At 64.5% G+C, this 103,966-nt stretch overlaps 4 protein-coding genes and 1 long non-coding RNA gene across 9 annotated transcripts; 3 read left to right on the top strand and 2 right to left on the bottom strand.

The window, feature by feature from the left end:
* Positions 1 to 24,040: 24,040 nt before the first annotated feature.
* Positions 24,041 to 37,494, top strand: SLC6A19 (solute carrier family 6 member 19). Its single transcript, XM_016124702.2, has 12 exons — positions 24,041 to 24,242; positions 27,792 to 27,932; positions 28,298 to 28,435; positions 29,165 to 29,346; positions 29,558 to 29,668; positions 29,952 to 30,064; positions 31,150 to 31,278; positions 31,363 to 31,519; positions 33,863 to 34,067; positions 34,150 to 34,309; positions 35,866 to 36,028; positions 36,213 to 37,494. The coding sequence occupies exons 1-12, from the start codon at positions 24,041 to 24,043 to the stop codon at positions 36,414 to 36,416; spliced, it is 1,905 nt and encodes a 634-aa protein (XP_015980188.1). The 3' UTR covers positions 36,417 to 37,494.
* A 1,170-nt stretch (positions 37,495 to 38,664) lies between these two features.
* SLC6A18 (solute carrier family 6 member 18) lies at positions 38,665 to 51,810 on the top strand. Of its 2 annotated transcripts, none has more exons than XM_036226104.1 (12): positions 38,665 to 38,903; positions 40,855 to 40,995; positions 41,510 to 41,647; positions 42,147 to 42,328; positions 43,868 to 43,978; positions 44,687 to 44,799; positions 45,434 to 45,562; positions 46,604 to 46,760; positions 48,218 to 48,422; positions 48,755 to 48,914; positions 50,387 to 50,549; positions 51,604 to 51,810. In XM_036226104.1, exons 1-12 carry the CDS (start codon positions 38,744 to 38,746, stop codon positions 51,808 to 51,810), a joined length of 1,866 nt encoding a protein of 621 aa, XP_036081997.1. In that variant the 5' UTR covers positions 38,665 to 38,743. The 2 variants fall into 2 exon arrangements, with proteins under 2 accessions (XP_036081997.1, XP_036081998.1); XM_036226105.1 differs by having other exon boundaries at positions 48,805 to 48,914; positions 51,604 to 51,731.
* A 1,804-nt stretch (positions 51,811 to 53,614) lies between these two features.
* On the bottom strand, positions 53,615 to 70,378 carry TERT (telomerase reverse transcriptase). 2 transcript variants are annotated; one of them, XM_016124691.2, is made up of 16 exons: positions 70,095 to 70,378; positions 68,693 to 69,965; positions 67,652 to 67,847; positions 66,528 to 66,708; positions 65,663 to 65,842; positions 65,088 to 65,246; positions 62,609 to 62,704; positions 61,506 to 61,591; positions 61,242 to 61,355; positions 60,917 to 60,988; positions 59,893 to 60,078; positions 58,187 to 58,313; positions 57,116 to 57,177; positions 55,732 to 55,856; positions 54,827 to 54,964; positions 53,615 to 54,288 (listed from the first exon to the last, which is right to left on the bottom strand). In XM_016124691.2, the coding sequence occupies exons 1-16, from the start codon at positions 70,311 to 70,313 to the stop codon at positions 54,185 to 54,187; spliced, it is 3,318 nt and encodes a 1,105-aa protein (XP_015980177.2). In that variant the 5' UTR covers positions 70,314 to 70,378; the 3' UTR covers positions 53,615 to 54,184. The 2 variants fall into 2 exon arrangements, with proteins under 2 accessions (XP_015980177.2, XP_036081945.1); XM_036226052.1 differs by having other exon boundaries at positions 53,615 to 54,964.
* Positions 55,144 to 58,232, top strand: LOC107499972. Its single transcript, XR_001594407.2, has 3 exons — positions 55,144 to 55,251; positions 55,751 to 56,725; positions 58,133 to 58,232. It is a non-coding gene; the product is annotated as an uncharacterized LOC107499972 (long non-coding RNA).
* A 4,855-nt stretch (positions 70,379 to 75,233) lies between the features above and the next one.
* Positions 75,234 to 87,717, bottom strand: CLPTM1L (CLPTM1 like). 3 transcript variants are annotated; one of them, XM_016124695.2, is made up of 17 exons: positions 87,349 to 87,716; positions 86,802 to 86,902; positions 85,736 to 85,925; positions 84,289 to 84,437; positions 83,790 to 83,868; positions 81,653 to 81,770; positions 81,305 to 81,399; positions 80,486 to 80,570; positions 79,519 to 79,622; positions 78,856 to 78,921; positions 77,978 to 78,028; positions 77,338 to 77,420; positions 76,781 to 76,815; positions 76,282 to 76,337; positions 76,161 to 76,205; positions 75,744 to 75,859; positions 75,234 to 75,469 (listed from the first exon to the last, which is right to left on the bottom strand). In XM_016124695.2, the coding sequence occupies exons 1-17, from the start codon at positions 87,508 to 87,510 to the stop codon at positions 75,385 to 75,387; spliced, it is 1,620 nt and encodes a 539-aa protein (XP_015980181.2). In that variant the 5' UTR covers positions 87,511 to 87,716; the 3' UTR covers positions 75,234 to 75,384. The 3 variants fall into 3 exon arrangements, with proteins under 3 accessions (XP_015980181.2, XP_015980182.2, XP_015980183.2); XM_016124696.2 differs by having other exon boundaries at positions 84,289 to 84,434; positions 87,349 to 87,510; XM_016124697.2 differs by lacking the exons at positions 75,234 to 75,469; positions 75,744 to 75,859; positions 76,161 to 76,205; positions 76,282 to 76,337 and adding an exon at positions 76,413 to 76,501 and having other exon boundaries at positions 87,349 to 87,717.
* Between the last annotated feature and the right edge of the window lie 16,249 nt (positions 87,718 to 103,966).

Raw genomic sequence — 103,966 nt, 5'->3', positions numbered from 1 at the left:
TTGGAAAGGCATCCGACCTGTGAATAACTTTGCCGAGAACGGACACGTTCATGGCTGCGGATCCTTCCTCCGGCCGCCGCACGCTTTCTCATTCTGGTGACTGACATGCGTCCACACCGCTGTCCTCGCAGTCGTGGATCATGCCACTGCGCTGGCATGTAAGAATGAAAATAGAACGCGACCGGCTTGTGTATATTTCTTTCGAAACTCGCCACCTCACAGAATTCCACATTCTGTTTCTCAGTTGCTTTCTCCAGCCCAACATCTTTGGTTTCACAAGGGAATCTTTGTACCTATAAAGAATGAGAGCTTTGTCTTTCTTCATTGTTTTTACCTCTTCTGTTTTCTTTACCCCTTTTTTTCTTGCTTTGGAATTTTCTGGAAATTCTAGGGCAACACGAAGCGCCAGGCTTGCTGGCGCCCCTTGTGTGGAATGGGGGCGGTCCTCCTGTGAAGCACGGTGCCGGCCAGGGCCAGGGCGGGTGCTCCTGCTCTGCGGCATCCACTCGAGGCCGCGGTGGCCATCACCGGTCACCAGAAGCCAGCCGTGACAGCTGTGGACACACTTGACTGGACCAGCGAGGCCTGGGACGGAGCCACGGAGGGCGGTGTCCACAGCCACACGAGGCCCTCTGTCCCTCAAGCCCGCCTTCCCTCGTTTAAGGTCTGCCTGAGCACCGCCTGCATGTCCAGCTTCCCCTCGAAGGTGCCCAAAGCCACCTGGTGCAGCCACACCCGCAACGGGACAGACTCTCCGCCCACTTGGTCCCTTATCACATGGCCGTCCTGGGGATCTGAAGATGCTGGAGCCACACAGCAACCGCCGTCCATGCGGCCGCTGCACCGCCGGCCTCTGGCCCACATGGGTAGAGGCTGCTTCCCCTAACCTGGGGGGTCCTTGGCAGGCCCCTCGGGGTGCCTCAGACCCCTCTGCCTGTCATGGCGGGGGGATGGGACCTGAGCCAGGAGAAGCCCAAGTGGCCTCTGGTCATCACTGTGGACCTGCCAGAAAGATGTAGAATCTCTAGTTGTTCAAAACATTCAAGCCGGAATAATGCCGCCTGGTTCACATACGCTGTCGATATGCCCAGTAAAGCGATGTGTGAGGACCGGGGTGACGGGCGGGAGCAGCTCAGCAATGCCAGGGAAGCGCACAGAGGGACGTGAGACAGTCCCAAGGCGGGGAGGCCCAGAGCGAGGGGCAGGGGGCGAGCGAGCGACCCGGCCTGCTGCCCACCCCTCCCCTTCACTAAACCCTGTTTCCAACCTCAGTTTTCCTTCTTTTTACTCTTTCTACCACCTTGACCTGAACACTCAGTTTAAACATCCATTTTCACTGCATCTCCGTCAGCAGAGAACATGCCCAAGATTACACATTTTCCTCCGGACGCGGCTTTGGCCTCGCCTCCGCGGCCGATCTTCCCTGGGTGCTCCCCCAGGGGGGTGGTTTTCTACGTGGCCTAATCGTGGTTCTAATCTCAATTAAAAACATTTTTTCAGCCTCTACTTTTAAATTTTGTGTGTGTGTACATGCATTTATTTGTCGATTTGCTGTTAGCCGGGGCCCACTGTACAGACAGTAGGAGCCACTGCCTTCGGGGAGCCCATGGGTCCTGACAAATACACACGGCAGGGCTGGGGGCCACTGCCACCTCTGCGCCCAGCCCCTGGAGGCAGCGGACGGTTTCTCTCCCCGCCTTCCCTTCCAGCACATCCCATGAAGTGGCCCTCATCGGACAGCATTCAGCCTTTTGAGTCTTACCCTGGAAAAATCTAAAGCCGACATTAAAAGTGACTGCCCTGCTAAATAAAAGGCCCAGAAAAGCACCTGTACAAAGTCTGACTCTCAGGGGCAACCGTGGCTGGGCCTCTAGGCTATGGTGATGGCAAGGGGCGGGCTCCTCAGGTGGACCCCAAGTCATTTAGTTCAGCGGTCCCCAACCTTTGTAGTACCAGGGACCAGTGCTCCTATAAGACTCTAATGCCTGAGGGTCTGAGGCGGCGATGCTGGCACCGGGAGCGGCTGCAGACACAGATGGAGCTTGCTCGCTCGCCTGCCGCTCACCTCCTACTGTGCAGGGAGACCTCAGGGTACTCCGGGTCCCATCAGGTGATATGTCTCAAGGACAAGGACACTCATGACCAGGAGCCCGCCGCACCCCATCTTGGACAAAGGGCCCTCAGTTCTCCCAGGGGACCCTTCTGTGTTAGTTCCTGCTTTGCTCCAGCATCCAGGACACTGTGCAGTGCCTCCGGCATTCATACGTTAATGAGGAATGGAGGATGGATGGATGGTGGATGGATGGAGGATGGATGGAGGATGGATGGATGGAGGATGGATGGAGGATGGATGGATGGAGGATGGATGGAGGATGGATGGAGGATGGATGGATGGATGGATGGATGGATGGATGGAGGATGGATGGAGGATGGATGGATGGAGGATGGATGGATGGAGGATGGATGGAGGATGGATGGAGGATGGATGGATGGAGGATGGATGGAGGATGGATGGAGGATGGATGGATGGAGGATGGATGGAGGATGGATGGATGGAGGATGGATGGAGGATGGATGGATGGAGGATGGACGGTGGATGGATGGATGGATGGATGGAGGATGGATGGATGGAGGATGGATGGATGGAGGATGGATGGAGGATGGAGGATGGATGGATGGAGGATGGATGGATGGAGGATGGATGGATGGATGGATGGATGGAGGATGGATGGATGGAGGATGGATGGATGGAGGATGGATGGATGGAGGATGGATGGATGGAGGATGGATGGATGGAGGATGGATGGAGGATGGATGGATGGAGGATGGATGGAGGATGGAGGATGGAGGATGGATGGATGGAGGATGGATGGATGGAGGATGGATGGAGGATGGAGGATGGATGGATGGAGGATGGATGGATGGAGGATGGATGGAGGATGGATGGATGGTGTAGGTTGCACGTACTAGATATAGTCTGTCTTAGACCTTCTCCATCTTCTATGCGTGAAGGCCGTGAGATTCAGACGGCCACCTGTGTGCAGCCCCCAGAGGCTTCAGGGCCATGCTACATGCCCCCCAAGCCAGGAGAAGCACCTTGGGGAGGCTCAAGGCTCGGGTCACCTCGGCACCCTCGCTAGAGCAGGCTGAGACACTCAGCCCAGGAAACCCAACCTCCCTGGGGAGCAAGGGGCTGGAGGAGCCCAGGGGATCATGTCACTGTGCCGAGCAAGGCAGCGGGTCAGGTGGCCCGAGTTTCCGTGCTTATGTGTTCAAAGTGGGGCAGGTCTTGCTGCAGTGGGTGTCCACAGCCAACGGCTGACCTGGCCACGTTTGGGACTGGGGCCTCCCAGGGGGTGGGTTGATGGGTCTATCATGGGGTTTCTGAGCCTCCTGATCCTGCAACTCCCCCAACACTGACCTCAGAACCAGGCAGTCCTGTCTGAGGCCGGCCAGGCGCCACAGTGCCAGACACCATGGCCGAGTGAGCCCAGGTAAGGACCAGGGCCACCTCCCACTGTGCTAGCCTCGGTGTACAGCAGACAGACCCCACGCCCCTGCCACAGGCCTGAGGAGGAGACTGCCACTCCAGCTGGGACCTCCTCGTGTGGCACTGTAGAAATCATTCCCAGAAATGTCTACCCATCATGCTCTCCCCCACCTCTGCACCCACAGCTCACTGGCCCACGCCAAACCCCAGCAGAAGGGGGCAGGGTTACAGAAATGGTCACAAAGCGTCGGCACCTGCTGGAGCCCTACCCCGGAGTGGGGGGCGACGGGGCAAAGTGGCCTCCCCGGCAGAGGGAATGACAGGAGGCGATTCCACAGCGGTGAACGCCGCAGGGCCACCCGCCCCCCTGCCGGAGCCTGGCCCGTGCTCTCCTCCTTGGGTTTCCATCCGGTTCTGCTAAGTGCCGACGCCGGTAGCCCACCCCTGGGACCGGCCCTGGCGTCTACCCCAACTAGAACCTGCCACACGCCACCCTTCCGTGTGCCTGGCCCCTTACCTGTCTCTGTCTCCCCCTCCTCTGGACTAAATTCCCCAGGGTCCTTACCTTGTCCTACCTCAGCATGCAGCGCAAGGTAGAGATGCAGAACTGAAGTTCACCGGCCGCGGAGGTCCAGGGCCAGCTAGAGTCGTCCTGACACTTTCAGAAGAAAAGGGGAATTAACATTTACTGAATGCCAACTGCGCCGGGAGGGAATTCCAGGCGTTTACCAGCCACCCAGCATCCCCCACCCAGCATCCGTCCACCCGTCCGCCATCTGTCCGTCCATCTGTCCGTCCATCCGTCCGTCCATCCGTCCACCCGCCATCATTAACCATCCATGCACCACTCCTTCGCCCATGATACAGGGACGTGCGGAGCGCGAGAAGCTGCAGGGGGCCGGGAACACGAGTGGGGGGCCCTGTGGTTCCCCTGGGGTGCCCGCGATCAGGAGGCAGGTGAGAGGGGCGAGGCTGGCCGTGCGGTGGGCAGTGCGGGGGAGGGAGCGGAGGGCCCACGGAGGCGCTCGCGCTGCCACTCAGCGGGAGGAGGCGGGCGTCCCCGCGGCGAGGCCCCGGGCAGCCGGCAGCCGCCACGGTCATCTTCCCCGCCCGGCCCTGCCGATCAGGCCCCTGAACCAAGGCAGCCTTGGTTTCATTACTGTCACGATATTTTCGACTCGTGTGTCTGCCGCTTAGAGTCCAGAGGGTGACGATGACCATAACTGAAGTAACCTTGATCCAGGTGCTTCCTTTTCGCTCCAAGGCTGCCCTGCACCTGAAACTCGGGGTCCCTCTCACCAACTCACCCCGTGTGGCTGCCCCGGCTCCTCCTGGCTCCTGCCCACTCTAGTCTCATCCTCCCCCTCCGGACACCCTGCTGGGGCCACAGGCCTCGCCCAGCTGGCCTCTCCCCCCCCCCCCCCCCCCCCCGCAGCCGGCAAATCCCTCCGGGCTGGGGTCCCGCCCCTCCCCACCCCCCCCCTCCCTTTCTGCGGCCGTGCCCTGTGGCTCTCGCGGTGGCCCTCCTGTTGACTGAAGGGCGAGCCTCATGCTCAGGTGCTGAGCACGCACAACCTACACAGGATGTGTGTGTGCGGGGGGGGGGGGGTCTTCTCCCCACGTTCCCGCGTGTCGGCTCACCCCGTTTCAGGAGGACGGCAGCGGGCGCCGCCTGCGGGCCGCTGGGGGACCCGGCGCTGCAGAGGGGCTGCGGAGGGAGCCCCGCCGCGCTGAGCCCCACCGTGGCCACCCCCACCTGCAGGGCACAGGACCGGGCGTCCGGCGCCTGCGGGAAAGAGCACCGCTGCCCCCTGGCGCCGGGGCGGCGCGCGGCTCTCGCTCTGACTTGCTTCACTTCTGCAGGTGTCGCGTTTCCTTTCACCGCCGTTCCGACCTCCGTGGGTCCAACCCCCTCCAGACCCACTCCTCTGCAGCGTCTCCTCAATAATTTCGAAGTCTTTCGGTGGCGGGCCCAAGGAGATGGGTCCCGCGTCACCCCCTTCGGTCTCCGGAGGTTCTGCCAGTTAGACTGGCCCACATTCGGAACCGGGTGGCCATCGGAGGGGTCACTCGACCTGCAAACAGCCCTTCAGGTGCGGAATATTACTCGCGGGAATCACAGGCTTCTTTTACAACAGTGCAGAAAGGTTTAAATGCGCATTCGTGGGCAGCGGGGGTGCCCTGAGGATTCTGAGGGCGGCGGCTTCCCCTTGACGCGCCTTCGGGTCCCTAGCAGCGCGCTGGGCGCTCCGCGTTGCTGCCTTTAACTTTCGACCACGTTCCTTTGTTCAGTGGTTCAGCACCTGTCCTGTGCCTGACACAGAGTGGTAGGGTGCTAGCTGGTTTTTAGTCTTGTTTTGCAGATGAGGAAACTGAGGTACAGGAAGTTTAAATAATTTACCCAGTGATGGAAGTGAGTTTGTTTTTGATATTAAAATTACAAGAGTCGAAGAAGCTAATAGGGGCCTGTTGGGCGAATCCTCCTTTATATTTTAGATTAGAGCGGGGAAGAGCAGTAGGAAAATGGTTATGTAAATAGGGTTTAAAAGCGAAGTCGTCATCAAAAGCTAGTGAAGGGATGAATGTACATTTGTATCGGAGATTTGGGTCTAAAGAGTGACTAAACATAAATTTGATTAAAGGTTCACAAAACATCTGTAAGGCAGAATTCTAAATGATAAAGTCTCCTTTTAACTAGTTCTTCAGTTTAGGTTAGAATTTATTTATATAGGAAAGTAAATTTGTAAAAGAGCTCTGCTTTAATTGGTTTAGAAAGAAATAAGCACTTATAGATAAATTAAATCTTCCTAAAATATCAGAAAAAAATAGAAACTAATCCAAATGTTTTGGTTTGTTTTGTTTTATCAAGTCTACATGATCTGAGATAATCTTTGGTAATAAGGATAGTTTAATATTGTAGGTTAAGTAAAAATAGCTATGTCCTCAAGTTGTCAGACATACAATTTTATTCTGCCTGTGTTGTTTATTGGCCAAATAAGTTTATGCTATTTCTACTAGTTGTTTAAGATTATGAAATTATAAATTCAATCTAAAAGCTTATAAATGAGTCTTGATGTTTAAAAATACTTTCCAAAATCTTTTTTGGCAAAATACTTAGTTAAGTTTAATAATAGATATTCATTGACTCTCTAGAGCATTTCCAAATAAGAAAAATATACTGAAACATAAATTTATCTACTCTTGGACTCTTATTACAGAATGTGTTAGTGAACATATTCTTTTACCATATTTTTACAATTTTTGAAAAATTACACTATAAAAAATATATGCCTTTAAAAATCATAAAATTGGTATATTCATAAATTTGCTAATCTACTGAATGTTAATATATAAAACACAGTTTACAATTGCCTGCTTCATTGTTTTCTCTAGAAAGTAAGGCTACTAAGAGTTATGAATTCTAGTATGTGTAAATGAATAACTAGGAATAAAACAAATGAAGGAAAATTCTGTATGCAAAGTATGCAAGGAAAATAAAATGTGTTTTGAGATATGAAAAATGTATTTTTAAGAAAAAGGAGAGTAATTTTATCCAAAAATAATTTCAGGTTATTTAAAGGTCATTTGAGGCACAAGAGAAAAATAAAGGACAAAAACATAGGTGAATATACGAAGTTATAAAGGAAAAGAGAAAAAGAAAATCTTGTTTTATATGGTCAAGTTGGCTAAAATTAAATGTATTTATTGTAAGGTTTTTAAAATGAACTTTAATATCAACAGTGTACTGGCACAAAACTAGAGTTGGGATTATTGGTCTGTTCCTAATAAGAGATTGTAAAAGATTTTTCTTTACCCGTGAGCAATACACTTAGGAAACAAAGATTCTATATCCTATCAAAATAACTTATTGTGCTTTATAGTCTTTATTATGTCTTTGATTACTTAAAAAAAAACTGAGTCTTCTTAACATTAAGAGTGCTTAGGTTTTCATATAGTTATATTTACCTTTGAAATCTTTTATTATCACTTTGGTTAAATAGATAACTAAGTATTGTTTCATAGTGACCTGTGATCCTATTGAATCAGGTGATCAAACCTCGTGACATTATGACAAATTTCCCAACATAAAATCTAAATAGGATCTTTTGTTTTATCCAAAAATAACTCTGAGACTTCCCAGAGGGCGCCCGGAAAATCTCGAAGGTTTGGTTTTGTCACTTTGTAAAAGAGAAATGGTGAGCTAATTCAGTCTATTTAATATATTAGATTATATGGGAAGCATTGTCAAATAATAAATGATGCTTAACCTGTCTGTAGGTTACAGTTTTATGAATACATGTTACTAATACAAATATTTCAGAAATTGTATAAAGTTCCTAGAAATTTGTCAATATCTTTACTATTCATATGTCCTGTATAAGAGTATCAGTCATAATTTCAGTTCTTATAAATTGTTGTATGTCACGAATATCAAGAATGGACCTGACTATTCAGAAACAAAGGGCTCATAGAGAAGCAAAGGGCATGGCTCTGATTCGGGCCATGATAGCAAAACTATGACAATAATTAGATAGCTATGATTAGAGTGAATTCATGGTCTTGATATTAAAATTAGAATTTCAGATAACAGGAAAGATCTGTATGACTGGAAACATCGAAACCCTTCTTTCTCAGAAAAACCTCAGGGACTAAAATCTCTCCTTTAGAGACTGTTTTCTTTACCCATCAGCCCACCCGGGATGGCCGTCAACAGCTTCTCCAGGTCCTTTTTGCCTCGGAGGAACGAGAACGGATTCCCCGAGAGGCTGCCAAGTCGTGCATGACCCAAAGGGGCAGCCCGCCACTAATCCCACCCGCGCCCACCATGTCCCCCGTACACCCGTCCGCCTTGGGACCCCAACGCCGAACAAGGTAAGCAGGCTCTCGATCGGTATCGCCAGCTTCTGCTCCAGGGCCTCTGATCTGCCGTCAGAAAAGCTACTAACCTTTCTAAAGTAAGCGAAGTCATCCAGGCCAAGGATGAATCGCCAGTGGCATTTCTAGAACGACTCTTAGAGTCTTACCGGTTATATACCCCCCCCCCCATTGACCCGGAGGACCCAAATAATAAAACCTCGCTTTTGTCCGTCAGTCGAACAAGAAGTAACAAAGGATAGGAAGGTTTAAGGACGAGAATTTGACTGAGCTAGTTTAGGTGTCCCTACGCCTCTTTGACGACCGGGTTAAAGTTAATGTCGTGAGAGACACCTGCAGTCCTAGCAGGATACCTGGGGCTTGGAGCAGCAAGGTCATCAGACGCGGGCGTGGACGCACACACAAGGTCACACTGCAGGGAGGGGCGCACACGCCTCACCTATTCTGGGACTTCTTGCTCTAGGGACAAGGATAAGAAAAAGGGTAGCTGATAACAGGGTGGTGGCCTTGAGGCGAGTCTGGGAGTTGGCCGCAGTTTGCCATTACTAACCGGGCAGTAACTAATAATAATAACGAGGCCAGCTTTGTGAGAGGGAATGAAACACCGTGGGGACGGGCGGGGGCTGCGCGTTTGCCTTTCGTCCCCTCTGCCTCGTCCCTGCTAGTCGAATTTCCAGACTCCGACTCTTCCTCCCACCCGTCTCCGCAGCAGTTAACATCACCCAGACTAAGAAAATGACTAAAGTCCTACTTACAACAATAAGCCCCACACTCAGTTCCTGAAAACTGCTGCTCTCAACCCCGCCACCCTGCTACCAGGTGACGACCCCAAACGGCCCATACAGAACTGTCTCAAGAGCCTAGAAAACGTCACTTGCCCCAACAGGACCTGACAGACGACCCCTGGCCAAATCCGGAGGCCACTCTTTTCACAGTTGGAAGCAGCTTTGTCACAGAAGGAATCAGGTATGCTGGGGTGGCTGCAGTGACTAATGAGACTGTTATTTGGGCTCTGAGCCATGGGACTCCAGCCTTGCGGTGAAGAAGGAAAAGACCGAACATTTACGCAGACAGCAGGTTGCCTTTGCCACTGCCCATATACCTGGGGCCCTGCAGAAGGAAGGAGGCCTCCTGACTTCAGGAGGAAAAGAAATTAAAAACGAGGAGGAAATTTTAGCCCTCTTTGAAACTATCCGGCTGCCAAAGAAGGTAACAATCGTTCAGTTCCCAGGGCACCAGAGCTCGGGCTCTGAGGAAGCACAGGGCAGCTCCTTCGCTGATCAGACAGCAAAGGAGGCCGCCCGAAAACCAGTGGGGCCAAGTGACATTCTGCTGGCCCTACTGCCCCGGGTGCTAGCAGACACCCCCACCTACACTCCAGGGGAAGCTGAACTATGCAACAAGCAGGTAGGAAACGAGGAATCTGCTGGGTGGGTTAGGCTCCCGGACGGCCGCACTGTGGTACCTGAGGCCTCCAGCCGAGACCTCATAACCCAGGTTCGCCAGAGCACTCACCTGGGAGGGACCAAGTTACTGAACTGTTGGAAAGATACTTTTACATTCCGGGGCTGCGACGAATGGCCGAGCAGAATGGCCAACCAGGTATCGGCCCGGTGCCACATCTGCGCACAAGCGAATCCAGGGCCCTCCGAGGGAGTACGACAAGGGACGAGACTTCGTGGACAGGCACCGGGGGACTGCACTGTGGTCGGCCCGGGCACCTTCGGATTCGAGTACCTGCTCGTGTTCACTGACACCTCTTCAGGAGGGACCGAAGCCTTCCCCACCAGGCGGGAGACTGCTCAGGGAGTAGCAAAGAAATTAGTCTCAGAAATAGTGTCTCAATTTGGCCTGCCCATAACACTGGGGTCCAGCGATGACCCAGTGTTCATTGTCCAGACCAGTCAATCTTTAGCCAGGGTTCTAGGAATTAATTGGAAGTTACATTGCATTCACAGGCCTCAGACCTCAAGACAGGCAGAGAGGATAAATAGGACCCTGAAAGAAACTTTAACCAAGTTCAAATTAGAAACTGGCAAAAACTGGGTAAGCCTCCTTCCCTCCCTTCTGTTAAGGGCACGATGCACCCCCTACTATAAAGGGATCACACCTTATGAAATCACGTTTAGAAGACCTCCTCCACTTCTCCCCAACCGAGGAAAAAAAAAAAAAAGGCTCACAGAAATCCATAACTTCTCCCTTCTTAAGTCTTTACAGGTTCTCCACCTAGTGCGGCAAAAAACTCACCAATTAGTCTCTGCAACCAGAATCCCAACTCAGCCACAACCTGCCTCGCTTGAGACTCACTGAGAAGGACCCTTCCTGGTTTTCAATATCTTTTTAAAATGTAAATATTTAGATAAAGTTTTTGTTTGTTTTGATATATTCATTTACTGCATCAACCTTAGTTTCAGAATTTACCTTTTGAACAGCTTAGTTTCAGAATCTGTAAAATAGAATAAGAATCTTGTATATTAATTCATACATGTAAGACTGATGTGTTCATAAAGCATAGATCTGGCTCCAATTGTATAGCTTTAGGTAAGACTTGCTGCTTTTATGCTAACTCCTCTGGAATTATACGAGACAGCCTAGCACTAGCAAGACAGAGGGTTAAAGACAAAGAACGGCTTAGACGTGGAGAATCTTGGTATGAAGGACTTTTTAATAACACCCCTTGGTTAACGACTCTTCTGACATCCAGTGCAGGCCCCCTTATTCTAGCCTTCCAAGGCCTCCTGTTCGGGCCTCGTATAATTAATTATGTAACTACCTATGTCAGAAAACGGATACAGGCAGTAAAACTCATGGTCCTCAGAACTGCCAGCCACTCCAGGTTGGGGAATCGATGGTTTGAATTCCCTTTGAAAACCAGTGGGGAATGTAAAAGTGGGAAATTCTCCAGTAAGCTGGTCACAAGGACAAGACAGGGAGTGAAATCTTCAGGCGCCAGCTCCCAAGAGAAGCAACATCGCCGCCAGGATGCAGATAACAGAACTGCCCACCAGGCCGCGGTTGCTATGTGATGTAGGACCCCCCCACCCCCCACCCCCAAACAAGATACCTTTGTACTAGACGCTGACAGCCGACTTCTGCTTTTGGAATCTGCTCGCTTGCTTGATCGAAGGCCCACCAGGATGTGGGGTTAGGCTTTACAATCTGCCTCCTCTGGAAGCTGGGGCTGATTCTCTGACCCTGCGTGGTGGAGAGAGTCAGGCGCCGGCCGGCTAATAAAGGCTCATAATTAATCTCAATTGGCTCCGTGGGGCTTGGATTTGAACGCACAACGAGGGGCCTGAGCGGGCTGAGCGGGCTGAGGCGGCTGGGCGGACTGTCTCGGCCACGGGGAGCCCTGCGGCGCTGGCTGCCGAAGCTTCCTGCCCACGCCTCCCCCCCACCCGGCCGGTGCTCAGAGGGCCGCAGAGAGCCCGGCTGTGGCCGGGGCTGTGTCTCCCCTTCGCTCCGTCGTGTGGGCTCCGCACGCCCCCTGTGTGCTGTGTGTTCCCCAGCCCGTCACCTGCTCGCTTTGTCTGAGGTTCCGTGAGGCCCAGCAGGGCCCGGTCCCCACCCCGCCATGCGGGAACCGCACTCCTTCCTCACCGTGCTGTGGGAACTGGGCCTCGGTCCGGGTCCGACGCTCCATGCCCGCCTCCCACCTCCTGCTTCGCGGGACCTTCCTCCCCCCGCACCCAAACGGTTCCCACCAGAGAAGCCCGGCTCGAGCCCCACGTGAGTTTCAGGACACCCCGCCCCCCACCCCGCACTTGGGGCTGACGCCGCGTGTGGCTCGGCCTGGCGGTCACTCTGCTCCTCGCTCCGGGAGCTTCACGACCCCGCCTGGCGCCGTGGAAAGACACAGACGCGCCCAAGGGTGTTCGGTCGGCAGCCGCCTTCCCTGCTCTGCCAGAGGCCCCCTGCAGTGCCGGGGACCCACGGGTGGCCCTACACGGAGTTCGCTCGCCCAGGGCTGTGGGGTATGGGCCTTTGCGGGGGGTGCCGGGGGCAGTGGTCAGAGCCTGCCTCTCCCGATGCCCCATGGCACCTGGGGACGGAGACACATCCCCACGCCTTCCCTGGGCCTCCTCGCCATCCTGGACTTGTCCATTACATCCCAGAGATCCCTGGAGGGCCCCTCCCCGGCCCGCCTCATCTGCCCTTCGGGTGGCAGGGGCCCGGTTATGGCGCCAGGCTAGGCGGGGTCAGTCCTCATCCTGGGGCCAAGTGTGGAAGGAAAAAACAATTCCATGGGAAATAACCTGGCAGGGCGACCTGATTGTAAACGCCTGAGGGGCAGGGCAGGCAGCAGCAACGTCTTTACTAAAAGGCTTGTCTCTGCCTTCGGCCAGCCCGGTCCACCGTTTCTGTGTCTCTGGGTTGACACGCCTTTGAAATTAGCCATAAGCATCCTCCGGAGAGCACAGACTCTGGTTACCAGTCCTAGGATCCGGCCCCACCCTGCCTTCCCCGCCTTCCCTCCCTAAGTCCAGGCGAGTACTAGAAGCTGTAAACTTATTCCCTGAAGCAGTTTGGCTCAAATAAAGCCCTATAAAAATTCTATGCAGGTTTGGATGTTCGTACACCAATACAAGTGGACTAGGAGGCCCACGGCTGCGAGGGCGAGGGTCACAGTGGCAGGGGTCAGGGGAGCAGGCCACGCTTGTCTCTGGATCGTGGAGGGGCGGGGCGACTGTGGATGAAAAAGAGGTTCCATGGAAAGTAACTCACAGGGCGACCTGATTACAGACCCCCGACTGGGCAGAGCAGGTGGGCGGCCAGGCCCCAGACTCATTACTCCTTTACTAAAAGGCTTTATCTGTGCCTTTGGGCAGCCCTCCCCACTGCTCTAGGCCCCGAGGTCAACGCGCCTCTGAGATGCCGGGAGTCACAGCCCTGAAATGGGGTACCGACTCCCAGGAGAGCTCAACCTGGCAGCTGCCTGGAACCCACCCGGCTTGCTTTCCCCAAATGTCCCTTAATCTCAAATGCATACAAGAAACTGCAAAACTGTTATTCTCTGGAGCATTTGAGATCTTCGGCATGTTGTGTTTGGCTTGAATAAACTCAAGAATTGTTTACAAGTTTTAGAAAAATTTTAAAAAAGAACAAAAAATGTTCTACAAGTCTGGACGTTTCTTACACTGCTGTGTGGGAGGATGAAGGGAGGGAGGGGAGGGAGGGAAGGGGAGGGGAGGGCCTGGTCTGGCTGCCCCCAGGCAGTGGCCCCAGGAGCCCCATGCCAGCAGGACAGACTCCCCACCCACACAGCACCTTCTTGGAGCCGAGCTGAGGCCCGGAAGCTGAGGCCTGGAAGCGGGGGCCCCCCAGCAGTTCCTCTGTAGCCCCTCCCCCAGCTCTTCCGGGGGCTGGTTATCCCAGCTCCAACCTCGAACCCAGATCCCTCCCGAAGACTCTGGTCAGGTCTCCACCCTGCTCCTCCAGTGTTCCCAAAGCTGACTCAGGCCACCTGCCTGTGACCTTGCCCCGTGAACCTTGGCCCCTATCCAAGACCACACCCAGACCTGTCACTCCCAAGCCCACCATCAACCAGAAACTGAGCTTGCGCTGTGACTCAGCCTGGTTGGTGTCCGAGGCCCTGGAACCAGGTCAGCCTGACAACCCGGTCACCCACGCGGGGCCCCGCCTCCTGGGCTGGGTGCCCGGGGTCCTTGACCCCTGTCCCTGCCCTCACGTCTGTCGCCTTCCTCCAAATGGCCTGCGTCCTCTCTAGGCCAGCCCCAAGGCGCCCACCGCTCTCTCAGGAGCTGGGGGTCCAGCCTGACTTCCTTCCCCTCCCCCATCTCAGCCCTTTAATGAGGTCCACGACCCTGACCTCCCACTTGACCACTGTGAGGGGCAGATCCTCCAGCTCTGCCTGCTCGGCCTCCCCCTGGGTGGCCCTCCCGTCCCCTCACCAGCCCCGCCCCCTCAGGGACCCCGCCCCTGGCTCTCCGCAGCCCTCCCCTCCCCCACGCCCGCTCCCTCCCGCCCCCCCCTCCTCCGCCTCAGCGGGGGGCTGAAGAGCCCTGGGGAGAGCTGACCCAAGCCAGGCCGCCTCCTGCTCTGTCCCCGCTCTCTCTGAGGGGGCCACGTGTGCATCGGGTTTGCAGCTTCAAACGACGGGCGTCCCTGAGGTGTCCCCTCTCCCCACCCTGGTGCCTTCGGCTCTGTGTCCTCCCCCATCTGCGGGGGCCCGCGATGGGACGCCGCACCCCTGTGCGGGCGACTGCATCTTAGGCGGGCAGTGCTTAGCCAGCGCTGGCAACGGGAGTTCTTGGGGCTCACGCTCCTTCGTCCTCCGGCGTCGATGCCAGACCTCGGAGCGCCCCTACGTGTGCCCCCCGCCCCCGCGGTGCGCCCCACTGGGCGAGGCCCCCGCTGGCACCTCCATCCAGAGACGCTGAGGGTCCCCCACCCTGCCGCCCCGCCGCAGGAATGACTCTCACCGCTGGGTGGTGACCCCCGCGGGCCGGCCCTGCCCGGACTGCCCTGTGTCCTGGGCCGTGGGGGCGGGGCTCCTCCCCGCTACTGTGGCCCAGTTCCCAGGGCCCGCGCACCTGCAGGCTCGTGGTGGCAGGAAGTGCTGGGTCAGCCCCGGGGTGCCCGAGGCCGCGGGAGGCGGCTCTGCGAGGCGTCAGGAGCCAGGAGCCGGCGCAGCCCCGGACTCGGGCCCCTCTGCCCCTTCACGTGTCCACTGAAGAAACGCGGGAGGCAGGGGGGGGCGGGGAACCCGGGCAGAGCCTGCACCCCGAGCTCGAGCTCGTGCCGAGCACAAGCGACACGGCTTCCAGCGAGTCTGTCACGGATCCCTCGCGCGGATGGCGCCCCGGGTGCAGGCTCACCCCGGACCAGGCCCATCCTCAAGAAAGGGCCCAAAGTGGCCGATAGGCGCCGACCGCGAAGTTCGCCCCTGTGACGAACGTGCTCCCAGCGTCGGCGCTCCGTCCCCCTCCGGAGAGCCCGCGCGGGGAGGTGCGGCGGAGGTCCGAAGTCGGAGGGGCGCGGGGCGCCCTGGTTCCGCTCACGCGCAGCCGTGTCAACCCGCAGGCCCAGAAAGTGGCCCGCGCTGGCGGGAGGCACAGGTTGGCCTTCTGGCAGAGAAGCGATGCGTGTGCCCCCCCCTCCCCGTGACCTGCCCAGCAAGGGGCTTCTGACCTTTTCCAGCGCCCCTTGCTGTCCACACCCGCGACCCTCAGTCCACCGGTCTCTGCCCCCGAGAGGGCGCTGCCGGGGCCTCCGGGCCAGCCGGGCCCAGGGTGCAGCCCCTTGGGCCTGCTGTGTTATCTGCATGAGCTGAAACCCAGACAGGGCGACTGGTAAGGGGGGGCCCTGCCCCACCCTATAGGGGCTCAAGTCCCCCCTCCAAGGGGGGGGTGTGGGGAGGGCAGCCCAGGGCTGGACCTCTGCGTTCACCCTGCAGTCCCTGAGGAAGGATTCTGAGCATCACAGGAGAAGCGGGGACCCAGGAAGGGGCCGACTTTTGGGGAGCCAGGAAGATGCTTGAGTTGAGGATGGGGCTGGTCTGGGGTGAGCCTGGGAGGGGCGGGGAGTCTGGTGAGACAGGGCCCGGATTGGGAGGGGCAGGGCGCCATGTGGGGTGCTGCATGGCTGCCTTCGAAAGGGCTGCAGGAGCGAAGGCAGGGTTCCCCGTCCCCCAGCCCGGCCCAACCCCCCCAGCCCCGGCAGCCAGCCCCGCCTCTCAGGGACACAGGGTGGGGCCCTGGAGGGGTCAGGGCCTGTTGGAAAAGTACAGCCTGGCAATCTGCTGAGGAGTCGCTTCCTCAGGTTGATGGTTAATGAGCTTGAAAACAGGTAGGCCGGTTTCAGTACTGCCCTGGTCAGGGAGGGGCTGGGGCCGGGCGGGCGCGGCACGCTGCCCAGAGGCTCCCGCGAGGCCCCCCGGCAGCCAGCCCCGCCTCTCACGTTCTAGACAGAGCTTCCCCTGCCAGCTGCATCTGAACAGAGTTCCAGAAACTGACCCGATGGTGGCTGGACCCCTGAGCTACTCTGAAAGTCATCCTTGACATCTGGGTCAGCAGCTGTGGCCTCCCCTGCAGGCCTCGAGGGACGGGGCGGGTGACACTGTCTTCCTGGGGGTGCTGAGTCTCTGAAGCTCGGCTTCATAGCCTCGACCTCATAAGCCACTTCTAGAAAAATCTATCCCAGGAGTTCAAAGATGGGGAAAAGGGTTTTGAACAAAGACATTTGTAGCGGCAGTATTTACAATAACTGAGAACTGGAACGCCGTCGGGGCCTACGCACAGGAAACGGGTAGCAGCCCCAGCGTGTCCCGACTTGGGCGCGTGCACAGCGAGAGCCCCGAGGCGTGGGGGGACACCGCGCACCGAGCGGGCAAGGCGCACGGCGCCGAGCAGGGATGCGCGTGTCGGGACGCACGTGTGGTGTGCACATGCGTGCGCATGCGTGTACACATGAGAAAACCGCTAAGCCGATGTTTACGACCACCCACGGATGGTGAACTTAGGAGTGCTTTCTACTCATCTCTTCAGCAATGTTACAAAAATGGGTTACTTTTATAATTGCAGAGTTAGAAAAACATAAATTTGCTCATGTTATTATTTATCTGGTAAAACTACCCTAGACCCTTAACTCAAGGCCTCGTCCGCTTTTTCTAACCTTATAAAACACGGCGGAGTGCTCTGCATGATGAACCCTGAGCACCCAGGCTGATGACTCCTCTCCCAGGCCTCCCGGGGATCATTCAGGGAAGAGGGGGCCCTGGGATGAGCGTGGCGGGCACGGGCTGGCACCCCTGTGCTCTGCCCACTGCCACCAGCTGGGCTCTGGGGACACTGCTCATAATTGGCAGTCACACTGCCTTCTGTCCCTGCTTATCTCCGGGCTATTTCCTCAAAGACCCAGGTTGCTAAGACAACTCAGTGGTAAACAAACACACAGGCAGAGACTCCAGGTGACGGCCCCCTCAGCCAGGTGAGTGGGAGGACAGAGCCGGCATGCCTGGTGCCAGCCGCAGGGTGCCTGCTAGGCATGCAGTGACTGTCACGTCGGGCACCTGCTAGGGCTGGCAGGTGCGTGGGGACAGAACAGCTGGACCCTCCCTCCCTCCCTTCCCCTCTCCCCTCCCCTCCCCTACTCCCTCTACACCCCCCTCTGCCTCTGTCTCTCTGTCTGCTTCTCCTTCTCTCTGTCTTTGTCTCTGTTTCTCTGTCTGTCTGTCTGTCCGTCTGTCTGTCTCACTGGGATGCCCACCCCATTGATAGACTCTGCTCTCTCTCTCCCGAGGGAAGACAAAGGCAGAGGCATACGGGCGAGAGACTGGAGCCGAGTGTCACGGTGGGTGAAGCTAAGCCCAAGGGCTTAACGCTGGGCCCAGCGGTCCATGCACACAGGCCAGGGGGAGGACACAGAGAAGCAGCAACTTTCCGTGACTTCTGGGGCCACGACTCAGTAACTCGGGCCTTACAAACATGCTTCCTTCATGAGAACTAACCCCCCTGCTGAAGACAAAGGTTACTGACTGTCCATCACGGGACTTTCCGCGGCCTCCTTCACCTGCTGTGCACCTGCGGCTCGGAGCCGACTGTGGTCACTAACAGCCAACCCCTCCGCGAGGGCTACCCCAGGGCCTGGGCGTCCACCTGCCCTTTGGCCGGTCCTGTCCATGTCCGGGGGACAGCCCAGGAGCAGCGCCCCCCACCGCGGCTCTCGGCCCAGCATGGGAAGAGTGACAACTTCTCCGGTACTGCCCGTGGGTTCGCCAGGGGGGACGTCCCCGTCTACTCCTGATGTGTGGACACCTGAAGCTGGACGGGGGCCCACTGCGGTAACATGAGAGGGACGCCAACGGCGATTACGGGTGACACCCCCTCTGTGAGGCTGGGGTGAGCTCTCCGGCCTATGACTGTTTTCTCAAAACTTACAAAATTAGCAAAGCTTCTAAAAAATCATCTCTCTCGTTAGAGGAAGGTGGGCGTGGACTACCCTCGTGTCCTGTTGGGGGGAGTAAAACTCAGCTTTTCTGGGGTGCAGAGGGGCACAGCCCCCCAGCGCATCCTCAGAAGCACGCTGACTCCCGCGGTCCCGGGACACAGGCCTGGGGACCCTAAGGCCAAACTGGATCCAGTGAGGCATCAATTACGCATCTCAGACGACGTGGGGTCTCTCCAGGAATGTGAGGTTGTCTCGTGTTTAAACATCTGTCATCATCATATTAAGAGAATAAAACAGAATGCACTTGTAATCGTCTCGAAACGCAGAGAAGCATTTCATAGCATTTATCGCCCACTCATAATCAAAGAGGAACCTCAGGGTGGGGGTGATGGGTAAAGGGTGCAGGCTTCCTTCGGAGCCGATGGAAACTTCTGGAACCGGTTATAGCGAGGGTCGCACAACGCCATGAATAAGCCAAAGAGAGTCGACCCTGCACCCTAAGTGATTAAGTGTGTCGTGATACTTATGTCTCAATAAATCTGAACCAAAAAACAAAGGAAAAGGAAAGAATGAAAGGTAAGAAAGGGTGGGGAAGAATGAACCAAACCGGCCTTTTCAGTGGGCATAACTTTGTATTGGAAATATCTTTAAAAGTCCATGGTCGAAAGCGTTAGAAAAAGATTTTGATGTAGGGTCTACATACAAAAATTGTTTATATTGCTGCATATGCCAGCAACATGCAAATTAGAAGAAAGACGATGAAAAACAGTACCACTCAGATAGCATCAGAAATAATCAAGTACCCAGTAAGGAAAAATCTAATGAAAGAGCTTCAAGCCCCACCTCTGCACAAAAACCCGGAAAACAGCGCGGGGGACAGGCGGGCGCCCGGGCGCAGCGAGGCCCTGTCAGGTTTGGGCGCGGCCCGGAAGGCTCCGTCCGCGCGACCTGTGGCTCTGCAGGTCCGACAGTCTCCTCGCTCTCCCAGCAGGTGCTCCGGGCGCCCTCGCCAGCGTCTTCTAAAGCGTGTGCATTCTCGAAGAACGGGGCTGGAAGACGCGCTCCTTCAGGTTCAAGGCCCTGTCACGAAGCCGCGGGGACGAAGAGGGTTTCCCGGGGCAGGAGCGGGGCGCGCGGGCGGGCCCGGCTCGGACTGGGACAGGGGTTCGGCAGAAGCGGCCCTGCGGGGGCTGCGGCGAGCGCGGCGTTTCCGCAGACGGCGCTGGGAGGTTCGGGGATGGAAGACAAACGAGGGGTCCTGGCCGCCGCTGCCGAGGCCTCGGGCGAGGCGCGGAAACCAGATGCGAGTGACTGCGAGCGACCGACTGGCGCCCCAAGCGCCTGAGCCGAACCCCGGAGCGTCCGGAACGAAGCCTGCGGCGACCTCTTCCCGACCCTGAGGCAGGCAGGCAAAGCTTCTCAAAGGGCGGCGACGGGACCGGAGCGGTGGGCAGAGCTGCGGTGCACCCGGACACGGCCCAGCGGGCGCGCGGTGGCCGAGCGCACGGCGCTCGCGAAGCCGCTGCTGCAGGACGGGGCGCGACGCCCTGGCGGGCCGGGCGGGCGCCGCGGCGGGAACCGGGGTGCGAACGGAGGGCCAGCGACGGCCAGCCGGTGTGCGGGTGAAGCCGACGTCACCGGCGCCCGCCTTTCGGTCCGGCGCGTGCGCGAGGGGCCGGCGGCTGACACGCGCGCGCGCGCCCGGAGCGGACTTGGCGGCGGGACCAGGCCCGCGACGCCGCGCACACCGCGCCGTCCTGCAGCCGCGGGCAGCGCGAGCGGGTCGCGCCGCGCCGCACCCCGGGGCCCTGCACGCGGTGACGCCTCCGGAGCCGACCGGCTCCGAGCTGCGGCGTCGGAACTCGGGACGGCGGCCTCTTCGGGGGGGCCGCAGTGGGGTGGGGGGGCGACAAGTAGTGCCTGGAGGGAGCAGGGGCCTCTGGGGTTCTGGAACGTTCTTTCTGGGTTTGGGTGACTGCTATAGGAATGTGCTTGCTTTATGAAAATTAACAACGTGTAAAACAGCAAGAAAAAGACACGTGTTCGGATTCACGTAGCAACATTTACGGTGGCGCGAGATGGAAAGCGGCGGAGCCGGCCGCGTGGGGGTCTCGCGATGCACCGGGGCACCCCGCACGCCAGCCGCCTCTCGCTCCCTCATGCGGATCATGTCGGAAAGAAAACGGAATTAAACACGGACAAACATTTGAGTTTAATTTAAAAAATTAAGATTAAAGAAAATTTTCAATATACAATATTAAGTAGAAGTCATGCATGCAGCGTATCCACATGGTGACTGTGTATCACGCACCCGCCCGCGCACACGCACAAATATGCGCACGCACACACACGCGCACGCATGCACAGACGAGCCGCTGGGCGGGAAAGCTCTTGGCATCTGCCGCGTTCCCCCGGAAACGCTGCGAGTTCCTTCACTACTTTCTCGTTTGGAAGTAGATCTGCTGTGGCGCACGTGGAGGGGGGCGGGGCGCAGAGTGGCCGTTCCCGCCCTGGAGGCTCCTCAAGTCAGCCCCACCCCGTGTCCTCGTCATGGACAAATGTAGCTTCGCACAGTCGGGCCTGGACAGACAGGGTGCACCGAGGGAGCACACATGGGCACGAATCAGGTGATGTCCTTTGTGCCGCTGGGCAGGTGCCAGAGAGGGATACGGTCCAGGGCAGGGTGGACAGAGTCCCACTATGAGGTGTGCCCAGGCCCAGGACAGTGACTGATGAGCCTGACAGGGCCTTGGCCTGTCCAGGGACCAGCGTGCCATGGGTCCCAAGGCATCGGTCACTCTCAGTGTCCTGAGACCATGGGGAGCGGCGTGTGCTGGCCCGAGGCTGGCGAACAGGTGCCAGGGACAGTCTGCTCCCTGCCTGCAGGGGAGGGAGGGCTCGGCCCGCCTCCAGCGGCAGGACCGTCGTGGGGTCCACGTCCACCGAACATTTGCGAGGCTCCAGGCACTGTCCAAGGGGCGCTGTCAGAGAGCAGGAGGCGAGGACCCACCCGTGGACCCCGGATCCCCATGAGGAAGAGGGACCACGGGCAGGTGGCAGGTGGGGATCGCCTGCGCAGCAGCTTAGAGGGGAAGCAGAGTGGCGAGCGGGCAGTGTGGGCAGGGGCAGGCCGCTGCGTCCGTGGGCACCCGGGGTGACCGGTGGTGTCTCTGCTATGACTTGAAGGTGGACACTGTAGGAAGATGGCTCCAGGGCCTGGGGCGCAAGGTGCGGCCATAGAGGGGTTTAGCCGTCAGGGCAGGTCAGGCCGGACACGGCAGGCCCCCCGCCTTTTCTGAGCAGGAGGGACGGGGTGCAATGCCCTTGTCAGGCCAAGAGCCCCAGCTCCACCTTGCACCCCAAGGCCACTGGTCCAAGGTGTCTGCCTCTTTAGCTCCGCCCAGACCCCATCTAGGGCAGACTCCAGGACCTCAGTGGAGTAGGGTCCCTGGTAGCAGCCCCCGGCCTTCCTCGTCATGGAGACCCACCACCCTGCCCGCTCAGGTGTTGTGGCATGTTCAAATCTAAGACCCATGGAGCCAACTGAGATTAATTATGAGTCTTTATTAGCCGGCCGGCGACTGACTCTCCCCACCAGAGGGTCAGCCCCGAGCTTCCAGAGGGGATAGCTTAAAAAGCCCCAAACCCCCTCCAGCAAGCAAGCAGGTTACAGAAGCAGACGTTGGCGGTTAGTTTTGCCGTCTATACTCCGGCCGCAATATTGTTTTATTGTTCTTCGGAGCCTTGGGGGCTATTCTCTCCCAGGCAGCTGGTGCCTGGAGATATCACTCTCTGCCCTGTCCTTGGGGCTGACTTACTGAGGAATTGATACCAATAACCATAACAACATTTTTTTCCACAGTAGTCACGGCCGGAATAAAGAGGGGAGATGTGAACAAGGAAGATGGTATTGAAACCCACTTTTACGCTGTTACGCAGGCTCGGCGCCGGGCACCTGTCCGTCTGCCAGGTGCCATGCGCGGTTCCCCAGGGAAGCACGGTGGTGTGGGTGTCCCTGCGTTTCACAGCCTGGGAGGGCCTCAGGGCGCCGTGCTGAGGGCTGGGGCTCCGGGGGTGCGTGGGCCAGGGCCAGGGGCCCAAGGCCAGCTCCCGCCACTCTGGGCTCCTTCCATGGCGAGGCCAGAACCTAGCCCTGCCCCCGCCACTGGGCGCTGGGCCTGTCTCCTATGGGGACCACCCCACCACACCCCGCTTCTCTCCCTTGCTGGCCCTTGGGGCCCAGGCAACACCTCCTCCCGTCTCCACACTGCCCTCCCCCAGCCTGGCTGGGCCTGTCTACAGGGGCCTCCACCCATCGGGCCTGCCCTGCTGTCTGCCCTGTTTTAGGAGCCACATGGCCCTAAATGCTGACCTGAGCTTTTCCTTCTGGCCTCCACCCTTCCCCTGCATGCCTACCCCAGTCCTGGGGTCGAAGGTCAGGTCAGGCTCCTGAGCTTGCTCCTGCCTGGGTGACCCCCGCCCAGCTCCTGGATTGTTCCATGAGCTTGGTGTGAGCCAGCTGAGTGGGCAGTGGGAGCCCGGCCCCCCAGACATCACCACCCAGCAGCACATACCACTGATGACAGATGCACAAAGGGACATAGTGACAGAGTCCGTCCTGGGGAGGGCCATGGGGTTGGGGGAGCGGGGTGGGCGGGGCTCAGGGAGAGCTCTGCAGAGAGCTGGCCAGAAGGCTGGCCAGGTTGGTGGGAGGGACACTCCCAAGGGGAGGCCCTGGGCGGGCCAGGTGGGTGGTTAGCAGCTAGAGGGCAGGTGCAGTGGGGGGCCGGGAACCCCTAGGTCAGGATGGGGCGGGGCATGGCCAGAGAGCCGAGGCTCACCCTGCTCCCACATGGAACTACCCTGGAAGGCCCCACCCTGCCTTGGTCTCAGCTGAGACATAACCCTGGGGCGGCCTCACCTCGTCCCCCATCCGGCCAGCCTGCTGCCCCTCCAGCCTCTCCACGACCCAGTGGTCACCAGGTAGAGGCTGTACTGCTCTTTGCATGTGTGGCTGACCCCCCCGCCCCTCTCTGCCGGGCAGGGACCGCGCCTCCAGCACCCACCCGGCCCGGCTCAGGGCTGCCCCGCTCGTGGCCTCCGTGAAGGACAGAGTCCTGCAGGATGGGGCGGAGGCCTAGAGGCTGTAGCGTGGTGGCTTGGGGACAGTGTCTTCCTGGAGCTCTAAGGAGGGCCCACGGGGATGGAGCGGCTCTGGGCACCCTCGGCCGGCTGGACTCAGCCTCTCTGAGCAGTTTTTTAGAACTCGGAGCTCAGGCCCAGAGGTGTCCAGAGTGAACACGCAGTGGGGTGGGACCGGCTTCCTGAGAACCGCGCCTGTCGGCAGAGAGAGTTGGGGGCATACGGCCTCTCCCGGCCTCCTCCTGCGGTCTGGAGTGTGCGGCTGGTGGGTGTTGGGGGGCCACGAAGGTCTGGGGAGAACTCACATCCCATGAGCCAGGCAGAGCTACCCACGTGGTCGCCACACCGCGCCCCTCCTCAAGGGAGTCTGGCTGCCTGAGCACTCAGGGTGGGGGCGGCTCACCTGTGCCCTTAGGGCTGCGCGTGCACAGGGGGCGGGGCCAGCCGGGCCTCCACAGATAAGGCATTAACAGTCTCGTGCCCTCCAGATCTGCTGACGCTTCCTGGCGCCCCAGGTGCTTGCGGCGAGGTGCCAAAGGTTCCCTATAAAGTGCTGGGGCTCCAGCTACGTCCACTCGCCCTCCGGCTTCCAGCCCGCTGCCGAGGGGCCCCACTGCAGCCGCCATGGTGAGGCTCGTGCTGCCCAACCCGGGCCTGGAGGACCGCATCCCATCCCTGGACCAGCTGGATGTCATCGAGAAGGAGGAGGCCAGCTCGCGGCCCACGTGGGACAGCAAGACCCAGTACATGCTCACCTGCGTGGGCTTCTGCGTGGGCCTGGGCAACGTGTGGCGCTTCCCCTACCTGTGCCAGAGCCACGGCGGAGGTAGGCCAGGCGGGGCGAGCGGGTGTGGGGGCCAGGGCAGGAGGCACCGGCATCCCCAGGACCCCAGCGCTTGATAGCAGGGGGAGAAGTCTGGAGGGCGGGGGCTGTGGCAGGACGCCCTGGCGCACTCCTCCTGCACGCATCGCCGGGAACCCCAACATTCGCGGGGAGGGCAGGGCTGCGCGCTGGGCGCGTGCGCAGGCCCAGGGAGCCCTCATGCTCGCCCCCAGGGGCGGGGCTGCAGGCAGAGCGCAGGCGCCGGCACCCTCGCCCCTCTAGCGCTTCACCTGCGTGGGTGGGGGAGACCCGGCGCCAGGGCGAAGGCACTGGGGAAGGCCACCTGCACTCCAGGACCCAGGAGCCCTGTCCTGTTCCCAGAGAACAGACGTGATCTGCGCACAGGGGACGGGGTGACGGGGCGGGTGGGGGAGAGGGGGGTCAGAGAGGGACCACCCGCTCCCCCGGGTGGAGCCCCTCCTCAGAGCATGGAAGGTGCCAGCATGAGGGGCGGTAAGGCCAGCCCTCCGAGTGCCCAGCTTGCAGCCCTAACCCCACAGGCGGGCTCAGGGGTGGCCTTCCCCAGGGCCGAGGCTGCCCCCTGCCCCCTGGATGTGGAGCCCCTGCGGGGGTGCTGGCTCTCAGTGCCCATGATCTTGTCCGTCCACTCCCTCTCCCGGCGTCAACAGGCTGCAGGGACCAAGATCACTCCCGTAGTGCCCTAGTGCCCTCAGCCCCTGCGCACCCCCGGCTCTGTCTCCCCTGGACCTGCAGCCCTGAGGGGGGTCAGAATGGGTGCCAGTCACATCTGTCCTGGGGGGGGCAGAGGCCGCGCTCCCCCGAGGCACGGGCCCTGCAAAGCCGGCCGGGCGCTGGGGACACTCCTGGTTCTGTGGCTTCTGAAAAGTCTCCTTGGAAAGGACGAAGCCTCTCCGCTCTCCCTGTGTGGTCCGTCCCAGCTGGCCTTGAGCCCTGGCCAGGAGCTGAGTGTCTGGCCCCCAAGTGCAGGAGACAGTTGCTGAGGACAGTGACAACGCTGGCAGGTGGCCCTTCTGGGTGACACTCCCCACCCTGCAGGTGGGGAGGGAGCCATCCTGTACCCGGAGAGAAAGTGACGTCTCCGGAGCCTGAAGGCCAGTCCTGATTTGGTGAAAACTTAATTGACCTTCGGTTATTTCCAAGAGTCTTGGGTAATTTGAAAGTAAAACAAATCATCATTTACTTTATGTTTAACTCTATGTTATGAACAAACAAAATAAAATGTGGGTAAGTAGAGAGAACTACAGAGAAGGCCCCGCCCCCAGGACCGGTCGGCGTTGGTGGCGCGCGGCGGGTGGCAGCTGGGCGCATGCGCGCCACGGAAGTCCCTGCATGTTATGTGACAGGGAGACGTGTTGTCACGAGAAGAGCCCAGATTCCGGATCTCTGATGGGGGCACCCCTGTGGCCGGGAGCGTCTGGTGGGCTGTGCCCCTGCCCGCGTCACCTGGCCGACCCCTGCGGTTTGCTTTCTGGGGTTCAAGTTCACCCAGCGTCAGAGCACGCCTCAGCCACGCCGAGAGAGCGGGGCATGGGGCCTCGGGGCGGGGTCAGCCTGCGCTGCTGCGGCAGGGGACGCCCCGGGCGAGAGCGAGTGGCATGTCACGTTCAGCCGTCAGGGACCAGCGAGAGGGGCTCAGGGCCCCGAGGCCCCTATTTGGGGGGCGGGATCGGCCCTTCCCTGACGAGGGCCTTTCAAAAGCTGCAGTTGAGTCGGGATCAGAGCCCCGCGTCCTGGCGCCACCACCCTTGCCTGGGCCTCGGGTCCCTGCCGTGAGGCGGTGGTGATGGAGGGCTACCACTCTTTGGCTGTGTCCCCAAGCTGCGCTATGCAGTTTGCAGGCCAGCACGGGACGGGGAGGGGGGGAGGCGGGGGGGGGGGGGTGCTGCCAGGACCGAGACCCAGGGGACTTGGTCTGAGGCAGGACTCAGCCCTCTCAGGGGATCTGCCAGAATGGCCACATCCCGGTGACCGGACTGTCCCCAGCCGAGAGTTCTGGACCAGCGCCAGGCCCAAGAGCAGGGCCAGGCGAAGTGCGTTCCCCACACACCTGCCAGAGCCTCCGACCACCACACCTGCACTGCCCCGTCTGTCCACAGGGCTACCACCCCCCACGCGTGGCGGGCCCCCTCCCCCTCTCCCTCCCGCTTCTCAGCAGCGCATGCGGGAGAGACGCGTGCGGGGTGAGGGAGCCCCAGGAGGCAGTGCCCCCAGGGGCCACGCTGCCCACTCAGCACCTCTCCGGCCTGGCCCAGCGCTGCACCCAGGAGAGAAGGGAAGCAAGCTGTGACCCTGGCCTCTCCACCTGGCTGGTACCGCCCCACTCCGTCTGCGCGGTGTTCGCGCGGTGGGGACTGCGCCTGCCCTCTCTCGGACAGCAACCCACCCAGTGCCCGCCACGCCCAGCTGAGGCCCCGCCCCCGCTCCTCTGTGCCCCTCCCTCGTTCTCGCCCCCACGCAGCCAGTGGTATCAGACTCCCCGGGGTGGGGGTTATTTTGTAAAGAGCTTGGCATTGCTTGAGTTCCTCAGGAGAGAAGAAGCTGAGTGTCCAGGAGCTCAGAACCCGCTCGTTCCTGGAAAGAACTGGGCACGAATACCAGGGCTGCCCAGGCCGGGGGAGCCGGCCGAGAGGCCCTCGGGCCGCACGGGGCCGCCCCGCGGCGTGAGGACACGGAGGGCACCCTGGCGCTGGGCCCGGCCCGGCCCCGCTTTGCTGGCCGTGTCCGTGTGTGTTCCCCACTCCCCCCACTCTCTGCTCACTGGCCGTGGAGGCTGCTGGGACGCGAGCCGCCTTCCGGGCACCCGGGGAGCCCCAGCCTCGGGCCTGAGAGTCCGGGAGGGGCTCCAGAGCTGGGGCAGCAGCGGCTTCCTGCCCAGGGGTTCCCAGGGGCGAGCGGGAGTCTCCTGGTGGAGACAGGGCGGTGGGATCTGTGGGCAAAGGTGACATTGTAGCGAGGACAGAAGGACGTGTGGGAACCACAGACTTGCTTTCTTCTGGGTAGTTTTGCCCAAAAGGTTTGCCCGTCTAACTCCTGAGAAAGTGCGAGAGGTGACATTTTTTTTTACTGAAACTTTACCCTCGACAACCCCGAGACTGGAGAGAGGATGCTGCCCGGGAGCCTGCGGCCCTGGCTGCACCCGCTCCCGTTCCCCTGGGGACCCGGCTGCTGGGCCATGGCCGCTGTCTGCTCGTCATCTCGTTGCCACGCCGACCTCGCCTTCTCGGCTGGACTCTGAGCCCCGCACTCGCCCAGCACGGGGACACCTTCTCTGGTCCCTGTGTTCACCCCCCAGGCCAGGCCAGGGGGACAGCAGATAAGCCGGCCGCTGTCATGAGGCAGCACGAGGAGCCGCCCATGAAACAGGGCCGATGGCCGTCGCCGGCGGTGGCGGCACCGTTTGCATCTGTGACAACGTTCTGCAGGTGCCCTGTGCCAGCACCTGTGTCCCCAGAGGGGGCCTGTAGCCCCCCGGCCTTCGGCCACCTGACGCATCGCCCCCCCCCCCCCCAGGAGCCTTCATGATCCCTTTCCTCATCCTGCTGGTCCTGGAGGGCATCCCCTTGCTGTACCTGGAGTTCGCCATCGGGCAGCGGCTGCGCAGCGGCAGCGTGGGCGTCTGGAGCTCCATCCACCCGGCCCTCAAGGGCGTAGGTGCGCGCAGGAGGGGTGTGGGCGCCCTCTCCCCTGCCGCCTCAGTTTCGGGGAGTGCTCACCGCCCCGGCCCTCTGCAAACCCTTACGGAAGGGTCAGTGGCAGGGGCCGGGCTGGGGCCACTCCGGGAGGCAGTCCTGGGCCGCACAGGGCCTGAGAAGGTGCAGACACGGCGAGCTCAGTCCACGCTGCCGCCCGCAGCAGGCTCGGCGAGCCCCACCCCCTGAGGGGCCGCCCCCTGTCCTCTGGGCCCCTCCGTCCTCTCCCGGGCCGCTGTGGGGGAGGCCCCGGGACCGCCCCCCGCCCCCCGCAGCGCCGCTCCCCCGGCGGTACGCGCGTGCCCGCAGCGTGCCGTTGCCCCCCAGGCATCGCGTCCATGTTCGTGTCCTTCATGGTGGGCCTCTACTACAACACCATCGTCTCCTGGATCCTGTGGTACTTCTTCAACTCCTTCCAGGAGCCCCTGCCGTGGAGCGTGTGCCCGCTCAACGCCAACCGAACAGGTGGGCGCGCCTGCACCCCAGAGCACCGCCCGCCAACAGCGGCCCTCCGGGGTTCCCACATTCGGATGGTTGTGGCTCGGGCTGGCAAACCAGGGCACGTTTAAGGCAACAGCGAATTTTTAAAAAATCACCACACGGGAGAAAATCCCTTAAAGGAGGAGCTTCGGCTTCAGGGGGCGGGGCGCTGGCTCAGCTGGGGTGAAGCAAAGGCAGCTGCCTCCGCCTCCGGTACCCCTCACCACTGGGTACCCTGGAACCCTCTGTGGAGGGGAGTGGGGTGCACAGGACGTGCGCTCAGCTCAGAGGCAGGCACACTTGAGTCAGGATGTGGACTGTCTGATCTGTGAGCACGGGTCCCACAGGCAGGCCGTGGCCAGTGCACGGGTATGTGTGTGCGTGCATGTCCGTTTGATGTGCTCACACTGTGTGCACACACGCACGCACGCGCGTGCACGCGTGCATGCAGGGGCACACATGTATACGCCCACAGTGAGGGCATGTCTGTGTACATGCATGCGTGGGTGTGCGCACGCGGGTCCGTACCTGTGTAGGTGTGCACCTACATGTCCGCCTTCCCATTCCTGCACATGCGTGCGTGCGCGCACGACCTCCCTGGCGTCAGTAGTCGGGGGCACGGCCTCCGTTTCCTGCGCGGGGCCGTGCTCTCTGTCCCGCTCCGCGGCGCCTGCTCTCTGCGAGCCACGCTGACTGTGAGAGCGCCCCCCGCAGACTACGTGGAGGAGTGCGCCCTCAGCTCATCCGTGGACTACTACTGGTACCGCGAGACCCTCAACATCTCCACCTCCATCAGCGACTCGGGCTCCGTGCAGTGGTGGATCCTGCTCTGCCTGACCTGTGCCTGGGCCTTCCTCTACCTGTGCGTCATCCGCGGCATCGAGACGAGCGGCAAGGTGCCCTGGCTGCGGGGGCCAAAGGGGGCGCGCCGGGGCTGGCCGCCCCTCCGCCAGCTCCGCGGGGCGCGGCCCGCGGGCGGGTCCGGGAGGGGCCTCTGCCGCCCGCAGCGTGGTCCAGCGTGCGCGCCGGCTACCTGGGTGGGAGGAGCCGGGGGTCCTGCCTGACCAGCCCTGTCTCCCCCTCGTCCCACACGCGCCGTGTCCCCAGGTCGTGTACATCACCTCGATACTGCCCTACGTCGTCTTGACCATCTTCCTCATCCGAGGCCTGACGCTGAAGGGAGCCACCACCGGCATCGCCTTCCTCTTCACGCCCAACGTGAGTGTTCCACGCCCGGCCCCGGGCGCCCGCCCTGTGGGGGAAGCCATGCTGGGGGACAGGCCTCCCCGCCTGGGACCAGCCCTGGCCAGTGCCAGGGCCCCTGGACGCATGCGCGCTGGGCCTGCGAGGGCCGCCGTTTCCGTGGCCACCGTCAGCAGCACTGGCTGTCCGAACCCCCGCCGGGGGCTCGCGCCTCTCTCTTGGACCACCTACCACGCCCTCGCTTTCCCAGGGCCGCTCATCCCGCGGCACCCGGCTGAGAGTCCCTGTCTGGCTTCAGGTTACAGAACTGGCCGATCCGGTGACCTGGCTGGAAGCGGGAACGCAGGTCTTCTACTCCTTCTCGCTGGCCTTCGGGGGCCTCATCTCCTTCTCCAGCTACAACTCGGTCCAGTGAGTGTGGGCGGGGCCGGCCCGCAGAAGGCTCCCTCGGTGCTGGGAGGCGGCGGTGTGGGGCCTGGGCGGCTCTCACTGCCCAGGACCCTGATGCTGGCCTCTCCGGGGCCTCCCACGCGCCCCTGTTGGCAACAGTGAGCCCCGGTGCCCCCACACGCCCTCCCTGGTTGTGCGTCAGCATCCAGGACCCCAGGTGCCTGCGCCCACAGCCACTCAGCGCCCACTAGGCGGGGCCCCTGGCGCCGTTTGGGGGAGCAGGCGTTGGTGCGACGCACGTTCCAGCCTCCGGCTGCACAGCTGGGAGTGGAAGGGCTCCCGTTGGGTTGGCTGGGAGCCGCCAGCCCGTTTCCACGGCCGCAGCCCCTACTCGGCCCTCAGCCGTGTGGCCAGCCGTCTCCACCCTCTGGCCCCGCCGGGTACTGTCTTTGACTGGCCATCCTGGTGGGGGGCTGCCCTGTCTCTCCGGTTTGCATTTCCCTGAGGGCTGTTGATGAGGTCGGCTTCTGCTGGGGGCATGTGGGGGTGCTAGCATCAGCAGTCGGGGGCTGAGCTGCTGGGCGGGGCTGGGGAGGTCAGGGGTCTAGTTCTGGACACACTAAGGTGAGGCGGCCTTCAGGTTCCAGGTGGCGGTGGGGAGCCCTCCTCTGGGAGGACACAGGGCCCCAGGGGCGGGGCGTGGGCTGGGAGGGGGCCTAGGGCCATGAGACCCTGGCCATCCCTGCGCGAGGACGCGGTCTCCCCGAGGACATGCTCGCTGGGCCCAGAGCCGCTGCCGGCCAGCAGGAATGTGCGTACAGGTGTTGCCCACCTCAGCGCTGGGGGCCAAGGCTGCTCTAGGGACCTGGGGGCTTCTCCGGCTCCAGGTTGCAGCACAGGCGGCGCGTGAGGTGGTACGAAGGGCAGGAGCGAGGGCCACGGGACTTGGGGGCGGCCCCCTGGCGGCCCTCGCCCGGGGCCAGTGGGGGAAAGGCGGATGGGTGGGCCGAGGCCCCTCCCCCGCCGCACCCAGCACCGCAGGCCGGGGCCAGGCGAGCGGACGCTGAGCCGCCGGCCCGCGGTGACCCAGCTCCCCTCGTCCGCAGCAACAACTGCGAGATGGACGCACTGGTCGTGTCGGTCATCAACGGCTTCACGTCCGTATACGCGGCCACCGTGGTCTACTCCATCATCGGCTTCCGCGCCACCGAGCGCTACGACGAGTGCTTCGAAGAGTGAGTGCCCCTCCCGGCCCGCACCGCCTCCAGGGGGCCCGCCAGGCCTGCCCCACCCAGGGCATCCGCCTCGCTCTCTCCCAGGAACATCCTGACACTCATCAACGGGTTCGACCTGCCTGAGGGAAACGTCACCCAGGAGAACTTTGAGGCAATGCAGCAATGGTGCAATGCCACCGACCCCGTGACCTACGCCCAGCTGAGCTTCCAGACCTGCGACATGAACTCCCTCCTGTCCGAGGTGAGCCCCTGCGGGGCGGCGCAGGGCCGGAGGGAAGGACGCCCCTGGGGCACACCAAGCTCCCCGGGGCCCAGCCCCCTGGGCCTGTCCCCGCCCCCACGTGCCGGCCCACCTCTGACCCTCCTGTCCCGCCGGGTCCCGGGCGCCTGATCAAGGGCTCCAGTGTCTGTCCAGCCGTGAAGCCCCATGTTCCATGCCCTGGGGGGCCGAGGCGGGGACGGCAGCCACCAGCCCGGCCTTCTGCAGGGCCACATGTCAAACACATGGAAGCTCCCCCTGGTCTGCCGGCAGCATAAGCCCTTCCAAAAAAGCCGGCGTCGTCGTAACTGCTCTTTTGGGACCTGGCGGCACATTTGATTTCAGGCTGGCTGGCAGGTGTCAGCCGTCACAGCGCCGCGGTCGCCGTCGTCTGAGGCGCGGATGCTTTTGAGTACCAGTCCTAACAATTAGTGAGCCTTATGTACCGTGGAGCTCAACGGACCAGCGCTTACTCATTTGAACTTTGCACTTTTCTTGTTTGGAGCCACGCAGTGTTGGGGGCACGTGAAGCATTTTCAGGGCCTCGCACTGTGGCCACGATGACGCAGCCGCTCCGGGAGGGAGACGCAGGCAGGCGGCTGGCGGGTCCCACTGCCCGGGGCGGGACGGGGGGCAGGGCCCTGGAGCGCGGGGCGGGCACGTGAGCCCCCGTTCAATCGCGGGCGAGCACGTCCCAGGCTCGGTAAGTTCGCGCGGCTATGAGCTTCGCCAGGATGTGTCCCTCGGAGGTCTCCAGCAGCGCTCGGGCCCCTTGCGTGGCCCCCGGGCGACTGCTCGCCTGCGTCTGTCCCGTGGTCTTGCCTTCTCGAGAGGTTTTGTGAAACGAGCCGCATGCCACGTGGCGTGCGGCTGGCTTCCCTTCCTGTCCCCTCTGTGGACTTCCCGAGCGTTGTGCGGCCGGCCCCTCACGCCTCCACGGGGCCGGCCACTCTGCCTGTGGCCCCACTGTTCACCCGCTTTGTTTCTGAACCCCCACGGCCCTCCAGGGGGACGGGGTGGACATGCCGAGTGCCGTGACGCTGCCTCAGGGTCCCTGACCGCTGCTGGACGACATGACCCGAGACATAGCCCGGCAATTAAAAGTACAGTCAGGCCTGAGAGACGAGGGCTGCTTGTCTCACGGAGCATGTGGAGAGCTGACTGTGGCCTGGGGCCGCGCGTGCCGTGCACGGCTGACGCGTGTGCACGCCGTGCGGGGCGTGGAGGGCACAGGGCCGCGTGTGCCGTGTGCATGGCCGACGCGTGTGCCGTGTGCTTGGCCGACACGTGTGCCCTGCGTGGCTGATGCGTGCGCGCTCCGTGGAGGGCCCGGGGCCGCGTGTGCCGTGTGTGTGGCCGATGCGTGTGCCTTGCGTGGCTGACGCATGTGCCCTGTGTGGCCGACGCGTGTGCCTTGCGTGGCTGACACGTGCGTGCGCTCCATGCAGGGCGTGGAGGGCCCGGGGCCGCGTGTGCCGTGTGCGTGGCCGACACGTGTGCCCTGTGTGGCTGACACGTGTGCGCGCTCCATGCAGGGCGTGGAGGGCCCGGGGCCGCGTGTGCCGTGTGCGTGGCCGACACGTGTGCCCCGCGTGGCTGACGTGCGCGCGCTCCGTGCAGGGCGTGGAGGGCCCGGGGCCGCGTGTGCCGTGTGCGTGGCCGACGCGTGTGCCCCGCGTGGCTGACGTGCGCGCGCTCCGTGCAGGGCGTGGAGGGCACGGGGCCGCGTGTGCCGTGTGCGTGGCCGACGCGTGTGCCCCGCGTGGCTGACACGTGTGCGCGCTCCGTGCAGGGCGTGGAGGGCACGGGGCCGCGTGTGCCGTGTGCGTGGCCGACGCGTGTGCCCTGCGTGGCTGACACGTGTGCGCGCTCCGTGCAGGGCGTGGAGGGCACGGGGCCGCGTGTGCCGTGTGCGTGGCCGACGCGTGTGCCCTGCGTGGCTGACACGTGTGCGCGCTCCGTGCAGGGCGTGGAGGGCACGGGGCCGCGTGTGCCGTGTGCGTGGCCGACGCGTGTGCCCTGCGTGGCTGACACGTGTGCGCGCTCCGTGCAGGGCGTGGAGGGCACGGGGCCGCGTGTGCCGTGTGCATGGCCGACGCGTGTGCCGTGTGCTTGGCCGACACGTGTGCCCTGCGTGGCTGACGCGTGCGCACTCCGTGGAGGGCCCGGGGCCGCGTGTGCCGTGTGCGTGGCCGATGTGTGTGCCCCGCGTGGCTGACGTGCGCGCGCTCCGTGCAGGGCGTGGAGGGCCCGGGGCCGCGTGTGCCGTGTGCGTGGCCGACGCGTGTGCCCTGCGTGGCTGACACGTGTGCGCGCTCCGTGCAGGGCGTGGAGGGCACGGGGCTGGCCTTCATCGTCTTCACGGAGGCCATCACCAAGATGCCGCTGTCTCCGCTGTGGTCCGTGCTCTTCTTCGTCATGCTCTTCTGCCTGGGGCTCTCGTCCATGTTCGGGAACATGGAGGGCGTGGTCGTACCCCTGCAGGACCTCAGAGTCATCCCCAAGAAGTGTCCCAAGGAGCTGCTCACAGGTACACGGGCTGGCAGGCGGGCGGCGGGGCCAGGCCTGGCCGCAGGCAGGAGCTCTGTCCGCAGCGGCCCCTCTGCCCTCAGGCCTCCTGTGCTTGGGGACGTACCTCGTGGCCTTCATCTTCACGCTGAACTCCGGCCAGTACTGGCTGACCCTCCTGGACAGCTACGCTGGCTCCATCCCCCTGCTCGTCATCGCTTTCTTCGAGATGTTCTCTGTGGTCTACGTGTACGGCATGGACAGGTAGGGGGCCGGGCACGCGCCAGCCCGAGCAGCCACGGGCACCTTCCGCCCCGGGATTCGCCACGCCTGCGTGACGCGGGCCTGTGGGACGTGTCCCGCGGCCAACGGCATGGTGTGGGGGCGGGTCTGGCACCTGGGTTGGCGCGGTGGAGAAGAGACGGGTCCTGGTGGATCCCTCCAGCTTCCAGATGCTTCCGGACCCAGCACGCAGAGAAGCACAGATAGCAGGGCAGCCGAGACATCAGCATCGCCTGCGAAAGTGCACGGCACCTCTGATGTGACCACAACACTTAACAAAACTTAGAGCCAGAGTCCTAAGCAAATTCGAAAGTGCCGTAGCTCGCTAGAGGGAGGGTGTGCCGCGCGGAGCTGACGCGCTCACACGCCGAGAAGCCCTTGGCGGACGGGCCGGGCCCTGAGCGGAGCCACCAGGAGGAGGGGGAGAGCCTCGGTCCCGCGGGGCGCAGAAGCCACCCCCAGGGAGCAGGCAGCTGGCGGGACAGGGAGGCTGGCCGCGGGCTGCCATGGCACTAGGGAGTGGCGGCCAGGTGTTTTATAATGACTGGGGGTCGGCAGGGATGCCCCATGGTAGGGGCGCTCCAGACCTCTCTGGGGGAGAGAGCTCTGTAGCCAGACAGACTCGGACAAGGACAGGGGCCGTGCTGCCTTTCGGCTGCCCCCGTGGCCAAACACGCAGGGAGTCCCCCCATTATAGATGGGGGTCAGGAACACGGCACAGACCTCGGGCGCCAGACTCGCCACGACTTCAGAGACGCTCGCTGGCGCCTCTTGGCGTGATACCCGCACGCACCCTCCGGGGTGCCTGCTTTGAGAAGCCTGGTCTGTGTCACCAGCACACACGCGTGCAAGGGCACACGTGCAAGGTGCTTGTCTCCACCACACGAGGCGCACAGCCGGGGTGGCGGCCCGCGGGAGACGGAGGCGCACCCGGCAGACGGTGCCGCGTGGCCACTGCCGGTGCGAGGCAGGCGCGACGGCCCCGCGATTGCACGCCGCCCGTGAATGACCCAAGTCGCTTCGAAGCCAGACACTTGCTGCCCTGAGAGGCCGCTCAAGCGGGAGGCAGAGAGCCGGGAGTGGCCCCGTTGCCACGCTCACAGGCCCTGCGGGGCTCACGGCCTGGCACTTCTGCTTTTCCGGGAGTTCCCTCCGGGCTCATCCTGGGCAGCTCACGGTTTGCATCCTGCCCCCTCCATTCTGACTCCTGCCGACAGCGAACTCGTTGGTGCAGGGTGGGCGGGAGGCGGCGGGGCCTCCCGGTCCAGGCCGCTGCCCGCGGTGCCCGCCAGGAGCATGACCCCTGCTGACCTCAGCCTGCCCAGGGCGTGAGTCAAAGGATGGAGCAGTGAGCCGCGGCTCCCGAGGGGCTTCCGCTGTGCCGCGGGCCTTCCCAGGAGGGCGCGTCTTTGCTTAGAGGAACGACAGAACTGCGACGGGCAGAGGCCCGGTGAGGCGGCGCGGGATGCCTGCCGAGGCTGGAGCCAAAGGCCGGAGACGTCCCCCGGGTGACAGCCCCCTCTGGCCTCTGCTTCCAGGTTTAACGAAGACATTAAGTTTATGATCGGCCACAAGCCCAACATCTTCTGGCAGGTCATGTGGAGAGTGGTCAGCCCGCTGCTCATGGTAGTCATCTTCCTGTTCTTCTTGGTGGTCAAGGTCAACGAGGAGTTAACATACAGCGTCTGGGACCCTGCTTATGTGAGCATGCAGGGGGCCGGGGTCACGGTCCCTGTGGGCAGGTGGGGGACCGGTGACTCCGGGTGTCTCTCCCCTCCCCCACGTGGGCCAGAGGGTGGGGATCCCAGGGAGAAGGGGCGTCGCGCCCCCTGACGGAGACCCCGCTGCCGCCTCCACGCTCAGCCAGTGGTTGCTCTGTCTCCAGGAGGAATTTCCCAAATCCCAGGAGGTCCAGTATCCGGACTGGGTGTACGGCGTGGTGGTCATCGTGGCCGGGGTGCCCTGCCTCACCATCCCCGGCTTCATCATCTACAAGCTCATCAGGAACCTCTGTCAGAGGCCGGAGAACGAGCAGGGGCTGGTCAGCTCGCAGTCCGTAGCCTCCGTGAACGGGGACTTAAAGTGCTGAGCAGCCAGCCCACGCTGCACGGGCTCATGTGCACACGCACGTGTGGGTGTGCACACGGGTGAGACTGCACACGTGTGGGTGTACACAGAGGTGCACATTGTGTGTGCACATGCATTCACACATAAGTGCAAGCCATACATAGGTGTGTCATGCGGGCACACAGGGCACATGCATGTGTACATGTTTACATGCATGTGTGCATACATGTGAGCACACTGTACCACGCGTACATGTGTGCACGTATATGTTTATAAATGTGTGAGTGTGTGTGTGAGCACGTGCTCTGTGGTATATGCATGTGTGTGAGCATGTAAGCGTGAGCACATGTCTACTGTGCAGTCTGCGTACATGTGTATGCGGACATGTATCCACCGCCAGGTGCATGCACGTGTGTGTACAGGTACGTGTGCGTGGGGCCCAGCTGCCCTGTGGCCTCCCTTGTCACGGAGATGCTGGGCACATGCTCAGGTCCTGCAACGCCTCCCGGGGGAGGGGTCGGAGCTGCAGCGGGAGCCGCATCTGTGGGGGTCGGGGCGAGTCGGGACAGTCTCGCTGCCCCCACCCCTTCCCCCTGACCTAGGAACTCCTGCAGTAATGGGGACACTTGCACCCCCTGATGAGGGGCTCATCTAGAACAGGCCGGGGGCCCCCAGGCTGGGGAGCCGGACGGGACCTGGGGCCGGGCGCCTGCCAGCCCAGACTTCCCGAGAGCCGGTCGGCAGTCTTCCAGCTCGCTGGGTGCAAACGCATTTAATCATCGCCTCTGGCCGCCACGGACAGGTGGCAGTTAAATAAAACAGCTTGACACAATTTAAGGCAGAAACGTCCTGTGCGTTTTTTTAAGAGGACATCGACTGTGTGAATTTTTAGCCAGATGTTGGAAGAGACAGATTACAGGGTAACTCGGCCGTGGTCTCTGAGGTCGAGGATGGTCCGTGTACCCTGAGCCATGTCGGGGCTGTGACGGCCAGGGAGGCCGCCCGCTCGGGACCTCTCGGTGGCAGCCGGCACCAGCTCTTCCCCCGTCACGGGACTGGCACTTACGGTGTGCATCTCAACCAACGGGCCACCTCCGCTTTCCAGGGCAGCATCTGGAAGCTGGAGTTAAACTGGACTCTGGGAATTCTCCAGGCGGGGGCGAGGTCCACGTACCACGTTGCGTCCCCACGGTGCCCCTGGCCACCGGTGACCACAGACTCCTGCCCGGAGCCTGGCTGAGAACCCCCAAGGCCCTGGCCGGTCCCCTGGACGCCGTGATCCGCGGAAGCCCTGGCGGCAGAGGAGGGGGCCGCCCCTGCGAGGGGGCGCGGGCGGTGGGGGACGCTGCCCCCCCGCCGCCCCCCCCGCCCCCTTCCGTGTCGTCTTTGATTCTCCCCTTGGTCACCCTGCGCGCAACCAAAAATCTCTCAAACCGCGTCCACGGCGCCTGCACTTCCCGGCCCCCATATTTGGGGTCGTGGCTGCACACGAGACAGTGTCCAGGAAAAGTGAGACTTGCGGCTCCGGGGCCCTGGCCCGGCCTGGTGGACGAGTCTGCCCTGGGGGCGGGGTCCACGTGCCCAGGAGCCCGGGCAGGGGCGCTCAGGCTGAGTCCGCTCCACGTTGGCTTGTCACCTCGTCCTCGAGGGGGGCCGTCACGTGCCTCCAGCCAGGCGGAGCCCACCCTCCCTGTGTGCACTGAGCGTCACCTTGCCCGAGAGCGGCCGTGGGTGCTGAGGCGGAAGGCAAAGCTGCAGGCCGAGAGGAGGAAGCCCCACCTGTGACTCCAAAGGTCACCACCGTGTGATTCCATCTGTATGACATTCTTGAAATGACAACTGGACACTGGACCTTGTCAGGAGCCGGAGGGTTGGGGGGATGGGGTGGGGGCTGGGCGGTGGGCGTGGCCATGAAAGGGGTCCGGGGGACCCTCTGGCGTCCGACGTGTCCCGAATTGACCCGTGGACGGGGACACCGCCTGTGACATTGACGAGATGTTTGCAGGCCGCTGCCGCCAGGGCCCGGGCTCATGGGCTCTGCAGCGCGTCTCAGACGGGATGGGCAGGTCAGCGACCGTCACACACACTAACGGCTAACCGCGCTCCGGTCTGGGGCCCCCGAGCGTCCCCGCGGGGGCAGAGGCCCTCGCTGGGAACGGTCCGCTGACAGTGGCGCACACAGGCCTTCACCATGCGGGCAAGCCCGGGCGGTCAGGGGGCCCGGACGAGTTACCGATTAACCGGCTCCGTGGTTTTCCTTTAAATAACAGGAGGACAGCTGGAGGGGGTACCGCTGTGGCTTCGAGCCCCAGCAGAGGTTCTGGAGGGCTCCGTGGGGCCGGCCCGGGCATGGCGAGCGCCCCGGGGCCAGCTTCGCCGGGGGGCGGCAGCGAGGATGGGCGGCCCAGGTGGGACAACAAGATGCAGTACCTGCTGAGCTGCATGGGCTTCGCCGTGGGCCTGGGCAACATCTGGAGGTTCCCGTACCTGTGCCAGAGCCACGGCGGAGGTGAGGCCGCGCGCGGGGTTCATCTGAGGCGCCGCCCGGGGCGCCTGGGGCGCCCTCCGCACACCGCCTCGCCTGGTGCCGCTGCGTGCGGGGCCTCGGCAGCATCACGCGCGGGCCCCTGGCCGTGGGGAGCCCCGGCCTGGCCCTCCAGCGCCCCTGGGATGGTGGGCACCTGCCGGGGGCCGCGGGCGGTGCGGGCTGAGCCCGGCGGGGCCCAGCGACAGTCAGACGGAGCTCAGCCTCAGCCGCGAGCCGGCCGCTCTGCCGTGGGCCCGTGACTCTGCGAAGTGTGGAGGTGCGGGGTGCCTTCCGCGCTCGGTGCCAGGGCGCAAGGTGCCAACACCAGCCCCCCGTGGGAGCTGACGTGGAATGTCACCTGATGCTGTCCCCAGACGGGACGGCAGGGGACTTCTCAGGTCAGGCTCGTCCTTTTCTGCGGTGCCCCCCTCTAGGGGCCGTCCTGGGCTCAGTGCCGGGTCAACTCACCTTGAAGGCTCCCTCGTGAGACCGGGAGGGTCCCCGAGTCCTCACGGGGACACCTGGCTCCACGGGCGTCTGGTTGGGAGCGGGACTGTCTCCCCCGGGAAGCGGCCAGCGAGCGCGTGTGCTGTGGCCCTGGCGGTGGCCTCAGCCTTCCCCTCTCCAGGGGCACACAGACGGCCCTCCTGGTCACAGCAGGGGGACGGAGGACAGGCCACGCCGGGGAAACCGGCGGAGGACAGAGCAGGGCCTGACCGGCTGAGAGAATCCGTCGCCGCTGCCCGAGAGGTGTCGGGGTCCCCGGGTGCAGGGCAGGGCACACGGCCTTGGGCCTCCTGGTGGCGAGGCACCTGAGGGCCCCTGGAGCCGCTCATACCGCCGTAGCTGCCCCGAGCATGGCGGTGAGGATGGTGGGGAGCAGGCCCAGGGCCAGGCTGGACGTGCGTGGTCGCCGGCCTCTGTACAGGTCCCACTCGGCAGGGCGGGAACTGACCCGAACCCTCGTCGCCGCCGTGGGCCGAGGCTGCCTCACGCGGGGCCCGGGGGCCGGGCTCTGTCACCACGAGGGCCAAGGGCAGCCCCTGCGCCCCCTGCGCCGTGGGCCTCAGCAGGGTCCGCGGTGTGAATCGCTTCCGTAGGCCCGACTTGCAGACGTGAGACACTCGGGCAAGCGTCAGGAGGCGTCCGGTGAACGCGCCCCCGCACGCGCAGGCCCTTGGGCCCCCGGCCGCCCCGGCTTGCTTGGGCTCGAGACATGTTGGTGAGCAGGCCATGCACCCCGTTTTTAATTCGCACAAGCTCATCACACGGAGGGCGACTAGGATTTTCTCTCCTATTGGGGATTATTCAGTTCTAAGCCTTTGGGAACGTAGGCCTCAGGGGACATGTGCTCCCTGGGGATGGCCACCCGCAGCGCTGGGGCCTCCGCCCTCCAGCAGCACGGGCGCGCCCGCGGGCCCGGAGGCGTGGACGCCCAGCCTTGTCGTGCGGGCCTTGCAGGCGGAGGCTTCGGGTCCCCCTCGTGCTGGGTGCTGGGTGTGTGGGCTCCGGGGGGGCCAGGCCCCGGCTCACACCCTCCGGTAGCCGCGCAGCGCATGGCTCCCCCTTCCTCCGCCAGCCGCAGGGAAGATGGGCAGGGCCGCCGAGCTCGGCCCGCGCCTCGCGGGGCCCTCCGCCTGCTGCGCAGTGGGGCCAGCGCCTGCGCCCACCGCGGGGCGTGGCGGGGAGCTCGTGAGCCAGGGACCGAGAGAGGGTCCCGGCCCAGCTCAGGGAGGCGCTGGGGAGACCGTGTGAGCGGCCTTCTCCAGCATCCCGGCCCTCAGGACCAGCTCCCCGGCACTGGGCAGGGGTCTCAGTGGGAAGAGAGTGGCCGTCTGTTGAGGAGGCTGCCCCTGAAGCGCCAGGCGGCTTAGAACAGCAGCCGCAGGGCCCACGGGTCCCGCCCCGCCCGCCGACCGCCGCCTGCTTGCAGGGGCCTTCCTCATCCCCTACCTCATCGCCCTGGCCTTCGAGGGGATCCCGCTCTTCCACGTCGAGCTCGCCATCGGCCAGCGGCTGCGCAGAGGCAGCATCGGGGTGTGGACGACCATCTCGCCCTACCTGGGCGGCATGGGTAGGTGCCAGCTGGGGCCCCCGCCGGCAGCCGCTCCAGGAGGCTGGGCTGGGGGCTGCAGACGCAGGAGGCGCCCCGACGCAGGTGCGCAAGGAGCCCCGGCCACAGCGTCCCGGTCACACACTGAGAACTCGCTCGGTTCCCTGAGGAAGGGCTGGGGTGTGGGGTGCTGTGTGGGGTAAGCCCCGGGTGCAGGAGGCAGAGGCAGCCCTGTCCAGTGTCTGGGGAGCTCGCTGGCCGGGGGTGGGGGCGGGCGGCAGGGACAGTGGCCAATAAGGTGAGGAGGCGCCCGCCAGGAGGTGTGGCTGAGCCGTGGTGGCCAGTGGGGGGCGAGGGGGGGGGCAGGGGGCAGCAGTGGGGGGGGCAGCAGTGGGGTGGTGGGGGGCGGTGGGTGGGGGCGGTGGGGGGCGGTGGGTGGGGGGCCAGGGCGGCGGTGGGGGGCCAGGGCGGCGGGCGACACCCATGGCACAGGCCGCGTCAGCCGGCAGTGACCGTGGGCCTGCCGCGTGCGCAGGGCTGGGCAGCCTGGCCGTGTCCTTCCTGGTCAGCCTCTACTACAACACCGTCCTGGCCTGGGTGCTCTGGTACCTGCTCAACTCCTTCCAGCACCCGCTGCCCTGGAGCGCCTGCCCCCCCAACGGCAACCACACAGGTGACGCCCCGGCCGGCACTCTGCCCCGCTCGAGCCCGCGCTTGCGCCCTGAGCTGCGTGTTCGAAGTGCGGCCCTTCGCTGTGTCTGTTCACAGTGTGGCTGGGGCCCAGGGACAGCCCGCTGGGTGCTCTGTGTGGGGGTGGGGCGGGCGGCGGGGGGGGAGGGAGGGGGTGGGATGCGTGGGGGACGGGGTGCGTGGGGGACGGGCCGTGTGGGGTGTGGGGCGTGTGGGGTGTGGGGCGCGTGGGGGACGGGGTGCGTGGGGGGCGGGGTGCGTGGGGGACGGGGTGCGTGGGGGGCGGGGCGTGCGGGGGGCGGGGCGTGCGGGAGACAGGGAGTGTGGGGGTGACGGGGCGGCGTGTGGGGGCCGCCGCTCCCCTGGGTTAGGACTCCGCGGGGACTGCAGCCAGGCCTGCGGTCGCCCAGTGCTCAGGCCGACTCCTGGCTGTGGGGCGAGACCGCGGCCCGTGCCCGGCGGTGAGCAGCCTCCTGCTGCAGGGCCGGAGCGGGAGTGCCAGGGCGGCGGCTCCGTGAGCTACTTCTGGTACCGGCAGACGCTGAACATCTCGGCGGACATCGGCCACGGCGGCCCTGTCCAGTGGCAGCTGCTGCTCTGTTTGGCAGCGTGCTGGGCGGTGCTGTACCTGTGCATCAACAGAGGCATCGAGTCCACGGGGAAGGTGAGAGCCCCAGGCCGACGCCGCTCCCCAGCCCGCGGCAGCAGAGCGAGCGTCATGGCTTAGGCAGGGGTCCCCAGGCTTTGCAGCCCCAGGGGCCGGTGCTCCTGTGAGCATCTGACACCGGATGACCCGAGGCGGAGCCGAGGCGGCGATGCCGATGCCGGCGCTGGCGAGCGGCCACAGACAGCCACGAGGCTCTGCGCCCTCGCCCGCCTGGTCCCTGCAGGCTGGGCAGCGGGGCCCCTGGCTTAGAGGCCCTGCTGGGGGACAGGAACATCAGGACAGTCACCCGTCCTTGGTGGGTGGGCACCGTCGCCGGGGGAAGCGACCGTCCTCCTGGTCACCGTCCTTGCTCTGGAGCTGGCCGAGAGGGTAAAGCAGCCGACCGCGCGGCCGGGGTTCCCCACTCGGCCTTCGCCCTGCGGGGCCTCTGCCCGGGCGGCGCGCATCCTGCTCGGGCCGGGCCGGGCCGCGTCTGTCCTCTCGTCTCGGGCTTGTTTCCCGCCTGCCCCACCTGCTCGCGATCCTGTCTCTTTTCTGAGCACTTTCGATGGCCTCGCTCTGCGTCCTTGGCAGGCTTTGCGGCCACACGGCTTTGTTTCATCCCAGAGGCTGGTGGCAGCGCACGCTTGCCGCGAGTCATGACCCGCCCCCGGGCGGCGTGCCCGGGGCGGGGACCCTCCCGGCATCCGGCCCGCGCCCCCTGCGCGCACGCTCCCAACACACGCTTTACCTACAGCACGTCGCGAACGGCGAGCACGCTGTTAGCCTTAGGCGGTGACAAGCCCGGCCCGAGGGTTACGCGGTGCCCACACGGCAACGCCAGGGGCCCTCGGAAGGGCGCCGGCTCCCCACGCTGCCCCCGCGGGCTCGGCTGCGTCGGGCAGGCACGGCCTGAGCCTTCTGGGCGGGCGCGTGCGGCTCTGCGTGTCTCTGGGCCCCAGGTGCGGCCGCGGCTGTGCGGGGCTCGCGCAGACCCCCGCGTGCACCTGTGCCCTCCCCCCGCTGGCGCGCGTGGAAGTCACACTGCTGCCACCTGAGGGTCTTCACGCTTGGGAGGACCAGAGCCACCGAGGGCCCCGCCAGCCAGCAACTCCAGATAACCCCGTTTAGAAAGGCAGTCTGCGCCTGGGGCTCGGGAGGGCAGCGAGGGACGGGTGTCCATTTGTAGATTTATTCTGCACAGTCACCCTGTGTGCAGACCCCTGCCCAAGCCGGACTGGGAACTGGGGACGCGTGCCTCTCTGGGGCACGTGCGGGAGGCAGAGGGAGCCGGGGGCCTGCGGAGTGGCTGAGGTGGAGGCCAGCGCCCGGGGGTCAGCACCCACCGCAGCTGGCCCTGGGCGCCAACGCAGGTGCAAGTCCATGCGTGGCCATCACAGCGAGCCCCACACCCTCGAGCGTGACCGGTGCCACCCCAGGACGCCCGCAGTGCCCTCCGCCCCGAGAGACGGCCCCGAGGCAGTTCTGGTCGCCGGCTTCTCCTAAGTTCCTTGGGCGGCCGGCGGTCCTGAAGTCACCCCACCTGGCCTTCCTCAGGCCATTTACTTCACAGCCTTGTTCCCCTACCTGGTCCTGACGGTGTTCCTGGTTAGAGGACTCACGCTGCCTGGGGCGACCGAAGGGCTGGCCTACCTGTTCACCCCCCGCGTAAGTGGTCCCCTGGTCCCGGAACCACTTACATCAGGGCGTCCGCCCAGGCCCTGCGGGGAGGACGAGGAGGGAGGTGGCCTGGGTCTAGGGAGGACGTCAGGGTCAGAGTGCAGGGAGTGGGGACATGCGGACTGGTGCCTGTGGGACATGGGGGGCCGGGGTTCAGAAGGGAGGCCAGCCCTGGACCACACACGGCTGAGAGCTTTGTCCAGCTGCATGGCCACACCAGGCGAGGAGCCACAGGGCCGGGGGCCCGTCCCCAGGCCCAGCCCTTCTAGACCACCTCACTTTCCGGACCCGGGGTGGGGGCGGGGGGTGGGCAGCCGCACTTGGAGGCGGGTCGCCCGGGCCCTGGCGGCACAAGCGCCGCCCGTGGGCGACGCTGCCCTGGAGCCTTCCGGTCACGTGACTCCACCAGGCCGCAGGACAGATGCAGCACGGCCAGACTGCCAGGACTGTGGCCCGGCCTGGACACGTCTGTCCCCAGGCTCGCAGCCCCCTGCGTCCCAGGCGGGCGCTGTGGGTTAGCTGACAGGTCACCGGACAGGAGGCTCGCGCCACGCTGCCTGCCCACGCCTCCCGGGGTGCTCCCTCGTGCGGGGCGGCTGAGCGGGGACCGCCGCTCGCGACAGCTGCCCCGGGAAGCCCAGGGACCCTGGGCCGCTGCGGCTCGTCCCAGCACTGAAGGCTCTCCATGCCCCGCAGATACAGACTCTCCAGAGCCCCCGCGTGTGGCTGGACGCGGCCACCCAGATATTCTTCTCCCTGTCCCTGGCCTTCGGAGGACACATCGCCTTTGCCAGCTACAACTCACCCAGGTGGGGCTGGACGGGGGCGGCCCCCTTCCGGCGGGGGCGCCGGCCGCGTCCCCATGCTCAGCTGGGATGGAGGCGACCTAGTGAGAACTTGAGATGAAACCAGACTCTTGAGTATTCTAGCACTAACTGAGTCACCCCTGAGGGCTATGGGTCAGCTTCCAGCACGTTCCACCGCCCGGAAGCCAAACCCAGGAACAAGGCCCTGCTGGGGGCCGACACCAGCCAGCATGAACCATGCGTGAGCTCGTAGAGCAGAGATGCGCAGCCGCCCAAGCCGGCGGAGGCCTCCCCCCGCAGGGAGCCCCGCCTGCCCTTTATGAGACCCGATGCCCCCGGGGGGCGCGAGGCGGAGCGCGAGGGGCCAGCGGGGCCCCACGGGCTTCACGCGCTGTGTTGACACGTTTCGCCTCGCCGGCGACGCACCCACCCACCGCCCGCCCCTAAATGCCAGCACCGTCCTCCGCCTCCTGCGGCTGAGGCCTTGGGGTGGGTGGAGGCTGAGGGGCCGGGCCAGTCCGTCCTGAGACCACCGGCAGCAGCACACACGCAGGGCCAGGTGCAGAGCGGGGGCGTCCTGGGCGGGGCGAGGCGTGCCACTCACCACAGAGCCCGCCCCGCGCCTGCGTCTGCCCAGGAACAACTGCAGGAAGGACGCGGTGACCATCGCCCTGGTCAACAGCACGACCTCCCTCTACGCCGCCATCGCAGTCTTCTCCATGCTGGGCTTCAAGGCGGCCCAGGACCACGGGCGCTGCCTGGACGGGTGAGCACAGCGCCCGCAGGCCGCCGATGGGAGTCCCACGCCACGGCCTTGTTTTTTAGGGGAGGGGCGGGGACCGTGCCCCAAACGGCACAGGTGGGTTCAGATGCGGCTGCACCTGACAGGGTGCCCGACCCGTGAGCGTGTCCCGCAGAGACAGGAAGGGACGCAGACGCAGGAGAGCCAGGGATTGGAGTGGCAAGGCCACGAGGGGCCTCGGACACCAGGAGCTGGAGGAGGGGGGAAGGAGCCCCCCCCAGAGCCCCTGAGGGGCTCCGGCCGCTTCGGGAGCCCCGCGCTGGCCGCCGGGCGCAGCTGCAGAGGGCGGAAGTGGCAGAAGCGGCTGCCGGGGTGCGCGCTGGCCGGGTGCGCGCTGGCCGGGTGCGCGCTGGCCGACCGCGCAAGGCCCGACTGGGCCAGGCGCCCGGTGAACACGGGCGTAGACCGTTAGGGGCTCCCCTGCCTCGCGCCCTGGGGCGTGTGCTGATCCTCCTTCTGCACTGGGACAGCCGCCGTGCTGCCCGCGGGGAACGCTTCAAACAGCAAGGTCACCGCCAAAGGGCGCAAAATGTGAGAGCTGCGGCCCTACTGGCTGCGAGGAGGACACTGTCCACTGTGGGAATGACGCGAGAGGGCGTCACGCGGCCTGGCCAACCTCGGCGGGGACAGGCCATTCTGGACTTGTCCTCAGTGTCCCTGGGAGAGCCATGGGGGTTGTCACTCACCCACCAGGGAGTAGGCAAACCTGCGAATACGGGAACGCTTTCTGGGGCGCAGCGTTGGGGAGCTCTGCGCCCAGTGCCTACTGGGGACCCACAGGTCCAGGGAGCGAGGGAGCTGCTGTGTCCCCTCTGGGCGGGGACCGAGGACAGCCTCCCTCCTCCAGCGCACCCGCCGGCTGCCCCGTGTCCTCCAGACGTAGCCTGGCCAGGAGAGCCCGAGGCTCTGACCCTCCCCGGGGGACTCTGTGACCTTCCCTGCGTCTGGGCGCTGGTGTCCCCAAGCGCTCGCGCAGCCGCCCCTCTCCCCCGGCCCCGCCCTCAGAAACATCGTTCTCCTCATCAACGAGTTCGAGCTCCCCGACAAGAGCGTCTCCAGGGACGACTACACCGCCTTGCTCACACGCCTGAACGCCACGCACCCTGCGAGGGTAGCCGGCCTGCCCCTGGAGGTCTGCCGCCTGCAGGACTTTCTGGACAAGGTGCTCGGGCGACTGGCCTCGCAGCGGGGGAATGGGCCAGGTCGCGGCCGGAGGTGGGCAGCTGCCCACGGCCTACTGAGCCCCGTACACCAAGGCAGCAGGCCGGGGCGGGCAGGTCCTCGGGGCAGCGGTCTGATGGGCGCTTGGGTTCCATGTCACCTCTTAGCTGCAGGCCGTTAAAAGGGAGGAGGTTCCTTCCTATGCATGCGGACCTGTATTTTGTCCCATCAGAGTCGGAAAGCAGGGCCACGGCGTCAGCCCTGGTGCCAGAGAGGGTGTGGGAACGCGAGGTCCCAGCCACGCATGTGGGCGCGGGCGGGGGAGGTCCCAGGCGGGCGTGTGGGCGGGTCCCAGCCGGGTGTGTGTGGGCGGGTCCCAGCCGGACGTGTGGGCGGGTCCCAGCCGGACGTGTGGGCGGGTCCCGGCTGGACGTGTGGGCGGGTCCCAGCCGGGTGTGTGTGGGCGGGTCCCAGCCGGACGTGTGGGCGGGTCCCGGCCGGACGTGTGGGCGGGTCCCAGGCGGGTGTGTGTGGGGGCGTGTCCCAGCCAAGTGTATGTGTGGGCGGGTCCCGGCCGGACGTGTGGGCGGGTCACACCCGGGAGTGTGGGCGGGTCCCAGCCGGACGTGTGGGCGGGTCCCAGGCGGGTGTATGTGTGGGCAGGTCCCAGCCGGGTGTATGTGTGGGGGTGTCCCAGCCGGGCGTGTGGGCGGGTCCCGGCCGGGTGTGTGTGTGGGGGTGTCCCAGCCGGGTGTGTGTGTGTGGGCGGGTCCCAGCCAAGTGTATGTGTGGAGTTGTCCCAGCCCGGTGTATGTGTAGGGGGGGTCCCACCCGGGTGTATGTGGGGGGGGGTCCCAGCCGGGCGTGTGGGCGGGTCCCAGCAGGGTGTGTGTGTGTGGGGGGGGATCCCAGCCGGGTGTGTGTGGGTGGATGTGTGTGGACGGGTGTGTGTGGGCGGGTCCCGGCCGGGTGTGTCTGTGGGCGGGTCCCAGCAGGTTGTATGTGTGTGTGGGAGTCTGAGCCGGGAGTGTGGGGGTGTCTTAGCGGGGTGTATGTGTGTGTGGGGGTCCGAGACGGGAGTGTGGGCGGGTCCCAGCGGGGTGTATTTGGCGCGGGTCCCGGCCGGGTGTGTGTGTGTGGGGGGGGTCCCAGCGGGGAGAGTGGGCGGGTCCCAGCAGGGTGTGTGTGTGGGGGGGGTCCCAGCCGGGTGTGTGTGGGTGGGGGGGGTCCCAGCCGGGAGTGTGGGCGGGTCCCGGCCGGGTGTGTGTGTGGGCGGGTCCCAGCCAGGTGTGTGTGTGGGGGGGGTCCCAGCCGGGAGAGTGGGCGGGTCCCAGCCGGACGTGTGGGCGGGTCACACCCGGGAGTGTGGGCGGGTCCCAGGCGGGTGTGTGTAGGGGCGGGTCCCAGCCGGGTGTGTGCGTGTGTGGGCGGGTCCCAGCCATCATGCGTGTGTCGCAGAGCGTATCGGGCCCCGGCCTGGCCTTCGTCATCTTCGCGGAGGCTGTCCTGCACATGCCGGGGGCGCCCGTGTGGGCCGTGCTCTTTTTCGCGATGCTGTTCACCCTGGGGCTGTCGACCATGTTCGGGAACATGGAGAGCATCATCACGCCACTTTTGGATCTGGGGTTCCTGCCCACGTGGGTCCCCAAGGAGGCCCTGACTGGTGAGTGTCTTCGCTGGCCACTCCCGCCCGCCGTCTGGACGCGCCACTCCGTGGGGAATCGTGGGCCATGCCACAGTCCCAGGGCAGGGCTGGGCCAGCCTTGTCCCCTCTCAGGACTGGTCCTGGTGCCCTGCACTGACTCGATGCCCCCAAGGGCCATTGCAGGAGACTGGAGGGTCAGCAGGGGAGGTAGCGGGGACCCCTCGCTCGCTGTCCACTGACGGCAACCCCGGGCACCGGGCAGGAGATGGTGGGGACAGCGGACAGGAGCGGACGCCTGGGGGCTGAGAGGGCCCCAGGGCCGGCTGCCCAGACGCGGGGTTTGCCCGCAGGGGCGGTCTGTCTGGTCTGCTTTCTGTCGACCACGTGCTTCGCGCTGCAGTCTGGGAGCTACTGGCTCGAGATTTTCGACAACCACCTGGCTTCTGTGAACCTCATCCTCTTGGCCTTCTTCGAGGTGGTCAGCGTCGCCTATGTGTATGGGCTGGAACGGTGAGTTCTGCCCCGCTGCATCCTGCCGCTCGGCCCCCGGCGTCCTGCACAGTGTCTGGCAGCTGCAGAACCAGACGGAGCCATCAGAGGCCTGTTCCCCAGCAACCTCAAGGGCGGCTCCAGGGCTCTGCAGGGCTCCCAGCCTGTGGGGACGCGGGGGACAAATGGCTAGGCTCCAGCCACATGGGGTGGACTGCCCAAGTCCAAGGACCGGCGGACGCTGAAGCACCCGGAAGGAGCCCTGGAGGCCTCGGAGAAGGCCTGGCACGGATCCTGCCCACCCCCGACCGGTGCAAGCCCGCTGCACACCTGTCACACCGTCTCACACCTGCATCCACACCCGTCATTTGCACCTACTCACACTTGTCCTCGCCTGTCACACCATGCTCACACCCATACTCACATTTGTCATATACACGCACACCTGCAAACACACCCATCACACCCTCATTCACACTCACACCCCACACTTACATCCATAGCGACATCTATCACATCTGCACTCACACCTGTCACACCCACGCTCACCTGTCACACGCTCACGCCTGCAGCCACACTCACCTAACACCCACACGCGTCACACCCACACTCACACGCACCTGCCACCTCTGCCCGCAGCCTTGCCCGAGCGACCCTGGAGGTGGTGCCCTCTGCCCTTGCTCCACGGGACCTTGGGAGTCCCCGAACGCCAGGGCCTTCACCCCTGCTCTGTGGGCAGGGGCCACAGGGCTTGTTCTAAGGCGGGACAGTGCTCACACGGAGTGGCAGAAGGAAGAGGCCGCTGTCTGGCAGGGCCCGACCCGGGAATGTGGACAGACAGTGAGCCCCGGACTCCAGCCGGCTTTGGGGTCTCGGGAGGCACTTGGGGACCCTCTAGTGATCGGTTGGGGAGAAGGCAGGCGGGGGCTCGTGAGGAGAGTCCTGCTTTCCCATGGGCTTCTGGGTGTAGCTGCTGCACATCCCGGGTCACCTCTGCCCCGTCCCTTGGGCGGGGTGGCTGAAAGGTGGCGTCTCCGGGGCGTGGCCCAGGGCACCGGCACCGGCACAGGCTCCGCTTCGCTCCTCAGCTGGGCTGGGGCCTTCACCCCTCTGGCCAGGCTGCCCAGCCTCCTGCTGCTGAGCCCGCACGTTACCCAGGGGCGGGGCTGGGGGCGGGGCTTGGGCGGGGCAAGGGGCGGGCTGGCCACCTCCCTGCTGTCCAGTGGCCCCTGGCCAGCCCTCCCCGTGACCGCATCAACCTGCTGGTTGGGTTTCTCCATGTATCGAATAGGGGAGGGCGGCGTGTGTGTCTCAGGGGTTGAGGGGCCTGCCCGTCTGGTGGCTGCTTGGGGAGGCATGGGGACACGGGATGGAGTGGAGGGGGACAGCCCCACCGCCATGTCTCGGGGGCACTGGACGAAGCTGCTGGCCGAGCAGGCAGGCGGGCAGGCACCGAGCCCGGTGGGGGAGCCTCCACCCAGTATCTCTGGCAGGTTCTGCGAGGACATAGAGTGGATGACAGGGAGGCGGCCTGGCCTCTACTGGCGGGTGACCTGGAAGGTCATCAGCCCCCTGCTGCTGCTGACCATCTTGGTGGCATACATTGCTTTCCTGGCCGGCTCGCCACCCAGCTATAAGGCTTGGGACCCCGGATACGTAAGTCCCTTGATGGGGCCCCAGGGGCCCTGGACCCACTGCAGGCCCACCCTGGCCTTGGCGCTGTCCAGGACCCAGATGGCCCTCATGGGGGACATCTGTACCTTAAGTGACTGTGTGGGAAGCCTTTGCTATGTGACATAGGCCTCAGAACCGCCAGGGTCCTCTGGATATCGGGCCGCGGTGGCAGTCCGCGAGCCTGGGGCAAGGGCCTCGGCCAGTGGCGGGAGGGCTGGAGCGGCTTCGCAGTGACATCGCGGGTCTCCGTAGCCTGCACATAGGGAAGTGGCCTCTGGCTGCACGTCCCACAGGCCCTGCACACTGCGAGCTGGGACGAGAGACAATGCATGGGGCGGGTGCCACTGGGCTGACCCCAGGCCCTGTCAGCAGGGCATGCGGGCTGCACCCGGGCCCAGCGCTGGCCCACGGGCCGCGTGTCTGGGCTGACCCGCCACCCTGTCTGGGTGCTCTGGGACCCCATGCCCTTGTCAGGAGTGTGAGAGTAATTGTTCCCCTTAGAAAGGGACACGGCTCCAGGCCAAGGGCAGGAGAAGCAGGGACGACACCATGCTTCTCGAAGCATCTCCGTGACTGTTACCTGTTAGGGGCACACGAGGGCCTCGTGAACCTCACGAGGGCCTGGGGTCGGTGGACGGTATCGCCCACTCACAGGAGGGAGAGAAGGGGACATGCAGTCCGGTGATGTCCAGTGGGTTAGGTCGAGGCAGCCCGGAACTGTGGGGCCCCTCAGGCTGGTCAGGAGGCTCTTTCCAGAGCATGCCCCCCCCCCCCGGGGTTCAGGCCCCTCGGAGCCCGGCCCCCGCGAGCGGCTCAGCCCACGGAGCGAAGCTCTGGCTCCCGGGTCTTCACTGTCCATCCACCTGCCCGGAATGAGCCGCTCGCTGCTTCACCTGATGGGTGAAGCTGCCCACGCGACCCGCCTCCACGTGGCTGAGGGTCAGCCTCGCTCCGTCTGGGGAGGCGGAGCGGGCGGGGGCTGCTGGCTGTCCCCTTCCCCGGATGCTCACTGTGGCCTCGTGTCACCTCTCCGCAGGAGCACTTCCCCGTGCAGCAGGAGAAGCTGTACCCGGGCTGGGTGCAGGCCGTCAGCGCGCTGCTGATCGTCCTGCCCGCGCTCTGTGTCCCCGGGGCCGCGCTGGTCCAGCTGCTAGTCACTCGGCGTGGACGGAGGCAGGACGGGCGGCGGGGCGCACGCCCGAAGCTGCAGGACGGCGGGCCTGCTGAGGGCGGGGCCTGCTGAGGGCGGGGCCTGCTGAGGGGCGGGGCCTGTATGCCCCTCCGGTGCGGCACGGCTGACCCCATTACACTCCCCTGACCGACCCTCACCTGTGTGCTGCCATCAGCCCCTCAGGGCCCAGCCCGGCCCTGGCGTCAGGGCCCCTGCTGTTCTCCAGGTGGGAGGCGCTCCGGCAGGGGTCCCACTGCCAAGGCCAGTGACCGGGGGGCCCCTTTCTCCGTGAGGCGCCCGGCACGTGCAGGCGAGAGATGGGCGGGGGGCCGAGGGCGGGGTGGGGGGGTGGGGATGACCACCAGGCCCGGCCCTGGGGGCGGCCTCTGCGCTCACCCCGCTTCCTTTCCACTCGCCCCGCGCGCGGCTGCGGGAGGCACGAGCTGCCTCCTGCGAGTGTGGTTTGCACGTAGGAAGCACCAGCATCTAGATTTTCTTCTTTGCTTTTTAAAACGCCGTTTTCACGTTTCACCCTGAGGCTTGGCCATGCGCACGGTGGCTTTTAAAACGAAAAAAAAATTAGCCCCGTTGGCGGGTGGGTCTGTGTGCCCTTCACGAGGGTTCAACGCTCAGGCAAAGTACCCAAAGTACCCGGGAAAAACTGGTCCAGACGCCTGTCCTAGAGAACGAGGTTCTGGGGCGCGTGGGACCGGAATGACACCCCCGGGCGCGGTCTGCCCTGGGGAAGCCATGGACGGCCGGGGTGGGTGAGCCCGGCGCCGCGGCAGGGCCCCCTTGGGTCCCGTTGGACCTGCCGTGAGCGTCCTCCGCCCTGGACAGAGGGTCAGTGCCCCCTGTATGTGGCAGTGAGGCCCCCGGCACGCCTCTCTCCTGCACGTTTACGATGTGCTCTGTGGACTTGGGTCGCCCATAAAGTGTGGCCAGGCACGCAGTGCCCTCCACAGCCGCGGTGAACGAGGCCGTGGCCATAAAGCCCCCCACGGCGCAATCATGCCCAGCCACCTGGACTGCGTTGGCACCGGCTCGGTCCAAGGTGCACGCGATGGCATGCATCATGTGGCTCCATCAGGGACATCCGCGTGACTGAGAACTGCTCCTGCTGTCACCCTGCCACTCATCGGCCTTTGCGCCGCCCCGGGGCACAGGGAGGAGCGGCGGAGCCCCTGGTGGGGGCTGCCGCATCCTGCCCCCTGTGCGACCCTTCCGCCGTCTGTTCGAGCGCGTGTCCAGCCCGGGCAGAAGCCCAGCCGTTGCCTGGACACCTGCAGCTCCCTGGACAAGGCCTCCTCTCCTGGGGCTCCTCGTGGGAGCTGGGGGCTGGGGTGACCCGGAAGGCGGGATCTGATTGGGGGAGGGGCCTCTGGCAAGGCTGCGGAGGCAGCCCCTCCGCTGTTGCTAAGGCTCCAGATCCCCCCAGGGTCGCTTCTCCCTGGAGACCTCACCCTTGCCCCTCACACACCTCCAAACTTCTGACCCCAACGTGGACCAAGCCAGTGCGGTCTGCTCGGTGCCCAGGCCACTGCATGGAAGGGCCCCCCACAGGACCCCAAGCTTCCCTGTCTCCCCTGCAGTGGCTATGTGGGGTCCCCACCCTGTCCACCTGCAGCATCAGGAACTTGGTAGAAGTGCAAACCCCCAGGTACCTCTGATCCGCTGAGCTGGAAATCTGGGTGAGGGGTGGCACCCCAGGGACCCCGAGCCCAGGGTTTAATCTGCTGCCTCACCGCTCACACCCACCCACCTCCCGCCTGCCTCTTCCCAGCCCAGGACCCTCCCCCGCCCCACACTCCAGCCACCCACGTCCCACACACGTCAGACCCCGTGCCCATGTTTTCATAGACACAGATGACTGCACTCACATAGTACACGTTTTAATACAAGTGAGAAACATTTAACAACCAGGAAAAAACAAACAGGCTCCACTTCTCTCTGGAGTCTGGATTGGGGGGAGGGTGGTTGGGGTGTGCTGGACCCTTGGCTGCAGGAGGCGCGGGCAGGGCATGGGACAGGCAGGGTTGGAGCAGGGGTGTGACGTGGGCAGGGCTCCAACAGCTGACTGAGCCCTGTGCTTCTGGGCAGCGCTGTGAGAATGGACCATGGATGCAGCTGGGCTGGGTGCTGCCCGGGGCATGGACAGCTTTGATTTGGGGTGCTGCACACGTCGGCAGGAAGGAGCCCGCACCTGCCACCTGTGAGCCACTGCTCTGGACAGGGGTGCCCCTGCAGCAAGGGGTGACACAGGCCATCGAGATCCCACTTCCAGACGCCAGTGCCCCAGCCAGCTTCTCTACTGGCTCCTCCTGGCGGCTGAAGGATGAACCTGTCACCGGCAGGCAAGGGGGCCGACCCGTCCTGGAGCCGCACATGTGCTGGGGTCTCGGCACAGGGGTCCGGCCTGGGCCCCGGGCTGCAGGAGGGCCGGCTGTTAGTCCAGGATGGTCTTGAAGTCTGCGGTCAGAGCTGGGTCGGCCGCTGCCTGCAGGATGGCCAGTGTGGCCGCTGGGAGCTGTCGGCCCAGCTGTGCTTGGGCTGTAGGGGGACTGAGGTCAGTGTGCACAATCCTGAAGACACCCGAGGACACGCTTCACGCTGCCTCCAGGCCACCGAGGGCAAGGCAGGCCGGCCGTCTGAGGCCTGCTGTGTGGGGGCCCAGCGACCGGCGTGAGATCCTTAGCAAGAGACACACACCACGCGGCCGGGGGTGACAGGGACCCCCTAAGGACATTAGAGCATGGTGGCAGGATGGGGGAGCTGGGGACCCCAGTGGCATTGGGTGCTGGCCGGGGCCAGGGACCCCCACAGGGCACTGGGTGCTGGCTGGGGCTGGAGAACGCGGGCCAGGGGGCTGGAAGGGATGCGGGGGAGTGTGGTCCCGAGGGAGGTGTGTGCCTTGGAGGCAAGTGGAGTGACATGCACTGGGGTTGCCTGCACCCCAACGCCAGGGGCTCCTGGACCCGCCCATCTGGGACCGAGACACAGAGGAGCCAACGTTCGCGCGCTCGAGGACGAGGACAGCCCCTGCGTCTGCACATGGATGCCTTGGGGCTGGGCGCCCTGCTCAGCTTACCTGCCTGGAGCACCCCCAGGAGACACCTGTAGGTGACCCGGTGACGAGACAGCTTCAGCAGGAAGGCGTGCAGGCACAGCCACCTCGTGGCTTCAGAAGGAAACAGGCCAGCAGCTCCCTTTGCTCCCAGAGACATCCCTGGGGGACAGGGAGCGGCTGCGATCCCCGCCCCCCGACCCAGGAGGGGCTGGGGTCCCAGCCAGGCTGACAGCAGGAGCGGGGTGCGCGGGGCGGGGGGCAAACGGGTGACTTCACTCTGGGGGCTGCCCCGGCATCGGTTCTGCGGAACTCTGACAGCGGGGACACTGTCCTCAGCTTCTCCAGAGAAGCTGCCACAAAACGAGTCACGGCAGTCAAGTCCGCTGAGCCCACGACCATGGTGACGGCACGGCCTGGACAGGCTGACCAGAGCCACGCCAGGCGAGGTGCATGGAGCAGAGGCCAGCGTGGGGGGTGGGGGAAGGTGCAGGGTGGAGACGCCCGGGGAGGGCTGAGCCCAAGACGCGTGTTGGTGGGTGCCCCTCCCTCCCGAGATGGGCAGAGGTCCCGACGGCCGCTTCCTGGCCACTGGCCTGTTTGTGCACCCTGAGCACCACGGCCAGAAGGCCCCGCCGCTCAACCCCAAATGCACGTCACACCCCAGTCACACAGGATGCCCACCTGCCCAGCGCAGGAAGACCAGGCCAGCGGGGCGGGGACGGGGGCGGGGGCGGGGGCGGGGGGGGGGGGGCCAGTGCGCGGCCGGTACGCCGAGCAGAGCCGCGGTGTCAGAGGCCGACTCGGGCCCCAGCCTCTGCCACGGCACGGCCGCGGGCGCCTGGAGCCCACGGTGACTCCGTGCCGGAAGCGTGTGGCGAGCGCCCTGCATCCACCGGCAGCACAGGGGGGCCCGGACACCCGCGCACCTGCGTTCTTGGCTTTCAGGAGGGCGTGGCAGCGGGAGGCAGTGTCCAGGATGATGCGGAGAAAGAAGGAGGGGTTGCCGCGGACGCGCTGGTTGAACGGCAGCTGCAGCACGCATGCGTGGAACCTGGGTGCGGGGGGCGCATCAGGGCGGGGCGTCTCCTGCGGACGCGCCCGTGGCCCTCTGCACACGACCACACGACAGGCCCCTCGCCCAGCCCGTGCATCTGGGTCCTCCCTGGAGCAACGTGCAACCTGCCCTGTTGCTCACCATCACCTGGCTGAGATGGGAGGCAACTTCCCCGGCCGTGGGGCGGGGGGCGGGGCTGGGAACGTGGGGCCTGGACCTGGGGTCTGGGCCACTCCGCACCCCGTCCTGAAGGACGCTGCTGGGTGCAGAGTGGGGTGAGGCCTGCACTGCTGGACACTGCATCGCCCAATGACCCCGGCCCCGGCCTCCGCTCAGAAGCGCTGACCTGGGTGCGTGTCCTGCTCCGACTGCCCCCCACCCGGCTGCCCTGCTGTGACCCTGCTGTGACCCTGCCGGTCCAGCTCCATGTCCCTTCCTGCCAGGCCTTCAGGCCTCGCACACGCCTAGCCAGCCGGTCTGGAGGCAGCTGATGCTGACCGGTGGGCGGGAAGCCAGCAGCTCTGCCCCCTCGTGGTTGTGGGACTGACCTGGGCGTGGAGCCACCCAAGGGTGCCTGCCACAGCCTGTCTGTGCCTCCCGGCAGGCAGGTGTGCAGGACCAGGGCCCCACAGAGCGAGGGCCCACGATGGGGACACGGGAGGCCGGGCTGAGCACCAGGGCAGGCCCTCAGTGGCGAGATGGCAGCCTCGGGCGCCGGCCTCCCGCTGCCTGGCTGGCCTCAGCCTAGGGCCCCAAGGAGCGAGCGGTGTCCCAGCCACCTCTTCCTGGGCTGCCAGTGGCCTGTGGGCACACCCCTGCTTGATGCTGGCACGTTTCCAGGTGTCCCAGCCACCTGCATAGCACAGGTGAGTGGGGCAGGTGCAGGGGCTGGGCCACGTCCCACCACCCTGCTGGGGCACAGGTTTGGGGCCGTGGCCGGCCCGCCACACCTCGATCCCCTGCCTGCTGGGCCCCGGCTCTCCACTCCCACGTGCGGGCTGCCCCTCTCTTCAGCCCTTCTCCCATGAACCCCTCCTGCGGCAGACAGGTCGGTGCACGGGACGTGGGGACACTGGGCCACGCCGGCCTTCGTGGTGACTGGGAACAGGGCCTCCAGCAAAGCGGGGCCGGTGCGGACGCACGGGGAGGCAGCGTCCGCCGCGGGAAACACTCCACGCCGCTTTCTCTAAGGGAGGGTTTGGCGCGAGGGCCTGGGGCCAGGGCGGGCGCTGTCCCCGGGGGGCCGGGGCGCCCACCTGTAGGCCTGCAGCAGGAAGATCTTGTAGACATTCGTGCAGACCGTCCGGAGGCTGTTCACCTGCAGCCGCAAGGGAGGGAACGCGGGCCACACGTGTGGGGGTCACATCTGCCCTCACTCTCCCACCCGCTCAGGTGCAGGGAGAAGCCCCCATCCTTCTCGTGGAAGCCCGCCGGGTCCCCACTGGTGGCCCCTCACCGCCTGGGGTGGAGTCGGGGCTCGGCTGGGGCACTGCAGGGAAGGCCAGGCAGGGAGGAGGTGTCCCGGAGTGGCTGGGAGGACATCCGAGGGCCCCAACAAGGCCTCGGACCCCGGAGCCTGAGAGCAGGGGCCCCAGGACCAAGCAAGAGGGGGGCCTGCAGGGGGCAGGGCAAGGGGCCCTCGATACACACCCACGCATGCATGCACACACCGAACATGCCCGCATGCACACATACACGCCCACATACACACACGTGTGCACACCGGCATGCGTATGCACCCATATGCCCACACACACTAAACATGTCCACGTGCACATCCACATATATCCACACACGGACACGCCACATGCATGTGCGCACAGATGCTCACACATGTGCCCGCATGCATACACTCGCTGAACATGCCCACATGCACTCACCTGTACATCCACATACATACACGTGCATGCACATCCACACGCACACACACATGCCCTCACACATGCCCACCTGCATGTATGCGTGCACACCCACATGCATCCATACACGGACATGCCTACATGCACATACACATGCAGGGCACACACGCCGAACATGTCCACACACGCAATGCCTATCCACATGCATACGCATGCGCGCCCCCCACATGCCTAATGCAGTGCGCAAACACGCGTGTGCACACCCATATACACATGCCGAACATGTCCACACACACACTTGCGCACCGACCTATGCGCACACCTCAATGTGCACGCTCACACGTACACTCCCGCATATCTGCATACTTACACACGCAACACACAACCAGGCCTACAAACCACGCCGCCCCACAGGTGGCCCAGGAAGCAGGCCCGAGCCCCGCGGCTGCCCGCTGGTCCCGCGCTCACCTGCAGATCCAGAAACAGACTGTGACACTTCAGCACCAAGACGCCGAAGAGCTTGCGGCGCATGCTCCTCCCGGCCTTGAAGCCCTGGCCGAAGGTGAGGCTGGCTCTGATCGAGGTCTGTGCGTAACTGCAACACACAGGGGCCCCGTGACACACGTGTGTCACCCTCACGCTGTCACACGGCTGCTCCCCTGCAGTCAGTGGGACTGGTCCCACCTCACACGTGTGTCCCGTCCACACAGCCGCGGCCTTTCCCAGGGGACGCGGACGCCCCACGACGGGCTCTCGGCACGGCCCAGCCGACCGGCCACACAGTCCGCGGGCGGGAGACGTGGGCACGGTGCGGAGAGGGGCCCGCCCCCCAATGCCGCCGCCTGGGCGTCCCCGCCACGGTGCCCCTGCACGTAACCACGCGGAGACAAAGGCGCGACGGGCACCGCCGGCCCGGGCGCAGGCCGTCAGCCTCCCACACTCGTCGCGACGTGAGCTCTCCGCTTCCCAAACGCTCTTTGAAGGCAGCGCAACGGCGGCGCGGAGCCGCCTCTCGGCCTCGCGCGGTCGCCTCGGCCATCGGCTCGGCCGGCTCATCGCTCGGCCGGTCGCGCTAGGCCCAGCACTTAAAGTGGTCGCACCAAATTCTTGATCGTGTCTCTGATTTTCCTTCAGAACAGATAACTGGAAGTGAAATTACTGGGGAAATGGTCACACTTAAGAACTTTAACACAAACTTACCGCTTTCCAGGAAAACTGTCCCTGTTTGTCTCCTCCCCCCGCCCCCCCGCCAAGAAATACACAAACGTGGTGCTTAGTGGCAGACACAGGCAAGGGGCCGTCCACGGGGCAGGGTGCCTCGGGGCTGCGGGAGCAGGGCTGGGCCCCGGGGGTGGGGGAGACCCGGGAGACCTGGCTGAGTCCCCAGGAGGAGGCGCCAGACAGAGTGGGCGGGGGGCCGGGGCAGGGGTCCCAGGCACAGGGAGCCTGGCCAGGTGGGGGCGCTCGGCCCCTGTGGAGGCGCGGGACGCGCCTGCGGCCGCCATCCCCTCTCTGAGAGGATGGCCACAGAGCCCGCGAGCACAGGTCCACTGCTGACCCAGGTGGCCACAGGGACAGGGGATGCCGGCCTCGCGCCCTCGGGAACCTGGGCTCCTCATTCACGGAGCGGCAGCCCTGTGCCTGTGTCTCCCTGGCCCGGCCGCGTCTGTGCGGGGTTGGGGGCTCTCAGGTTTCAGGGAGACAGGCTGCTAGGGCTGACCTGTGTCCCCCTAATTCACATGCGGAAGCCTTCTCCCTGTGTGGCTGTGTTTGGGGACAGGGCCGCTAGGATGGAAACTGAGGTTAGGTGTGGCAGCTGGCGTGTGGCCCTCGTCAGACGTGACTGGCGTCCTAGGGAGAGGCGCCGGGTAGGCTCGGAGGCAGGGGGACGGCCCCGCGAGGGACGGCTGAGCACAGGCCAGGGCAGGAGAGGGTGGCTCGTGGTTTCGCCATCCGTGCGTTTCCACGGCAGCCGACCGAGAAGGGACCCAAGCGTCGCGTACGGAGCAGGCCCCGTGGCGTGAGGCTGCACGGCAGCAGGACCCGAGGTCTCCGGGTGCAGAGCTGCAGGTACTAAGGCCCCAGGCCCGCCCCGGGGTCCTTTCAGCAAAACCCCCAGGCACCGCCCCCCACAGGCAGGGGCCCGGACGGCCACGTGCAGCCGGCGCACTGACCTGGAGTAGTCGCAGGCCACCTCCAGGGTGCAGGTGTCCAGCAGCAGGCCGCACCAGGGGAACAGGCAGTGGGCCGGCAGCTGCAGAGGGGCCGCCGCGCCTGCGCCGTCGCCCACGGGGAAGTTCACCACCGTCTTGGGCAGGTTCGCCAGGCAGCCGTACTCGGGCACGCCGCGGACCAGGGTCCTACGGCAGGGGCCCGCGTCAGCCTCCGGGAGGGCGGGGGCGCTGCCCGGGGTCCCGATGCTGCCTGAGACCCCGGGAGGCACCAAGGTAGCCCAGACCCGCCCTGCCGGCCCCCAGGCGCTGGCCCCCAAACGCTCTGGGTGGCTTGCCAGTGGTGAGGGACAGGGTGCCCGCCAGGGAAGGGCACGGGCCGGCAGCTGGGGACGGGGCTGAATCAGAAGGCGGGGGGGACGCCAGGTGACCTTGTCCACAAATGAGAACAGGGTCAACGTCCCGGCCCAACGTCCTCCCAGACGGTCCACAATGGGCCACCCCCCTGCCTGTGCCGTCCCTTCGGGCCACGTGTGGCTGCTGCTGCCTGACCCCGGCAGGTGCCTGAGGCCCCGGATCTGTCATTTGAGCTGTGATGGATTTACGCTTGCACGGTGGTGGCAGAGGCTGCTGTGTGCAGGGGTGGGACCCAGCGCGTCCTGGGCCCTGAGGGTCCCCCAGGAGCAGAAGCGGGTTCTGGGGACACCATCAAGACGGGTCTTACAAAGCGAACCGCCCCGGGCAGTGGCACGAGGGAGGGTCTGGCCTGACGCCGCCTCCCCTGGGACAAGCGGAGCTGCGCCCCGCCTGCCCGCTGCAGCTGGGGATGCCCGCAGCTGACCGCTCGCTGCCGGCCATGGGCCCAGCTGCCCGCTGGCGACAGGAGGCAGCAGCTTTGCACCCAGCAGGACAGCAGGGCCGTGCCATGCTCCCAGCGGGCACGGCGGGAGGTGACAGCTGCTTAGCACGTGCGTGACATCGGTGTGTGTGGCCACACAGCCACAGACGCACGCACGCTGGCCCTCACCTGAGAAAGGCTTTCGCGTGGGTCAGGTGAGGGGTGACCAGCAAGAAGTCGTCCACCAGGCGGAGGAGCACCCTGGGGGGAGACACAGGGTGCCCGGTGTCCTACTCCACGTGGACGAGGACAGCGCGGCCTCCGCGAAGGGCCCACGGCCACCTCGTGTCTGCGGCACCCAGCCCCGGGGTGACGGGGCCTGGCAGGCAGGGCAGAGCCACGCCGTCCGCGCGGGGGCCTGCCCACCCCTGCCCGCGGGCCTCCCGCAGCGAGGGGGCCCTGTCCGCGTGCGGGGGACGGCGAGAGCAGCGGGGGCTGCGGGGGCGGCTCCTACCCGTCCCGCTCGATCCCGGGGAGCAGCCGGCTCTCCATGTCCCCGTAGCATAGGCTGCACAGCAGGGTGGACAGCACCGAGCCCTGGGGGATGCCCTGGCACTGCACGTAGGACCTGGGGCGCCGAGGCGCGCGGGAAGGGCACAGGTTCACGTGGCAGCCACGCGCGCACAGACCGCGCGCACCGCCCCCGCGCACCGGCCACGCAGCCGAGCTCACGCGACACGCGCCCTGTCTGCGAAGGAGGCTGCAGCCGCCGACTCACTTGCCCCCGATCCTGATGACGTGGTTGTGCACCAGGCGCAGGAAGACGTCGAAGAGGCCACTGCTGGGCTCGTGCAGGGAGCAGCTCTGGAGAGGCAGGCGGCGCAGGCGGGCGGGGGGCACGTCATGGGCGTGGGAGCGTCGGGGCAGGTGCGGGCAGGTGTGGGCGGGTGTGGGCAGCTGTGGGCGGGTGCGGGCGGGTGCGGGCGGGTGCGGGCGGGTGCGGGCGGGTGCGGGCGGGTGCGGGCGGGTGCGGGCGGGTGCGGACGGGTGCGGACGGGTGCGGGCGGGTGCGGGCGGGTGCGGGCAGCTGTGGGCGGGTGCGGGCGGGTGCGGGCGGGTGCGGGCGGCTGTGGGCGGGTGCGGGCGGGTGTGGACGGGTGTGGACGGGTGTGGGCGGCTGTGGGCGGCTGTGGGCGGGTGCGGGCGGGTGCGGACGGGTGCGGGTGCGGACGGGTGCGGGCGGGTGCGGACGGGTGCGGGCGGGTGCGGACGGGTGCGGGCAGCTGTGGGCGGGTGTGGGCGGGTGTGGGCGGGTGTGGGCAGGTGTGGACGGGTGTGGGCAGGTGTGGGTGGGTGCGGGCAGCTGTGGGCGGGTGTGGGCAGGTGTGGGCACATGGCCGTGACGTGGGCAGCACAGGTGCTGGGCATAGGCGACGCGGATGCCACCTCTGGGTCTGTCGCTCAGGCCGAGCTCAGACCCATGGCCGCTGAGCCCGCCGGCTGCGCCGCACGCCCTGACTCAGCGCCAAGTGGCGAAGGGAAGGCGTCTGGAGGTCTCAGAGCCTCCCTGTGGCCCAGCTGGACCATCGCAACGGACACAGACTCGGGACTGTTCCCTGATCACCCGCAAGAAAGCGGGGTCACCCCTGACGCGTTGGTCTGAGGTGGGCCTCTGGGTCGGGGGCACCGAGTCCTAAAGGCCTGTTTTTTGGTCTCAGGATCAACACCGAGGGGCAGCTGTCTCCAGCAAACCTCCGCGAAGGGCTGGACAGCCGCCCGGAGCCATGCAGCTGAAGGCCGGAGCCTCTGCCGGCCACGGAGGGCGGCCTCGCCCTGTCCCCGGCCCTCCCCGGCGGCAACCCGCGCGCTGCCCACGCCGACCTGCTCGATGACCACGGCGTCCCTCAGCGAGCTCGTCCCCTGCAGGTGCCGCACAAACTGTCTCATGTACGGCTGCAGGTCCGTGAAGGTGGACACCTGCAGGCGGAGGGGGAGCCCTCTGAGCCGGGGCCCGGGCCCCGACACGCAGCAGCCACGTCACGGGGGACAGTCGGGCCTGCCATGCAGCCCGGGCAGGGAGGACCGGGGTGGGGGGGTGGGGGCGGGCGGGGGAGGCGGCACCTCCAGTCACGTCCCCCGTGGCCGCTGTGCCCACCAGTGAAACGCAGAGAAGAGTGGGGGGCACGTGACGTTGACGGGCTTGGGGTCGCGGTCTGGGCGCACCCCGCGCTCACCCGGACTTGCCCCTGGGGCCTGTCTACCCCACGGTGGGAGGTGCAGCCCGAGCAGAAGGTGGGGGCAGTCAGGGCCCAGGGCCACCAGAGCAGTGGGGCTGAGAGTCGGGTCCTGGGGGGAAGGGCCCGGGGGGAGCCACAGCTGTGCGAGGTCCCTCTCCAGCCCAGCGCTGGGCACTCGGGGACCCTGCTGGAGGCAGCGGCACTGGGCTCAGCTGAGCAGACCGGAGCGGTCACTTGGGGTGGGGGCTGAGGGCCACTGCCCGGGCAGGCCGAATGAAGGGGCTACGCCCCGTGGTCTGAGATGCCCCCCACCCCCGCCCCGCGGTCTGAGATGCCCCCCACCCCCCCCTCCCGCGGTCTGAGATGCCCCCCTCGCCGTGGTCTGAGATGCCCCCCCACCCCCGCGGTCTGAGACGCCTCCGCGGGAGTGAGACGCCCCCCGCGGTCTGAGACGCCCCCCTCACCACCGCGGTCTGAGACGCCCCCGCGGGAGTGAGACGCCCCCCTCGCCACCGCGGTCTGAGACGCCCCCGCGGGAGTGAGAGCGCCAGCAGGCCGCCGGTCAGGAACGCACCGCCCTCTCTGGGAGGAGCGTGATGCGGAGCAAAACCTGTGCTTGCACCGTCTCGCGAAAAAACGAGGCCGGCGGGACGGGCGCGCGGGGACCTTGTGGGCGGGGCGGCCGCCAGGCCCCGGGATTTCCACATCAGCGAAGACGGCAGAATCGGCGACGTACGGGGAGGACGGGGAAGTTTGCCAGAGACCACGACCCCGCGCCATCCACGCGATGATGTACGTGGGCTCTCTGGAGCCGAAAAACGCAAAGCCGGGCTTAAGAACTCAGTGAGCGGGTTGGACAGAGGGTTAGAGGCGGACAGAGATCAGAGACCTGGACGGCAGGTGTGCGAGAAACCGGGACTTCAGCAGGAGCAGTGCGTTAAAAACATCAGGTACCAAAGGAACTCGGACCCTTGGCCCGAAGGCGAACGCCGGGCGCCGGGCGACAGCGCTGTGAGGCTGTGAGGCGGGCCCAGGGGCGGGGCGGACCGCGGGGGCGGGGCAGGGCGGGGCCCACAGAGGGCCTCAGCCAAGGGGGCCACAGGGGACCGGCGACTTCCGACTTCCCCGCCGTTACACTTGTTCACCCAAAGGCTCCACCTGAGCCTGACAAGGCAAGACGTGTGCCTCGCAGAGGACGCGTCCCGGCACGCGAGGGTCGCCGCCCCCAGTCACCCACGAGGCCAGCGGCCGGCAGAGCCGCGCCCAGGGCCCAGCCGGGACGCACCGCCGTGGGGGCCGGCTGGCGGGTCGCCAGGGCTGCAGTGGCAGCCACCGGCACAGGGGTGCCCACACGCGCGTGGGCACAGGCACGGCCGCCGGGGGCCCTTGCGGCGACGTCTCCCAGCGTGAAGCCCGGCGGCCGGCGGCCTGGCCGCTCCACCCTGAACCCACGGAGGGCAGGTCACGGCGACGCTCGGCAGCCGGGCCGCGCCGTGCAGCGCGGGCTGGGGACAGACAGGGATGTGCACGGGACGGGGAGCGGCCACCTGACCGCTGGGGAGCGACGAGCAGGATGGGAAGGGTGATCCACCAGGCTCACGCTGACATGGGTCACAGCGGTGGCCACCGGGGGGGTGGGGAGCCTCGGGCTGCCGTGACCCTCTCCCGCCACAGGCAGGTGGGGGCCTCACCTGTGCACACGTGGTCACTTCCTGGGTGCACTGCGGGGCCCCCTGACCCCTTCTGTCCTCCCCCCCGGCACTGCCTCACGCTCCACGCGCTCGTGACACCGGTGCTGAAGGGGCCGCGGCTGCCGGCCGAACCCCAGGTGTCCTCCCCAGCGCCCCCAAGGCCGGAGGCCCCTGCCGTGGTGAGGAGCGCCCGGAGAGGCTGCGGACACGCAGCACGTGGCCTCTGCAGCCACCGGGCAGATGGCCACGGGGCCACCACCGAAGCGCACTCACGGCCCTGCTGCCCCCGCGCTCCTCCTCCGCTCGAACCCGGGGGCAGCCCCAGGGGCCCGGCGAGGGGACGGCGGGTGGGGCGGCTCGCAGAGGCGGCCGAGCGAGACGTGAACCAGTGTGTGCGGACGACGGGGACGGAGCCGCCGCCCACGGCCTCACCTGTCTCTTGAAGGACTTGCGGACGTGCCCGTGTGCGGTTCTCTGGAGCACGGCGTACTGCCGCACGCAGTAGGTGTGCTCTCGGGGCCTGATGACGCTGGCCACCACCTCCTCCAGCCTGTCCTGGGGGAGGGCGTCGTACGCCCCCGTCACATCCACCTGTGGGGACCGAGGCCACTTACACGCTGCTCACGTGCTCGCCGCGGCTCCGCACCAGCCGCACGCGCTCGCCGTGGGCTCCCATGGAGACACCCCCCTCCCCCAGACTGTGCCACCCCGGGGTGGCCCGGGTCCCTGCCTCGCGCACCCGGGCTCTGTGAGCTGTGCGTGTGGCATGTCACACCCCGTGGAGCTGGGCTGCAGGGACCTGAGTCCACACCGGCCGCAGAGCTCTGCAGTTTCTGCCACAGGGCCAAGCAGTCCAGCTGGAGACGAGATCGCCCCCCCCCCCCCCCCCCCCCCCGCTCCCGGGCAGATGGCCCGAGGGCCAGCCGCGCCCCACTCCGGGCCGGGTCCCCTGTGGCGGGGTGTCCCAAGGGCCGGCAGCCCACCAGGCTCCGGGGCGGGGCGCCCACCTTGACGAAGTAGAGTGGGGGCACCGGGCCGCGGGCCCGCACGCGCAGCGCGAAGGCACGCCAGGCCCGGTGGACGTCGTCCATGCCCATGACCGAGGCGCCCAGGAGGCCCGGCCGCCGCGTGCGCTCGTAGTTGAGGGCGCCGAACAGCGTCTTGACCCGCGAGACGAGGTGCTGAATCTACGAGACGGCCAGGCGCAGCCTCGTCACAGGGCACCCCCAGCCCAGGGCCTGGGGGACCGGACGGGCCCCCCTCTGACCCCCCTGCCCCACTCCCCACACCCAGGGTCTCCCCGGGACCCGCCCTGGAACCCCACGAAGCCGCTGGGAAAGACTGCAGCTGGCTACACGCAGGGCCCACCCCTGCCTCCTGGGGACCCCGCCCCCCACAGCGAGGAGCACTCCACGCAGACCGAACCAGCTCCCTAACCCAGACTGACAGCTTCACCTTTTCCTTTGGGGACACCGATAATGACAAAATCACCCCCAAACGGTGCCGCGAGGCACTCGGAGGGGTCAGAGGCAGAGACGCTGTGGGGGTGGGGGGGTGCTGACCACAGTCAGGATCCTGCAGGGTCTGGAACTCCGTGGCCGACCCGCCGGTCCCTCTGCCCCCGGGTCCCAGAGCATGTGTCCCCCATGCCACGGCAGGACACGGCACCGTGTGGGTCCCTCGTGTCACAGGACCATGTCAGGACAGCCCCGTGGGTCCTCGGAGCCTGCTCGGCAGCCTCGGGGACGGGCCTTGCCCTGAGCTCCTCCCCAGCCCCGGGAGCCGGCCGGGCACAGCGCTCTGCCCACCCCCCCGGACGCCGAGCCTGGGGTTGGAATGCACTTCGCTTGGGACGCGAGGCAGAGGCGTGACCTTCTTGTCCCTGCAGACGGTCCTGGCGCCCAGGACGTAGCCCATGTTGACGATGGGCCGCAGCCCGCCGGGCTTGGGGACGAAGCGGAGCTTGGAGAGCAGCAGCGCCGGCTGGGCCTCCTGCAGCAGCCTCACCTCTGCCTCCGACAGCTCCCGCAGCCGCACCCTCTGGAAGTGCTGCCTGGCAGAGGGCCGCGGGGACACGGGTGAGGGCCACGCAGGGACCGGGCGGCCAGCCCGCAGGGTGCGGCGCCTGCGGCACCCACCGGCTGCCCGGCTGCTGCAGCCCCCGCCCCAGCAGAGCCCGGGACACCACGGGACCCCTGGGTGAGAGGCCCCACGTCTCCCACGTGGGATGTGCGGAGTCCTGGTGCAGCCCACAGAGGGACGGACCGTCTCCCTGCGGAGCCTCGCTCCTGGGCCACAGGGCAGCTGCGGCCAAGGCAGTCCAATGGCACAGCTCCTCGGGGGCCTGAACACCCACCGGGCAGGGCGACGGTCCCCAGTGGGCCTCAATGGCCACCTCGGCTCACGCGCCACGAATTACTTAGGTAGTTAGGTGTTGACTCAGATCCACGATCAAGGCCTCTCCGGACCCTCTGCCAGACGCTGGGAGATGGAGTCCCAGCGCCCCTGGGCTCGGGGTGCCCGCCCCCCACCACGGATGTGTGATTCTGGCATGGGTGTGACCACAGTGTGCACGGGGTTCCGATCTGGCCACGCAGGGTCCTCGCGAGCCCTGAGGGCACAGGACACCTGACCAGGGTGGCCACAGAGAGGAGGGCTTGTGTGTCACGGCCGGACCAACAGGCTGCCCCCTGTCGGCACCTGCCACAACCCTCCCAGGGGACCCGCCGCCGCTGAGCTGCCGAGACAGAGCCACTCAGAGGACGCCCCTGTCCCTGGACACTTCCCCAGTGAGGTGTCAGCTGAGTGGGTTTCATCATCTTTGTGACACGAGGCTGACTTTTTTTGTGCAAATTAAAACAGAGCCGACTGCAGGCCGGGGATGAGCGGGTGGTCTGCCTGCATGCTGCCCCCCCTTTCCAGACCCGAGGGCCCACCGCGCCCAGCCCCCGGTGCTGCAAGTCGGGAGGGGCCCCGGGGTCTGAGCCGGCACCTACCTGACCCCGAGGCGCTGCAGCTGGCTCCAGATGCTCTTCCGGAAGAAGAAGAGCCGGTTCTTCTGAAACGTGGTCTCCGTGACGTAGAAGAAGGACCGCAGCAGCTCGACCACGTAGGTGCCCATGAGCCAGCACAGCAGCCTGGCCAGCACCGCCTCGCGCCGCCGGTGCTCGGCCGCGGGGACGGCGCGGCCGCCTGCAGCGGGAGGGCACGGCTCTCGTGGGCGGCACGGGCGGCCTGGACGGTGCCGCAGTCCAGCCAGCCGCCCCTGCCCGCATGTCCCTCCCATGCGGCCGCTCAGCGCCTCGCGCGGACGCCTCGCGACAGGGCTCTGCCGGACCGCGATGACCCATCGTCACCATCCTGCCCGGCCCGGGCGGCCAGCAACGTGCGCTCCGCAGGGACACGCCGCCGGGCGCTGGTCTCACGGAGGCCGGGGTGCAGGAGGTGACCGCGGGCAGCCGTGATCAGAACAGGAGCCTGAGGCCCAGGCTGTGCCACGCACCCGTCATTCAGCCGAGGGCCGAAGTCACAGCAGGGAGCACATAAGGTCACCTCGGAGGTCCGGGAGCCGGGCCCCAGCCTGGAGCACCCTCATCGGCGAGCCCAGAAAACCAAGTGGGGGGCAGGGCACCCACGGCGGGACCCTCTGCTTCTTAACGGCCCTTCTCGCTGCCCGTCTGCCCCACCCTGCACAGCAGACGCCCTGAAACTCAAGCTCGGGTCTGTGCCGGGGCTGACCTGAGGCACCCGCAAGCCAGATCGCCCACCTCCAGGAAAGGGGGTTCTCGTCCCTACCTATCAGCGGGCCCCCACTTCACAGGGATAAACCTCGAGGTCAGGAAGGGATTGTGAACAGACTCCAGGCACGCTCACGGCAACCAGAAGTTGCCGGTGCCCTCTGCTGACCGCCTGGAGCCGTGGTGCGAAGGGGGTGGGAGGCAGTGGATCCAGGGCGCCACGGCACAGCAGTAAGGACCCTCGGGCGCCCTGACGCGGCAGGGGGGGCAGGAGGGGGGGCCGGCCGCCCGCGCGCTCACCTGGGCCGGCGCGCAGCCAGGCGCAGTCGCGCACTCTCATCTTCCACATCAGCTCCTGCGGCGACAGCCTGGCGTGCCTCCCCAGGGAGAGGAACTTCTTCACGTTCTTCAGGAAGCGCCGCTCGTTGTGCCTGGAGCCCCAGAGGCCGGCGGGCACCACGCGGTGAAGACAGGCGCGCAGGAGCCCGTACACGTGCCACGGGCTGCTGTGCTGGCGCAGCAGCTGCACCAGGCGCCGCGCGCCGGCGTCCTGGGCCGCGCCGCGATTGCGGGCGGCCGTGGGCCGCAGCGGGCAGTGCGCCCTGAGGAGCGCGCCATACGGGCACCGCGCGTGGTTCGCGAGCAGCTTCCGGAACAGCGGCCGCATCCGCCAGTAGCGCGCGGGCAGGCGGCGCGCCCGGGGCGCAGCGCCCGGCTGCAGGGGCTTCGAGTCCAGGAAGACGGCCTCCACGAGCCTCCGCGCGCCCGTCAGGCTGGGCCGCAGGGCGCTGAGCAGGAAGCTGGAGCGCAGCCGCTCCCTGCCCCCCGAGCAGTAGAGGAACCGCTTGGTGTCTGCGAACGCGGGAGGAACGGGCGCGCCCTGGGGACGTGCCGCCTCGCGCGCGCGGCCCAGCGGCGGGGCCGGGCGGCTAGTGCTGCGCGGCGCGCCCTCCCCAGATGCGGCTTCCGAGGTGGCTCCGGTAAGTGTCACCACGCGGGGACTGCTGTCGCGCGGCCCACGCGCCCTGCCCGGGTGGGCCTGGGACGCCTGCCTGTTGGGTGGCAGGCCCCGCTCCAGGCCCAGGCCGCGCCTGGGCCGCTTGGCCGGAGGCGGACTTCCTCCCGCGCCGCCCCGACACCGCCTAGCGCCGGGCGCCTGCAGGCCCTGGGGTCTCCCGACCTCCCCGCGGCCGCGGCTCCACGCCTGGCAGGTCGGTCCGAGGCCCGTCAGGGTCCCGCCCGCGTGTGGCGTTGTGCAGAGGTCGTAGAGCGGCGGCCCGCACACCTGGTAGGCGCAGCTGGGGGCCACCAGCAGGTAGAGCGCGCAGCGTGCCAGCAGGTGCGTGAGCACGTCGTCGCCCACGCGGCGCAGCAGCAGCCCCCACGCGCCGCTGCCGCGCAGCGTCTCAGTCACCGTGTTGGGCAGGTAGCTGTGCACATTGGTCGTGAAGGCCACCGGCGGCCCGTCGCGGTCGCCGTCCAGCAGCGCGAAGCCGAAGGCCAGCACGTTCCGCGCGCCGCGCTCACACAGCCTCTGCACGACCCTGGCCACCAGCTCCTTCAGACAGGACACCTGCAGGGGAGGGGTGCCGGGTCGCTGAGGACGTCGGTGCCCGGGAGCTGGCGCGCGGCACGTCAGGCCGTATTCCCCCGGCTCCCGCCCCCACCCCGCAGGCCCCACCGGGGTCCCGGGGCAGCCCACCTGGCGGAAGTCCGGGGCGGCAGGAAGCGGCTGCGCGTCCCAGGGCACGCACACAAGGCACTGGGCCACCAGCGAGCGGAAGGCTACAGGGTCCCCGCGCTGCACGAGTCGCCGGCCCTCGAGTCCCAGGCGCCGCGCGAAGGTGGCCAGCGGCAGCACCTCGCGGTAGCGGCTCCGCAGCAGGGCGCGCACGGCGCGGCACCGGGGCGCGCGCGGCATCGCGGGGGGCGTGCGGGTCGCCCACGTGCGGGGACCTCCAGCGCGAGCGCGTGGCTAAGGGGGTCCAAGCGGAGGGCGGTTGGCGCGGAGGAAGGGGCGGGGCCGGCGGGGTCCGCGTTGAGGGGCGGGGCTAGGGAAGGAAGGGGCGGGGTTGCGGGCGATAGGTGCCCTGCCCTTTACCTTCCCTCCCGCCCCAGAGGGCGGGTCCCCGGTATTGGCGCCGGGTTTCAACGAGGACCGCGCGCGCCTGCACCGCTCGGCTGCACCTGTCAGCCTCCCGCACAGAGGGCCAGGCTGGGGTCCAGCAGAAGGGTTTGGAAGGCGCAGAGCAGTGTGTCGCGGCGTGCGAAGGAGAGAATGGAGACCACCGTTCCGCGGCCCTGCGGGCCTGGAGAAAGTGCGGGCCCCGCTCGTCCTGGGCGGGCGCCGGCGGTGCTCCCGAGGCTCTTCCAGGCGCGGCAGCGGGCAGCGGGCAGTGGTCAGCAGGCCGCGGCTAGTCCCCCAGACGGACTCGGTCCCCTTGACCCAAGGCCGTAATTTCTCGTTGGCTTCTTAGGTTTCTCCTGTCCCGACCATAAACAGAAACTCCAAATCGGATCTCTATTCGTCCGGCATCTGGTCCATAGGCAGAAGGGCCGACAGTGAAGCCACCAGCTCCCTGCTGCGCATGCCCGTGGCTTCGCACTCATGTCACGCTTTCCAAACCACGGGCAGGGAGGTGAACCGACAGGTCCCAGACCTCCCCGCAGCCTCGTCACCCCAGAAGGAGCCGGGAGGCCCCGCTTCCCGCCCAGTGGCAGAGGCCCTCCCCAGACCCAAGGGACAGTTTGGCCAACGCTGGTCATGTGAACAAGACAGTTCAGAGGGGTTGCCCTAATGAGACCTCCTCAAACCCAGACGCTGAGGGATGTTTGACTTGAAGCCGCTAAGCCGGGAAACCACCAGGTCTGGAGGTGACAGCTCGTGGGTTGGAGTCTGGTAAACAGTGCATGGCTGGCCGCGTGTCGGCGAAAACCTGGTCAGGAGTCACTTCCATTCACGGGCACAGCGTCCGAACAGGCCTCGCCCGGCCCGGACAGCTGGGGTCAGCCCGCGGGTGACCCGGGACGGTGGGGTGCTGCCGCGAAGCCCAGAGTGAGGGGCCCCAGGAACTCTGTCTGTTCCACAACGAGGTCACTCGGGTTTACCCGGGAAAGCCCGGAAATGGTTTAAACAAAAGAGCAGAACCAGCAGAGCTGGACACGGTGCCACGTGCCTGGTGAGGACCGCCCCAGCCTGGCGGGACCTGCTCAGGGCAGAGGCCCTGCCGACTGCTGTCCTGTCTGAGAGCTGAGGGCCGGGCCTAAGTCCTCGCCTGTGAGACGTGAGAAACGTCCCCAGGGAGAAGGCCACATTGATGTTTATGGGAAAACACAACCACGAGTCCCATTCGAGGTCTCCCGGGAGGCAGCGGGGGGCCTCGCACCCACAGCCGGGTTCTGCCCTGGGAGCCAAGGAGTGCTGCTGCACCCTCCTGCCCCAGAGCAAGGTCCCTGGCCCCATGGGAGGGGGCGCGATGACCAGTAAGAGGCCGACATCCCGAGACTGCGGCCTCTCGCAGTAGCCGGGCACGTCGCCCCAGGAGACGGCTGGAGCCCGCAGGGCTGCCCGCCGAGGCACCGGCTTCTGGGAAATTACAGAAACTACCGAGGCGTAGTCCGAGCAAAGGGCGGAAAATGGGGTTCCATAGCCTTTCAGACCAGGGATGGTGATCTGAGCCCAGCGGGACGTCTGGGCAGACGGCACGCTGCTCCCCGCGCACGGCTTGGCCATGGGGGCAGCACGGGGCAGGGGCTGGTGCGTGGGGACAGGCCACAGTGAAGAGCTCCGGCACGGCCCGTGCCCATCGGTCGGCAGGCCGAGCCCCCCGGGCCCCCTGTCGTCGGCGTCCGAGTGACCACAGGCAGCTCAGGTCAGATCTGTAGTGGGCGAGGAGCCAGGGCGGCAGGTCGCAGAATCAGGGCGCAAACGGCTCAGTGGGCCTGGACGGCAACCAGCGAACGCAGCGTGGCGTTAACAGGATGCACGCGAAGGCACACGCGCTGTCCTTCGAATGCTGGCCACAGGGCAGTGCGGACCCGGCCACCGGCGCTCTGGTGTGCGCACGAGCCAGCGCGACCCCAGACCCGTGTCGGTGTGGGGCGAGACCCCGGGGCAGCCTCAGAACTCACGCTCCACGCCACACTGGCCTCTGCTTCCGGCCCACAGCTCCTCCCGACCTGACCCGACCCCGACCCCGGCCCTGGCCCCGGCCCCAGCCCCCCTCACACAGGCCACCTCTGCAGCCCAGAATCCTTCATAGGACCCCACCTTCAAAGTCTCTCATGCCGGGCGAGGTTCCAGGACCAGGATGTGGCATTTGGGGACATCATTCTGCCCAGGACACTCGGCGAGGCAGAGAACCGGTCTGCCTCTGGCCCCCAGTGGTCATTTTCATTTAGTTCAAGATACTAATTTCTCTTTATTTCTTCTTTGATCTAGGGGTTATTTGGGAATGTGATATCTAACTTCTAAATGTTTGGGGATTTCCCCAGAGGTCTTTCTGTTACTGGTTTCTCCCTTAGTTCTAGGGGGGCCAGAGAACGTGATTTGCGCGACCCAAATGTTAAATTCGTGTAGGCTTGTCTTAGGGCCCAGAAGGGCGTCTCCCCGGGCAAGTGTCCCGGGAGCTCTCGAGATGGATGTGTGCCTTTCGGAAGTGGGTGGGGTGTCGAGATGCACGCCACGTGGCCGGCCACGTTCCGCACACTTACTCTGTCGGTTCCGAGAAACCCCCTGGCATTGTGGACTCCGCTATTTTTCATTGCATTTCTAACAATTTTCGCTCAAGATTTTTGAAGCTGTGATCGGGCACGTAAATATTTACGACTGCTACGTCCTTTTGATGAACCGGCCTTTACTTTCACGAAGACTTGATTTCCTGGCGATATTTTTACTCTGAAATCTACTTTTCCCGATACTAATACAGTCAGTCAGCTTTCTTTGTATGAACGCTAACACAGTGAATCTTTGGTCCGTGTTTTATTTTTAACCTATTTGTGCCCTCGTATTTCAGGTGGGCTTCTTACAAGCAGCGTTCCGTTGGGTCTTGCTTTTCCACGCCGTCTGGCAATCTCTGCCTTTTAATTGGCGGGTTTAAGCCATTTACATTCACTGTGATCGTCGCCGAGCCTCGGCTGTAATCTGCGTTGCTGTTGCTTTTCTGTGTTTCCCGTCTGTTCTTTGCTCTGTTTTCCCTGCCTTCTCTTGCACCGAGTGTCTTTTCGTGATTCGCTTTTCCTCGTGGCTCCGCAGCCGCAGGTGTCTCACCCCGGAGGTCGCCACGGGGTTCGCAGAGCGCGTCGCTGGCCGGCCCCGTGTGCCTGAGTCTCCTCGCCTTTTCCCGTGTGGCAGGAGACCCCCCCCCCACGGTGACCGCCTGCATCTGTGGTCCTGTCAGAGCGCATTTCGTTTCTGACGTCACAGACCCCTCGAAACATCGTTACTGTCTTAGTTTTAAGGGGTCCATCACCTTTAAAATGACTGATGGGAAGACGACCTCTACGCTGCCCCACGTGGCGCCTAGCTCTGGTGTGCCCCGCCCCTTCGTGCAGGCCAGGCTTCCAGCCGGTGCCAGCGGCGGGCTCCTGGGCACCTGGCACAGCTCTTCCAGCGCGTGCGTGTCCGGAAAAGCGAACTGGGAACTATATTTCGAGACGTATTTTGCTGGGCCAGGAATCCCGCGTTAGCGGGCTCGTCTCTGCGCGGGGTTTGAAGGTGGCCCCGCGGCGTGCATTGCTTCCCGCGAGCGATCTGCGGCATTCCCTCAGAAGCGGCCTCGGGCCCTGATCTCCGCCTCCAGCCTCCAGGCCGGGGATGCAGTGAATGGTCTGAGTGAGTTTTCTGGAAGGATCCACCCAGCTCACACGTGCATCCACCAGCGAGGGGTCAGTTCCAGGCGCGCCCCCCCCCCCCCACGTGTGGCACGGCGTCTTTTTAGTTAAGGAACTTCGTGCCTCCTGCTCTGCGGCACCTTGTCACAGCCACCCGAGGGGACCGACTGGCGTAGCAGGCATTGCCACACACACACGAAGCAAGAGCACAGCAGGAACCGCCCCACACCAACAAATCCGGAAATTCAGATCCGAGACGAACTAAGCAAAACGGTTAAGAGCCGACCGCGGGCCCCTGCGGCTCGCACGCCCGGCCTGTCGGTCAGCGCCCCGCGCAGGCCCCGCGCGGCCCGTCGGAGGGCGAGGGACGGGCCGCATGGTGAGCATGGGCACGGCCAGGGAGCAGCGGGAGGGTGCCTCAGGCTTCACACGCGCAGGCGTGGAGTGCGTGCCGTCGGCCGGTGCTCGCAGAGCAGGCCCCCGCCCCCCGGAGAGCACAGCGCGCGGAGCCGGAGGCGCAGAGGCCCGCTGGCCGCCTGACCCTCGCGGCGCGCCTCCCGTGTGGGTGACGTCACAAAGGCTGGCCTGGCCGCGGGGCCGCCCGCCTCGCCCCCCTGCACTGCCCCAGGGACACCCACAAGGCGGAGGCTAGGGACAGGCGCTACGTTTGTCCCCTTAGCAAACGTATGTGAACCCGCTCACACGCCCACCACAGGACGGGGCAAATGGTGTGTCTGGAACGCACTCTGTGTCACACCAGGACAAGAAAACGTTACAGCCAGAGAAGTTTATTTTAAAATACAAACGTACATCAGTTAAGCTTTAAAATAGTGAAGTTTTTAAACAAACAAAAAAGCCATCTGATCCCAGAGTCCGCAGAGCACAGAGGCGTCCGATGTGCCCACTGCGGTGGAAGCCGCCCGCACCCGCCCTCCGCGGGGCAGGCACTGCGGTGACACACGGCCCCGGGGACCTCGGCGCCGCGGCGCCATCCACAGGCCGGGGCGGCGTGGGGCTGCCCGCCCTCCCCGCACCACGGAGGGGGTCCAGGGACGCACACGGCACGCTTGGAGGTTTTGGCAATGCGGAGGCGGGGTGCCCGGGGAGCTCCCGGAAGTGTCCCAAGTACGTGGCCATCTGACCCCGGGCACCCGGCGGGCTCAGTCTGCATGGAGCTTCCGCTGGGGCCGCTCCTCGTAGGACTCCCCAAATTCGTTCACCCGGCTCCTGTCCACGGGGTAGAGCCTGCAACGGCACACGCCCGTCCCGTGACAGAGCACGCCGCGTGACTCCACACGCTGGGGTCCACCCCGCCCTCCCGCCACTGGGCCGGGTCACGCCACAGCCCTGAGTCGAGGCCCGGGAGGCGACCGCTGTGCAGAAGCGGGGGCGCGAGCTCGCCTGCCTGCAGAGGCTGGCCTGGACAGGCGGACAGAGCAGCGCCACTGCACCTGGGCGCTAAGCGCCGCGAACCGCCCCCGCCCCCGGGACGGCCCAGCGCGGCCAGGGCGGGACTCACCACCGCTGGTACAGGTAGACCAGGAACACCACGTCGTCCCTGAAGCAGGCCAGGCGGTGGGAGGTGGGCATGGTGATGATGAAGGCGAACACGTCGTCGATGAAGGTGTTGAAGGCCTGGGGCACGGGGGCAGGAACCGGCCATTGGGGGTCACCTGGGGACGCCTGGCCACCTGCCCGGGCCCCGTGCACTCAGGCCCGAGTCGGCAAAGCCCTCCGCAGCCGACGTGCCACGTGCGACGGAGCCTCTCAGAGCGACCAGAGCAGACCGGGGAGCAGGTGGCGGCTCCGGACGGGCTGGGGCGCGGTGGCACGACCCTCAGGGCAGCCTGCCCTGGGGAGGGGGCCCGGGGAGCCGCCCGCCACGTGCCCGAAACGTGGCGCCTGCCTGCGCAGCGGCCCCAGGCAGGGCACTGACCTTGTAGGTGAAGGCCTTCCAGGGCAGGTGCGCCACCGACTTCATCTGGGGACGAGACACGTGGGGGTTCAGAGCGGGCCGCACGGAGCGCCCAGGCCGCTGCCCCCGGGGCGCGTCTTACCTTGTAGTTGACGAACAGCTGGGGCAGCATGAAGAGGAAGCCGAAGGCGTACACCCCTGCGGGGACAGACGGGCTGGAGCGCAGGCCCGCCCCGCCCGCACCACCCCGCACGGCCCGGGGGCAGGTCCCGTGGCTGGGCGGCTGCGAACAGTGACTCTGGAGCAGCCTTTCGTTCAGTGGCCCCAGGTCTGGCCCTGGGGGCTGCAGCGAGGGCCCCTGACTGCCCGCGGAGACACGGTGGCGCCGTGAGGGGGGACGGCCGGCACGAGCCCGTGCTTGGGGGTCACCGCCTTGCCGCGCCCCAAGGACTCGCCGTGAAGCCGGAGCCCTCTGCCGCCGGCAGAGCAGGCTGCTCACGGGCGCTGACGGGTCGCCCGGGCGTCGTGGGCCCAGCAGGCGCGTGGGGCAGGGGGCCTGGCAGGTGACCTCGCATCACAGGGGCAGTGAAGTGGGACCCACTGGGGATGCTGCCACCCAAAGAGGAAAATGCAGGACTCACCGTTGACGAAGCTGTTGATCAGCCAGGAGTACCAACTAGAAAGGAAGACGGAGCCGTCACCGAGGGCCTGACACCCCCGTCAGCTCGCGTCTGTTACACTGATGAGAGTAACTCCTCCGGGAGCCCCCGAGCACCCCAGCTCTCCCGGGCGCCCGTCCAAGGCACGGTGTCTGAGAACTGGAGGCCCAGGTGGCCCCTCACGCCACCTGCCACCTGCTTCCGTGGACAAGGCTCGCCGTGGGGGTGGAGACTGTCCCGAGAGCCGCCAGTCACCGGCAGCCGCTCCCCGCCCCAAGGCCCCAGCAGCGGCCACCCCCCGCGGGTCCCAGGCCACGCGCTTGCCCTTGCCCTGGGCACAGCGAGGCGGGAGCCAGACCTCTACGTGCCCACGGCTCCAGAGAAGGGTGCGGGCGCACGGCCGGGCGCCTGGCCCACTGCGGCAGTGTGTCCCCTGCCGGGGCGCTCCCGCCAGCGTTCCCGACCCAGGAGTGGCTGGGCCCTGGCTGCCACTGCAGAGGGGACGGAGGCCCGGGCTCAGCAGGTGACGGGGGCCGTACCTCTTGTACTTGACGTTGAGCAGCGAGTAGACAGCGCCCCCGACGCACAGTGGGTAGAGCAGGTAGGACAGGTACTTCATGGCCTGCGGGCGCAGAGTGCGGCCTCAGAGCCCCGCGGGGCGGCTGCCACGGAGGACGCGGTGTGGCCCGTCAGACCCACGGGACGCAGCGCACCCAGGGCCAGGCTGACGTGGGCCGTGACGCCCACCGCGGCTGGTCCGACCCGGCTCGCCCGCACGAGCCAGCTCGACGGGGCAGAGCACACACGGGAAGAAACCGGAAGCGGCGCTCCGGCCACGGGCGGGGACTGCTGCCCGAGCCGCACGGCCGTGCCTGTGTGTGTTCTCGGGACGCAAGCCGACGTCCGTTAAGGCAAAAAGCTACGCTCCCCCGCCCCAGAAGCACACGTGAGGGCACCGAGGGCTGTGGCCAGACACGCGGGCCTCCCCATGGCGCCACGTGGGCCTGCGGCCACAGCAAGCCCCACGGGGACAGGTCTGCTCATGAACTCAGAGGCCTGACCACCGTGCGGGAGGCAGGACCTCGGGGGCAGGGGCAGGGGCAGGGGCAGGGGCCCCGCCTCCGAGGAGACGCCCCCGCGGTGACCGACTTCGGGGCGCTCGGCGGCCTGTCTGCCCACCTGGGTGTCGTATTCCTCCGTCTTCCTCTCCGACTCGCTGCAGGCGCCAAACTGTAGTGAAAGGCGGCCGGGTCAGGCGCAGGCGTGGCTGGGTGTCCGACCCCGCCCTCCACCCAGGGGCCGGGGGCCGTGCTCCTCTGCACCCTGGCCTGCGACCCCGCCCTCCACCCAGGGGCCGGGGGCGTGCTCCTCTGCACCCTGGCTTGGCGGAGCACGCGCTGTGGCCTGCGCACCCCCTGCCCCGTGGCCTTTCACAGTGAAACTCGCGCTTGGCACCGGGCCGCTCGGCCGCTGCCCCCACCAGCAAGGCAGGGTCCGCGGGCGGCTCTGGGAGCAGCGCTCCGCCCTGCCCGCCGAGCTCCTGACCTTGACCCACTAGGACAACAGGAGCGCCCTGGGCCCTGGGGGGCCCCCAGCCGATGCCCACCGCAAAGCGGGGGGAGCCCCACGCCTGGCACCCCACACGCCACTCCCTGCCAGCCCCACTGTGCGCGGGAAGCTCCGGGAGCTGGACGCGTCCGGGCCGCGGCTGGCTTGTGGGCGGCTGCCGCAGGAGCCCATCGGACCGCGGCCCCTCGGTGAGGACAGGATCGCCTGCCTTCGGTGCAGACGCCGCTGAGTCTCTGACCGGGGTCCCTACGCACGCCCTGAACTAGCTGTGACTACGGGGCCAACGCTGGCTCAGTCGAGGGCGCTGCCCCCTGCTGGACAGTAGTGACGTCATCAGATGACCGCCACCTGCTGCGTGGGCTTCCACACCGCGTCGGGTGCAGCCACGGAGCGGCACACGTTGGGGCCTGCGACGGGACGTGGAGCACGTGGGGCCCAATGGGGGGGGGGTGAGGCGGCGCTGCCCAGAGGGCCCGGCAGAGGCTCACCTGACACTCCGGCCTCAGGCCTCTCCAGACGACACTCATCTTGAGAGCCTTCTTCACTTTCCACAGCTGAGGGAACAGAAGCGGCCCCTGAGGTTTCAAGGGCGAGGAGCCCCGCTTCCGGCCCCGCGTGGACGCAGACGCCACCACCTCCTCTCACAGCAACGAGTGGCCCTAAGGCCAGCGTCCTGCTCTGGGCCGAGTCCCCTTCCCGCCCTGCTGGCCTCCAATTCCCTGGGCACCTCCACCCCCCCATGCCTCCTCTGGTCACCTCATGGGGGCAGGGCGAGCACAGCCTTGGGGGCGGTCTCTGGTCTCCCGGCTGCGGCTGGCGGCCCTCCCTCATAGCACGAACCGCGCATGGCTGGCCGGATGGTGCGTGCGGTGGGGCGCCGTTGTGCGGGCCACCTCCCCGACTCTTGCACCCCAACCCGCCCGGGGCGTCGGGGCGTCAGCACATCGTGATGGCTGCGACGACCCAGTGCCCTTTCATGAGAACCACAGGGCCACCAGAAGTCACCTTCTGGGCTCCCGCTTTGGCTGAGGCCTTGCCGCAGCCACTCCCCTGCCAGCCCATGGTGGGGCCGGGGTCATTCCTTGGCACCGACTGTCCTGAGCACTCAGGCCAAAGGACCACCGCACATGGCAGCTCAGACCACAGCTCACCTCGATGGCGGCCCCCACGCCCGCCGGGACCAGCACCAGGAGGCTCGTCTGCTCGTCCAGCAGGAACAGGAAAATGACCACCGTGCTGAAGCAGCGCCAGAGCACTGGGGACAGAGGGGGCCTGCTGACGGGGCCGCCCCGCCCCCCCGCCCCGCTCACCCCCCCCCACGCGCGCACAGATCTGCAGGCCCTCCCACTCTGTGGACTAACAGTGGCCTTTGGGCTACACGTGACTGAGGGCGGTGGGCTAAAAGGACTGTGGAAGGCTCCAGAGCAGGCCCGAAGGCCACCTCTGCCGGCTGAGGTGTGCACGCCATGCTGGGAGGCGTGCTGACGGGGTGGGACTTGCCGTCCCCACCGGCCACACTCTGCCACCCCACGCCAGCGCGTCTCCCCCTTGGCGCCGTGATGGGAGACACGGAGCCGGCTGGACTGCCCTGCGGCCTTGGGGCCTCTCCACTGGGGCGCTCGCTGGAGGCAAGGACACCGGGCTGTCGTCTGTGGGCGCAGCCGCGGGACCACAGCCAGCGCTGCCCGCTCCCCACCCCTCCCCTGAGACGGCCGGCGGGGCGTCCTCTCTGACAAAACCAGCGGACAGAAAACCGAGCCACGAATGACACAGGGACAGGGCGCCCAGGCACCCCAGAGCCCCCCACGGGCGTGTCACTGTCACAGAGGAGGACCTGCCTGTCCACACAAGGCACTCGCCTGGTAAGCGGACAGACGGGCGCTGAGGGCCAGCATCTGTGTGGTCGCCGAGCAGGCCCTGGCTGTGTGGCCTCTGCCGAGATCCAGAGACAGCTCCCCAGTGACTACCCACGAGGCCTTGGGGCCCCATCTGGACGGGGCGGGTCTGCAGCTGGCACTCATCACCGTCACAACCTCAGGTTTTAAACACACTCTGCGCCCGTCTTTGCCAAGCTGAGCGTGCGCTCGCAGAGCGGCTCCGAGAGCCGAGGGCGTCTACCTGCTTTGGTGGACATCCCGATCATGCTCTTCTTTTTCTTCCAGAAACTGATGTCGTTTTTGAAGGCCAGGAAATCAAAGAGAAGCTGCAGAGGGAAAAGGGCAGGAGCGTGCGCCTGGGCCCCAGAGCCCGCAGGGCCGCCCCGCGCCTCAGGCGCCGCGCCGCGGTGTCCGCCTGGGCCTGGGCGAGGGGAAGGGGCGCGGGCGGCGGGGGCGCCTACAGCCTCCTCTGCCCGCAGGGCCTGCCGCTCCCGCCCCTCGGGGCAAGGGCACGTGCTCGTTCTGAGACGCGCTGGAGTGACAAATGCTGCTTTCCAGCACAGTCGCGATGGGCTCGGCTGGACTGGCGGCGGAGGCCCGGGCACGCGGACCCGGCTGCGGGACAGTGCGCCGGGCCCCGCCGTCTCCCCCCTCCCCGGCCTGAGTCCAGCACGGCCATCGCGCGGGACGGCTTTCCTCTGCCAGCTGGAGACCACGTTCGGAAAGGGCTGTTCAACGGCGTGAGCACCGCACCGGGACCCACGTGGCAAAACCCCATTTTACAGTCGTTCTTTCTTCCCGGTGGTCTTGGACTTCTTTTCAAAATGGCCTCCAAAGTCAGCCACGTCCCAAGACCTGAAGGTGGCCGGTGCCCCAAGGTCCAGACGCCCCCTCCCGGGCCGGGAGAAAGGCCCTCGCGAGACAGCGGCGAGTCTCAGGTCTGCCGGCCACCGGGGGGCTGCTGGGCGGGGCAGTGCCACACCGATCCCCCAGCTGCCGGCGCCCTCGGAGCCACCCGCACCTGCCCCCGTCGTCGCCAAGGGCCCAGTGACCCACTCACGTGAAACGCTGCGACGAAGAAGGTCAACGCCAAGAAATACAAGTTGGTGTCGACGAAAATCCCTTTCACCTCGTCGGCATCTTTCTCCGAAAACCCTAAGAAGGAACAAAGAAACGTGATGCAGAGCGGCCCACGCTGGCCTTGCCCGTCCCGCGGATGGTTCTGCGGGCTGCGGCCGCCGGAACCGGGCGTCCAGACACGCCTGGGTAAAGCGAACTCCCAAGTGACTGGCAGGGACTTTCCAGAGCCAGGACGAGGGAACGAGACGCTGGGGGCCCCGTGACTGGCACGGCGGGAGGCCGGGGCGGCTGGGGCCCGGGGCCGCGGCGGGGACGTGCGCGGCCTCACCGAACTGCTGCAGCGCGTGCACGGCGTCCTGCATGTGGATCCAGAAGCGCAGCCTCCCCAGCGAGATCTTGTCGTACGACACGGTGAGGGGCAGCTCGGCGGTGGAGCGGTTGATGGCCTGATCGGAGGACGGCGTGGTTGGAACCTGCCTGCCAGCCCCCCGAGCCCGTCCCCGGGCTCTGTGCCCCCCGCGGCCCGTGCACAGTGGAGGCCGAGGCTGCTGACTGGGCACAGGCTGAGCGCCCTCCTTCCGCGCTCCCCGGGGCTCCAACGTCCGTGCTGTCGCCTGGGGCTAGGCCCCCTCTCCTGACCTCGCGTCCCCTCCGCGCGTCCTTCCTGGCACGGGCAGCACCCCACACGCCAAGGACCAGACGTGCATGTGACGCGGCACGGGCCCCCTCGCGGAAGGGCCGGGGACCGAGGGGGCGGCACACACGGCCCGCCCACCCCGCAGCCGAGGGCCCGCTCCACCGGGGCTGCTGCCTCAGGAGTGGTGTCTGCAGTGACCAGCGTCCAGGAGGGGGGCATCCCCCAGCACACACAGCGACACCCCACGCCCCTGAGGGTCCTGGGCACACCCACGAGCGTCACGATCCATGCCCACCGCGACCCCTCACGGAGGACGGCTGGTGTCACCAGCCCGGCAGCCCCGCGTGCCAGGATCAACCAGACCCCAGGCCCAGCGCGTCGGCCGTGGGGCGGGCGGGCCGCGGGCCAGGGGCTGCCCCCGTCTAGACTCCCCCCACGGCGGGCCGTGCCGTCCCCACACCAGGCTTGCTTGTCTGCATAGACAGCTTCCCGCCCCACCCCCCGCCAGGCAGCCGCGAGTGAGAGGAACCGTGACGGCAGAGGGCACCCTGGGAACCACGAGCTGCCCGCGCCTGGGCGCGAGTCACGCACGCTTGCGCAGCAGGCCTCCACCGGACCAGCGGGCGGCTGACGGAGCGCGGTGCTCGGCAGGGGCCGCAGGCTTCACTGTGTCCTCACCACTGCTTCCCGGGTGCCTTCCCGAGGGTGACCACGCAAGCCCCGGGGCCACACGGCCCGTCCTGAGCTGCTCCGCTGGCCCTGGCGCAGCCGTCTGCACACCGCGCGGCCCACACAGGCGCGGCCGGGGCCCAGGCGCAGGGAGGACCTGTGTTAGGGACCCGTGGGTCCCAGTAAACAGCGGAGCAGGGACAGTCATTTCTGAGTGCCCCAGCCCCGGGCGAGGTCGGCCCCCCAATCCCCCAGCCCCGGCTCTCGCTGTGAGGTGGGGACCGTGCCCTTCGGAGCTCTGAGTGTGAAGAGAAGGCAGGTGTGGCCTGGCTCCCTGTGAACTCACAAGCAACCACGATGGGGCTCAGAGGGGCTGCAAGGTGATTTATCGGCTTTGTTAAGATGCGACCTCAGCCCGAGACCACCCGTGACCCTAGATAAGCCTGTGAAACACAATGACACGCCACCACTGGACGGGGACCTTTACACACCTGAGGAGGGCTCAGAACAGCACTCGGCGCACGGTCAGCCAAACGTAACCGCTGCTATTCCTGTGAGTGGCCAGCGACCAACCGCCACCAACCGCCCTGTCACTCGTCCTCCGGCCCGCCCTGGGAGAGCAGGCCCCGTGGCTGCCCGTGACAACAGGGCTGCCGGGCTCCTATCTGCCTGCACGGCTGCAGCCGGGCCCTTAGGCGCACACGGCTGGGGAGGGCAGTGACTCGGGGCAAGCCCCGCGGGACGTCTGCTCAGGACGTTGTCTGAATCACCTGCACCTGCGCGGCAAAAGCCTCGGTTCAACGGACCACCGTTCACGAGCCACTGCCGCCTTCACGTGGCCCTCCAGGAGCTCCGGGTGCCGCCGTCCACATGTTGCAAAAACCTTTTGCGCCTTCGCCCGCGAGGGCACGGGCTGGTCAGGGAACCCCGCCCTCACGGCAAACTCCGAGCGCGCACAGAGAGACACGCGAGATACTCGAGAGCCACGTCTACCCACACCCAGGGAGACACCCAGCAGCCACTCGCGTGGGAGCCACGCACGCCCCCACCCAGGCGGACGCGCGGCAGCCACCCCCGCGGGAGCCACGCACACCCGCGCCCAGGCGGACGCGCGGCAGCCACCCCCGCAGGAGCCGGCGCCCAGAGGCACAGTGCCTACCATGAGGTCCTTGACGCGGTTGCTGAGCTGGTCGATGAAGAGGATCGGGAGGTAGTGCACCGTCTTCCCCAGCTGGACCCTGGAGGCGAAGCAGTTCTCCACGTTGCGGTGCGTCCTCGCCTCAGGGGAACCACGTGCAGCCCCCCGCACACTGCGTCTACCCGAGAACCCCGCCCCCCGCACCTCTGGCTGCTTCTGGTCGCGACCCCAGTCAGCGCGACCTCCCAGAGATGAGCGACGCCCAGGGCCCCAGGCGCGCCTAAGGCCCCTCTGAGCCTCTCGCCTCGGGGACAGCTCAAAGATGCAAGTGTGGCCAACCCGCCTTTGGACCCTGGTGGGCCGCGATTCCAGGGCCCTGCTCCGGCCCACTCCCCTGGGGCCGCCCCCTCTGCTGTCGGCTGAGGGAGCAAGCGGACGACGGTCGAAGCTGGGCGAGTAAGCACGCCCCGCATTCGCCCCCACTGTGCGGGCCCCGTCACGGGCCAGACGGCACACTTACATCTTCATGTACCGGTGCACGTCGGCAGGCAGCGAGGACCCGTCAAAGACGAAGTCGTCCACCATCACGTTCAGCGTCAGTCTGGGTCTCCAGTGGGAAACAGGCTCGTCCAGGGCGCTCGTCGGCTTGCTCTCAGCTTCGATCTGCTGCTAAACCGCAGGAGCGACGCGTTAGGAAGAGGCCAGGCAGGGCGGATGGCATGGCAGCAGGCCGGTCGGCGCCTTCGCCTGGGGACCACCCCCAGCTGCCAGGCCCAGGCGCGCATGCTCCTTGCGCCTTCTCCGCAGAAGCGACACGTGCTCCTGATCTCTCTGAGCCCCATCCTGGGTCCTCCTGGAAGCAGGCCCATTCCTCAGGGATCCTGAGGGGGGCGGGCGAGTCCGTAGGGGTGCAGGCGAGCTGCAGCTGAGCGCTGCGTGTGTGCGGTGACACCAGACACCAGATGACCTCCCAACCGGGGGCAGGGGCTAGGCTCCTGTCCCAACTGACAAAGGTCGGGAAGAAACCGACTGGCCGGCAAACCTCTCTCTCTGATCTAATTGGTAAGTCCCAGCAACGGCGCATTCATTTATCTCCTGCCTAAAGACACGTTTATGCGTCACGATTTCTACCAAAAATGGCCTCCCAGAGAATAATAACGGCTAGCATTTCCTTGGCATTTGTACAGCCCAAAGACTCCTCCACACTCTTCACACCCGCCACCTCCAGCTCCTAGGAAGGCCTCACAAGGCAGGGCCACACTGTCCCCGTGCGACAGGAGACGGAGGGTCTCTCCGAGGACACACAGCAAGCAGGGAGTGCGAACTGGGCGAGGTCGGAGCCGGCCAGCAAGGCTTCCGAACCCTGCCCTGGCCACAGACAGCCGTCCCTGCACGGAGTGGCGCTGCTGACACGGCCTTGCTCGTAACTGACCTCGCCTCCCACCCCACACGCACGCGCCAGAATCCCACCCACGGCTCTGAACGGTCACTGGCAAGATTCCCGGCGTCTCCTGGTACATGCAGTTTTCCCTGGACGTGCATGACGTAATCTGCACACACGCCTTTTAAACACTCTGAAGCCGTATCTCAGCACGAACAGCCAGGACCTGCCCTGTACGCGGTGCAGTGTGAGTTCCTCGACTCAAGTGATGGCTGCAGCTGAGCTCCAGAGGAGGGCCACCCTGCACCCATGCTCCCCGGGGACCGAAAGGGCCCAGGGCCCGAGGAGAAACCTGGGTAAGGAATGTCAGCGGATGACTTAACTTTCATGCCACTGATTTGACATAAAACATCTGCAAACCTAAGGGAAAAGATTCGGCTGAAAGACGTTTGCCAACATCGTCACACAGCTCTGGATCCCGGCAGTCACTCTGGCCCTGGACACAGGCGGCAGGTGTGGGGACGCGAGTGTGGATTCCAGCGGCAGCGCGGCTTCGCTGGGCTGGTAACCTGCTGCCGATGCTCACCTGTGCAGCAGACTCCCCAGTGAGCAGGTTGACCTCCTCTGGCTTGGGGACCATGTAAGTGGTCAGAGGGCTCACCAGGTGCACCTGCTTCCCGTCGTGCCACGGCAGAACACCAGCATGATGGAGGAAGATGTAGGCATATAACGTCCCGTTGTTTCTTGTTTTCTTTGGTACAGAAACATTAACTGTCCTGAAATAAGACAAATTGCAATTTAAAACATGCATGCTTTTATTCCATGTATAAACACACAGTGAAAGCTACTCAGATATCTTTATGAGTTGCACTGTTTCATACCAACTAATTTTAGCTTAGAAGTACTGAAAATGAAACCCACCTGTCTGTAACTTTACTTAAGAGTCCTGGATGTGGAGGTTTACAGAACATTTTTTAAAACATTCTGAAAAGCCTGCATTTTCTGCCTCCATTTCTCAGCACTCAGAAAGGTCAGTCACTCGCCTAGGTCCCAGGCAGGCAGAGGCTGACCCAAAGCATGTGTGTCCCTTGCCTGCTGCGCCACCTCTGCAGCTGACAGGGCAGGCTGGCTAGAGGGCGTTCATTCCAGCACATTACATGTTCCCGTCGTAGCCAACACCTCCCAGGCGACGCAGAAGGAAAAGGCAGACTTGACAAGCACGTCATTTTTAAAGTTACGCTTGTTGAAATCTTAGGCACTAGAGCCATGGTTAGATGTGCAACTCCTTCCTCTAGAAAGAGATGGGTCGTTTGCTATGGGACACGGCAGCAACGACCAGATCTCCATGTCGTTCCCACCACGACACCCACTCCTTCAGAACCTCCCCATGGCGCTGTGCATTCCACAGCACCCGATGCTGGTGCCAGCTGCTTCCTACACGGCAAACTCACATGCTACTTTCAAGTAAAACAAAAGCCTGACTGTTCACGTAGCACACACCGGTCTCCAGTTAAAATGGTCCGCCGTTCACAAGACAGTAATTGATACGGCTTCTCTAAGAGAACCTTGTTCCGTACAAACACTAACTCTGAAACAATCTAGATGTCTGGTGACATGCACTGCCTCACGGGCACCCTGTCCCATAAACACACCTTTCAAACTTGGACTCCACATCAAAGTCTTCCACGTTCAAGACGAGATCCACGTTGTTCTCAGCACCAAGGCTGGACCGTGTGGTGGTGTACACGCTCAGCTAAAAGGGATGTCAAGAAAATTAGGTTGGCATGGCCCCTGCCAGGACACACACATGGCTACCGTGAGGGGGCTGCTGCCGATGAGGACAGCCTCCTCTCAACTCCCACAGGGTCGGGGCTCTGACCTGAAAGGACAGTTGTATGTGACATGTCTTCCTCAAAAAAACAACTTGCTAAAGTGCGCAGCTGACTGAATCAGCAGAGCGGGGGCACACCAACTCTGGGGACCTTGTAATGGGGCGACAAGGGGTGTGCCTGAAGCCTGCCCGGGGCCACCACGATTTGGGGGAGGGGAAGCCACGGATCAGGATAGGAGAGCCCCCTGCGCGGAGGCTCCGGCGCGGGGGGCGGGGGGGGGGGGAGCGGGGGGGGGGGTTGGAGATCCCACACCCCTGCCCAGCCCCGGGCCCCACTCAGGAGAGAAGGGCCCCACCCGGGCGCTCACCTGCAGCTTGGGCCTCCGTGCCAGGTAGGGCTGGATGCAGTTACCGCCGCCGGCGCACGGGCGAGTGTAGACGATGCCGTACATAACCCAGCAGGTGTGCACCACGTACACCACAAACACGCCCACCACCAGGCTGGTGAAGGAGCTGCGGCCGCTCCACATGGCGCTGCCGCCCCCCGGCCGAGCGCGGAGCCCCTCGCCGCTCCCCGGCGCCCTTCGGGACGCTCCGGCCCCGCCGCTCACGCGCGCTGCCGCTGCCGCTGCCGCGGGGTAAGCAACGCGGCGCGCCGCCGGCCGCCTCGCATACTCTTGCCGCCGCTGCCGACCTGTCGCCGCGGGATTCGCCGGCCCGCCGCCGCTTCCGGGTCCTCCGCCGCCGCCGGAAGTGGACGTGCCGCGCGGCTACCTGGGAAGCGTAGTCTCGCCGCCGCCGCGCGCTCGCACGCACACACGCACACGTCACGGCGCAGCGGCAGTGACGTCATCGGCCCGCACCGTCCTCCCGGCGTGCCGGGGGCTCGGCGCGCGTGGTTTCCCGCGGTGGAATCGGGCGGGGCGCCGAGTGGGCGGCGGGCCGGGTCCCGAGCCGACCCCGCCGGACAGCGCGGCACCGGCCATGCGGCTGCCCCAGACCCTCAAGGGGGGAGAACGGTTAATCTGGGACCGGGATGGCGGGGACAGAGTCTGTAGTGTCCTTCCTGCCCTAAGTCTGGGATGAGTCAGGATAAAAGTTACCGAGAAAAATAGCCACTAGAGTCACCACAACGAAACGCCTGTGTTTCACGGTGGCTCGGTTAGGTGGCACGAGGGTCTCCGGCTGGGCGCGCGGAACGTCAGCGTGGCGACGCCCACACCTGCAGAGAATGTTACAACTGTTTGAGCCAGACTGACAGTGCCAGGAGGCAGAAGTGCAACAGACTGAGAAAAACGCTTTGGAGAATGGCAGTTTTTCAGCTTATTTTATACACTTAGCGTCAAAAACATGAGGGGAATTACATGAACGTCATTGGTGTAGGTGACGGAGGCAGAAGGCAAAGCGGGAAACTCCGAAACTATCAGAAGGCACGATGGATTTAATTTGCGTTTCTCTGATGATTAGCGACCTCGAGCATCTTTTCGTATGTCCGTTAGCCATACGGATTTCCTCTTTGGAGGAGTATCTGTTCAGGTCTTCTGCCCATTTTTTTTTAATTGGATTGTTTGTTTTTTGTAGTTGAGATGTATAAGTTCCTGATACATTGTGGATATTAACCCCTTATCAGATGTATCATTAGCGAATATCTTCTCCCAAACAGGTTGTCTTTCTGTTTTGTTGATGGTTTCCTTTGCTGTACAAAAACTTTTTAGTTTGATGTAGTCCCATTTGTTTATTTTTTAATTTTGTTTCCCTTGCCAGAGGAGATACAGCTGAAAAGAAATTCCTGTTAGTAATATCAGAGCGTTTACTGCCTATGCTCTCTTCTAAAAGTTTTATGGTTCTGAGTCTTATGTTTAAGTCGGCAATCCATTTTGAGTCTATTCTTGTATATGGGGTAAGAAGGTGGTCTAGCTTCCTTTTTTTGCATGTATCTGTCCAATTTTCCAACACCATTTATTGAAGAGACTGTATTTACCCCATTGTATATTTTTACCTCCTTTGTCTTCACAATGAGACATCACCTCACACCTGTCAGAATGGCTATCATCAATAAATCAAAAAACAGCAAGTGTTGGCGAGGATGCAGAGAGAAGGGAACCCTCGCCCATTGTTGATGGGATTGCAAATTGGTACAGCTGCTATGGAAACAGTAGGGAGCGTCCTCTAAAAATTGAAAATGGATGTATCTTTCAATCCAGCAATTGCACTGGGTATTTAGCCAAAGAAAACCAAAATAATAATTTGTATAGATCTATGCATTCCAATATTCATGGCAGCACAGTTTGCAGTAGCCAAGATATAGAAGCAACCTAAATGCCCATCAACAGACGATTGGATAAAGAAATTGTGGTTCATATATAATATAGAATATTAGTCATTAAAAAAAAATGAAACTACCATTTGCAATGACATGGATGGACCTAGAGGTTGTTATGCAGAGTGAAATAAGTCAGGCCGAGAAAGACATATACCATATGGTTTTGCTTATATGTGGTATCAAAGGAACAAAAAGAACAAACTAACCAAAAACACACTCACAAATATAGTGGATAATTCGGTGATGGACAGAGGGGAGGGGGGTTTGGTGGCTGGGAGAATGGGGTGAAGGGTTAAAGAAGTACAGATTAGCAGTTGATAGCTGGGCGCGGGTGGGGAGCGCGGCAGAGGGAACGCAGTCAGCATTAATAGGGCGAGGCGGAGGGCCAGGGGAGGGAGGGGGCAATTGGGGGGATCGTTTTATGAACATTGTAGATGTCTAACCAATGTACTGATACGTGAAACTAAATAAATTTTATTTTTTTTTAAAGCACAATGAAGAGACATGTACTTCTTTTACACTGGTGGGTGCCGGATAGTTAATATTTACAGCACAGAAATGGTATTTGGGGAACAAGATAACCGGGAGGGATTCTGTGGTCTCTGGTGGGAAGTGTGCCCTGAGGGGTCTGGAGAAGGAGCTTACTCTGACGTTTCGGAGGTGCTATCCTAGATGCACAAAGACAGTGGACAGGCTCACCTAAAGGTTGACCTTTGTCAAGGAAGCCACAGGCGTGGGACGCGACTGCCTGCCTCGACCTTCGGTATGTGCAGACCGCCTATGTATTTACACTTGGTCTCCGAGTTTGTAGGGCCCGCCAGGTTTCTTACGTGGTCCTTTTTTGGCCACATTGCTCAATGCCATTCTTGCTGAATGCTGAAGTGTGGCACACTTTGCAGGGGCAGCATGAGCTTGACCCAGAGATGTGGCCAGCTGCAAAAGAAGAAATTGACACGTAATTAACCAAGTAGCCCATAAGCAACGGGGAGACAGAGCTTGGGACCTGAGTCCCTGTGCCCTTTACTTGCTTCAAGTAAATAAAACTACCTAAGGACGACCGCTCTAGTTCTCGAACAGTTTGTTGTTTTTTTTCAACATAAAATCCATGGGGGAGGGGAGGGGAGTGTTGAAAGTACAAATTACTGGAATAAAATGACCAGCGCCCCTCAGCACCACGAAAGGGGCCAGCGCCAGTGAGGGGCCTCCCCCGCCCGCTGCAGGGAGAGGCCGGCACGGGCCCAGCGAGGACGGGAACTTGTCCCTGTTTTCCAGAGCTTGGGGGCACTGGATGTTCTTCCCGGTTAGCCCAGGGGCGGCGCGAGCTCTCCGGTCGCATCGAAGAGCTCAGGGCTGCCTGCCCGTGGTCCACTCTCTGTGATGGCCTCTTGTCCTCTGTCTGTCTCTGACACACTAAAAACACAGTTGGGCATTTATAGAAATGGTAGGTGCTGGTAAAGCACCGATAAACTGCCGAGGGTTTTCAGAGGGGCAGTTCCTTCAGGGTGGGGGCCCAGGCTGGGGCCCTCGGAGACTGTCCCTCACTCCATCGTCTGCTCGGTTACTCTCCCGCGTAGAGTCTGCTCATGGCTCTGTCGTGGTCGGCCCTCGGCACGGTGTGTAGACCCCGGTCTCTGCCCTTCGCCGTGCAGTCACTGCTCAGCACATCTGTCCCGTCGGAAGGCCTTCGCTGACTCCTGCTACGCTGAGTGTAAAATCCACCCTGCGCGGCAGGCCTACCAGCCCTTTGCAAAGCGGCCCTGCTTGTGTCGCATGGCCATCTTTCGTCCCCAAGCTGTCTTCATGCCCTGTGCTCCTGCCACACGTCCCCTTCGGGCCCGGGCTGCTCCACACCTTGCGGCTTTGCCCTCACTGCCCTAGCCCGGGCCACGCAGAGGGGACTGCGAGGAACAAGGACCAGCCGCCTCTGCGTCAGCAGAGTGGAGACTGGCACCCGAAGGCCAGCGTGCAGCCTCAAGGAGGGGCTGCAAAGCCCCGGAGCTCTGGGGTGCAGCTTTGTACCCCTCTCCTCTCTCTCAGATTGAGTTCTGATCTGTGTCGAATTCTGTCCCAGACACAGATATTTATAGGCGAGCAGGGACAAGAGCCGTCGACAGAGCCGGGGGGCCTGCTATTTGTGCCTCTGGAACTATAAGGCGGCCGTGCACGGCTTTCTAGAAGGTCAGCTACACGTCTCTGTGACATTTGGTGACTTGGGACTAACGCGGCTTCGAGATCTGAGGTCACACGCGAGGCCTGCTTGACAAAGCAAGGCCTGCCTGCACGCAGCGCAGCTCGCTACAAACGTCCCAGTGGTGAAGGATGCGGGGGGCGCTCCCGGTTCGGGGTACCGCCCAACCCTGCGCGGGCAGGGCAGTGCAGGTCTGTCACCATACGTCTGTTCGTTTCTCTTTCTCAGCTACCTGGTGGCAGAATTTCCGGATCACAAGAGAAGAGTTTAGCACAGGAAATTACCAAGCAGCTCCCCAGCATAGCCGGACCGTTTCGCATCGCCGCCTGCGAGTTCTGAGAGTCTGAGTTGCTTCAAAACCAACACTCGTGTTTTCTGCCTATAGTTCCTCGTGGTAGGACTATAGTGATACCCCACTACCATTTTAATTGGCATTTTCCTGATTCCGAATAATGTTGAGCATTTCTGTGTCTTATTGGTCGTTCATGCATCATCTTTTATGAAGTTTCTTTCCAAATCTTTTTCCCATTTAGAAACTTGGGTTGTTAACTCTCAGATGGTTAGGTTGCGAGAGTTCATGACATTCTCTATATTTGCATATCTCCTGAAAGTGAATATTTTGTTAGGTAAATGTATCGTTAGATATACGTACCGTGAATATTTCTGCCAATGTATGGCTCGTCTTATAGTCTTAACAGTGTCAACCAAAGAGCGAAAATGCATACTGTTTATGGCGTCCAGTTCGATCGCACTGTTATGATGAATGTTTTTTGTCTTCTCTTTCCATTTCTGTCGGTGTTTGCTTCATTTGTCTTGAAGCTCTGGTATCAGGTGCATACGAATTCGGGACTGACATGTCCTCTCGAAGAGCTGACCATTCTGGCGTGCCGGACTGGCCTTCGACCCTGGCGATGGCCTCCGGGCTCGGGCCTGCTCGCTGCCAGCAACGGGACTGCTTTCCTCCCACGGTACTTCCCTGGCGCGTCCCCCTCTCTCTTTTAGCCTCGCTGTGACCTTACGTTTGAAGCGCGGTTCTTGGAGGCGGCGTGGAGTTCTTCCTCTTTAAACTCCGACTGACAATCCACCACTTAATGAGGGTGTCACATCATTTAAACGTGGTGTGATCATCGTACGTTTTCTATTGATCCCGTTAATTCTTTGTGCTTTTTCCTATTTTCCCGCCTTCTTCGCTCTTACTATTTTTGTGTTTTTAGGGGTTTAAATGCGCCGCCTTCGTTGGCCTCTCGGCTGGGCCTTGTCTGTTTTTCGGGGTCTTCCTGCGGTGGTCAACGTGCAGCTTCACCCTAACCCCGCCCGCCCGCGAAGCAAATCGCCTCTGGCGGGCGGCGGTGGCGGGAACGAGCGCGGCCCCATCTCCGCGTTCCTCTCCCTCCTTCAGACCCTGCGTTTCCCTCCCAGGGGGCCGTCGGCTCCACGTGTTATTTCCACTTGACACAGGCGGTTATCTTTTAAACGAACTTAAAACGAGCAAAGGTCGACTTTCTACCTGGACATATATTCATCTGCTCTTGGCTCCTCTGTATGCATCCTGGCTTCTGCTGGTTTTTATTTCTTAATCTCCAGTGCTTCCTTTAGCATTTCCTGCTACGTAGGCAACCGGTGGTGAATTCTGTCACCCTCGCTTGAATGAAAATGTTTTTAATTTGCTTTCACATTTTCACTAGTCATGGGCGTTTTTTCCTCCAGCGTGTAGAAGCGCATTGTGTCCCTGTGTCCGGCTTGCACGGTTTCTGATGCAAAGCGAGCAGCTCTCCCCACGCTCGGCTCTAGTCCCCGGCGCCTGTCCCTCCGGCCCTGGTCGGCTGTTCTCAAACACCGGGTGTGTTCGGGGGCGGCTGTGGGGCGCGCAGCGTGGCCCCCCTCGCTCGTCCCGGTCCACGCTTGTCGAACTCACTCGATGTGTGAGTTCTGTCAGCGCTGAAAATGCCGCAGCGATGTTTCTTCAAATACATTTTCCTTCTCCTCGTTTTGGGCTCCAGCCGTTTTCGTGTTCCGCAGGCGGACGTCGTCGCTGACCTTTCCCGCTCCGCGCTCAGGCCCGGGTGCTTCCTGGCGCCACGTGCCGAAGTCCGCGGACGCGTCTCTGCAGTTTCCAACGGCCGTTAAGCTCCCCCTGCGCACGATTTCATTTCAGATGTTACATATTTCAACTCTAGGTGTTCCACTGAGGGTTTTTTTTTAATTATTATTTTTTTTTATGTCCTGGACAAAACACCATATGGTAAACGACGACGGTCCTTGGATCTCTCTGCAGCGCACGTTTTTCCGTTTTGCGGGCACCGCCGTTTCTTCAACCGCCTTTATACAGACGGACGTTCGGGTCGTTTCCAGGCGTCAGCTGTTAAAGCCAGGGCTTTAAAGCATAACCTCGAATGTGCATTTTCTCATATGTTTTGACAGTGAATCTTTGGGACAGACTCGGACGTGGTGGCGCTGACTCCAGCGGTCGAGGCACCCGCCCTTTTATGGGACATCGCCACATCCCTGCCCCAGGGGCGGCCACCAGCGCAGTGACAGGCTGGGGGTTTGCCAACCCGGGTTGGGGGGCCGAGACCCGTCGGGGTCGCCCTTCCTTCCCCCTGATCGTAAGGAGTAGGCGGGTCCGTGTGAGCCGGGCTGCGGCCCTTGCGCCCGCCCCGCGCGGCACCGCTGCCTTCGGAGGCGCCGTGGCCGCCAGGACCCGTCACCTCCGGCGCCCGCAGGACTCGTTCAGAAAATCGGGTCCTGGTGAGTTCGCGGGTTCGCAGAAAATGCAGCGCGTGCGCCACCTAGCGACAGAGGCGAGAGGAACACGACCGCGCCGGGCTGCTGGGGTGCGCGCCGAAAGCACCTGCTCTGGTCCCGCGCGCCTCGCACCGAGTCCCTTCCCTCCCCCGGGCCACCGCCCCGGAACCAGGGCCATCGCCCTCCGTCATGGGGCTCGCAGGACTGAGCCCAGCCGCACGGAGGGACAGCCCGGGCGTGAGCCGCCACGGCTCGCCTGGGACCACGCGGCGTCCTCAGGCTGTCCTAACGCGGGTCTTGATCACTCTTACCAGATGCCAGGGCGGTGGGCTTGGGCCCAGCCCAGTGGCCTTGTTTAGCTGGATTACCTCATTAAAGACCCTGTGTCCAAACTCAGTGACACTCTGAGGTCCTAGGGGTTGGGGCTTTGCATGTAAAGGGACATAGTTCCTCCCAGAATAGCGCCCTAAAACCACTGCAAGACACCCCCTCCCGCCCCCAAGTGTCACCGTGGTTGCTGCTGCTTTGAGGGTTAGAGGCAGGGAAGGGGGGGTGTGGCCCTGTCACCCACAGCTGGCTCCACTGGCGGGGAGGGCTTGGGGGGCAGCTTGACCATCCCTGTGGGGGGTTCGGGGCGTGGGCGGGATAGCACTCAGGGACCACACAGCTGCGGCCTCCCCGGGCAGTCAACAGGGCCGCTCGGTGAGGTGCTGATGGCCCGCCGGGCCTCACCCTCACCGGTGCCCGATTTCCCGGGGTGGGGCACCAGTGAGGTCACGGGGTGCAGCCGCAGAACACATCCTGGCCATCACCTGCCCAAAGCCAGGCTGGCTTTCCCACAGAGCTTTCAGTGACTTAGAGTCATGCTGGGGTTTGCAGGACCTCAGGGAACCTACTTTTGAGTAAACAATAGATGGTTTTCTGGAACACACGGTGACTCAGACATGTTTGAAGCTCATGGGAATGGCTTGTTGGGGCGGGAGGACAGCGCTTCGAGGCGGCCCTGTCTGACGCTTTGCCCCGCCACCCCGCGGTCTGTGCTGGCATTCCCCTGCATCGCAGCCCTGGGCTCTCATTGTTGGGGTCACTGCCCCCCGGACCAAGTGTCATCACCACAGCTCTGCACCGACCACCTGGAAACCCAGGTGCAAGGGCACAGACCCTCCCAAGAGCGAGGACACAGGCCACTGGGGGACCCCTGGGCTCCTCACATGCTGGAGGTGTGGACAGCGCCCCCCACAGGTGCTTGCCGCAGGTAGCGTCGTCCCTGAATTTCGTTTCGGCAGAGCAAGAGTGCCTGTGCAATGCGCATCGTACAGGGAAAGACAAATGCCACATGACCGAACTCACGTGTGGGTCTGAAAAACCGCACGAGATGAATAAACAAACCAGAGACCGACCCCTGGATACAGGGAAGGAGCTGACGGTGGCTGGGGGTGGGAGAGTTTCATCATTAAAGGCGGGGCACTGGCTTCGATGAGACTGAGAATCGCCCAGTCAATGGTCTGACAACCAGCAGGACGTGAGGGTGGGTCACCCTGTTGAGGACAAGCATGTGCCACCCCGAGAAGTGACAGCAAGGCAACCTCGGCATCATGTCACCGATTCTTTAACTCGAGAAAACCAGGAAGAAGAAACGTCTGTTGGAAGCCGGACACGTGACCTGAACGAATGACGGTGACTTGGGAACCCTTCCCTCCCGCACAGAGCAGTGGCGCACGGTCCCGAGCATTAAGGGAGCGGGGTGGGCACGCGCTGACCCCGCACGTCCCGGACGCGGCGACTTCATCCCGGTCGGCTGGGGCCGGTCGCAGAGGATACGCGGCGGCCCTCGCCACACTAAGTGACAAATCTGAAATAATGACTTAAAAGAGAAGCTGGATCCTGGTTAACGTCACCTCCACGTAAAATAAGCGCCCAGTCGATTCGCTGGAGAGATCTGCTGGGTCGGCCTGGGAAGTGGTAGACTTCGCACTTTCTGAGTAGTTTGCAGGGTTTGGGGCATGACGGCACAGCGGGGGGACTTCCCTCTGCCGTCTCTGCATTTGCTGCTCACTGGAGGACAAAGGTGGCCGGGAACTGTCTGCATGGCAGGGCGTGCGGCACCCGAGAAGACGAAAAGAGGATAGAGACATACATTTTCTTTATAAATTCTTTTGAAAATTCATCTAAATATTCAAAATGTTAGTGTTTAGACAGTCAGACCAACGGAGCAGAACAGAACGAACAGAACTAGGACCGAAGGCAGGTGGCGGCTTGGCGGATGGTAAAGGTGGCACACGACGGGCTTCCGACGCTGGCGTTTTGGGGACAATCGGCTAGCCCTCCAAAAGAGGGTGAAACTGAGTCTTTATTTAGCTCACACGTGATGCCAGCACAACTCCCCAGGGGCCGGAGAGCTAAAGAGGGACACATGAGCTCCGGTGGAAAACACAGCGACAGCCTAGGTGTTGGGGGTTGGGGGTGTGAGTGGGGGCGGGGAGGGAGAGCCTTGCCAGCTGCAAGTCACAATTCAGAAGAGTAAACAGAAAAGCAACGAACGCGACCGTTTAAAATGAAACACAGCTGAAACCCCAGCAGGTTATTCTGTGGCCATTGGCAAACTGAGCCTCGGTTCACATGGGGACACAAGGCCCAGTACGACCTCATCTTAACTAGTTACATCCGCAGAGACCTTTCCAAAGAGAGCCACATCCTCGGGTTCGGGGCGAACGTGGATCTGGGGTGCACCACCCACACCAGCACGGCCGTGCGTGAGTGGCGGTCACGGGCCACGCAGGCGAAAGGGGTGTCCCGATGTTTTTGAACGCGGCACGCGCGAGGCTTGTCCTTAGTGTCCTGTTACTCGAAGGACAAAAGAGGACACCTGTGCTAATGCTTTAATGCTCTGACTTTTTATTTTGAAATGATTTCTGACTTACAAAAAAAGCTACGAAAACCGCACAGGGAACTCCAGGCCATCTTGCTGCAAGGCCACCATCCCCGCTCACATGGCCGAGGGACGCTGCTCTGCGAGGCGCTCACGTGACCGCCGGCAGCACTGCTGGCCTGCCCGCAGCCTCGGCGTCCTAGCCCGGGTCGGGACCGCACTACGTTTCGGTGGCATGTTTCCTGGGCCTCCTCCAAGGGGACAGTCCCTCAGTCTTGACACGCCTGGGGGCGCTGGCCGTCGCCGGGTGCACAGCCTCCCAGGTGGGTTTCCTCATGGCCACCATTGGGACGGGCCGGGGACAGGAGCCTGCAGACCACCGGACCCTCTCGAGGGGACGTGCTCTCCCGGTCTGTCATCTGGCAGAGCTTGGTCCCAGGCGAGCCAGGCTCCCCCACGGCAAAGGTGCGACTTTCCCTCATTATCTCCTGGGCTGGGGACCAAGCCTGCGAGCCCCTTCTCATCACCTTCTGTGCTCTGATGTCAACGCCTCTGACGAGCCCTGCGAACAGCTGTGGCCGAGCTGCTCGCCAGGCGGCTGTCCGGTCCCCATCGCCCCTCTGCGTCCTGGCCTTCTCGCCGGCGGAGGGCCGGAGGTCCCATTTTCTGGGTTCTCGTCAGCGGTTGGCACGTTTGGGACTTCAAATCTCATGTTATCATTACTTATCTTAGCTGTCCATGGTTTTATTTTCCTCCGTCATTTATTGAGGCAGAACCGATGTAACGTTTACGGTGCACGGCATGATGGCCGGACCGGCGTAAGTTGTGACCTGACGGCCACAGGAAGCTAACATCCGTCACCTCGTGCAGATATGAAAAAGCAAAAGAATGCTTTTCCTTGTGACGAGAGCCCCCAGGACGCGCTCCGAGCAGCTCGGTGTGCCCCGCGGCCGCGTGAGCTGTCGTCCCCTGCTGGACGACGCCCCGGCCTCGCCCACCGCAGAGCTGGGAGTCTGTACCTGTCGGCGCCTTCTTCCCGTCCCCACTTCTGGTAACTGCGCCTCCCTCTTTTCCTATGAGTTTGTGTTTTTTCCAGATTACCGTACCAGCGAGATCACGCCGTGCCCGTCTCTGTCCTTCCGATGGTCCCTCTGCGCCTGTGACCCGGTTCTGAGGCGAGCGCCACCGTCTCCGGTGCAGAATGGCCCGTGCCGCGCTCTGCCCCTGCGTCCTGGAACCCTTAATGAGTTCGGAACAAGGGCCTTGCGTTCTCGTCTTCACAGGGCCTGGAAATTATGTGAAATTACGTCCCCGGCTGATTACCCACAGCACGTCTGCTCGCTCGCTCGCTCGGCGAAGCGCAGGGGGTAATTCCGGGGCCGCTAACCCACGGCTCCGTGCAAGGCGAACGTCCTCACTGGGGCGCGGCGACTGTACGCAGCCCCGTCTGTCTTGCCACACACTGTTCAAGTACCGTTGTCTGGAGATCCGGCCGGGCACCCGGATCTCACCCAGGTGCTGGTCGGGTGGCCCTCGGCCAGCCTGGTGGGGGGTGCTGAGGTTGGACACGCAGGGCCAGAGGGAGGCGTAGGGGCATGCTGGGGGCTCAGGCCAGGGTTTGGGAGCCCAGGTGCCAAGGAGACAGCAGTGCTGGCCCCCAGTGGGGGACGCGGGGGCGGAGCCCGGCGGTGCGATTCCTAGTCCTGCACCTGCTGCCCCAGGTCCCCCTCCTCTAACTAAACAACCTCCCAGAAGGCAGCGGCCTAGCGTCCCCGCCCCGAGGCAGCCAGAGGGAAGACAGTGCGAATGGCGTGGGCCTCGCTGCCCCAGCACCGAGGCGGCGGGCGCGGGCCCTGCTCACTCGGGAGCACGTGTACACCACACAGGCGCGTGCACACACGGGCGCACGGCCACGCAGCTGCGCACTCACCCGGCCGCGTGACAGCCACCCGAGCCCGACGCCAGTGGCCGTGGCGGAGCGCGGTGTGCGGCGCGGGCGGCCCCGCACGCAGCGCCAGCGTTGCACGCGCCGAGGAAGCCCCGTGGGCGCGCAGGGGCTCCGGGGACGACCGAGGGGCACCGCGCCCCTGGGCGCAGGCGCAGCCGTCGTCCTGGCATGGGGGACCTCCCCGGCGCCATCCACCTGCTTCCCGGCAGCCCTCGACACCCTCCACCTGCCCGAGACACACCTGGCTCTGCGGCGGGCGCGGGCGCAGCTTGCACCGCGTGCCGCTGGATGAACCCGGCGCCGGGCCCGCCCGCGCGGGCGCTTTCCGTTTGCGAAGAGTCGAAGAGTCGCCTGTGCGGCTGTCTCGGCCCTCCGCCTCCGCCGGCCTCCTCCTGCAGCCTGGGCGGCAGTGCCGTGGCCGCCTCGGGGCTGGGGGCCGGCCAGGTGGGCGCGACACGGGCGGGACCCCAGAGCGCGCGGGCTGCCTCCTTGGGGGGGGGGGGAGGCGGCCGCTCCGGCCTCTGCGTAGTGAGTGTCCGAGTCCACACTCCGCGCCCGCGAGGGCAGCGGCGCTGCGGCCCCCTTCCAGCGCCCCTCTCTTTACGAAGACCCCATCTCCAAATAATGTCGCCTGACAGGACTGGGGGCCAGGACCCCAACACACGAACTTGGGGGCAAACGTGGCCCTACCAGGCGTGAACGTGCGTGTGTGTGTGTGTGTGTGGGGGGGTGGAGACTGTGAGGAGCGGCTCAGGCTGCGGGGCCGTGTCCCGCCCTCCTCGCCTGCCTCGTGGCCCGCCGGGCGCTGTCTTCAGCCCTCACTCAGAGTGACCTCCCTGGCGGAGCACTGAGCGCTCCTGAGACCCGCTGGCTTGGGGCCTGAACACAGGAAGGGCAGTGGTCACCAGGGCCCCCAAGCTCTCAGATGCTGGGCCTGCGGCGGGAGTGGGGAGGGGGAGGGGGGCGAGGCGCTCCTGGGGAGGCACCGAGCCCTCTGGCCTGCCCTGGCCTGCAGCAGCCCTGAGCGCCCTCCTGGCCTCGTTTGTCCCCTGCTGCTGTGATGGTCACTGAGACTCACGGGGCACTGCAGCCCACTGGGAAGACTGGCAGGGCGAGGGCTGGAGGGGCCTGAGCCGTGTCCTGAGTCCCAGGAGTGGCTGGGCAATTGGCCCCTTGCCTGGGACGGCTGGGTGGTGTTTTGACTCTAGCCAGGAGCAGCCAGGAGGAAGCCAGCGGGCTCTGGGCGGGCGTGGGGTGTGGCCTCAGGGCGAAGCACCCTCTGCCTGCGTCAGCACCCGCGGGAGCTCCCGGGCTCAGCTGGCCCCCCCGCTGAGACCCCACAGGTGTGGGCGGCAGGGAGTTCTCCCCTTCACCAGGCATCGACGGGAGTGCCGGCCTGTGGAAGGCTCGTGTCAAAGGGAGCCCGGTCAGCTGCTGTGGACACTTTCGTGGCTCTACCTGGCAAAGCCACGTGCCCAGCGGTGCCTGTGGGGACTCGGCACCTCGGCCAAGCCAGCAGGGAATGTGTCGGAGTGACCATCAGCCCCGACCCTCTCCACAAAGCAACGACAGTGCCGTGGTCAGACACAGAGTAATGGGCAGCTTGCCGATTCAGAAAGACTTGCATTTCCAGGTAGAAACCGGAGGACCAGGGACCGGGCTGGAAACAGCGAGTCTCCCCTGGCCACAGCGAGGGGGGCTCAGCCGAGTCACCATGTGGAACTGCCAGGGTCAGCGGTGCGCTCACCGTCGGGTCACCCAGGCCGCTCTGGGCACGCCCCACTCTAACTCGCTTTTCCTTCCAAACCTGGAGCCCGGCCGGCGGGCCCCTGAGAGCCAGGCGGTCAGGGGCCTCACCGGGGGGCGGCAGAGCCAGCCGCCGACCTGGGCAGCGGGCCCCCGCCCTGCCTAACGCCCTCCCGCTTTCTCCACAAACACTCCTGAGCGGACGGGGTATGTGGTGGAACGGGGGGTCCCAGCACCCCGCTGCGACATAGCCCAGAGAGTCCGAGCAGCATGGGAACTCATAGAATGCCGACATCCAGTTTGGCACCACAGAGAACGGATTTGTAGGCGAGTTCCCCCCTCTTCCTAAGCTTTTAAGAAGATCATTTTGTGGGGTGACAGAACATTTTAGAATTGTAGATTTAGTTTCTGTGTGAGAAAGGCTTAAGGGGTCTCATAGCTGGGGGGCCGTGATGCATCCTCGAATACGTCTGTGGAAAAGCTACTCAAATCTGAACCTTTGATCCGGTCGGAGAGCGGCTCCTGCGGCGGCCCGTGGGGTTTGCCGGCTGCGCACACAGTTTGAATGGGGATATGGAAAATGTGTTTACCATTCAAATTTCAACCCAGTAAATGTTCTGTCTGACGCAACCCTTCGTCCACGCAACAAATAACTTAAGGCAAGAGGAACTTAGCTCCGGAATAAGTAAAATTATTTAAATTCTAGGTAAATACATTGAGTGCACGGGTGGCTTGACTTTTAAAGTTCAGTTACATAAATGGAAGTTTTATGCATTCGATTTGGGAGAGCGAGTTTTCCAAGCAAATAGGGTTTATGGTATTTTGTGCTCAAGGACCCCTGAGGAGGCTGGTGTCCCCAAAGGGGCGGCCTCTCATGCGCAGGCCAATCCTACAGCTGGAGGGCAGGGGGCTGCTGGGGGTGGAATGTCCTGGTGTCCACATCGCCGTGACCTGTCCACACCTGGCAGGTCCGCACTGCTGTCTGTGCCCTGGAGTCCTCGGTCCCCACTGCAGACAGCGGTGCGCAGCACGCTAAGGGGCGTCCCGCATGGAGAAACGGGGTCGCACAGCACCCCTAGTTCGCTGGGCACTGTCACCCTTCTACTGTGTCACACGTCAGCCACCACCTTCTCAGCTGCCCCAGGAACATGTGAGGTCTGCTCTTCTCAAACCCCCCATGCCGCTTTGCCCCCGGGGACCCCACGTGCCACTTCAGAGGGCCTCGCCCCTCCCCAACTCAGGGCTCTGCTCACTGGCCTGCTCAGAGGGGCAGAATGTGGCCCCCTGGGGGCTGCGGGCATTGCTGGGAGATGGCCACTCAGCACAGCAAGGCCAGGCCTCCGGGTCTTTGACCCTGACCTGCAAAGGCCTGTCTCCCCCACCCCTCCCTCTTTGCCCCTGTCTCTCTGTCTCTCTGTCCCTCCCTCAGTCCCTGTCTCTGTCTCTCTCTTATGCACACACACACACACACACACAGAGCCTTGAAACATGTTTCACAAAACAGAACTTGCCCTTCTCAGGTGCACTGATACTTCTCTTTTGTTAAAATGCTAACAGGTATCGAGTCAGTCTCACTAAATCGAAGTACTCTGACATTTTCCGTCCACGGCCCGGCATGAGGCCCCTGGCTCAGCATGAGGATCACCCGAAGAGCCGACAGGCCGCTGCCCGCACCTAGCTGTCCCCACCTACCAAGGGGCCAGCGGCGCGGCGGGGCCGGGTGGGGCGGGCGCCTCCCTGCCCGGCTTTCTTTCCCAGCGGCAGGCAAGCCTCTGGGGCGGCCCCGCCGGTTGGCACCCGAGCATTGGGGTCGGTTCTCAGGACCCTGATCTGTGGGGAGAGTGCGCGCCTCAGTCTCCTCCCCTGGGCTGGAGGCCCTGGTGGTGGCAGTTGTGACCCAGGGCCCTGGGGAGGGGGAGGGGAGCGAGTAGATCCCCAGCCCTGGGGCAGGTGTGGCAGCGTCTTCCAGGGGACAACTGAACATAGGACTTGCTAATTAACTGTCTCAGAACAGGTCTCCCTGAGCTCTGCCGCCAGCAGCCGGGGGCAGGTAATGGTCCAGCACTGGAATGCTCGACGCATCTGCAGAGATCACAGGACGGGCGCCGAGAACCACAGCGGCCCACGCGGAGGGCTCTGTTTACCTTTAAATGACCGGTTTCGGTCCTGCCGAATCTTTACTAAAATGCTTCCCTCAAAGGAAATGCCACATGGCTCTCCTGAGCTTTGCTCGCAGACCGTCTCCAAAGGTCACTGGGCAAACAGTGGGAGTCTGAGGTCAGGTGCGGTGCCGGAGGGCAGAGACCTCCCGCCGGGCAGAACTGGGGGCCCAGGCGGCGCTCCCCTCCGTCGGAGCTTGGTCTCTGCACAGGTCGGCGCGAGAAGAAAGCACAGCCTCAGGCGTTCTGAGTTGGCGGTGTTTCGTTCGTGAGCTCACGTGTGTCCTGACACGTGTGTGTGTGCGCACGCACGTTCTGCTGTGCACATGGCTGAGGTGGAATCGCTCCCTTTGCTGATGTACTTCTCCTTAGCCTGGAACTCTCGAGCAGCAGAGCCGGAAATGGGGGTTCCTCTGACTAGTGAGGGGGGCTCTCAGGAGAAAACAGGAAGGCCTCGTGGGTGCGGGGCTGAGAACAGGCGTGGTTTTGGGGCGGTGGAGCCCCGCCCGCGCGCGCGGAGTTCCCGGACCTCCCTCAGACCCCGCAGGCCTTTGGCGCTCACGGCCAGCGGGGGCCATCAGCCTCCCTGGGTGGGCCTGAACCCTGGGCGGCTCGGGTGAGGGGTGCAGCCACCCACGGCAGTCCCCAGGGTGGCTCCGGGAGTGCGCCGTCCGCACCTGCAGCAGGCGAGGAACGGCCACACCTGGTGGCAGAAGAAATCCGTTCGCGGGCGCAGCTCCCACCACAGCTCCCGCTGCGGCTCAGCCTTGTGGCCGACGCAGCCCTGTCCGCGAGTCCCACCGCCCCGCCTGCTCGCCGACCCCGGGAGTGCGGCCGCTCGGGCGGGCCTGGAGTGGCGGGCGCCGCGGTGGGGCATGGTGGCGGGCGCGGGTCCCCTACTGCGCTCGTGGTCCTGCGCCTTTCCGGGGGGCCCCGGCTGTTTGGACCTGCCTCCTTTGCCGTGTGCCCGTTCGGATACCTGCCTGTGTCCTATCGGGTCCTCCCTCT

Source organism: Rousettus aegyptiacus, unplaced genomic scaffold (assembly GCF_014176215.1).
Source record: "Rousettus aegyptiacus isolate mRouAeg1 unplaced genomic scaffold, mRouAeg1.p scaffold_m13_p_8, whole genome shotgun sequence".
Classification (NCBI taxonomy): Eukaryota; Metazoa; Chordata; class Mammalia; order Chiroptera; family Pteropodidae; genus Rousettus; species Rousettus aegyptiacus.
This window is presented reverse-complemented; position numbering and strand designations above follow the sequence as displayed.

What these genes read in the sequence shown, in the direction of transcription:
- SLC6A19 (XM_016124702.2), top strand. Translation starts at nt 24,041, where the DNA reads ATGGTGAGGCTCGTGCTGCCCAACCCGGGCCTGGAGGACCGCATCCCA. An exon ending in GCTCAACGCCAACCGAACAG is followed by an intron (nt 28,436 to 29,164) that starts GTGGGCGCGCCT and finishes CGCCCCCCGCAG; the next exon opens with ACTACGTGGAGGAGTGCGCC. An exon ending in TCCCAAGGAGCTGCTCACAG is followed by an intron (nt 34,068 to 34,149) that starts GTACACGGGCTG and finishes CTCTGCCCTCAG; the next exon opens with GCCTCCTGTGCTTGGGGACG.
- SLC6A18 (XM_036226104.1), top strand. Translation starts at nt 38,744, where the DNA reads ATGGCGAGCGCCCCGGGGCCAGCTTCGCCGGGGGGCGGCAGCGAGGAT. An exon ending in GCATCGAGTCCACGGGGAAG is followed by an intron (nt 42,329 to 43,867) that starts GTGAGAGCCCCA and finishes GGCCTTCCTCAG; the next exon opens with GCCATTTACTTCACAGCCTT. An exon ending in GCCAGCTACAACTCACCCAG is followed by an intron (nt 44,800 to 45,433) that starts GTGGGGCTGGAC and finishes GCGTCTGCCCAG; the next exon opens with GAACAACTGCAGGAAGGACG.
- TERT (XM_036226052.1), bottom strand. Translation starts at nt 70,313, where the DNA reads ATGCCGCGCGCGCCCCGGTGCCGCGCCGTGCGCGCCCTGCTGCGGAGC. An exon ending in GTCATCAGGATCGGGGGCAA is followed by an intron (nt 61,356 to 61,505) that starts GTGAGTCGGCGG and finishes TCGGCGCCCCAG; the next exon opens with GTCCTACGTGCAGTGCCAGG. An exon ending in GTGGCCTGCGACTACTCCAG is followed by an intron (nt 58,314 to 59,892) that starts GTCAGTGCGCCG and finishes TGTGTGTTGCAG; the next exon opens with TTACGCACAGACCTCGATCA.
- CLPTM1L (XM_016124695.2), bottom strand. Translation starts at nt 87,510, where the DNA reads ATGTGGAGCGGCCGCAGCTCCTTCACCAGCCTGGTGGTGGGCGTGTTT. An exon ending in CACGGAGGCCCAAGCTGCAG is followed by an intron (nt 86,903 to 87,348) that starts GTGAGCGCCCGG and finishes CATCCCTTTTAG; the next exon opens with CTGAGCGTGTACACCACCAC. An exon ending in GGAAGGCCTTCACCTACAAG is followed by an intron (nt 75,860 to 76,160) that starts GTCAGTGCCCTG and finishes CCCGTGCCCCAG; the next exon opens with GCCTTCAACACCTTCATCGA.